At 40.4% G+C, this 144,179-nt stretch overlaps 1 protein-coding gene across 1 annotated transcript; it reads right to left on the bottom strand.

Moving 5' to 3' along the window:
* Window positions 1-77,830: 77,830 nt before the first annotated feature.
* On the bottom strand, window positions 77,831-134,906 carry LOC124148514. The gene is made up of 5 exons (XM_046519621.2): window positions 133,975-134,906; window positions 99,611-99,713; window positions 98,641-98,786; window positions 90,880-91,296; window positions 77,831-79,380 (listed from the first exon to the last, which is right to left on the bottom strand). The coding sequence occupies exons 1-5, from the start codon at window positions 134,180-134,182 to the stop codon at window positions 78,878-78,880; spliced, it is 1,377 nt and encodes a 458-aa protein (XP_046375577.1). The 5' UTR covers window positions 134,183-134,906; the 3' UTR covers window positions 77,831-78,877.
* Window positions 134,907-144,179: the final 9,273 nt, after the last annotated feature.

Genomic DNA, 144,179 nt, shown 5'->3' with positions numbered 1-144,179 from the left:
TTTGCTTCTGCTGTGAACATGGAACTGTCAGCTGGCAACCGTGAAGATATTGTTCTGGATCCAATGACAGTAGCACCAGCAACTGCGCCACCATCCTTGGATCCATCTGTAAATACAGATTTATAAGTGTCATATTTGTTTCTTAATTGATTCAATTTGTATTCTTGTTTATAAATTAGTGGGTTTGTGTCTGATTTCGTAAGTTTAGTTAATGTCAGGTCGACAGCTGGCCTTACCATTTGCCAGGAAGAGGATGATAAAAGTTGAAAGGGAGCTATATTCTGAAAGTTAATTTAGCAGCGCAAACAACAGATTTGATTCTTTTTCAAAGTGGCGGAATAAGAGTTGATTTCTTAGTGTAAAGATCTTCGTGAAGAGGATGGAATATGCATTCAAAAGCTGGATTTGACTTATTAGAATGTAATATAGTGACGTAATGTAAGGATAATTTCAGACGGCGTTGTTTTAGGGATGGCCCATCTGCTTCCACATATAGACTTTGAATGGGAGAAGTCCTGAAGGCTCAACAGCAATGCCTAAGGCCGTGATGGATAGTATCTAGTTTTTGTAAATTACTTTTACATGCTCCACCATATACGATGGAGCCGTAATCAAGTTAGGAACGGATCAGTGATCTATACAAGTGTAAGAGGATTGTCTGATCTCCTCCCAACTTAGAATCAGAAACTACTTTTGATAAATCGAGTCCCTTCAGACATTTAACTTTAAGGTATTTTATATGCGGTAATTACACTGCAAACACGAAAACGTCGTTTTTTTCCGTATATGGTCATTGGACGGAAAAACGACTAAAAATTCATTAAAATTGATTAATTGGTCAGCGTCTAGAAAGTGTCCAGAAAAGGGTCGAGTTTTTCAAGCGTAAAATGGACGGAAAAACGATGCTTTTTGCTCCGCCTTGTACAACTGTTAACGACCAATCAGATGGCGCTGGTCCCCCGACGCACGTGATGTCCAAGGCTTCCTTTCGGAAGCTTTAGGTTTCGTATTTCTGGCATGCCTTGCTCTAGTATCTGTCGCGCGCAGTGCAGCGAGATTTGCTGATAAGCTAGTTTTAGGATATGTTACATGTTAATGGAATTCCGACACGCGCCAAGAAGTCAAACCAAACAATGTTACTAAGTTTATTGTAGTAACGGCTATGTACAGTTACCCCTATCGGATAATGGGTTGTGTTTCATTTGGTTATAACAATAACTAATTTTTTAATGTGAAGTTTACAAGATATACGACTTGGACGCGAGGTCGGTCACATGACGTTCTTCATGTGACTGTATTCTTGAAAAGGCGTCAACACTGACTACTTCCACATTCCTGGGGAAAACCCTTGGAATTCCCTGGTACGAATTCATACAGAAGCGTGGTTGCAAGCCCATTTAAGGATACTCTCGCTACAACCCATCCCAGAGAGAAAAAAACACGAAAAAAAATCCAAACTGTCGCAGTGACAATTTACAGAAATCTATGAATTTACCTAAGTATCTATTTGACACATCTTCACAATCACCTTTCAATGATCGGCCAATTGATCAGTGATGCCAAAGGCTTGAAATAGCCACAGGTTAATTAACAACTTCGGAAATATCTCCCGTCACGTTTATCGTGTCGGCCATTTTGACGTATTGTACTTGATGTAAATGTATTACGACGCTCTGTCATTGTAATTGACTTACTGAGGTAATTCTGTAATAGATCTTCTCATCTAATGAGGATATTGTTTGGAATATATTTCTTGTAAACATACTAAAACATATGTTCCTCGCTTTGGGGGGAACTATTTTATTCCGGGGTGGCCCATTAAATCTAGTAGTAAGTCAAGGCACCATGCGTGATCTGTTATTTTATGTGTTTAAATTACGATTTGGGGCGTTAATAAAATACACTGACGCAAGTATATTCTATTCAAATCAATTGGATAATTGAATATGCTTTCTTTTACATATTACATAACATCACTGCACAAAATATGAACAGTTGCAGTAGCACAATACGGTAATCGCATTAAACATCATTTTCAACTGTACAGTATTTCAGTATTTCAGTTATATCATGGTGTATCAGACTGATGTGGGATAAAAATCCGAAGTGGTTCAGGTCATCCAATGGGTGTTCGGGAAAAGGTGAGCGTATCCTGCAACACAAGTGGCACCCGTCACAAACACATGCAAGGACAAGTCAATTGTTCACCTGAACAAAGCACGGAAACACACAATGATGCCCGTCCTCAGTTTTACCGAGCATGTAAATTATTTTGTCCGTCAAAAACATGGACGAGTATTAACAATATGTTCATTCACGTAATACATGTCATACATTTGACAAAATGTATTGACTCGGAGCATTATTGTTAATCACAGCGTATGCAGTTGAACTCATCACCCATCCCATTATTGATAACCCTTCTTGAAGATCTATGAAATCAGAAGCTGCAACACTCTATCTTTTAACTGGCATGTCAGACTTCTATTTCATTACTCAGTTTTATTTGCACGGATTACTATGGAAGGGACATTGTCTCGTTGTCGCATTGTCGCATTGACGCCTTTACAAAAACAAGCAAAACGTATCAAAATTAACAAAAGCGCGACAATTGGCCATTTGTCGCATTGTCGCGTGTTCGTATTGTCGCTCTTTGATAATCCTTTTCTTTATTTTACAAAAGGGCGACGATGCCGTAACGCGACATTTTCAAGGTCAAAATATGTCTCGTTGTCGCATTGTCGCCCCATCACAAATGTGTATAAAAGGCGTAAAGTTCAGTTATTGTTACAGTTAGGAAGTTCAACCTGATAAATGTACGTCTTGAAATGAAAACACAAGTCCGTCCGCGAGCCGATAACGTTTTATTGTGAGCTCTTCTCTAAAAGTGCTTAGTGTTCAACTCCCAGTTCCAAACACGTAGTACCTCCTCAATAATCCACATACCTCCTGTGCAGTGGTCTTCCGGAAGATCTTACTCTTGACCGTATTAGACAACTGACGAGTGCACGCCTGACCTGTGACCTCGTTGCAACCCTCAAGAGGTGTTTGCCGAAGGGAGAGGTGTAGGAAATGTGTGCTCCAGCCCAGCGCAGAGCTCGCGACACACTGTATACTGATGTATACAGTATATTGCAGTTGATATACTGTATACTGCATGTGATACTTATTTGCGGAAATGTTACAACTTTCAAGATTCAAGATTCAATTTGCATATATTTCATATACAACAGACCGCCGTCATATATCACTGGAATACTGCTGAGAGCGGCGTTAAAACAAATTGTTTTCATAATGGAGCGCTGCAGTCATTTAAAATAGAACCGTATACATATGTACATGTAGTACCAACTCACTCTATTTGTTTCGAATATTCAGCAGAAAATATATTATTAACCAGGTCTTTGGGAAAAGATATCAGATTTTTATAAGCAGCCACATAGGGATGATAAAGGACCCCTCGCTGATTAGGTTCTTGTTTACTTAAGAGCAGAGTTGGCCATGTTAGATGATATAACCAAAATCCGGGAGCTCCGGCGGGGGGCAAGCTGGTCTTGTTAGTGTATGGTATGAGCTGTGACGTTGACCCAAGAGAATAATGTAAAACATGAGACCAACTCAAGTCTATAATGATTGGGAAAGTCTAGATTTCCACAGCTCTAGCCTGAAATTAAGAATTGTTCTATGCTCCATTTTAATTGTATTATTTTCATTTTGTAGACATGGATGGACCAACCAGGAAAGAAATTGATGGAATATTAATATCACATGTAACCACTGATCCAGTTAAATTCATCACACAATAATAAATTAGTATTTGACATTACGGCATTTGATTAATAGGGCATGATCATGTACATGTTCACTGTAGTAATGTACACACCAGTCAACTTGATTATAATTTTTATCAAAGTGTAGCGCGGCATCAACGATTACTTTATGATATCCTCACTTGTCATCGATGTATTGACATCGAACAATGGACGGCAATTCGAAATTCTTATGGATAGCTTCAATAGGGACAGCGCCGGTGTCAGTACAATTTTCCTAGTTAAAATAAGTATCTACAAAATATAATCTGAAGCAGACAAGAACAATATTTTTTTATTAATGCTTACTTTCATGGATAGAATTAAGGCAATCTAGGCTTGCCAAATCGTTCTAGACTTGAGCTGGATTCCTTTTAAATTTATTCTGTATGGTCTGGGAGACGAACGGGCGTCAGTATCGCATGGAGAACTGGGACAGCCTTAATCAGTGTAATCGGATATGTTGTTGAGTTTCGGTTTTGGGCTGTTTGCTGAATATATAGAATTGCGAGTTATGTATACTCTGTATTCTTTCGTCATTGTAGCATATTATTTTCTATGTTGCTTTTTGAATTATCCACAAATAATGAGAACTACAATGTAAACCTCTCTCTGGAGATATGCAATAATACTACTGAAGGGCATATCTGAAAAATGGGACTTCTCGACAAATATTTCTTTCTTAAATACTACCCGTTACAGGCATTCTGATCATTATATCATACTTTGTACAGTTTAAAAGTCAAATAATGGCAAATTGTGTATCTTTCTACATTTTGAATTAATTATATTTTCTGAAATAAAACCTTAGCATCAGATAGTGATATACACGAATATGATCTATACTATTATAAAGAAATTATCAATTTCGTATTATGAATTAGTTAACAGAAATATGATAGTAAAACAAATTATTTTAATCTATTCTTGTGAATAGGTAACGAGAGATCTAGGCAACGCACTAACGTAGCCATTTATGAAAAGGCACTCGTGAAGAGCAACCTCCTCGTGGTGAGTGCTGGGTAACGCTAATCGCTCTTCCCCCGTGTGGAACCGGGGCAGAATATTTCCACAGCCTCCCATTGCTGGTCGTATGAGGCGACTAAAATGGGCAACCTGTTTGCCGTGGGTTGCGTCCCTGTGTCGGCGGAGGACGGGAGTCTGGTAGTTGAGGGCACTGGTTCCTGGAACTGTGTTCCTTTGCCCAACACACTACTTCGACCCTTACTTCGCCTAGACGGGTGGTAAGATGGGCCCGGTCTTATCAATCGGCTGGTCATGCCAGGCCCTGTGCGTAAAATTGTATCTGCACACCTGTGTTGTATTTTCATGTATATTTTGGTCTTGGTCATGTTAAACTTGTATGTACTCACAATTTGTGATGGAATTAATTGCCTAGAGTCTTATGCCAGAAGGCGGTGGCTCATGGGCCAATCTGGTGATGTTGACCTCCGAGTAATGTATGTCTCCAATTTCTTGTCTAGGGCAGAACCAGTCTGACATTGAATTGGTAGATAAATATAGCTATTCGTGTCTTATTTGCTGGAGTATAACAACCCTGTATCCCTGGTGTTTGCATTCTGGATATCCGGTGCAATGTAACACTGTCCTTGTTGACACTCCATGGTGGGTGGGGAGCAGGGTTGCTGAATACTTTTCTTTCACCATGGCTTCTAATCATCCTGGTTCAAAGCGTAGACATATAGAATTAGGCTCATCTGATGAGACAGCTGCAAATATTGATTCTTGGGCTCGTTTCCTTGTGATCGAAGCTAAAGATCATGAACCCATCAAACTGAACCCCTTTGCCATTTCTAAAGCCATTCAAGGATATTGTGGAGAGGTTAAAAACGTGACACGACTTCGCTCTGGCTCCCTTCTTGTTGAATGTGTAAGGAAACAACAATCAATCAATCTGTTATCAATCAGTCAATTTGCCAATATTGAGGTTGTTGTTTCTGAACACAGGACACTCAACTCCTGCCGAGGCATTGTCCGTGACAGGACTCGTTCTTTGTCGGACATGTCTGAACAAGAAATTGCTGAAGAGCTTCAAACTCAGGGAGTATCTGCTGTTAAACGTTTCTCCCGCAAGAAGGACGATTCAACTTTTGAACCAACAAATACGTACTTGTTTACGTTTGCCAGATCTTCTATCCCACAATCAATTAAAGCTGGATACGTCAACATCGGAGTGGAGGTGTATGTCCCCAATCCACTCCGATGCTTTAGATGTCAACATTTTGGCCATGGCTCTAAGTCCTGTAATCGTTCTGTGGTTTGTCAACGCTGTGGCGACAACCATGAGAGTACTGATTGCAAACAAGCCCTCAAATGTGCGAACTGTGATGGCAAACATATGGCTTCCTCCAAATTCTGCCCTATTTGGCAAAATGAATCAAAAATACTAAAGATAAAGTGTGAAAAAAACATTACTTTTGGAGAAGCAAGACAACTGTTCAAGTCTCAATCACCACCTCAGTCGACACTAAATTACTCTGTTGCTGTCTCAAAGCCAGTCCAATCTTCATCTGTCTCGTGTCAGACAGAGTTGACATGGGTCAAATCTGATCGACCCCTGGCGACTGCTCCTGCCATCGAGCATGACAAATCTGATGCAAAAACAACAGCACCACCTTCAACTTCTCAGGCAGCGAGTCAGACTCCACCTGAACCAACAACAACTGCAAATGTCAAGCGGTCAAATCGGGAAAGAAAAAAGTTGGGTAAAAAACAATTACCAAGGAATCCCTCTCCTTCAGAGGTACCTCTTCAAAACTCCTATAGTGCTCTGGACATGGAAGTAACACCATCGTCTGAGAATTCTGGTAGGAGTTCTTCCTCCTCACTTTCGCGTGAGAGATCCCCTATTGAACCACCATGATTCATTCGCCAAATATACTTCAATGGAATTGCAGAGGACTAAGAAAGAATGTTAATGACTTACAATTGTTAGTTCAAGATTATAACCCGTCAGCATTATGTCTCCAAGAGACATACCTTAAGCACACTGATACGTTTGATCTCAGGCAGTACAACTGTCATCATTCATTTTCTCCTCCAGGTGATAAAGCGACCGGAGGCTCTACTATTTTAGTCCGACAGAACGTCATTCACAGTCCTGTACATTTAAATACTAATCTTCAAGCTGTAGCTATCCGTATTACTTTGCACATTGCATTTACTTTGTGCTCTTTGTATATCCCACCTTCATCTGCTCTTCGACAGTCTGATCTACAGAATCTATATGATCAGCTCCCTAGGCCCTGCATCATCATGGGCGATTTAAACGGGCATAACCCTCTGTGGGGAAGTGCAAGTACAAACAACAAGGGGAGAGTTATTGAAGATTTTGTTTCTGATAATGGTTTATGTCTATTTAATGATGATTCAAACACCTACTTACATCCTGCTACTGGAACCTATTCTGCCCTTGATCTGTCCCTCACAGATTCAAACATTTACAATGAATTTGAATGGTCTGTGCATGACGACCTGTGTGGAAGTGATCACTTCCCTACTGTCTTAAAAACTGTAACATCGGATGATGACCTGACTTCATCACGATGGAATTTTAGCAAGGCCAACTGGTCCTTGTATGAAAATTTATGTGTTGATATATTACAACCTGACAACTTCATACATGTACTTGATCCCATCCAGTTATTTTCGAATCAACTCAATGATATTGCTGACAAAACAATTCCTAAGTCCTCTGCAACTCCTCATCTTCGTAAACCATGGTTTAACTATAATTGCAAACAAGCAAGAAAGTGTAGGAAGAAAGCGGAAAAATATTTTCGCCGACATCCAACAGTTCACAACTTGAATACTGTTAAAATTACTAATGCCAAGGCATGACGTGCTTATAAACAAAATAAGCGTCAATCTTGGAGGAACTATGTCTCAAAACTTAATTCCCGTACACCCATTTCCAAGGTGTGGAACATGGTTCAAAGAATAAAAGGCAAAGGTTCAAAATCTTCTGTACATCATCTAAAAGAAGGTGACAGATTAATAACTGATAAATTAGATATTGCAAATAAACTTGGCGAAACTCTTGCCAAAAATTCTTCATCAACAAATTATGTCCCTGAGTTTCAGAAATATCAGAAACAACAGGAAAAGAAAAAAGTTAATTTTGATTCTACTAATGGTGAAGATTACAATGAAGTATTTTCATTGCATGAGCTACATACCGCTCTTGAGCAAGCTCATGATACTGCAGCGGGTGCTGATAATATCCATTATCAGTTATTGAAGCATTTACCTGAATCATGTCTTGAGACACTTTGAAATATCTTTGACCAAATATGGACTTCAGGGCATTTTCCTCCTTCGTGGCATAATGCCATTGTAGTCCCCATCCCAAAACCTGGCCGGGATCATACAGATCCCTCAAATTATCGCCCTATATCGTTAACCAGTTGTGTTTGCAAAACCATGGAGCGAATGGTGAATAATAGATTAGTTTGGTATCTGGAAACCAATAACCTTCTCACAAATATTCAGTGTGGTTTCCGGAAAAATAGAAGTACTATTGATCATTTAGTACGGTTAGAATCCTTTGTTAAAAATGCTATTGTTAATAAACAACACGTGGTATCCATTTTCTTTGATCTTGAGAAGGCATACGATACTACCTGGAAGCATGGCATTCTGAAGGATTTACATGATTTTGGCTTGAGATGTCGTTTACCTCATTTTATATCTCAGTTTTTAACAGACAGGCAATTTCAAGTCCGAGTGGGTACAACCCTGTCTGATCATTATAATCAGGATCAGGGTGTCCCACAAGGCAGTATTTTGTCTGTCACTCTATTCAGTATCAAAATTAACAGTTTGTCAAAAGTTTTAAATGATTCAGTTGATGGATCCCTTTTTGTGGATGATTTTAATATGTCTTGTCGTGGTAAAAATATGCACACATTAGAAAGGCAATTACAATTATGTCTCAATAAAATTCACAAGTGGTGTCTAGAGAACGGGTTTAAGTTTTCCAAATCAAAAACTAACTGCATACATTTTTGCAGGAAATATAAACCGCATAAAGATCCTGAGCTTTTTCTAAATGGCACCCCTATCAAAGTTGTGAAGGAGGCCAAGTTCTTAGGACTTATTTTCGATAGCCATTTAACTTTTTTACCACACATTAAATACCTTAAAGCTAAATGCCTGAAGGCACTTGATTTGTTGAAAGTCGTTTCTAATTCAAAGTGGGGAGGGGATCAGACAACACTCTTACACTTGTACCGGTCCCTGATCCGTTCAAAACTTGATTACGGCTCCATCGTCTATGGTGGAGCCTGTAAAAGTAATTTAAAAAAACTTGATACTATACATCATCAAGGACTGAGGCTTTGCCTTGGAGCCTTCCGCACTTCTCCTATTCCAAGTCTGTCTGTTGAAGCAGATGAGCCGTCTCTAAAACAACGCCGTTTGAAACTTTCTTTACAATACATCATTAAATTATATTCCAATCGGTCGAATCCAGCTTTTAATTGCGTATTTCATCCACTTTATGAAGATATTTACAATAAGAAAACATCTCTTGTTCCTCCACTAGGAATAAGAATTAAATCAGTCGTTTCTGCTGCGAACATTAACTTTCAGCATATAGCTCCCACACAACTTTTTTCATCGCCTCCTTGGCAAATGGTAAGGCCAGAGGTAGACCTTACATTAACTAGTCTGAAGAAATCTGAAACAAATCCACTAATTTATAAACAAGAATACAATCAATTACGAAACACTTATGACAATTATAAATCTATATTTACCGATGGATCCAAGGATGGTGGCGCAGTTGCTAGTGCCACTGTCGTTGGATCCAGAACAATATCATCAAGATTACCAGATCATAGTTCAATCTTCACTGCTGAAGCACACGCAATTTTAACAGCACTAAAATATATTAACAATCAATCAAAATGTAAAGAATTCATTATTTTTTCCGATTCACTTTCGTGCCTTCAGGCTATTAAAAATATGTCTTGCAAACATCCATTTTTAATTGAAATTCTTGAGTTATTTAATGATCTTGCTACTGGCCAATATGACATCGTCTTTTGTTGGTTACCAAGCCATGTTGGTATCTCTGGTAACACAACGGCCGATGCTGCTGCTTAAGCAGCACTCAACAAATCTGTGACACCACTTCTTGTCCCATACACTGATTATAAACCTGTTATTAGAGCTTACATTCGTGATCTAATGCAGAAGAAGTGGGACACCCAAGTAGGTATAAATAAGTTACATGAAATTAAACCAATTATCGGATATACCTTCTTGGGCTGTCAGTCCAGATTTAAAGAGGTCATTCTGCGACGATGTCGTATTGGCCACAGCAGATATACTCATGAATATTTAATAAAAGGTGAGGATCCTCCGTTTTGCATCCCTTGTGATGAAAGAATCACAGTCAAGCATGTCCTGCTTGACTGCATTGATTTTTCCATCGCAAGGGATAACTATTTCAAAGTTCCATCACTCAAGGATCTTTTTTATCAGATAAGTTCTCATTTAATTCTTGCTTTTTTAAAAGAAATTGATTTAATTCATAAATTTTGAATGTTATGTTTTGTAAATAAATACCTTTTATGATCGGTTGATTAAATCAATAACTGGCTATATCCTCAAAGGGGGTTAAAGTAGTGTAAAATTATTGCCCCCCTGAGAGGGTATGTAAGACCACGTCTTTCAAAGTATATTTATATCTTCCACTTTATAATCGTAGCATATATGTTCTTTTAATGTTTGGCTAAATTATGTCAGTCGTCGCTAACAACTGGAGGGATGATGTAAATCCGACTGGGGTCCATGCAGGTAGCAAAAGTACTGTAAGTCCCCATGGTCCCCAGCGCGGTGATCAACCTTCAGTTGGTGGCGATCTATAGCCCGTTTTTATAATGTGTTGTCAAATGATTACGTTAGTTATCTCTTTTAACATATTCAAACTAGTTTTACGATAATCTGTGATATGCTAGTTTTTATACTGCCCTTCGTCGGCAGAATTGTGTACTACTTAATATATATTGTTAATGTCAATTTTGTTTCGTCACGATATGGCTGAGATATTGCCGATGTGACGTTAAGCTTTAACTCACTCACTCACTCACTCATTTATGAAAAATGAAATATTAAAAGTTTAGGGGTTTAACATGCACATTGAATGACAGGGAAGAAAGCAACGCAATAATTAAATTATGAATCAAATTATGTTATAAATATAACAGAATATTTAGAAAATATAAGTTTAATTTCTCATTGTTGGAAGGTGTTTAATAATTATATAGATTTTGTTTGATTGTTTGTTGTTTAACGCCGCACTCAGCAATATACCAGCTATATGACGGTGGTTCGTAAATAATCCAGTCTGGACCAAACAATTTAGTCATTATCATCAAGAGCACCGATCTACGCATTTGGGATACGATGACATGCATCAACCAAGTCAGCGAGCCAAGTCGCCTTCGTACAAGCATGGGTTGTTGAATGCCTATTCTAACCCGGATCTTCACGTGTATTTTTTGAAATAATAAGGTACAATGAAATTCTGTTTATGTCCATAATAAGTGTGTATAAGTAGATGGATAATATGTCCATACACGCCAAGTAAATGGTATATGCATTAATTTAAATGCAAATGATTCAATGATGAGTTCATATTTCAAGGCATGTATTTGATATTCATAATAACTCCACAAAAGCTACACAATGGCAACAAAACGGTACCAGCATCACAGATACCAATAATACATGAGATACATATAATTACTTTAAAGTGAAAACATGTATCTAAATAGAAAATTAGAGGGATACACTTCCGACATTTTTCGTATTTTGTTTTCGTTTGGAGAGAGAAGTTGTGATTGGTATCTGATGGGTGCAAACAGGTTTTGCCTTCCGCCCAGGCCTTGCGGCAATGCTATAGCCCAAAATGAGACAAGCCTTGTTCAACAGGTTCAGACTCAAATTTCTATCCCACTTGGGCACCTTTTAAATTTAAATATAATTTCTCGTGTCGATATGTGTCAGAAGAAATGAAATATTACAGCACTGGTGAATAGGTTATATGCGCATGTCAGCGTCGATCCTATAATATCCTTTTATGCAAAATACATATATACTGATGAATTAAGGTAGTAATACTACGCAAATATATGCCCAGATGTATACATCAGTATCATCTCGTGATCTTAATTCGTGCTTTGATCCCTTTTTCTACCGGAGATTCTGGGGTGTTACATCACACCAGAAAGCCAGGTCCAAATTCAAGTCATAATTTCATGGTCCGTCTTGTATGTTGGAAACCAATATCGCAATATGGCTAAATATTGCTGAACGTGGTATTAACCCGATTACTCACATAATTATTCCATTTTCTACAGTCATCTACGAACACTATCTTTAAGGAGGTATATATCTGTATCATCCAAATGTCCATACATATATGTCCACATTTATATGTATAAAGCAAGTCGTCCTGCACTCTTCATTAAAAGACAAATGTTAAGCATTTCCTCTGTGTGGATTTATATAATGTAATATCGTTTTAATGTAATGCTGATGCAGTAAACGTACCACAGACCTGATGCTAGAATAACATCTAATTTCTGAAATGGACATATTTTACAGAAAAAAACAGTTGTTTAAACAATACTTATAAAATATTAGAACAAGGAGCCAAGAGCCAAATATTGGGCTGTGTTGGACATATTTGTTTCGGGGTCTTATGACAGACAAACCTGATGCCTTTAAGTATAAAGATAAGTAAGTATAGACGTTGTACATATTCAAATATGTTCGTGATTAACCCAACCTTGAAAACTATTGAAAGATGAGTGGTAACTATTTATGCCATTATTTCAAATTAGAATGAGAGCACATCAGAAAAGCATGGTACTTTAATATACGTATCTTGTTAACCCAATATTCTTTTTTAAGTAAGAGCAGCATGTATATCGAGAGTATAGGTTTGGTGCGTGATTTATCACACAGTACTTTCAGAAAGTGTGCATATTCTGTTTATCGGCAATAAATAACATAAGACGATTCATACGGGTAAATACGATTTACTTCAGAACTAGTATAGATTATTTAAGGTTAGGGGGAAATGTATGTAATTAACAGAACTTTGGCCGGGTTTGAAGGATTTGGGTCCTGGCTTGAGCTTTGTGTTGGACGTGTAGACGGCATTTCCAGGTTTGACGTATCAATGACAAAAATGATGTCAGATGCAATTCTCTGCCTTTTCGGGTGAACAATTGGCTTGCCTTTGGATGTGTTTGTGGCGGGTGCCACTAGTGGATCGGAATGAGCTCGCGTTTTTGCGAGCATCCAATGTCATCATTTATTATGATGAATCATGAAACATGCTCCTATGTTGTCGCAATGGTGCAGTTGGCGCTACTTTTGGCAAGAGTTTCTCATGATAATGGAAATGCTTATGTCGCTTTTGTTGACCGATAAACATGAAAAGATATAATGTTAGTGTATATGGTCATGTAATTAAGAAACAAACGACGAGTGGGAGTTGTTTATTGTACGATAAACAACGACCGAGACTCGTTTATTTCCATATGAGATGTCAACATTACGTACAGCCTCTTTTAGGGTGTTAAATTAGGAAAAAATACACGCTTTACAATATTTACCCGTACTTAAATAATGATGATTCCTTGAATAGAATCCGACAGCAGCCATGCTAGATAAATCCATTTTAGGATTTGAGTTTGGTCCCGCATATTCTCACAATTTTCTCGTCAATCATCTGTACCTTTTCTCCCAATACCGATTGTCATATCACTCTCACTTTCGGATTCTCCAGCAACATTTATTGGGAACAACTCACTAGACACATACCTCTCAAAAATAAGGTCAAATTTACAAATTTTACTTTTCAAGTTGCGAGTGCATGTTCGAATATCAATAAATGACGTCATGATAGAACAATGTTTTATCGTGAAATAATAATCGCTTCCTTCTTTGCTCTTTGTCATTTATCGCATAGCTATCTTATATCATCAAATGCCAATTTTTAATTGCTTTATCATGACGTATCCGTGTCATGTAGCAATAACATACACAAATATCGTTGACTTCGACGTTGAACAGTGTCATGAAATATGATTATCCTCTTGTGTGCAATGTTTCTGGTTGATAAATCTAACATATTCTTACTTTAAGAATAGCGACCATACATTATTATATATCCCTTATCAGATCTCTGTAACATTTGCAAAATGATACAAATATAAAAATACAACTGAACCGAAATGTAATGTTTTAATATCCTTACGTTGCTGAGTGCAGCATTTAACAACAAACAAACAAAACATAATATCTTTAAGAATTATGCTAACAATTCCGATGCTAAAAATAATCTCACAATCTCCATACCTCTTTCTCTCTATGAAAACATAATATTAACTTTTTTTTAATAATCTGAAGGAATAATAATAGCAATACTATCATAATTATCATCATGATTTATGTTACTTATCCTCAAGTGAAGTAGTCCTCCACACTATACATTCAGTGAAGAAGCCCATGAACATATGAACTATGTAACATACATTCATGGAAATTAGATGAACAGTTGAAGTTAGCAAATGATATTATTCGGTCGAACGTCTATCAGCCATCTATTCTATTCATGAAGAACATTTCACGTGGGACAAACAGAGGGAATTATGACTATCGACTTGCTAATTATTTTTTATATTCATGCCAGCTCAAACGATCTATTGGCTTGATTTATTGTTATGGTATCCACAAAATAAGTAGGATCCGATTCTTTCCGTTTTTGTTGAAATAAAACTGAATAATATTTGCTGTTTACATGTCAAAGTTTGCCAAATTGTTACAAAATGTTTGCCCACAGCAAGGCTACATATCCCCAACATATTGTGCTAGGCACAGTATCACTGGACTGAGGGAGGGCGGTATTCCTCCTTGTGGGTCACCTGCTTGGCAATATGGGACGGGAAAACTGCAGGGGGTGAGGGCAGTTAAGTTGATGGTACAGACAGATAAGAGAGATCATTTTACAAATGTGAAACCTCAGTCCACAAAGGAAGAGGCGAAAGCTGAAACTTGGTGAGGTTTACAGAACAAAGGCAGTTATTTCTAGTTTCTTACTGACTCTCGAAGATACATTTAATAAAACAATTAATGCGTGTGTGTGTGTGTGTGTGTGTGTGTGTGTGTGTGTGTGTGTGTGTGTGTGTGTGTGTGTGTGTGTGTGTGTGTGTGTGTGTGTATGTCCGTGTGTGTGTGTGTGTGTGTGTGTGTGTGTGTGTGTGAGAGAGAGAGAGAGGTAGAAGAAGAATTGTACACCATAAAAATGGCTACGTATGTAGTTGGGGTAGATATGTTGAATGCATTGCCTGTATGACCTTTGAGTCACTACAGTTTCAGTCATTAAAATGCGTAAAACAGTATTTGAGTGAAAGAAAACACTATAAGTGAGTGAAACAAAAGACCTCAGTACAGGCACACCCGGCCAGTCCCCCAACCCCAAGTCTGCATGTACCAATACTCATACCTGCCACATCCTCAACCACTTAACTTACTCACACAATCAACTGACAACATGTTCGCCAACCCTCGTATCACAACGCATGCACGCATGCACGCACGCACGCACGCGCGCGCGCGCACACACACACACACACACACACACACACACACACACACACACACACACATTCTTCTTTCCCCACCATTATGTCTACGTCAGCCATCATGGATCCATGCGCATGCTTTCATACATAATCCATCCTCCCACCATTCCCCAACATCCATCGAACTATAACTATATCCGATCTCATGTATCGGTGTTCGTGCTTTCATACATACATACATCCCCCTACCATTCCCCTACATCCATCGCAGTATAACTATGACTATAACCGCCTTCGTGCATCCGCACTTATGTTCACATTGCATTGCATATGCATCGAATTACACGTTTAAAATATCGTAAATATTTTACAACATGTACATATTATATATCAGCAAACAGAGATTATTATAACGCAGTAGATTTCATCCGTCAAAACATCACAGAAAGAGGGGCAGCCTGGAATTTTACAATGGCATCTGAATGCACTAAGACGTTCAACTGGTCAGGAGGTGAGAGTTGCGGAAGATTACGGTAAACTTCAGTTACAGATCTCCATTACGAATATCTAAAGTATGAATAAAGATCACAGCTTGCTATGACGTGTACTTCATTCCTGCAGAATTAGCAATGTCCTTAGCTTAAAATTGTATGTCTAAATGCTTATGTAGACAAAGACCCAAATGTATATAGGCATGACCATATTATATTCTACGCACATATCACCACATTTAAAAACAAAGCTAGATTGAGTCTTTGAAGGGCATTAAGAACTGATACGCACAAGGAAAAATATTTATGGATGTCAACGGAGGAACACTGCGTTTCGGAATATATACTTTCTCCTTCATCAGGTGCATATTATTAAATGCTATGAGACAGAGAACATATATTTGTACCTGTAAGAACAACAAAAGTAAAAAGATAGCAAAGAAGGGAACGCAACAAGGGGAGCCAACAGATAACTGGCATGGCGCTGATTACCCCGCCTCCCGTTTGCCCATTGTCCATTTCCCATTACCAATCATTCATAAGTTAAGTTTTGGCTTTAATTTGTCCATTGATAATCAACCATCAACGTCTATTATCTCCACCCTAAAAATATGTAGTTTACTGAGAAAGTGGTATCCAAATATAATGTGTGTTACTGTTGACCACTTTCTTAAAGGCATTGTTGGTTCAAAGCTTTCGGTCATTGAAGCCGTGCCCTTTTTCTCTTGTCAGAGGAGTACACAAAGTATACGTCATCTGGACTAACATTTTTGGTTCGGTGGCTGGGTTAGATCGCCAACTGTGTGTTCTGGCGATTGGGTGCCTCACTCACAGTGTGGGTTCAAATCCCGGACGGGACTCAACCCAAGGAAGTACGAGAATCTGTACTTTACTCAGAAAGTGTTATCCCAATTATAACATTTGTTGTCAAGAAAACACAATAAATGTGTATTCGGCTTTGGATGGGTAATGATATCACAGACATATACGGATATTGATGATGACTTGGAGGAGTTTCGTAACACACGTCTTCTCAATTCTGGGATTGGTAAATCCAAATATGTGCGTGCGCGTGCGTGCGTGCGTGCGTGCGTGCGTGCGTGCGTGCGTAAATGTGGGCCTGTTGGATGTTACATAAAACATTCATCTTGAGCGGGATGGTAGTTCGAGTTGGATTAGCATGTTAACTATATGATCTTCTTTAGGCAGAGAATGCCGCGCATGAATGTATTGATGAAATTCCTAGGTACATGGGGCCTTTCGTCCCCAGGAATACCCACAGTGGAGACTTCAATGGGGATAGGGTGTCACAATGTGCTACCTGGTAGATTGTGTGTCATCAGACCGGACAACGTTGGTCTTTGACTGATTGTGGCGTAAAACACACGTATTCATTTACTTATATCGGAAATTGAATGTTCATCTTAATTGTTATTGTTGAACATGTAATATATTTTTACAGAAATAAAACAGTGACATAATAACTACAACTTTATGTGAGCACGAGTAGCTTTTTTGGAATGAGATGAATAAGTCTTATAAAGTTGTAAGCTTCTTCACAACCGTGTAACTATGAATTGACTGTATTGGGTAATCAAAAAAGAGATAGGACCTAAAATAGCCAAATTTCATACGATTTCACTTGTCCAGCATCTTGGATGCAAGGCGAAAACATTTCAGCGCGTTTGAAGCCACTGAGAATGCCCCCTGCAGAGTTGGACGAACATTCTGCGGTGGCGCGGCTGAGTTGACCAGAGGCTATCAGTATTTCCTATCCAGGTTATTTAGGTCAGTTGTTTGTGTGTGTGTGTGTGTGTGTGTGTGTGTGTGTGTGTGTGTGTGCGTGTGTGCGTGTGTGCGTGTTTGCGTGCGTGCGTGTAGGTTGGGGGGGGGGGGGGGGGGCGTTGGGGGTGAGATTGGGAGGATAGATGATAGATTTAGCAACAAGTAAGGTCATCTTGAGTGGGGGGTATTCCCAGATGGATTAGCATATGAACTATGATTCTCTTTAGGCAGAAAATGAGGATCCACGATGTTCGACCTGGTAGAAGTGTGTTATCAAACCTCACAGCATTGTTTTTTTGACTGACTGTAGCGTCAAAACAAACTCATTCATTTACTTGAACTGAATGTTCATCTTAATTGTTATGGATAGTCACGGAGCCATGATCCAGAGTACAGGGTGTCATTAGATAGAAATAAACTAAGTAATAATAGGATTACCAGAAAAAAACGGGGTTTTACACACAAGCCAATAAACTTCGCTCATTAACACCAGAGTAAGTCAGTACAAGATTGAAAACTGCCCCATAATTATGTATGACATGCTTGTCGGGTATTGTTACATATATATGTGAAAACAAAGTTATTAAAATGAAGAGCAAAACTGATGAAAGTTAACAATAAACGTGTATACGTGTTATATCGTCACTGCAAAAATAATGATTGTTTGTCTTTAGTATTAACATTCAAATACGTTATATCTGTATTAGCGATATTGTCTTTGTTCCACCGGTGAGTCAGCGTTAGCCGTACTATCTCGTAGTATAATTGTATTTCTGAAGACATCACGATACAGTTTTTACGGTGCATCACGTCTGCACTAGCTTGATAACAGTCTTGTGTTTGGGTGTTTCAGTGGTTTAAATCGCTGCTCTTGATATTGTTGATTAAACTTTGATACTATGAACAATATAATGTTATGTGAGAGGTTGACTTTAGAATGGTAACATACTAATAGTATATAGGATGACATAAACAGAACAATGAGAAGTTCGTCCAGATTAGTGTATAGGCAACATTTAATAATTAAAATAATTACATTCAACAACTCCCCTTTTAAGTCCATTTTCCTGACTTATAAGTAAATGCAAGAACAATCGGCCGGAATTCAATGTATAGTTCTTGTCCACTTCCATATGACTATATAGCATACAATAAGCTATCGGGTCCCATTTAGATCGGTTTGGGTGGCAGCCTAGATAGCCATAGAATAGTTTCATCTTGGAATCTCCCATATCACTGGGGATACTCTTCAATTTAAATGGAGTTACTCGTTACGATTCCGAACCTTCACGTGACTGTGGTTGTGAACCATTGTCAAATAGTGGTGACATTAAATCTAGGAAACAATACGCGAATTCGCGCATGCACAGAACGGAAAATTTGGTCAAGGCATTAGGTAATCCGCATGCGCAGAACGATTGATTTCAATAATTCCGCTAAGCGCTTCGAGTGCTGCGTCAAACGCGGGCCTGTAATCTAACACGCGGGGACTGACCAATGAAAACCGAGAAGTACCGGTAGAAGTACCGGTAGACGCTGTTGCTTGATTGACAATGTCAATCAAGAAAGGGAGGAGCTTAACGCTATCGTTCTCTCCCAGTAAATTCCGATGTCAAATAACGACGTTATTTGGACGGAAAAACGATGGTTTGAAAACGTCCAAATAACGTCGTTTTTCCGTCCAATGACCATATACGGAAAAAAACGACGTTTTCGTGTTTGCAGTGATAAGAAAGTTAGATGGCTGTCGAAAGTCCCAAGAACTTGGCCTCCTTTACCACTTTGATAGGGGTGCCATTCAAAATTAGTTCAGGGTCTTTATGCGGCTTATATTTTCTGCATACAATTAGTTTTTGATTTAGAAAATTTAAACCCATTTTCAAAAGACACTGCCTCTCTATGGTATGCGACACTCACGAAGAGCAGCCTCCACGTGGTGAGTGCTTGGTAGCGCTAATCGCTCTTCCCCCGTGTGGACCCGGGTTAGAATGTGTCCTCAGCACCCCATTTCCTTTCGTATGAGGCGACTAAATTGGGCAACCCATTTGCCGTGGGTTACGCCTGTGTCGGTGGAGGAAGGGATTTTGGTGGTTGAGGGCACTGGAGGCAGGAACAGTGTTCCTTTTCCCCATCACACCACTTCGACCCTGACTTCACCTGGACGGGTGGTAGTTTCGGCACGGTTCTATCAATCGCCTGGTCACAGCATGCCCCGTGCATGGAAAAGTGTCACTAAAGAAATATCATATCAAACAATTTTTCATGATGAAATATGGTAATCTACTTATGCAAATCAAAGTATTGCCTAGAGTTCAATGCCAGAAGGCGGTGGCTCATGGGCCAAACTGGTGATGTCAACCTCCGAATTCTATATGTCTCCAATGTTCTGTCATGTGCCGAACCAGCTGGACATTTCTTTTGGAAGACAACTGTAGCTATTTGCGTTGTATTTGCTCGAGTATACCACCCATGTAACCCTGGTGTTGCAGCCTGGCTTCTGCTGCAGCACCGTCTTTGTAGACACTCCATGGTGGGTGTGGAGTGAGGTTGCTAAATCCTATTACCTACATCATGGCTCAAACACACTCTGGTTCCACTAGAAATGACAAAAAGAGGTGGCTAGAGGCTGATCATCTTACATTTAATGAAGACGATTCTGTTTCAAAGCAACAAGAAACTTGGGCAAGGTTTATCGTCATCGAATTTTCTGATGGAGAGCCCCTCAAGCTCTATCCTTTCCTAATATCTAAGACAATTCAATCTATTTGTGGAGAAGTCAAGAACATTTCACGTCTCCGAGGCTGCTCGCTCTATCTGGAGAGTTAGCGGAGACAGCAATCACTCAATTTATTACAACAAAAACAGTTTGCAGTGTTGCTGTCTCAGCGCATAAAACACTCAACGCCAGTAAAGGCATTGTTAGAGACAGAGCCCGTTGTCTAGCTTACATGTCTGAGGAGGAGATAGTTGATGAACTTACAGATCACAATGTTACTTCTGTCAAGCGCTTCACTTTCAAGAAACATGATTGTAAAATAGAACCAAGTAACACGTTCTTGTTTACTTTTGCTTCATGTACTGTGCCCGAATCAATAAAAGCTGCTTATTTTATTGTATGTCCCCAATCCACTCCGATGTTATACCTGTCAAAAGTTTGGACACGGTACCGGTTCCAAATCCTGCCATCATGCTCCACGTTGTCATCGTTGTAGATAGGATCACCAAGGCTCCGACTGCAGTAAAGATCCTAAATGCGCAAATTGTGATGGTGCACATCTATCATCTTCGAAGTCGCGCCCTGAGTGGCAGTTACAATAACAAATACTCAAGCTAAAATACGAAAACAATATTTCCTTCTTTGAAGCTAAAAAGCGTATTCTCAGCCAGACTCCATCTGAACACTCTCCTACTATCACCTACTCAGCTGCTGTCTTAAAAACAAAACAAAAAAAGGTTTCTGTATCCTGGCAAACTGATCTAATTTTGACTCAGACAGACAAACCAGTGCAAACTGTTGCTATGCTTACTACTGCTGACAGTCAGTCCAATGTAGCAACATCTTCGTCTCAGATTGTGAATCAGTTACAACCTGAAGTTATCCAACCAGCTGTTGATGATGATATATATGTTGAAATCGGCGACAGCAATCTCGAATCCCCTCTACTGTAGATGTTCGTAACTCCTTTGACCCTCTGGAGATGGAAGTGACGCCATCTTCAGAACTCAGAAATAGGAGTCCATCCTCCTCACGTACACGCGAAAGATCCCCTATAGAACCTCCATGAGCCAATCTCCAAATTTAATTCAGTGGAATTGCAGAGGACTTAGGAACAATTTTAATGAAGTTCAATTATTAGCACAAGATTTTCAACCGTCAGCATTTAGTTTACAAGAAACATATCTTAAACAAAATGATAAATTTGAAATGCGTCAGTATAATTCTTAGCGAATTAAACTATTCCTAAGTCCTCTGTGAACCCACATATTCGTAAACCATGGTTTAATGACGAAAGCAAACAAGCTAGGAAGCGTAGGAAGAGGGCAGAGAAATACTTTCGACGCAGTCCTACTATTCATAATTTAAATAATGTAAAAGTCAATTATGCCAAGGCTCGACGAATTTTTTAAACACACTAAACGGCAGACTTGGAAGAATTATGTTTCCAAAAGAAATTCATGCACGCCAGTGTCAAAGGTATGGAACAAGATCTAGAAAATCAAAGCCAAAGGTTCCAAATCTAGTGTTCATCATCTCAAAGATGACAATACTTTATTGACTGAAAAATCTGAAATTGCAAATATGTTGGGTTAGCTAAACACTCTTCTTCGTCAAATATAATCCACAGTTTCAGAAGTATCAAAAACAACAAGAGAGGAAAAAAGTTAATTTAAAATCTGACAATGGCGAAGATTATAATGAAGTATTTTCACTACATGAGCAACACACTGCTTTAGCACAAGCTCATGATACTATGATATCTATTATCAGCTTATAAAACACTTGCCTGAATCTTGTCTCGCAACACTACTTAATATTGTCGATGATATTTGGACAACGGGACATTTTCCACCTTCGTGGAGAAATGCCATCGTTGTACCCATACCAAAGCCTGGCAGGAATCATCCATGAAATTATCGACCTATTTGTGAGCGAGCTGTGTTTGTAAAACCATGGAGCGCATGGTAAACAATCAAGTAGTTTGGTTTTTAGATACCAATCTAATCAGTGATATACAATGCGGTTTTCGTAAAAACTGAAGTACACTTGACCATTTGGTTCGTTTGGAATCATTTATGAAAAATGCTTTTGTCAATAATAAAACATGCTATATCTATCTTTTCCGATCTTGAAAAAGCTTATGATACCACATGGAAGCATGGTATTTTAAAAGATTTACATGCCTTTGGTTTAAGAGGCCGCTTGCCTCAATTTATATCGCAGTTTTTAACAGACAGACAATTTCATGTTCGTGTTGGATGAAAGCTGTCTGATCATAATAATCACGATCAGGGGGTTCCACAGGGTAGTTTGTGATGAAAAAATCACAGTCAAGCATGTCCTGCTTGACTGTGTTGATTTTTTCATCACAAGGGATAAATATTTCAATGTAAAAACAATTAAGGACCTTTTTAATGATGTTAATTCTCGTTTACTATTATGTTTTTTAAAGGAAATAGAACTTGTTCATAAATTTTGATGTGTTCCATGTATTGTTTTAAAAATTGGTAGTGCGAAATTCATAACTTAGATTGTTAGTGGCTGTACCCTTGAGGGGGGTTGAAGTAGCGTAAAATTATTGTCCCCCTAAGAGGGTATGTAAGTCCCAAATCATTCGAAGTATTTTTCTGCACACTAGGCTTTTAAACGTAGTATCTTCGTTACTTTAATCTAAGGCTTAACTGGTACACTGTCGCCAGTGACTGAAGGGATGATATAAATCCTGCCGGGGTCCATGCAGGAAGCAAAAGTACTGTAAGTCCCCATGGTCCCCAGTAAGGTGATCTCCCTTCAGTTGCTGACGATTTCTAGCCCATTTTTAAATTGTGGTGTTCATTAATGCTTACTGCTTTTTAATATTCTCAACTAGTTTTAAATCAAGTCTGTGATATTCTAGTTATTCTACTATCCTTCGTTGACAGCTTTTTATTCAGTTTAAATATATGTATCATAAATGTATCATAAATGTATCATAAATGTAATTTCTCGTCACGATATGGCTGAAATATTGCCCATGTGACGTTAAATAATAACTCACTTACTCCACAGGGTAGTATCTTGTCTGCCACATTATTTAGTATAAAAAAAGAAGTTTATCTGAGGTATTAAATGACTCAGTTGATGGGTCAATATTTGTGGTTGATTTTCTTATTTCATGTCGTGGTAAAAATATACTTACGATTGAAAGACAATTACAGTTGTGTCTTAATAACATTCATAAATAGTGTTTTGAGAATGGATATAAATTTTCACAGACCAAGACAAATTGTATACATTTCTGTCGGAAATACAAACCCCATACAGACCCAGAGCTCTCTTTAGAGGTTGTAAAAAGCCAAATTTTTCAGGGTTCGATCTTCGACCACCATTTGACTTTTTTGCTACTTATGAAATATTTAAAGACAAAATGCCTGAAGGCCCTAGATTTGTTCGTCGTCTCGAATTTTAAGTGGGGAGGGTATCAGACAACCCTCCTTCACTTCTATAGATCACTAATCGGCTCTAAATTGTACTATGGTTCCATTGAGTTTGCAAGAGTAATCCACCATCAAGGACTAAGACTGTGCCTTAGTGCTTTTAGAACTTCTCCTGTTGACAGACTATGTCGAAGCTGATGAACCTTCTTTGAAACAACGCCGTGTTAAATTGTCTCTTCAATATATCACTAAATTACGCTCCAACCCTTCTAATCCTGCCTATGACTCCGTTCTTCATCCCCTATATGAAGAACTGTTTCAGAGAAAACCAAAGCTGGTTCCCCAGCTTGGAATTCGTATTAAATCACATGTTATTGCTGCTAATATAGATCTAGTTATTATCTCTTCATATCGGCTCTTGTCTTCTCCTCCATGGCAGATGGTGAGGCCAGAAGTTGACGTTTCCCTAACCCGTTTGATAAAATCTGACACAAATCAACTGGTATACATGTACCAACAGGAATATGTACAATTAAGAAATAAATACGATACTCACCTTCCAATCTTTACTGATCTTGGATCGATCGGTGACAAAGTGGCAAATGCCACTGTCTTTGGATCAAAACATTTATCATCTAGAATACCAGACAATTGCTCTATGTTCACTGCTGAAACCAATGCTATCCTTAAAGCCTTGGTATACATTCAACGACATTCTCCATGTAAATATTATATCATCTTTTCTGATTCTCTATCTTCTCTTCAGGCACTGTAAAATGTCTCTTCTAATCATCCAATTATATTGAATATTTTAGAACAATATAATGATGTTTCAACTGGCCAATACGACATCGCCTTTTGTTGGTTGCCCAACACAATGGCTGCTGCTGCTGCTGCAAAAGCAGCACTCAACAAATCAGTGACACCACTTCTGATTCCATACAGTGATTACGAATCTGTGATCAGATGTTACAAAAGATGTGGGACACCCAAGTAGATATTAATAAGTTACATGAAATCAAACCAAATATCGGTTTCACCTACTTGGGTTGTCAGTCCAGATTTGAAGAGGTAATTTTACGACGATGTTTATATTGGCCACAGCAGATATTCACACGAATATTTATTAAATGGTGAGGATCCTCCATTCTGTATCCCTTGTGATGAGAGAATCACGGTCCAGCATGTCCTGCTTGACCTAGTTGATTTTTCCATCACAAGGGATCAATTTCTAACAATATTAGCTCTCATTTTTATTTTTTTTATTTTTAAAAGAAATAGAACTTATTGATAAATTTTGATGTAAATAGATGTTTCTTATAAATTGGTAGTGTATAATTATTAACTGAGATTGTTTATGGCTGTGCCCTTGGCGGGGGATGAAGTACTGTACAATTATCGTCCCCCTGAGAGGGTATTGTGAAGTCAAGTCTTTCAAAGTATGTTATTCCTACCTTTGTTTTAATTGCATCATATTTTGTTATTTTAATTGATGGCTAAAATCGCTTATCCTAACCAGCAGCTGAAGGGATGGTGTAGATCCTGCTGCCAACCGTGCAGGTAGCAGAAGTATCGTAAGTCCCCACTGTCCCCAGCACGGTGGCCTAACTCTTTGGTGGCTGGCAATCTGTAGCCTTTTTAATGTTGTGATTTTTATTGATAGTTTATTCTTTTACATGTTATCAAAGTTGTTTTACCTCAAACATGTGATAGACTAGTTATTGTACTCTCTTTCGGACAGGTTTTATGCATTCTAAATATATTTGTTGTCAATGTTAAACTTTATCTCGTCACGGTATGGCTGAAATATTGAGGATATGACGATAAATCTTTACTCTCTCACTCACATTTATTCGTAGTATTTTTGTTGATTTTAACTGTTTGGGTAATCTCTCTGACTATCGCCAGTAGCCAGAGGGATGGTGTAAATCCTGCTGGGGTACCATGTAGGTAGCAGAAGTACCGTAAGTCCCCATGCTCCCTTGTATGGTGGCCTAACTCTGGGTGCTGGTGATCTATAACTCATTTTTATATTGTATTGTGACATATAGTGATATCTTTTTATGATTGTATGCTAGTTTCAACTATTAATCTGTGATATTCTAGTTATTTTACTGTCCATCGATGACATGTTTTGTTTAGTCGAAATATATGTATTTATATTATATAATAACTTCTCGTCACGATATGGCTGAAATATTGCTGATGTGGCATTAAATATTGACTCACTCTATCGTATGCATAATTTTAGCACGACTAGAAATATTAAAATCATCCACGAAAGGTGATCCATCCACTGACATTACGTATTTACAATACCATTTTTACGAAAGGATTCTAATCGTACTAAATGATCAATAGTACTTCTATTTTTCTGGGGTGGCACGGGTGGCCCAGTCGTCTAAGGCGCCGCGATTCGCTGTGCAGAGTTGCGTCCCTTGGGCACGCATGAAACCTATGATTGTGAGTTCGAATCCCGGTTCGCTCCGATTATGTTTCTAGGTTTGTCATCACCATACCCGTGCTCGTGGGTTTCACCGAAGTGGTAAACGTCTGAGACCTGCATGTCTTTGGGCTTTCCTCCCACATTGAGCTGACACGCCGTGTTATAACTGGAATACTTTTAAAAGCGGCGTTAACCCAACTCACTCACTCACTCTATTTTTCTGGAAAACCACAATGAATATTAGTAAGAAGAGTGTTGGTTTACAAATACCATACTAATCTATTATTTACTTTTCGTTCCATGGCTTTGCAACTGGTTAACGATGAGGGATCTGTATAATCCAGACCAAGTTTTGGAATGGGGACTACAAAGGCATTTTGCCATGAAGGAGGAAAATTCACCGATGTCCATATTTGGTCTAAACGTGTCTCAAGCCATGATTCAGGCAAATGCTTGAGTAACTAATACTGGATATTAAACATCCTACTGCGGTATCATGAGCTTGCTCAAGAGCGGTATGTAGCTCGTGCAATAACAATACTTCATTGTAATCTTCACCATTATTTGAATCGAAAAAAACAGTTTTCCTTTCCTGTTGTTTCTGATATCTCTGAAGCTCGGGAACATAATTTGATGATGAAGAATTTGCGCCAAGTTTATTTGCAATGGCAGTTTTCTCAGCTATTAATTTGTCGTCGTTTTTAAAATGGTGTACATACGATTTGGGGTGGAGTGAGGTGAAACGGGGTTTAACGTCGCGTCCAAGATTATTGCTCTTATATACCGACGTGCATGCACGTGTGTGTGTGTGTGTTTGTGTGTGTTGTGTTGTTTGTATGTGTGGTGTGGTGTGGTGTGGTGTGGTGTGGTGTGGTGTGGTGTGGTGTGTGTGTGTGTGTGTGTGTGTGTGTGTGTGTGTGTGGCTGCTTGTACTAGTCCGGACTGATGCCGATTTATAGTGCTAGCCCACTGTGATACAATGTCGCAGTTTAACCTAAACACCCCAGTCGGACACACTATAATGACTCCGAGGCGACCAGTCTTTGTTTAAGCCCCTTAAACAACAAGTTTCATATTTTAACGCAGCCAAAGATCGAACCCTGACCTTCCACTCTCCGGACGGACGCTCTACCACTAGGCCACGGAGGCGGTCGCAGGAATTTAACAATATTTTACGTACATCACCACGTGTTAGCTGTAAAATCCCAAAACCGAAAGTAACGCATGTCATAAACGTTACAAATTTGGGAAAACCGATAAGCCAATTCATTATCCGAATCTATCACATACAGATCCTTGCACGCCAACGTGACTGTAATAATATTATCTGTAGATAGTTGACAGCATGTCATTAAAGTTTCCATGCATATCAGGCAAAAGTTAAAGTGGTGTTTTTTGGCATTCGGGACTTGTAACTGTTTACGTTTCCAGGGCAACAATTTCGATTTGTGTTCAGATGACGGTAGAGCTCTCTGGGGCATTACCTGCAACTGAACCGTTCATTATTCATTCGTGATGTTCGTGTACACTTTAGGTAAGAGCTGCCATTCAGGAATTTACGATTTGTGTTTATGCGTTTGCTTGGCAACACGCTCAAACGAGGGTATGGTATGTTTCCAAAGCCAAACTCATAAACCTTTCATTATATCTCCATGAAGCTTTCCCACATTATCAGACCTGAAAGGGCTTAGATTCAGAAAAGGAAAGCGACTACTGCTGGTTGATTGTTTGAACTATATTTCACTTTAGTAATTGTTTGTTTGTGTGTTGTTTAACCCCGCACTCAGCAATATTCCAGCTATATGACGGCGGTCTGTTAATAATCGAGTCTGGACCAGACAATCCAGTGATTGACATCACGAGAATCGATCCACGCAATTGGGATACGATGACATGCATCAATCAAGTCAGAGAGCCTGACCACCCGATCACATTAGTCGCCTCTAACGACATGCATAGTCACCTTTTACGGGAAATGCACCTACATTCAAAAGGAAAAACATACACCTACATACAAAATGAAAACGAATACATCTACATTCAAAAGGAAAAAAATACACCTACATACAAAATGAAAACAATTACGCCTACATTAAAAATGAAAACAAATTCACCTACATACAAAATGAAAACGAATACACCTACATTCAAAAGGAAAACAAATACACCTACATACAAAATGAAAACAAATACACCTACATACAAAATGAAAACAAAAAACCTACATACAAAATGAAAACATATACACCTACCTTCAAATGGAAAACAAATACACCTTCATACAAATGGAAAACAAATACACCTACATACAAATGGAAAACAAATACACCTAAACAAAGAAGGAACATACAGGAGACGCTTGCTGACAGGTATATCTGATTGCTACGACAGATTGTTTACCGCCCTCCCCCTCCCCCATACTTATATATCCCCAATAAATGCTCAAAGAACAGGAGTCATCAGAAAGATGACATGTCTCTCCGGCAGCTGTCCGTAAAGTAACCACAAGTAAATGTGTTTTTATGTATGTAATGAGTCAGGAGTTGAATGTTCTTTAAGAAGCATACATTGTTTACCAACAAAAGATCCACCATGGTCGCATCCATATAAAATGGAAAGTAAAACAAGTGTGTTTCTGTGGGGTTTTTTATGCAAACAAATGACAAATTACAAAAAAGAATAACTAAACAAGCGTATAGTCAACGAAGTCTTCTATATCCCCCGCCCATTTTAACACGTTATGGTCCCAAACCAGGTAACTGACCCAACATTCCTCTTAGCCCATGTCAAAATAACTGCAATGGAAATTCTAAAATAAACATTTCTCAAACTCCTTAATATCAAATGGCACCAGTTCAGTATGTGCTTTACATATAGACATGCAACGTTTGGCAAGGAAATATTTAACAGTTTATTTGTTATACTCCATAAGTGAACCCACCCTATATTAAAACTTAAATCCAACTTGTTGCCATGGAAACGTAAAAAAAAAAAAATTCCTAAAATTCCTAAGTAGCAAAAGGCACCAGTTCAGTATGTGCCTGGTAGACATGCAAAGTTTTGTAAGAAAGTATATAACGGTTTTTGAGTTACGCTCCGGAAATGAACACTACCCTTGTAGAACATAAGTCCAACTTGTTGCCATGTAAACGAACGTAAAAAATAAAAAATTCTAAAATTCCTAAATAGCAAAAGGCAGTATGTGACTGATAGATTTGCCAAGTTTCGATCAAATACACTGAATTGTTTTCGAGCTCTGCCCCGGAAAAGGACATGATTACGGACGGACGGACAGACGGACAGACAGACTGGCTGATCGCTATATCCCCCCGCATTATATGCCGGGGGGATAACAAATACAAAGCGCCACTTCTTTAAATTACCCACAATAGATTTACCGGGGGTTAAGGTCTATTTCACTCATTCAGATCCAAAGTACGATTAGCTGTTAACACAATCCTGAACATGTTTAGACCTTAATGCGTTATAATTACGGGACAAGGAACGTGTTGGGGTATATGTTTAGGATCGAAACACACTTTTTACAGTGTATGACATGTGCATATATTTACTTATATTGTGATTTTAGAAACAAATTCCAAGGTAGGGGATTACGATGACTTCGGTATTTTTGTGCAATGTGTTTCTGCGTGTCTCTTTGACCATGATGTACGATTGCTTCGATCTTGTAATGAGTGAGTGAGTTGGGTTTAACGTCCTTTTGAACAATATTTCAGTTATATCACGGCGTGCTGTAGGTTTACTATTTACGTATATCCCAAGAACACAGGTATAGTGTTGACAAACTGAAAAGCGTATCATGGAAAACCCGGATTCGAACCACGGTCATAGATTTCTGGCATGCCGAATGAACGCAACTGTGTACAACGAATTGCGGCGTCTAAACGAAGTCCTGCCCCATGTAAAATATGTTGTGTTAGGAAATACACTTGGGAATACATGGGAAATCAAAGGACAGTGAACTTCTGTGAAAATATAATTTCAGATAAAAAGTTTAACTCCCGTCTTAAATTGACGTCAGTATGCGGACTGTGAGACCAAGGAAAGCCTTTTTTGAATTCTTTTGAATTCAGTGGTTAAAAGGGAATTAATAACATAGATCAAATTAACCATGCTACATATGTTTAAAAGAAATGAGATCTATTGACCTTTGATAAAAAAACTACCAGAGAACAATATCATTTGAACTTTACTAGTGTTTGATAATGTAATACCACCGACTGATGTCTGGAAAACCCTTTGTGTTTATGCGAATAAAAGGATTCGATTGGAAAGAAAAGTTATGGTGGAAACAGGATGCCAGGAGATTGATTGTACAAAGAAACATCTTTGTGAAGATAATGACAATTAACCGACCATATGTGTACTATGGTTCCAAGCAGTTTTGGAAGTTAAAATGACCTATCAGTTTCCTGATTCGGTTGTGTTTCTGCCTCTTTGACTAGTGTTTCAGTTATATGACGGCAACAGGTGAGGTGAAATGGGGTTTAACGTCGCGTCCAAGATTATTGCACTTATATAGCGACGTGCATGCACGTGTGTGTGTGTGTGTGTGTGTGTGTGTGTGTGTGTGTGGATGTGGCTGTGTGTGTGTGGCTGCTTGTACTAGTGCGGACTGATGCCGACTTATAGTGCTAGCACACTGAGATACCATACCGCAGTTTAACATGAATGCCCCACTCAGACACAGTATACTGACTCCGAGCCGACCAGTCCTTGTTTTAGCCCCTTAATGCCGAGCGCCAGACAGGGTAACAACAAGTACCATCTTATAACGTCTTTTGGTATGACGTTGCTGGGGATCGAACCCCGGACCTTCCGCTCTCCGGGCGGACGCTCTACCACAAGACCACGGAGGCGGTCCCTTTCCAGTATAATAAGCCTCTGAATCCAGAATTCTTTGTACATACTCGTATCATACGCATAATACGCGACGAGCAATTACTTGTTTTGTGGTGGCTTCTACCTCAAGGGCAGGACATGCTTTACGTTCTCGCTCAATGGAATCAATGTAGGCGTGGAGGATTCATAAAAAACGTTAAAAAAATCTCACAAAAACAAGAATCTATGTCAGTGCTAACCAGAACATATGTAATAACAGTAAACTACGGTTATAACGAACTCGAAGGGACCACTCATTTTAATTCGTAATAACCGTAGTGCGTAATAAGCATATATACAGCATTTAAACAACAATTGATCGGGACAAAGTTCGTTATATTGGTCAGTTCGTTATAAGCGTGTTGGTTATAAATGTAGTTTACTGTAAATAAGACGTGGATTTGAGGATAAACCCGTCATAGCAGATTATTTATGACTTTATATTCACAAAATAATAAACATAGAAAATCAGTTATGAGCCGTTATTTTTTTATCTTGGAATATCCAGGAACCACTGTTTAAACTCCATCTAATTTTAAATCTAGATAGTATTATCAATCAGTATTGCAATGACATCTGTGAACATATTTAATGTTCAAATATATTTGTTTTTTCAAATTGAAACGCAAACGTTTTGAAAGTTGTAAAAATTAGTAAATGACCACGCAACATGAACGAAAAATCAATAAATAATAATGGATACACATATAAGTAACATTCCTAAAAGTAATGGTAAGTGGACTCACAGAATGTTCAGAATATGTTCACTAGTAATTTCTTGAACGAGTCCTGTCTCTGTGCCTGAATCCGGAACAGTGTTGGAAATTGGCAGAACTTGTTTCAAGAAAGGTATCCAGTCCGCACTTGACAAGTAGATAAGAATCAAGTCAGGTCGAAAAAGGTCATCGACTTATAATAACCCTCTTGACGTCAGACATCTAGAAATCTTTTTGAACGATCGTCTGAGGCGCCGCAATTCACCGTGCAGAGTTGCGTCCCTTGGGCACGCCAGAAACCTATGGTTGTGTGTTCGAATCGTGGTCCGCCCCGATTATGTTTCAAGGTTTTTAAGCACAATACCCGTGCTCCAGGGTTTCACCAAAGTGGTAAACGTCTGAGACCTGCACATGGGCTTTCCTTCCACATTCCTGGCACGATGTGATATAACTTGAATGCTGATGCTGCGGTAAAGGAATCTTTAATTTGAGGAAAACTGAGATTGTCAGTGGCTGTTTCTCCGAGGGGTCCTAAGAATTATCTATGTAATGGTTGGTTGGTTTGGTTGGTTTGTTGTTTTACGCCGCACTTAGCAATATTCCAGCTATATGACGGCGGTCTGTAAATAATCGAGTCTGGACCAGACAATCCAGTGATTAATAGCATGAACATCGATCCACGCAATTGGGACCGATGACATGCATCAACCAAGTCACCGAGCCTGACCACCCGACTCGTTAGTCGCCTCTTACGACAACCATAGTCGCCTTTTAGGGCAAGCATGGGTTGCTGAAGACCTATCCTACCCCGGATCTTCACGGGTCATCTATGTAATGGCTACTGCACTTTCATTGCAATGATCGTGTGTGTACTTAGTCTTTAGTTACCGACTAAATATGGTGTATGTCGCGTGGATATCGCATGGCCTAAGAATGGTGGTTACCCATTGGTGTCTGACGATACACAAGCATTGTCACTTCTTATGACAAGCATAGGTTGCCGAAGACAAATTCTAAACCGTATCTTCACGGGTCTTGTACTAACAGACATCAGACATCTCTAAAAAATCTTCACCACTTTCTCCGATGCCTTTTTTGCTCCGGCCTTTACAAGCTCAGTCTGAGTGCACATTTCAGATTATCGGGGACATTTTATACCCCGTTGTTCCCTAACCATTTTGCTATAATATTACAAGCTACATGTATATTGAATTGTACGTGCCATTGATTCTTAGTTTAAATACAGTTTTTTAATTGTAACATAAATTCGTGTTTTTTGTTATTTCGTCACTCATTACTTCCGTGCGGAATTATTCGGAGGTTCAAATTCGAGGGTCAACTAATACAATATCAGATCCATATCAGACAACACACAAGGATCCGCCGATCTGCCAATCGAATCCCAGTTTTTCTCTGATTATTATCCTTGATTTGTCCGCACCTCGCCCAAGCTCCTGGATACACCCAAGGTGGTAAATGTCGTGTAATTGCAGGAAGCTAGGTTGGTGGGTGAGTGGTTGTGTGAATGGGTTTGGGGTAGGATGTTCTTTTTTCTGTTTGGTCATTTCTAAACCATTTCCATACTCATTATTAGAAATATCTGCCAAAAGGAGGGTCCCTTGTCCAATTCCGACTGTTTATGAATCACTATCACGTAGTGATGATACCAGTTGCATATGATGTCATACCGGTGGCACGAGTCACGAACACATGCAAAGGCAATCAATTGTTCGCCTGAACGAACACGGGAACATGTTTGATAGTCAAAATTTGAAATTGCATCGGACATCATTTTCGTGACTGATACTCCCCATTTGGAAATGGACCCGTGAAGATCCGGGGTAGAATAGGTCTTCCGCAACCCATCCTTGCCGTAAAAGGCGACTATGCTTGTCGAAAAAGGCGACTAACTGGATCGGGTGGTCAGGCTCGCTGACTTGGTTGATGCATGTTATTGATCTAAATTGCATGGATCGATGCTCATGATGTCAGTCACTGGATTGTCTAGTCCAGACTCGATTATTTTACAGACCACCATATTGTTGGAATATTGCTGAGTGCGACGTTAAACAACAAACAAACAAACATTTCGAAATGTCATCCACATGTCTACCATAAAACAAGTGAGAGCCTTAAGTTTCTAAAACCTTGAAAGCAATAACCCATTAAACAACATTATTTGGGAATGATTCTTATGTATCTCAAAAGTTGTGAAATGGTGCCATCAAAACCTAGGACCCGTGAAGATCAGGATAGAGAATAGGTCTCAGCAGCCCATGCTTGCCGTAAAAGCACTATGATTCTTATGTACCTCAAAAGTTGTGAAATGGTGCCATCAAAAGCTAGGACACGTGAAGATCCGGGTAGAGAATAGGTCTCAGCAACCCATGCTTGCCGTAAAAGCTACTATGCTTGTCGTAAGAGGCGACTAACGGGATCGGCAAGCTGACTTGGTTGATGCATGTCATCGTATCACAACAGAGAAACAGATCAGCAAGGCGGGTAGCACAGTTGGTGCCCATGGTGATGTCTACTTCTTGCCTAAATGTCCTGTCAACAAATTTCACACAGATGCATTCTACATATAGTTTCCTCAGTAACAGTTGCTTTCATTTCTGACGCATTGAACCTTTGAAGATATATAACTTTATCAATAGTGACACGTTTAGCCTGAAGATCCGGGATAGAATAGGTCCTTAGCAACCTAAGCTTGCCGTAAAAGGCGACTATGTTTGTCGTAAGGGGCGACTAACGGGATCGGGTGGTCAAGCTCGCTGACTTGGTGCATGTCATCGATCCCAATTGCGTAGATCGATGTTAATGATGTCAGACCGCCGTCATATAGCTACATATTGCTGAGTGCGGCGTAAAAGAACAAACAAACATACAAACAACACGTTTTGCGACAAATTGCCCATGGATCATGAACATAAGTTTCCCTCTAGCTCTTTCTTGATGTCCCCCAGACTGACTAGAATAATGCTAAAAGTGGCCTAAACCCTAAAATCAAAAGAAGCAACTGCTATATAATTAACCTCGAAACAATACATACTTAACACATTGCAACACGAGAAAATCATGAATGCCTACACAGTAATACATTTAAAGGAGTAAAAACAAGCAGCCATATTCTCCTTTCGGTGTAAATTATGAGCTGTGACATTTATCGCAACGCTACCGGCAGAATCTGCGATCGTAATTATATTGAAATTGGAAAAACGAGATTATTGTGTGAATGTTTCAAAGAAACACCTTGTCCGTTTCCTCGGGAGATTACAGGACTTGTTTGTCTTTGATGTCAATGACAGCACACTGTTTCGTGGCTAATCTATTGCCAATAACACTGGCGATCAAATGCTGATTCAATGTTCTGGAGTGGTGTTTTCAAGGAACATGTTAAGGAATGATACACATTTATTGCAAGATTGTGAGGCTGTAGGCAGGAGAATGTTGTAACATATTCACCCGAGCATTTAATGATGATGGTTTCTTTTAGTTTTGCATTCAAAGATTACATTACAAATGTCGTAAACGTGACAGGTATTGCATGCAATTAAGAAACAAAGGCGGCACTGTCCCATTTCTTTGTATTTTATAATCAAGCGTTTTTGTACATATCGATTCTATGTTGCATGTAACATCTGGCTTATTTTACAGGGCCATAAAACCACCTATAACTATTTATCTTATACAACAGCGAATCTCGTTCACTAACAGAACAAGATACATTCAATAAAAGAGTACACCACAAAAGCACAAATATATGGAGTTTCACTTCTCTAAATAGATGAGACCAAATCATGGTAAAACACAACATTTAAGAGGATAATGTACTCATCAATGCCATTTGTTTATTTGGAACATACATGGGATGCGGGCAACGCTAGCGGGCGACCATTTGCATGATCTGAATGGTGTCTTCGCTATATATTATATTTCCAAGTACAGTATCACTTGGTTAATATGAATTGTCAATACAAGATAATGCAGATGATCCACCTAAAACATTCAGTTTGGCGTAAAGGGCAAAACAGCCGTGAACATTATATACTCAACAACAAAAGTTCCTGTGACACCAATATTTTAGTGTATTTTTCAAACAAGTAAAGTTTGGTTTTCAATATTGTAGTACATGTATGGAATCAAGTCACAAAAACGCAACTGCTACAGAAAAGCATGCATTCCATGCAAAAGATGACTTTTATGTAAGCCCCATGCATTTCACTATCCAAGAATGGGTATAAAAACATGTGCGTTAACGGGATTCCATATGCATTGTTTAGCATCGTGCTGACAACAACCACTCAGAAAAACAACAAAATTACGCAATTATTCAACATTACGAAATGCCACGCCTGTCCGAAAATGAGCGTCTGCGAGCCATTGGTATGCTTGAAGCAGGATCGAGTCAACGTGATGTTGCAAGACAATTTAACGTCCACAGAAACACCATTTGGTGTTTTTTGGCAACGTTGGCAACAGACGAATGCATTCAGAGACCATCCTCGGAAGGGCAGGCCACGCGTAACCAATAATCGACAAGACAACTGGATTCGAACAACACACCTACGAAATCGATTCCAGCCAGCAACAGTGACTGCAAGAAGCATCCCTGGCCTTCGACGAATATCTTCACAAACCGTACGTCACCTCAGATGTGCAGGGATTGTCGCCAGAAGACCCGCCAGACGTCCCATTTTTACAGGAAACCACCGTCAAGCACGGCTACAGTGGTGCAGACAGCGTCTACGCTGGACGGCCATGCAGTGGGGACAAGTTCTATTCACTGACGAGTCTCGTTTTCATCTCAGCCACAGCGATGGACGGATTCGAGTGTACCGACGTCGAGGTGAACGTTACGTCAATCATTGTGTCATGGAAGAAGATCGGTTCGGGGGCGGCAGCGTTATGGTATGGACAGCGCTACCGCGATCGGCCCTGTTGTTCTACCGTTTTTGCCCGTCATTGCCCAGGCATTACCTTTCAACATGACAACGCCCGGCCTCATTTTGCTCGACTTGTTCAGGATTCTTTTCAACAAAACAACTTGAATGTCATCCTCTGGCCGGCTCGCTCCCCTGATCTCTCACCAGTCGAGCACATGTGGGATGAGATTGATCGGCGCCTTCAACGTCAACCACGTGTTCCACAGACACTCGATGAACTTCGAAACATGCTCCAGCAGATATGGACAGATATCCCACAGGACTTTGTGCGACGTCCGGTCCATTCCATGAGACGAAGATGTGTTGCTTGCATCGCAACCAGAGGTGGACACACACGCTATTGATTTGTAAATTGACATTTTTGGCATGTTCATGTTATTTATGAAATCACGTATTTTCTGAGGTAAGTATCGCAAATTAAACCATTTGAACACTTACAGGAGTCCTTTATCTGTTGCAAACCGAAATTGTGTCAGGTTTGTTGTATCTGTGTATTTGTTTCTGCCTTCCTGACATCCAACAGTTCCAGTTGCGCATCCAGCAGCTTGAGCAGGAAAAAAGCTGATCTCAGCAGGCAGCTTACTATTGAGAGATTTGGTGTTGAACGTTTCTCCCATGATGATGCCATGATACAGTACTACACTTCCTTCAGAGATTATCACTCTTTCAAAATATTCTTTGACTTTGTCGAACCCAGTGCTTTTAACATGTGCAGCAAATATTATGTATGTTCAGATGATATCTCTCTTTCAGGAAGACCATGTAGTATGCTTCTCATTGATTAACTGTTCGTGTTTTTTGTACGACTAAGTCTTGGCATACCCGAGCAAGACATGGCAGTTAGGTTTAATTGTCATATTTCAACTATCAGCAGGAAAGTAATCACCTGGACCAATTTCTTGTATTTTGTTTTAGGATCAATACCGATCTGGCCTTCTAGAGAGCAGGTGGATCGTCACATGCCCCAGGTTGACATACCCATCCACTAGAGTTAGGACTAATCAGAAATCAGGCTTCAAATTCCATCAGCCTTGGTGGTTAATTCCATGTTCTACTCCCACTACAAAAGCAACTCTAAAAAGTCTGATGGGTATTGCCCAACATGGAGCTGTAACATTTGTTTCATGTCTCTTCACAGGTACATGTATGATGTCTGATGTAGAAATCACTAAACTTTCAGGTATTCGAGATCTTGTAGAACTAGGAGACAGTGTGATAGCTGATAAGGGCTTTACTATTGCACGTTTTCTCGGTGAGAAGGGTGTAGGTTTAAATATTCCTTCTTTCCTGCATAACTGAGGTCAGTTTATAGCCGAAGAAACTGCAGAGACCAAGAAAATTGCACCTCTTAAGATTCACGTGGAGAGACTTATTAGACGAGTCAAACAAAATCACCTGTTTGACTCGACAATCTCTATTGCTGAACTGGGCAGCATTAACCAGTTGTGGACTGTTGCCTGTATAATATCAGATTTTCAGGGATCTTTGATTAAGAGTTTTAAAGTGACGAGTAGCTAAAGCAACCACTTTAGATCATTCTTTTTTCAAATGTCCATGCTGCCTAAATTTAGTTCATGTAGCTGCTGAATATGGTAATACAACTTTGAGCAAATATGCTAAAAGCTTAAGAGACAAAACAACATATTTCATGTCACTGTTGAGTGGTGAAACATTTATGCATTATTTTGTGGACATTTCAGATATAACAAGTTAGTTGCTTTCCGTCTTTGGCAATGGACATAACAAGTCTGCTTCGGTAAATTAAAACTTTACACATAACAATAGATTATATAAGATATTATCGATGACACAATTCTTCACATCAACGATAGTTCTGAAGATCAATCTTTTGAGCCGGCCCTAAATTTCATCAATAAATAGAGGTCTATTGTCGCACAGCAGCCTTTGCAAGTCGATAGGTCTTTGAAGAGGCATGGTCATGAAAAAGTAGAACTCCGGCAGTCAGCATTCATCGTCGCTTTTCTTTGATAGAATCTCTCAGGCGATAAAGCAAATCAGCATAGTAGGTACCAGTAATCGTCTTTTCACTTTCTAAGTAATCAACAAAAATCACACCCTTTGCATCCCAGAATACATTCGCCATAACTTTCTTCACTGGTCTTGAAGAATTTCTTTGGTGTCGGAGAAGTGGAATGGTGCCATTCCATGGATTGACGATTTGACTCGGGATTATAGTGGTAGATCCATGTTTCATCTCGTTGAGGGACGTCCTGACCTGGTGTCATCATCAAGGCTTGTTCTCCCAGCCTCAAATATAGCTGCCCAACGTTTAACGGTGGAATAGCTGGGACACTAATTATCTTACACTTAGGCCATGGGGTCAGGAGTTTCTTGGGGAGTACTTTTCCCTGAAGTAAAACAACTTGATGACTGATCGGAACTCCTTTTCTTTCCATGTCTTTGTCCATTTGGACCCCTATCGCGTTCAATTAGCTGTCATACAAACGGCCTCAAGAGACCAAATACACTCGGAATAAACTACTCGAACCATGTACTCCATTGAGATGTTCACTTTGTTATGGCTCAGGTTAGTCAGGCTTAGAACTTTTTGACCAGCCCTCGTAGTCTTCTGTTCTCAGGAGAGATTACGAAGTACCAATTGAAAGTTATTGTGGCTGTATTTGTAGCTTTATTCCTTGATATCAACAATACAAACTACGTAATTTCACCCCCTCAGGGTAAACTGCCATAAAGGCGAAACAGAAGAATAAAGGTTAAGAAATGTCCATTGTGCCGATAGTCTATTCGCGACTGAAGTATCATCTTTCTCAGATTTGTAATTATGGACGTCATCGCCGCCATGGTGGTAGCATCAGCTTTCTGACGCCATGCAGAAATGTAATCTAAACCAAATCATGCTTTTCATTGGAATGATCATGTGTTGCTCTTGTTCTAAGTCCCGTCATACGTGATATGTCAGGACCGCGCGGACAGAATACGATGGTACCAAATTATTTTCACCCTTTGACCCCTTGTTGGTCCATCTTGTGAGGATGTAAATACTTTAGAATTTCCGGTAAAATTAATGGGCATCCCATCTGTTAACGATCGTCTTATTTTCTGCTTCTGGTGAAAACCTAGTAGGCATATTGGCGTTAGATAAATAGAATTGTTTCTTGTAGTCTAAATGAGGTATTATGATCTGAATTCTCAGCGCGCTGACGATATTACTTCTATGGGGGCAATGTATATTGTAAGTTTACTTCTAATGATTGTTGAGGCGGTTGGGTAGTCTAGTGGTTAAAGCGTCACGCCGAAGACCCGGAAGACCCGGAGTATTGCTAAAAGCGGCGTAAAACCATACTCACTCACTCACTCTAATGATTGATAGTAGCAGCAGATTGAGGTGCTCTAAAAATCTCTAGCTTCAGAAGAAGGCCAGGGAAACTCATACATCTAGAGTGACCCCCCTTAGTTGTTGTGGTTACAAGTATACGTACCGCCCTAAATCGTGACACCTCCGTACTCTTCCAGTATAGAGAGCTCTACCATGAGGAGATTGTTTGCAGTGGTTGATTCACTTCTGGAACGGATTACCTCATTCGGGCAGTTTTCCAAGTTAACAGTTTCTAGAAAGCTAGCTGTACACATATAAGCAAGGCGAGGGCGATTCCAGGCCTTCTTCGATGTGACTTGTGACTTATCTAGTTGTCCATTGCGGACCGTATACCTGCTTGAAAGCGCTGATTTTTTCCGCCTTCTTCCAACACCGCTGGATTCAAGAACGGAGCACATGCCTCCTTCAAAACATTTAACTGTGACACATTCTGGACGTTCGAGTCCCCACTCTGGTTCACTCTGGCAAGCCATTCGGTCTCGCCTTGTGATATTGTTGGAATATTGGTAAAAGCAGCAAACACCAAAATTCAATACTGAGTCACTATTTTCATCAAGCGTTGAAACACGACTTTAGCAAAAGACCCGACAAACTAAGTTTCAAGTGATGTATAGTTCAGTAACATTTAGAAATTTGGCGCTATAAGATCAAGTACGTCAAATACGATCAAATGAGTGTGTACAGCAGAACAGTGTGACATCTCGTGATAGCTCTGTGTTCTTTAGAGTGACTGAGTTTGGTTAAACACCGCTTTTGACAATTCAAATTATATCACGGCGTGTCAGCTCAATGTGGGAGGAAAGCTCGAAATGATGCAGGTCTCAGGTGTTGCGTTCTTTAGAACTATACAAGAAAGGGTGGCTTTAATTACCCTTTAAAGGCGGTTGAAATAATGTTTACACGACAAACAAAAAGTATTTTATTGACTCACAATGAAGTGCTTAAGTATTATGGTGAATATTCTGGATTAAAATTTAAAATTATACACGGATAACAACTGATCTTTACTGATCCCTGAATCTGACCGTTTACCCTACATACTGAAACCTAGATTCAACTGAATCTGTTCCACAGCCCGCAACATTCCTGTTATTGCAGCAGCATGTCGACAATCAAGTCCAGACAAACAAATTGTTGATATTATCAGCTACATCCCTATATCTTTCACGATTACCAACACTTTCGTGTGTTTTTTTGTCGTGGATGGAAAAACTATCTTCCTGATCAATTTGGTCTTCAGCAACCCATGCTTGCCGTAAAAGGTGACTATGCTTGTCGTAAAAGACGACAAACGGGATCGGGTGGGCAGGCTCGCTGACTTGGTTGATGCATATCATAGATCCCAATTGCGTGGATCGATGCTCATGATATTAATCACCTGATTGTCTGGTCCAGACTAGATTACTTACAGACCGCCGTCATTAACTGGAATATTGCTGAGTGCGACGTTAAACAACAAACCAACCAACCAACTTTGTCTTGGATCTTTCAGAACTTCTCCCACTGACAGCCTATACGTTGCGGCCTACGCCGTATTAAACTATCTTGAATATTTTAAAGGAAATTTAATTGATAAATAAATTTTGATTGCTATATTATGTAAATAAATAACTTGGTAGTATAAATCAGGAGCTGAGATTGTTAGTGGCTTTATCCTCGAAGGGGGTTAAAGTAGTGTAAAAAGTGGCTATATCCTCGAAGAGGGTTAAAGAAGTGTAAAAAGTGGCTATATCCTCGAAGAGGGTTAAAGTAGTGTAAAAAGTGGCTAAATCCTCGAAGAGGGTTAAAGTAGTGTAAAAAGTGGCTATATCCTCGAAGAGGGTTAAAGTAGTGTAAAAAGTGGCTATATCCTCGAAGAGGGTTAAAGTAGTGTAAAATTATTGTTCCCCGGAGAGGGTATGTAAGACCACGGCTTTCAAAGTATATTTATTTCTACCACGTTTTTATTCGTAGTATATATGTTCATTTAACTTTGGCTAAATTTGTCAATAATCGCCAACAGCTGAAGAGATGATGTAAATCCGGCTGGGGTCCATGCAGGTAGCAAAAGTACTGTAAGTCCCCTTGGACCCTAGCATGGTGATCTACCTTCAGATGCTGGTGATCTATAGCCCTTTTTTACATTATACTGTTTCATGTCTGTTTAGGGATATCTTTTTATGGTTGTATGCTAGTTTTAAATAATGATCTGTGATATTCTAGTAATTTTACTGTCCATCGATGACAGTTTTTTTTAATATTTTAAATATATGTATCAATAATGTATAACTTCTCGTCACGATATGACTGAAATAGTGCCGATGTGACGTAAAGCATAAACTCACTCACTCACTCACTGAAATCTTTGTGTAGCGAAGCGAACAGTAAGAGGTAATTTTAATAAGGTTAAATAATAAAAAAATATCTGTCACTACAAAGGGATGTAACTTTGCACGGCGCCTGAGATCTTCTGAACCTTAATTCCTCCATGTCATCACGTGTCACCAAATGGTAATAGCGTCATTGGCAAGGATATCATGATTCATGGCATTTTAAACATTTTAAAACTAAATACTGTGATTTTAAGTTAAAGACAGTCTATTCAAGGTGTCTGTCTCACGTTACAAGAGAGTGACCTTTTCAAAATGCACTCTTGCCAATAGGATTTATTTTGTCACTGGCATTTTAACACTCGCAATCGTTAATGTCAGCTGAGCACTGGTCTTGGAGTAATCTCAGTTCCAATCCTCCTTCGAATTCCTGACTTTTGAAATCATTTGTGTTGGAAATGAAGGCAATAAATTACTTTCCCTCGTATTCCATCACTATAAAGCTTCGCTGTAGAATCTATTTTTTTACTCCAAGACACCAAAAATGCGGTTTACAAGCTAAAAAAGTTGGAAGAATGATGTTGGATGATAAAAAGCCACTCACTCTCGTGTCTTTTTAAATGTGTGAAAACTCGTCGCTGAAAGTTTAAACCTCGGCAATTCTTAAACTTCTATCGACTTGTGTTGATATATTTTGAAATTCTCTATATAGCGTGCACTGGACAAAAGCAAAACAGAACATATTGTGTATGGCCATCTCGAAGTTTGTATTATTATTAATGTATCCTATGTGTAAAATTTTAAAAAATTAAAGTTATGACACGTTGTAAATAACTAAAAAGAAAGAAATATTTCCAAAATATTTCCATGTTGTATTTTGATGGTTACATGCACGAATTAAATTATAATTATCCTGTAAACTGTAATTAGTTTTGCAGGTATACACCAGAAGTATATCATTGCCAACCTCGTTGTTACGTAATTCAATGTTTTGAAATTCGTTTTGGTTACAAATCTATCAGAGGGTCATAGCATGCTGTTATAGAGCTTCATAGCATACTGACCCGTGAAGATTCCGGGTTAGAATAGGTCTTCAGCAACCAATGCTTGCCGTAAAAGGTGACTATGCTTGTCGTAAAAGGCGACTAACGGGATCGGGTGGTCAGGCTGGCTGACTTGGTTGATCCATTTCATCGATCCCAATTGCGTGGATCGATGCTCATGATATCAATCACTGGATTGTCTGGTCCAGACTCGATTATTTACAGATCGCCGTCATATAGCTGGAATATTGCTGAGTGCGGCGTTAAACAACAAACCAACCAACCAAAAAATCATAGCATACTGTTATTCGCAAAATAATCATGTTACGCCTACTGTTTAGGATATATCAGTACCTCATAAACGTCAGTGTCAATAACGTGCACATGCCTGTCAAACGAACTTGTTTACCTTTTCAAGAGTTCTTGAAGAATGCATCATTCTGCGCACGTCGTTTCGCAAATTAACCTATTAGACATATATTAATCATACCTTCGTTCTTCAACAAACAGATCACAATTTCTTGGCAGCTCGATCTTTATCAATATTTGTGTGTATTTCTGATCAGGGCAAAGCTACCTGTTTCGGTGACGCCCGCCATTTTACCTTGTGACAGCCACCTTGGGCAAATGCTTAGCATTTTGTATTATATAATTAATTCAATCTAATAAATTACGTAGAGAGGAACCCATAATCGTATTTGATGCCATATCAAGACGTGTATTAAAGTTGCTGTTAATTCTGACATCTGTAACTATGTAATCGCGGCATTTTGTATCACTATTTATGAACGTGTTTCTCATAAATTTGACACTAAGTGCTACTGTCAAAGCATATCGGTTGCAAATTCATGTTATTAAACGTCTTATGTATCAGATGAATTCCAATTGCCTCCTGGCGTCGACATTTGTAACCTTCCTCTTTAAATCGTCCTTCGTAATTCCCACTCGATGCTGCCTGTTGTTATTCTCAGCAGACATCAAGGACAAAGCTTGGAGGATGGTTGATTTGTTGTTTTACGCTGCACTCAGCAATATTCCAGCTATATGACGGCGGTCTGTAAATAATCGAGTCTGGAGCAGACAATCAAGTGATTGATATCATGACCATCGATCTACACAATTCGGATACGATGACATGCATCAAACAAGTCAGCGAGCCTGACCACCCGATCCCGTAAGTCGCCTTTTACGACAAGCATAGTCGCCTTTTACGGCAAGTATGGGATGCTGAAGACCTATTCTACCTCGGAATCTTCATGTGTCCAAAGGAAGCAGGACGTAATCGTTTATCTTGTGATACTGGAAGGCAATTAGAGAATCAAGTGAACGTAATTCATTAATTGGTTTGAATTATCATATTTATACCATATTCCCTCCTAAAATGGTTTGGCGTCCTCCTTTTTTTCAGTGATCTTACGTTAACAAAGTAGATCCCTCAAAGGAATAAAGACGTAATGGGACATAATTTCTCTTAATTTCATTGGTCAAAAACGGACATGTGACCATTTTATCACACCTATAAATACAATGGGTCATTCTGACTTTGGCAGTCTATAGGTCAGTTTCAATCCAAGGGCAGATAATTCAGCAAAAAAGTTCCCCTTTTCCTCACATTTTCATTTCACCTACCTGAATCTATAAATAGACTGCATTTTTGAAAACAGAAACAAAATGCTCCATAAATAACTGTCAAGTTATTCAGATAGATTCTATATCTATATAGCTGTGTGTGTGTGTGTGTGTGTGTGTGTGTGTGTGTGTGAGAGAGAATAAATGTTCCTATTCCATTAGGCGTAATATGAAATGCCATAGCGAAACAGTTACATCATGAATCTGTTATTCGAGATCAATGACGTCGCACATTGACGTGAATCAATGTAAATCAATAAGAAATCATGTCCAAACGGCGACATGTATATCGCATCTATTTATTTAAGTTTAAATGAAATTCAGAAAAAGATCGATCTGCTCCATGACCATTACCCATTATCCTCTTCAATTTGGTAACTAAGCGGGTTTTGTTGCCATGACTCCCATTATATCATGACGTCACATCATTCCGGAATGTCCTTGGAATTTTCAGTTATTAATATGGATCCTAGGCACGGGAATGGGGATCTCAGGGTAACCGCTGTAACTTACACTATATTAAACAATGGTATTTCAGAAGGCTTATTGCAGGGATTAATTGGAATTGGATTGTGTGAACCAAACATTTACAGTGTTTGGTATATGAATAGAAAGAATCATAAGTAACTAACGTGCATGCCACAACTGAAGGAGGTTTGATAATTCATATATTCATACTCTTTTCCGTCCATTGAGACCGCCTCCGTGGTCTAGTGGTAGAGCGTCCGCCCGGAGAGCGGAAGGTCCGGGGTTCGATCCCCGGCCGCGTTATACCAAACAAAAGACGTTAAAAGATGGTACTTGTTTTTACCCTGTCTGGCGCTCGGCATTAAGGGGCTAAAACAAGGACTGGTCGGCTCGGACTCAGTATACTGTGTCTGAGTGGGATATTCATGTTAAACTGCGGCATGGTATCTCAGTGAGATAGCGCTATAAATCGGCAGTAGTAGTAGTTCAAGCAGCCAAACAAACACACACGTACATGCACGTCGCTATATAAGTGCAATAATCTTGGACGCGACGTTAAACCCCATTTCACCTCACCTCAGCGTCCATTGGGGCACTATCTAAGTCCAACATCGCGTATCAATTTCTATGCGTTAAAACCCTAATGGGTTCCTGGGAAGCAATAACGTTTTTAACCTGAAATCCACATCGGGGACTCCCATTTGAAGATGGGGGGAACATTTTGTCCCATGATGATAAGTCAGATGTTCGAATAAACAAGCAAATAATGGGATGCTTACGAAGCATGTTTTAATGGACAATGGAGAGTGTATTAAAAACCGAAAGGAAACAACGTTGAAAATAATCCATCGTGACTCCGGGTTAAGATGGTGTCTAGCCGGGAGAGCCACATTTCAGAAATGGCTATTGCCGGTAGAGCCACATTTTCAGCTGAGAGCATTTCACCTATTCTAGCGGGTAATTAATTAATCCGATTACCGATACCTTTAAATGAGTGTCCCACATTTAAACTACAGACAAGAACATTGAACATTTCCTGGGACATTAGTTAGAGGGTGTTTCTTTCACTTCACCCAATGTATCTGAAGGAGGGTGCAGAAAGAAGGACTGGTGATGGACTATAAGGAAGATAAGGAGGTGAAGAAGCTGGTGAGAAGAGCTGCTGCCCTCCCTCTAGTACCTCGTGACAAAGTGGATGATGTGTGGCTTGATGCCATTGCTGACTCTCCTGCTGGCCCTAAAGTGACTGCCTTCATGGACTACGTGACAACCAGTTGGGTTCAAGGAGGGGCCTTCATGCCAGAGATTTGGAACCATTTCGAAAACCAAGGCCACCGTACCAACAAGATTGGTTAAGATTGGTTTGTTGGTTGGATGGTTTGTTGTTTAACACCGCACTCAGCAATATTCAAGCTATAAGCTGCGGTCTGTAAATAATCGAGTCTGGACCAAACAATCTAGTGATTAATATCATGCGCATCGAACCACGCAATTGGGATCGATGACATGCATCAACCAAGTCAGCGAGCCTGACCACCCGATCCCGTCAGTCACCTCTTACGACAATCATAGTTGCCATTTACAGCAAGCATTGGTTGCTGAAGGTCTATTCTACCCCGGATCTTCACGGGTCATCCGAGTTAAGATCTGCCCCCAGTTTGTCATTCTTGAGTTGAGCTGAGTTGAGTTGAGTTGAGGTTTAAGGTCCTCATCAAGATTATTTCCCTTTAATAGGAGGTACATGCACGCACGTGTGTGTGGGGCTGCATAAACTAGTTCAGATATATGCTGGTTTAATTGTGTCTTCATGATGCAGTTTAACATTAGATACCCCACTCAGATACAGTCTTCTTACTCCTGGCCCACCAGTCCTTGTTTCATCCCCTCGTGCCGAACGCCAGGCTGGATAGCAACCATATTCTAACGTAATTTGGTATGGCGCGGCCAGAGGATCGAAACACCGACCTTACGCTCTTCTGACAGGCCCCCCCCCCCCCCCCCCCACAACGCCACTGCAGCGATTTGGCCCCAAAAGCAGACATGGGATTTGTCTGATCGGACGTGGTCACCTGGCTGTTTATGTGTCATCGGACACCGTTGGCGTTGGTGTACCTGGCCCCGGCTCGATCAGTATGGACTGTTGTAATATGTGGTTGGAATATTGTCTGCTTTGGTAAACAATATTCATTTATTCTCTAACACCATTGACAGAACGTGTAATATTATTTGATTTTTTTAGAAGTTGGAGTACTAAGTAAGGATAATATTTATCTATGGACAACTTCTATAATACAATTAGGAGCGACGTTTCGGTGTAGGTTCTAACACCGTTATCATGTAATGCACTTGCTTGATAACGGTGTTAGAACCTACACCAAAACGTAAATAATCTTATCCTTACTTTATATTACTTGGTATTACTGTATTCATGTTAAACTGCGGCATGGTATCTCAGTGAGCTAGCACTATAAATCGGCATCAGTCCGGACTAATACAAGCAGCAACAGACACACACGTGCATGCACGTCGCTATATAAGTGCAATAATCTTGGACGCGACGTTACCTCACCTCACCATAAATATTATCTACAAGGTGCCAGGTGAGAAGACGACCGCCTGGTCACTATCTCACCATGTGACAATTCAGGATTTCTTCTATTATACAGATGACAGCATTACCAATTAAACACGAGCAGCGTGGTTTTCAATAACAGTGAACAAATTGCCATCCATCCTTGTCAATGGCGCATTTTCGACTCAAACATCAAACACCAAGCATCATTCATGTAAACAAGACATGAGAAAACAAATACATTGTCAAGCAAACAGAAAGTCATATTTTTAGTTGATTGTCATGATTACGGAACAGAACATATGACATGTGGTGGTGAGGTGAGGTGACATGAGTTTTAACGTCGCGTCCAAAATTGTGTGTGTCGCTGCTTTTACTAGTCCGGACTGATGCCGATGTGTTAGTACTGGCCAACTGAGATACCATGCCGCAGTTTAACATTAATACCCTACTCATATACTGACTCCGAGCCGTCCAGACCTTGTCTTAGCCCCAGGCAGGGTAACAAGAAGTATCATCTTTTTGCGTCTTTTGGTATGACGCTAGAGGGGATCGGACCTCCGACCTTCCACTCCCCCAGGCGGACACTCTACCACTGGACCACGGACGCAGTTTTGAAAGAAGGATTAACATGACATTGACATAATGAGGCGAAGGACATATGCTGATGAAGATAACGGCAACACGTTGGCTGCAGTGAAGCTCCGTACGATTCGGGCTATATGGGGATTGGCGTTGTCATGCTGATAAAGGACACCACTAGGCATCTGTTGTAGAATTGGCAGGATAATCAGACGATGAATGCCATTCATGTAACGCTGAGCGGTCATATTTCTGTAAACGATGACCAGTGGTGTTCTCTCCTGCCCACCACTTCCTCCCATGGCACCCTCCACATCATACGACACGACATCATGAACGCATGCCGCCATTCGTTCTCCCCTTAGGCAGTAAACACGTCTTCCATCAGCTCTGAACATACAGAAACATCATCAGTGAGGACGACCCTCTGCCAGTCACGTCGCTGCCAACGATGTACAGCCCGGGCCCATCTCAATCTCTGACGACGATGTTGCGCTGTCAATAATATAACTGTCCTCTGTAAGGTCTATAAGCCCTGATTCCTTGAGCCCCGAGTCGCCTTGTCACTGTCTGTCGCCTTACAATATGCCCTAAGGCATTCGTCGCTGATGACGTCACTGTCAGGAATCGATTCCGGTACGCAAGTACCGGTCTTCATTGGGCGTAGTTACCCTTGGTCTGCCTGGACTTGGTCTGTCTGGTGTTTAACCGTCTGTATGTAACGTTGCATCAGGTTAGTAACAGCAACACGGTGGCAGCCAAAAGTTCCAGCAATGTTGGCCTGGGTGGCTTCATCTGTATCATACCCAGGGCCCGCTCGCGTTGTTCGGGAGTCATTCCTGTGGTGTGAGTGTCTGACTAAGTCCGTATCATATAATACCCTTATTGCACGTGTAGTTTCAGCTGCCCAAGCTGCAGTTTTTCGCATTTTCTACAAAAAAACAACAACAAAAAACGTGTCGTGGACGTGTATCTTTTTCTGCATAGAGCATTGTTGTCTTTGAACGGTGTGTTTTGTATTGATTTACTTTGAACTTGTGCATTTAATTTTATGCAATTTCATTTATAAAGTGGTAAAGTTTCTTTTGGCCGTCACCATTATATCGCCACTGCTTTGTCGCTTTAATTTCACCACCATTTCTGAACATAACTTGTTTAGTTTTAGGAATATTAACCTCTAATCCCCACTTCGAAAATGCTGATAATGAATTCATCTGTTTCTGTAACCTATTACCAGTTTCAGAATCTTTTACAATGTCATAAGCTTACATTACCACAAAAATACTAAGAAACTTACTTATATGAACTGAATATTGGCTGTTGAGCCATTAACACTTACGTCTGATCTCACATTTAAATACATAGACTAAACAACTGACAATAACTTTCCTTTTATACCTATCTTCGCTCACCTATACTTATGCTTATGCCTGTCAATGAGTTAAAATGCACGGTTGAAGTCTATAAATGTACAATACAAACGTTTTTTGGTATTTAATGTATCACTGATAAACGTAAAGAGAATACAGCATCAACTGTGCTGAGGTGTGGGCGGAAACTGCATCTTTGTAATGATCTTGTTTTCTTCAGGCAATGTCCAAAACCTCTTCTTAATGATAGTCGTAAAAAGTTTGCCAAAAAACCCAATATATTATCTTCTATAAACTTCTCATTTATGACCTGATCAGAGAGACTAATTTGACATGGAGGCTCGGGAACTTTTAATTGATTGATTTGTTTTGATGTTTATCGAATGTCGTTATATGGACCAGTTCAGTTCTTAGGAAAGTGTTGATATTTTGCCAAAAGAGATGTTTGAGATAATTAATTCACATGGTCGCATCTTTGTTTACTTCGTCCTTAATGCGAATTAGTGTATGTTAAATGGAATATATGACAATGTTATTGACTAATATAATAATATAAGTTTCATCGAGGGTATTTTGCGTAGTCGATTACTTCTGCCTATATGAGTGAGTGAGTGAGTGAGTGAGTGAGTGATTATGGTTTTACGCCGCTTTTAGCAATTTTCCAGCAATATGACGGCGGGGGACACCAGAAACGGGCTTCACACATTGTACCCATGTGGGGAATCGAGCCCGGGTCTTCGGCGTGACGAGCGAACGCTTTAATAACTAGGCTACCCGACTGCTTCCTGGCGCCGAAGCACACCAACATGACATGCACGTGCAACATCACTTGTTGGGCTATAAAAAACGCTGGGTGAGAAAACGGATGAGATTCTTCGGTCACACGTCCTTCCCATTACGCAGCAAGCGAACGTCATATTCAAACAAGACAACGCCTGACCTCACACGGGAATACCGACAACAGTCTTTGAGGAATCCTAACTTCCAGGTCCCGCCATGGCCCTCCAGGTCTCCATATTTAAAAGTTAACCCATTTGAACATTTGTCGGATGCATTGGATCAACGACTGCGAGCATGTCGGCAACAACCACAGAACCTCCGACTGTTGGCACAAGCACTGCAGAAAGAATGGGTTAATACCTCTCGTTCTGAGGAACTATTTTATCTCGAGATACAGCTGGTTGTTGTATGGCTGTCAGTGTAAACATGAAGTCGCACGTACTAAATATTGCGTAGAGATCTAGATCCTTTGAGGTACAAAATAGTGATACAAAAAATTATAAGAACTGAAATTCACTTTGTGTGAGTTCATTGGAGTATGAACCTTCACAAAGTGAAAGTCAATTCTTAAGTATTGTCAACATATGAATAACATATACTAGTTTATACTGTTCTGTATTATCACATGCTTGTCATGCTTTAGGATACATAAATGTATTACAATTCATATTTCTTGTGAGTACTGATAGTCTGATCGATTGTTTGTGTGTGCATATGTTTTGGTACTAAAGGGAAGTTGTGTTAATGTTATGTGTACAGTTGGAAATTTACTGCTGAAGAGCAATCGACAGCCAGACATACATTTTATCTTATTCAGTATCTAGGGTCACATGGATCATTGTTAGTTGACATTTCATTTTATTTATACTGTCACGTGATATAAGTGACATACATACACTGTCTGGCAGAGTTTCTTTGTTGTTTAACGCCGCACTCAGCAATATTCCAGCTATATGACGGCGGTCTGTAAATAATCGAGTCTGTACCAGACGATCCAGTGATTGACAACATGAGCATTGATCCACGTAATTGGGATCGATGACATGCATCAACCAAGTCAGCGAGCCTGACCACCCGATCCCGTTAGTCGCATCTTACGACAAGCATGGGTTGCTGAAGACCTATTCTACCCCGGATCTTCACGGGCCATCTGACAGAGAATATATTTAAACAATATGGCTCAAGCACAAGGTCAATACCTTTAGTTATTACTTTGTTAGGCCCTTTTCCGTTCTTAGTTCTTACGTTTTTTTGTGTAGAACTGGACTGATCTTTTTAATAGATATCGTGGGATCTGTTTGCACATTCTTATTTGACCCATGCATAGCTCTCCTGACATCGAACACCTCATTTCTGTTTTTCATGGACACGAAGGCTGCAATCTTAGTGGCCTTTGCGTTTAAGCCACTTTTCGATCTTGGCATCTTTGAATTTAACATTGATTTTCTTCTTGATGATTTATTTGACGTCATCTGTTAACGGTAAGTTTATGTTTCTATAATATTGTCTATTTATATTTTGTGCTCAGATTGGTGAATGAGTTCTTTAGTTTTCTGCAGATTCGTTGATCTTTGGTATATGTACATGTGTACCCAGTTTTCGCGCAGTGTAGATGAAGTCTAAACAAATGTTAACTAGCCAAAGTATATGCACACAAGTCCTCGTGTGTTTGTCATAGGTAGTGTTATTCTTTACCCCACATTTGACTCCATTTAGTTCAATAAACTTGCATTTTTGGGATCCTTATTGTGTGCTCAAATCAAACACGTCTCAACTTCATGGCGACCTTGAAAGAATGTATTTCTGTTCACTTTCTGTTCAACATACATTATATCATCAAAAACATTGCGATGTGCCTTGTCGACCAGCTTCTAAAGTCTCCCATGACAGTCCTCCAGATGGTTGTTGGTTTGAGGACCTGTCCTCTCGTAGTGGTTCAAGGAAGTTTGAGACCGCCTCCGTGGTCCAATGGTAGAGCGTCCGCCCGGAGAGCGGAAGGTCCGGGGTTCGATCCCCAGCCGCGTCATACCAAAAGACGTTAAAAGATGGTACTTGTTGTTACCCTGTCTGGCGCTCGGCATTAAGGGGCTAAAACAAGGACTGGTCGGCTCGGAATCAGTATACTGTGTCTGAGTGGGGTATTCATGTTAAACTGCGGCATGGTATCTCAGTGTGCTAGCACTATAAATCGGCATCAGTCCGGACTAGTACAAGCAGCCACACACACATGCACGTCGCTATATAAGTGCAATAATCTTGGACGCGACGTTAAACCCCATTTCACCTCACCTCACCTCAAGGAAGTTTGGACTTACGTCAAGCCATGTCGTTCGGCCATCTGCTCGCAATCCTGGTTCTGTATCATTTCTACTAGTGTTTGGAACCACGCCTCTCTCGGGACGTTCATGGCCAGCGTCAAGAAGTACTAGATCTCGTCAATAGGCCTGAAAAGTCCATCTTTCAACGTGGTATAGGCTATCTTTCTTGCTGTGGAATGTTGTCAGCGCTGTCATCGGCTCCACACTCCACATCTTTGCGAGACACTTCATCACACAGGGCTGGCATCGGTGACAGGGCTTTAGCGTCTCGTGCACTTGTTATACAAATGTAGCAATATCATATCTCGTTCAAAGATATTATGACTGAGACCTTACGTCGATTTAGCAATATTCCAGCAATATTACGGCGGTGGACAAGCATGATATGTGGTGGGATGTGGTAATTTACTTTTGTGTATCAAAAATTATTTTATCAAAACGTAAATTAAGATCATATTATATGATACCACCACGCTATTTGTATACAATTGAAATTACCTTCATGTTGACATGCACAAGTGGATGGCCTGCTCCCTCTTGCGACAGTATGTCGCTGACAGTTCCTTTGCAATCTATGGTAGAGTATCTTGCTGATTCTATTCATGAAACCACATCCTTGCATCCATGTTGTGTAATGTATGGACATTCCATGAGATTGATATGTAATTGTTTGACGTTGTGGGGCAGTTAGTTTGGGGTAATGGTTGAGAGAGAGATGGCGTGTGACGGAGGGCTGTACCGATTGTGTCTCTCTGTGTATCCTATTGGGTCCCTTGATTGCACTTGCAGACTTATATACGTCGACAAAATGTACATATTGTTTCATCCTGTGTTCCCTGCGAAGTTTCTGCAATAGACATTGTCTCAAATACGAAACTATGGCCACTGTTACTGTAGATCAATAACAGCAATTGGACTCGCTTTCGAATCGACTTACCAGACAGCTCTTCTTGTTATAATGTCAGAACAGATCTGGTGTCTGTTCGAACTTTGATTTTCAGGTTCGCAAGGACTGAGAGAGCGAGCTCGGTTTATTTCCACTTTGAACACTTTATGTAGGAAGAAAGCCCGAAGAGATGCAGACCTTTCTTTTTGGTGAAACCTACGAGCACGGGTGTTGTGCCGACATGCCGAGAAACATAATCGTGGCCTGTTGGCCATGAACCCTTGCACAACAACGTCTGTGTCGTCTCCAGTGTGGTTGTGAATGTCACGATTACGTGATGATAATATTGGTAGAAGTGTTGATTGTCGCTTGACAATCGCTTTTGTAGCAACGCCAATGTCAGTCGGTGTTATTTTTATGTTCTTTATTCCAAATTTGTGACCGTTATAAACTATGTTCTCTCCACCTAGGGAGTTAGCAACAAACAGAACATTAACGTGATGTCAGGTTTGCTACCATAAGGGCAATATGACCGGGTCAAACCATTTTATGTTCGTTCCAAGTAGCATCCATTCCACACATTTAAGGAATAAACGACGAATGGGAGTTGTTTATCGTACAATAAAACACTGCAGGGAGAAAAAGTATTAAAGGATGTTAACAAAATGTACAAGCCTTTGCAAAATATTTACCCGTAATGAATACAATCCGACCTCAGCAATGTAAGACAAGTCCATTTTTTTAACAGGGGGGTTAGGTTTGGTATTTGGTATTCTCACAATTTTCACGTCGATTGTCATATGAAGGAAAATGTTCTCATGTTACCTGTTATAAACATGCCAGTAACTAGCCGCTAACTCAACACAGTTAACCCCAGGAATAGTAATGACCTAGGTTATAACGAGAGACAAAGTGATCAGTGACTTTCAACAACATTCAGGGTAAGGGCACAGAGGGGTTTAACCACGAAGACACTACTGTACAATCAGCCGACCACTAAGAAGATCAGATTCCACTTCTTCAGTCCTTCTGCAGTGTGAGAAGTGCCTTCTACTGTCATCGAAGGAAGACCATTCTAGTCTGTACACCACTTTAAACGATCAACCCACGCACTACCTGATGGATTAAACAGGACATTATCAGTCAGCCACATAGGTGATGTGTGGCTTCCCAGGCTTGAGAAAAGTGGCACTTTTCTCTATTTCTCCAATTCATTTTCTGTTGAAAATTATCGCACTCCAAACTCTTTTTGGACCGCCAAGACTATTGTACAATGTTAGATGTACAATTGCAATACATTTGGACAATTTTTATTTTGGAAACATTTTCAGTACTTTCTTTCTTTGTTGTTTAACGCCGCACTCAGCAATATTCCAGCTATATATGACGGCCGTCTGTAAGTTATCGAGTTTGGACCAGACAATCCAGAGCATCTATCCACGTAATTGAGATACGATGACATGCATCACGGGTCCATTTTTAGTACACAAGACAATGGTTTCTTGCATTTACACAGGTTAGGTCAATCATGTTAACTTGATGCAATATAGTTTAAATCTAGAGTTTACAAAGACGAATCGGATGTAATTTGAACGGATAGTGGAATTAGCTGAGGAAAATTAACTTCGTAAATAATGGAATTAGCTTGGTAAATAATAAAAATGGCGGCCGGGCCAGACAGGGTATGTGAGGCTCTTGACTAATTTTCCGAAAACAAGATATACTGCGTTTACCGAGAGCGGTATTGCACCAACGACCTAATAATAGTGTTTTAAGAGTGTGGGGGTGGGCATTACTATCTGGAGAATGCGTATTGGGGTGTTCAAACAGCCAGTGTCTCTACGTGGTGTGAGACTTCACAGGTACGACCCAGTGTCAACATGGACACCGATGACTGAAGTATGTGACTAATACACTCATTTAAACATTCTGGACAACTGTGGTCTTAATTGGATAAACTGTGAAGATATGTGTAAACTTGATGTCTTCACTGTAGACAATATGGCTTCATTTTACCGTGGAACACTGTATACATCGCTTCAGTTTAATACCTTTATCTCACATATTGCTTCTCAGATATGATTGTTCTGCGCTGGTGATGTTGAGCAAATCCAGGGATCCTTTGATTCTGGTATTGAAGAATTTTTAGAGCAAATTAAATTAGGAGAGACAAGGCTGCTGTTTGTAACGAGGTTAGTCAACTCCGAGATGTTATCCAGAATATTTAGGTTTAATATGAAGAGTTGGACAAGGAATGTGATGTGATCAAAAGGGACATTACCGAGTCTCTTTCTGTGTTTTGAGTGATGACCTTTCAACAAGAAAAGAAATACAGAAGACAATGCAGTCTAATATTGAAAATGTTTCAGGTCGAACAACCGATAAAAAATCAGTTGATAGGCTGGAAGTTGAAAGTAGACAACATGATCATATACGGGGTACCGGAAACACGTGACGAGAACTTCAGTGTTTGTAAACAGTAGACACCTTGAATTCTGCTCGATCATCTGACCCACTTGTGTTACAGGATATTGTTCGAGCACATAGTGAGTGAGTGAGTGAGTGGGGCACCAGAAATGACCTTTACACATTGTACCCATGTGGGGAATCGAGCCCTGGTCTTCGGCGTGACGATCGAGTACACTGAGATGGCAAGCCTGTTCATGGAAAATCTTGGCCTTTAATAGCCAAATTTCTCCAAACGAAAAAGAAGATTTGAACACTCAAAGATTGGACAGATATTTACTACACTCAACATTGGAGCTGCTAATGATTTGACGAAGCGACAGCGTGAGAAACTGACTTTGCTTAGATCTGAGAACAAGAGGGGCTATCATAAGAATGTCAGTCTCGTTACTGAGGACATGCCAGCTACTACTCTGGAAGGTGATGAGCATCAGTTGTAGGTTCCAGTCGCAGATCGCGACTCAAGTGGAACATCGCCAGTTGTGGATCAGGAGCAGGTGCTGCTGTCAAGGTCGAAGGTTAACTCAGCCTCGGGGAAATAACGGGGTGGCCAGGGCTGTTATAGCGAGTCAACATGCAAAAGCATATCTTACATTGCTTGGAATATAGAAGGTTTAACCAATAAACTGTCCGATAGAGACTTTGTTTCTTTTGTATCTCAACATGACATTGTTGCTTTATGTGAAACATACAATAGAAAATGACTTTAGTGACATTTTGTCAGAATATAAACTTGTTTGTTTACCAGCCACAAAAAAGTTCCAGTTCGGGAGGTATTCGGGAGGAATACTGGTATGGATGAAATATTCACTGGTAGAGATATGTTACTGATGTTCGATACGCAGAAGATGCTATTATTATTCTGTTTGATAAAATTATGTTCGGTTTCGATCGAGATACATTATGTGCGAACACCTGGTATCATTACTATTTGATAGTGATTCATAAACACATGCTCATCATAAAGTCGGAATTGTACAATCGACTCTGCTTTATGTAGAGATTTCTATTGGATATGGAAAGGGTTTTGTCGCTTTATTTACCAACCGGAGAGATGGACCTGGTATGATAACAAAGATAGACGAAATGGGATAGAGATTTTGCTGTATTTTCATTGTGTACACTGGAAGAGTACCCAGCTGTTTCTATCCTTGTACTTGGAAACATTAACAGTACAACAGGTGTGACGCTGGACTATGTGGAGAACGATGCTATTCACCATATTGAAGGTAATGATTAATTAGTAGATTTTTTCCACAATTTGAGATGGAAAGGTATAATTCATGTGATAAATTACAAAAAACTTTAGAAAAAACACTTTGGGAAATGTGTTCAAATTCTGAACATATTTATTGTGAATGGAAGATTTGGGACTGACTATACGTCGGTATACGTCGGACTATATAAATCGGTGACTATACGTTAATTGGGCTTTTAGAGCGTAGTGTGATAAGATAATGTTTGAGCATCCCGACTTGTTCCCGATATCACCGATTTTAATGTATTATCTCGATCAGAATCGCAGCATCTACATCTCAAAGAAGCAGCTGCACAATGTCAGACCCCTAGGTAAGCGTAAAGAATACAGATATACGTGGAAAGACTGTTTACCACAGTGTTTTGTCCACAATATGGAGTCCTCTTCGACAACAGACTTATCAGGGAATGCAACACTGTGTTCTCTTACAGGCGTGTCTGGGGAACTGATGCTATTTTAGCAGCTACTTCTGTGTTGAAGACACGAGTGAGCGATAACCAAAGACGTTTACTGTTGTATGATGATGAATATCTCTATGAAAAACATGCACGGTGCCATTATTTAAATGCGTTCAGAAAAAAATTAAAGATATCTAATACCTTATTAAGTGTAATAAAGTTTGCATTGAATACAGATAAATGTGTGGAATCAAGAGGACCAGTATGCACAATGTAAAAGGAGTGACCTAGAAAATGCTGCAGCGGGAGACTCTAAACGTTTCTGAGACATGATGAAGTGTGTCTGGACGACCGCAACGCCCCAACCCTATTGATATACAAGACTGGGGTGACTATTTCTCGTCGCTGTATTCCGAACAGATGGGTATTCAGGATGATATTGGTGAGGTCGAGGACATATCCAGGTATTGTGCAAGAACTGTGCCCTCAAAAGTTCTAAATCGGCTGTCCTTGACATTCGTCTGCTGTTATATTACCTTATTTAGAAATCCTATTTGACAGCATCATTTGTTTGATAGGCATTACTTAGAAGTTGACGGATGACAAAGTAGGCATAATTTATGGATAACAACTTCTTTATTTACTGTGAAGGCGACGTTTCTGTATAGATCCATTTCCGTTGTCAAGCAAGGCGAAATGAACATTTACTTACTTATATTGGAGATTTAACGTGCGCTTTCCGACTGCAAGCGTATGTCGCACACGGGCCCGGCCAGGCCATTTTATGTGTTTCCGAAAAGGGGAAAAGTGAATTTGTGCAACCCAGGAGGGGGGCCTTAGGGGCTGCTTATATAGTAATTTTAAAATTTTGAGATTTGGAATGAATGCCAAGAGTGAAATGAACAACAGGTTACAGAATATATATAGTAGGTGTAGGATTAACAGTAACAACAATTGCATACATGAGGGAGACTAACATAAGTAGGTTAAGTAATGACAACAGAAGGATAATACTGTAACACCACGATGGACAGAGAACACACGATGAAGCCACGGAGACAGGAAGCCAATTAAACAGGATAAATATACGTATGTGGGGTGATTATCTGCTCAATGAGTTCATAGTAGGCGGATGGGATGAAATAGTCTTGATCTCTGTTGATTGATGGCTTGTGGCGGCGAATGTGGACTGCTTCTGTTAGTTTTCTTTTAGTGAAGTCATGGGGTTTTTTGGAGAGGATTTGGACGTTTTCCCAGTTGAAGTTGGGATTGTGGCAGTTGCTGATATGGTCTGATATGGTCCGAGATGGCTGATGTACTTTCTGATTTGATGGTTGAAGTTTTGTGCTCTTTGATTCTGATGTTGGTGGGGCGGGATGTTTCACCTACGTAGGATTATCCACAGTTACAGTCAATTGTTTAAACTACACCTTAAGGTTCTTGGCGTTTGGTTGTGTTTGCGCCGTAGACTCTTAGTAGGGTATTGAGGGAGGTGGAACTGGTGAAGTAGGTCTCAATATTAGCTTGCTGTTTGAGGAGGCGGCTGATGATACACACCTACTTCAGTAACATAGAACCATTAGAAAAAGTTCAAGTGTATGCCTGTAAGCGTCTTTTAAATGTTGAACTTCAAATAATGAGGTGTTAGAGGAGTGTGGTAGATATTCTGTTCAGTCGCTTGCTCTTGTGAAATGTGTCATATATTGGCTGCCTCTTAACAATAAGCAGGAATCTCGTTTACCCAAAAATGTTATAATATGTTACGGTTGTACGATGAACAAGGCCACGTAAATTGGGTAACGAAATTTAAAACTAGGATTTGATGTTGTCTGACATGTGGTAATAAAACCGTATTTTAAAATATGTTACGTCAGCGGTTAAAAGGCAATTTTTTTCAGGTTTGTCATACTGATTTATCCGAAGCCCCAAAATGGCTTATTATGTATAGTTTAAAACATCCAATTCATGTAAGAACTATTCGAGTAGAATTACTGTTAACACATTTAGGACCACAATCATTGACTCGTTTTCGGCTTAGTTCTCACAATTTAGAAATTAAACGTGGACAGCATTTTAATATTCCTCGTGAATTTAGAAAGTGTAAAGTTGGTAACTTAAACCATATCGAAAATGAATAGCACGTTTTCCTATTGTGTCCAGCTTAAAGCTATCTTAGGCAAAGTTACATACAATCTAAATTTTACATCTTTCAAAATATTTTGAAGTTTATTGCACTACTGTGATCGCAAGACCATATTGTCAATATGAATGGAGCAAAGTACTTGTTTTATGCCAATGTTGTGAGAACACAAATACACCGACTTTGATAATTTGCAATTACATGTATCTTAAGAGAAATGTGTTGTATTTTATACTGTTTGCACCTAAATTGTATTTTGCATGTATAAGTACTGAATAAAAAAGTGAAGATGAAGAAGAAGCTGAGGAATCAAAGAGAGAGCAAGTCCTTTCTTTGTGTGGTATACCACTCCAATGGCCAATCTCTACATATAGATAGTGATTAGATGTTCGATATAACAACAACGAATATAGGGAATTTGAAAGCAAAAGATATTCCTCAAAAGAGGATATGCTTTGAATGACATTACAGTATATACTTTTTTTCGACTGCAGAGACAAGCCTTAGTTCGCAAAACCAAACATCGCCTTTCAGAACAAAACATCGCCTTTCAGAACAACACATCACCTTTCAGGACAACACATCGCCTTTCAGAACAACACATCGCCTTTCAGAACAACACATCGCCTTTCAGAACAACATATTGCCTTTCAGAACAAGACATCGCCTTTCAGAACAACACATCACCTTTCAGAACAACACATTGCCTTTCAGAACAACACATCACCTTTCAGAACAACACATTGCCTTTCAGAACAACACATCACCTTTCAGAACAACACATTGCCTTTCAGAACAACACATTGCCTTTCAGAACAACACATCACCTTTCAGGACAACGCATTGCCTTTCAGAACAACGCATCGCCTTTCAGAACAACGCATTGCCTTTCCGAACAACACATTTTCTCTGAGAACAACACATCGCCTTTCAGAACAACCCATCGCCTTTCAGAACAACGCATTGCTTTTCAGAAAAACACATTGCCTTTCAGAACAACACATTGCCTTTCAGAACGCCTAGCTTGTCGATATAATGATTTTGGATAGCGCCTAAGGTCACATTTCGGAACTTACTAATGTTGCTTATGAAGATAAAAAAAACCCAGCATCCCCCTCCCATCTATGCATCCTCCATCCATCCCTACATCCTGGAAGAGGGTGGCTGCTGAAAATCATCTTACATCCAGAAAGTCGCACCCACGCCCTCCCATTTTGTCAAGCTAACCATGCCTCAATCACCACTAGTGTCTACAAACAAACATCGGACAGATATCACTGTGATCCTCCTTTTCCACAGTAAGGGGACTGCCCACCGGATTCCCCTCGGTCTGTCCGCATGACATGGCCAGGATGTTGTTGTGTCTTGTGACCTTCCATATTGACAATATCATCACACAGGGGTGTTCATGTTGTTTTTATGATGGGGACAGTTGGGTAGCCTAGTTGTTAAAGTATTGGCTCGACACGACCAAGACCCGGGTTCGATTCCCCGCATGGGTACAATGTATAAAGTCCATTTCTGATGGACTTAATATTGCGTGAATAATTCGAAAAGCGGTGTAAAACCATAGTTTTACTCATTCATTAATCACGATCATAATGGTAACCTTCTATCGGTGAAAACACCTGATTTCACACAGACTACAATGAACTCACACAAATTGAGACATGCAGTGGGGACAAGTTCTATTCACTGACGAGTCTCGTTTTCACTTCAGCCACAGCGATGGGCGGATTCGAGTGTACCGTCGTCGAGGTGAACGTTACGTCAATCATTGTATCATGGAAGAAGATCGGTTCGGGCCGGCAGCGTTATGGTATGGGGTGGGATTACAGCAAGATAGAGGACAAGTTTGATAGTGGTAGAGGGAAATCTCAATATACAGGGCTACCGCGACGAGTTCATCGGCCCTGTTGTTCTACCGTTTTTGCGTCGTCATGGCCCAAGTATTACCTTTCAACATGACAACGCCCGGCCTCATATTGCTCGACTTGTTCAGGAATCTCTTCAACAAAACAACGTGAATGTCATCCCCTGGCCGGCTCGCTCCCCTGATCTCTCACCAATCGAGCACATGTGGGATGAGATGGATCGGCGCCTTCGACGTCAACCTAGTGTTCCACAGACACTCCAGGAACTTCGAGATATGCTCCAGCAGATATAGACAGATATCCCACAGGACTTTGTGCGACGCCTGGTCCATTCCATGAGACGAAGATGTGTTGCTTGCATCGCAGTCAGAGGTGGACACACACGCTATTGATTTGTAAATTGACATTTTGGCATGTTCATGTTTTTTTTTATAAAATCAAGCATTTTCTGCATTGTCAGTATGGCAAATTAAACCACTTGAACACTTACAGGAGTCTTTTATTTGTTGCAAACCGAAATTGTTTCAGATTTGGTAAAAAACATAACTTTGCATTAAATCTTATTCAATGTCACAGGAACTTTTGTTGTTCAGTATAGATATTTTTTTTAAATGTTGCCCCCGAACTTGTGGCTGTATGCCTTTGGTCATAAATCGACGTGTTAATAGGTCAATGTTGTTGACAGCCACTGTCAGTCGGGATATGTTGTAAGTTGTGACGTTGTGTCCACAAAGTTAGATCGCAGCAAAAATATTCTATCATTGATATATAGCCACAAATGGTTCAGTGTTTATTCATGTGTGGCATTTCCGAGGTATTTCTCAGGAATATTGAGGTTATCCTGCAGTGTTTATGTCATTTATAGAGATAAAGACGCTTATGGTCATCAGTTTTGCGATCATGTGGTGGGCCTGTCAACTGACAGAAAAGCCAAACACAAATTGAGTCACACTGAAATTACACTGTGATAAATGCTTTTGTATTGTGATTAAAACGCTTTGTTTGTTATACTATTTTCGCGTTTCTGGTTGCCTGACACAATGTCTCTCTTGAAGACCTTGGTCACACCAGCGTCCCCGAGGAACACACTTCCTCCGACATACAAATGTCAACTCAGAATTTCATTGGCTTATCTCCCCTCCCTTGCTGATTCATATGATACCATATGATGTTGCAAGGAGAACTTTGATGTTAGGAATCTCAATTTCCAGACGATCCTTGGTCCATTCCATGTTGACGCCAATGAAGAGATGTTTGATTGATGTTGAAAGGAAGAATTGATGTGGAAGACAACGCGATACTCTAGATATTCCTCAGATTAACTTTGCTGACAAGGAATACCTCTTCTTCATTGAATGTCATTCACCTCCGGGACAAATTCGATAAATGGTTATATCGTCTTATCTTTGGAAGCAGAACGACTCCTGCTGTCGTTGCAGCGATGTTTCCGTGTATCCGCATGAGGACTGATCAAAAATTGATATGGTAAAACCTGGAAGCAGTTGTAAGGAATCTTCAATGTAAATACCTGGTCGAGAACAATGTCATAGGGCTGGACAGTAACGCCCCTACCTGATCGTATAGAACTGAAAAATACATTGGATACAGGTTCGAAATTTCTTTGTTTTGAAATCGACTGCGTAAAATGCTGGACTAGTTGATATGTTTTCGAGAAATCTTGAACGCATGGAGTTGGATGGTGACAATAACGTTCATTGTGGGATTTCCGCCGCTTTGAACATTAGTTCAGAATCTGATATATACGGGCGTGTCCGATCATTGGTGCTTATTATATAATTGGGTAAGATTTGATTGTGTGTAAGCTCCTAGTATTCTAGTTTTGCCTGTAACAGTGTTTTATTTTTTGCCATCTCTACGATATAAATGTTGCATTGTGAGACTGTACATCAAGATTGGATTTTTATGACGGTCCCCTTAGTAACATCAGCAACCCGTAGAGCCTAGTTGTTAAAGCGTTCGCTCCTCACGCTGAAGGCCCGGGTTCGATTCCCATGAGAACAATGTGTGTAGCCAATTTCTGATGCCCCCGCCCTGATATTGCTGGAATAATGCTTGAAGGAATGTAGCATTATCAGTTTCTATTATTCAAGGATATACCGTGGGCGTATGTCTATTAACGTATGTCTACGGGGAGTAAGGCAGCCGGGTATTCAGAAACTTATCTGTTTCAACGGACGAGTGCCCCCTAGGTATAGATCCATAACAATTAACTTGATTCATTTGTGGCACCAAGTCAACGCGTGAGGCCATCATATGTCGTGCTACGGGAGACAAGGTTCCGACACATTAGGTGTTATGGGCTCATTAAACCTATGATTAACGCGATGAGTGGCATGCTCTGGGCCGAGTCATCATTACGGACTAACCATACCTCTCTGATTCCTTCATCAAGTCAGAATTGCAATATTAGACGAATGGAGAACTATTACACATTGGATCGGACTTAAGTTGATAACCGACGGAGATAACGAATATGGAGTGCTCAATTCACATCACGAAACTACTACTTCAGGACTGGAAAGTTTGAATTTACTTAATTTGGTAAAGCAAATGATAGGACCAGTTATAAAAATTGACGTCCAGACTTTCTTTCTGTCACCTTTCACTTAAAAGACCTGATTTTTGTCGAGCTTCAATACAAAATCTAACTATTAGCAAGTCCAAAACCATTGATGAAATTTTCACCGTTTGATTGTTCTCAGTCTTATTGAATTTTTTTTTTACAGCGGTACGTACGATACCTCTCTGCGTGAATATCCGACGACACCTCCATTTTATGTCACGTCAGATGGACTCTGAGCAAAACTTGACCGACGAATCTAAAGGATTGGTCTTTTGGTTATTCAGCCACCAGGTATCTTGCTTTCGAAAATGATTCGATTTAATTTCTTTACCATCCTGATTCGGAAATTTAGATTTATAAATACAAATGAGAGGACAGATATTCCGTCTATTGTACTCCCTTTGGGTGTAAATGTCATTGCGCCCAGAAAACGACCGGATGTATAAACTATCAACAACACTATGTGACGCGGTATTAATTATTTACATTTGGAACTGGTCGTTTTAGTCGTTTTCGAGATACAGAGATCAGATCTGCGTAAGTGAATGGTTACCGAGAATTTAGAAGCCATGGACCTGATTTCCTGATTAGAAAGTTCACCTGACGCGACCTGCTCTCGGCTCACATGTGCTCTGATCGCCACGCAGATGATAATGAAAATGATTTAGCAAAGCCTCCAAAGATAAAAGAGCATGATTCAAAGATTTACACTTGTTGAAGACAGCGAAGTGTTAAAAGCAATGTGTTCTCACTTACATAAATACATCGAACTATTTTCAAAACGATTCTAAAATATCTAATGTTTTTAATAAAAAATACATATCTAGTACTAATAGGCCCTTAACACAGCTTGTCAGATATACAAAGAACATCCTTATTAAAACAAAAGTAAAAATAAAAATAAAATACTCGGCTACCGATAAATAGAGTACCGACGTGAGTGGTGAGTTTAGATTTCCGCTCATTCAAAATTCTAGCGAAATCACGGTGGTCTGTAACCATCGATGAGTTTTTCTGTCTCTTGTTTTACGCCGCAGTGTTCCAGATATACCATGTCGGCCTATCAATTATTAATACTTTGCAAGACAAACCAGAGACCTACAAGCATGATAACACCCCACGCTGTCGAGGTTTATGACAAGTAATCAAGCAAGTCATCGAGTCTGCTTTCCGAAACAATTTAATCGTGTCTTACAATGTTCGGCAAGCAAAATAGTGCTGGGCGCTTATGCTAATCCGGAATGCCCACGAGGTCTTGATTGTCCATGGGATATATTTGGCCATGTTGTTTGGAGTAGATCAAAGTGATGTCAAGAAATACTTATTCGTTTTAAGGGGCGACTGGAGAGCCTTGTGGATAGATACCGGGTGACTCGTCAAGATCCGGGTTAGAATTGGTCCATGCTTGTGGTAAAAGGCGACTAACGGGATCGGGTTGTTAGGCTCGCTGACTTGGGTGATGCATGTCATCGTATCCCAATTGTGTAAATCGATGCTCATGATGCCAATCACTGGATTGTATGGTCCAGATTCGATTATTTACATACCGACGTCATAGAGCTGGAATATGATCGAGTGCGACGTTAAATAACAAAAAAATATAAAAGCCCGGGTTCGAATTCCTACTCGGGTTTAATGTATGGAATCCATAACTGGTGTCACCCGTCGTCACATGGCTAGAATACTGCAAAAACGGTGGATGACCCAAATGAATGATTCGTTGTGTATTTGATCTCTTAATACAATATTTCAATTCCACCACGGCTTTATGTAAGGTGAAAGCTCAAAGTGGCCGGTTTTAGAACCAACCACTTTGGTAAAAAACAAAACAACCTAGAACTATTATCAGGATCAATCTGGGTTTCTAGCAAGCCTCCAGGACGCAAATCTGCACACGATTTGCGGCAGTATAGACGACTGGGCCTTCACAGGTTTAAGCAGCAAAGCGCAAAAGTGAAACAGAACGAAACAGTAAAAGCTATTTTTTTCAGTTAATTTATCAAGTATGTGTTTATTCAATAAACACATATCAGAATAACTGGCTTAAAAAGAGGTCGTAATCGAAACGAGTTTGGGATTCCAACCCGTGATTAGCGGATCATGGCACGGTTAAGATACGCAACTCTGTACAATGAAATGTAGTGCCTGTAGCACCCGTCATTTTTTGGTGAATACAATCCTCGATAACATCATCTTGGAATAAGGGTGTTATACAGATGAAATCTGTTGTCATTACTTTAATATTATTATCAGATTTATTTGTTCATTGGTGCTTTCACTCACATAAATGTAGGATATCTCTTTCTCTCGCGCCCTCTCTCTCTCACTCGCTCTCTCTTTCTCTCACTCTCTCGACTCGCTCTCTCACACTCGCTCTGATTCTCTCGCTCTCTCTCTCTCTCTCTCTCTCTCTCTCTCTCTCTCTCGCTCGTGCTCTCTCTCTCTCTAATTTTGCCTAAGATTTTTTGATTGTCGTGACAAAGATGTGTTGTGATAAGAGTGAGTGAGTGAGTGAGTTGGGTTTAACGTCGCTTTTAACAGTATCCCAGTTATATCGCGGCGTGTCAGGTTAATGTGGGAGGAAAGCCCGAAGTGATGTAGGTCTCAGACGTTTACCACTTCGGTGAAACCCACGAGCACGGGTATGGTGCTGACAAACCCATAAACATAATCGGGGCGAACCGGGATTCAAACCCACAATCCTAGGTTTCTGTTGTGCCTAAGGGACGCAACTCGGCACAGGGAATCGCGGCGCCTAAGACGACTGGGCCACCCGGGCGCCCCGGATATGTTGTAAGTTGTGACGTTGTGTCCACAAAGTTAGATCGCAGCAAAAATATTCTATCATTGATATTTAGCCACAAATGGTTCAGTATTAATTATAGGTGATATTTCCCAGGTATTTCTCAGGAATATTGAGGTTATCCTTCAGTGTTTATGTCATTTATAGAGATAAAGACGCTTATGTGATAATAAATACGAAATATGAGAAATATGATATTCTGTATATATTATATTTATTTCTTTTCCTGCCATGATGATATTACCAGTGCCGGGCTGAACAGACAAACAAACAGAAGCTCGTCGTGTTTATTAGCCCGTGCTGGCCAGCACCGCCTGAGATCATTATGGCAGCAACACAAATTGGTCCGCGCCTCGCGTACGTAAACACAGCAACAGTTTTGCTCTTTTATGTTGACAGTTATCAAATTCTTGAATGATGAGTTTTGCTGATGAAAGAACCAAATCTGTTCATAATTACCATAACAGTAGATCATCATTCTCCATTACCCATCAAACCGAATGGTCTCTGTCAGCGAACTGACAGTTATTAAAGAGATAATTATGTACTTAGTATTTGAAACCAATTCATAAAGCCATGAAAAAGCGACAGCTCAACTTTATAATACACACCGTGACCTGATGGATTCCAGAAATTCGCCAGTTGGTAATGAAAGATCACTCTGACCAGGTCAGATCGGTTTCATACTGACCGAGATACAGGGAACATCGCCTTGTATTGAGGGGACTCAGTATAAGGCAATCTATGAATAAACGTATCGTATACGTAATGTCCCATAATTTTAAATACATATCTGTACTGACTTGTGTAGGGGGCACGGGAGGCCCAGTCGTCTAAGGCGCCGCGATTCGCTGTGCAGAGTTGCGTCCCTTGGGCACGCCAGAAACCTATGATTGTGGGTTCGAATCCCGGTTCGCCCGGATTATGTTTCTAGGTTTGTCAGCAGCATACCCGTGCTCGTAGGTTTCACCGAAGTGGTACACGTCTGAGACCTGCATCACTCCGGGCTTTCCTACCACATTAAGCTAATACGCCGCGATAAACATGTAACTGTAATACTGTTAAAAGCGGCGTTAAAACCAACTCACTGACTGACTTGTGTCTCTTATATGTGCCAGAATCCTGTGTTCGGTTCTTGGTTTGTCACCATACTCGTGCTTGTGATTTTACGCCTCGACGTGGGCGGACCTTATTCAGCCGATAAATGGCTTGGCTTGGTTTGGTTTGTTGTTTGACGCCGCACTCAGCAATATTCCAGCTATATGACGGCGGTCTGTAAAATAATCGAGTCTGACCAGACAAGCCAGTGATTGATATCATGAGCATCGATCCACCCATTTGGGATCGATGACATGCATCCACCAAGTCAGCGAGCCTGACCACCCGATCCCGTTAGTCACCTCTTACGACAAGCATAGTCGCCTTTTACGACAAGCATGGGTTGCTGAAGACCTATTCTACCCCGGATCTTCACGGGACAGCTGATAAATGAATACCGTGATATGGCTGGAACACTGTTGAATACGGCGTTAAAGCCAACCTGCCCATGGTCACTAGCCAAAAGCTAGCAACTGTGTTTTGCGAAACGATGGCATTTCCCTACAGATGAACTGTCAATACATTCAATACTCCTGGTGGTCCATTCGTCTGAAGCGCCGTAATTCGCTTAGCGGAGTTGCGTCCCTTTGTCTCGCCGGAAACCTCTTATTCTGGGTTCAAACCCGGGATTTACCTTGATTATATTTGTAAGTTTGTCAGCAGCATACCCGTGTTTTTGAGTTTCTCCAAAGCAGTAAACATCTAAAACTTGCATAACTTTGGGCTTTCCTCACATCAAGCTGACGAGCTGTGATATAACTGGAATACTGCCGAAGACAGTGTTAACCCAGCTCACTAACTCACTCTGTTTCAGACATGTCAAGACTATGCTTTGAATGGCCAAATGGAATCTGCAATCGACCGGCGCCTCTACTTCAACGAGATATATCAAATTTACTGATTTTTGTTCCAATCTTAGATGAATCTATTCAGAAGATGTAATGATTAGTCATGTTTTCATTGAGGCACTTTTGCCCTTGGGATTGCCGCATTTGACCAACATGGTGAGTGACGGAGTATATTTTTACGCCGCTTGTAGCAACATTCTAGTAATATCACGGCGGGGGACACCATCTATATATCTATCTATCATATTGTACCCTTTTTTGGGAATCCAACCCGGGTCTTCGGCGTGACGAGCGAACGCTTTGACCTCTAGGCTACCCCACCACCCCTTATCATGCTAGAAATGATGTTTATAGGCATGTATTTGTTGGGAATGTACATGTTCATCCATCCACCTTTGCTACTTGACACTGATATATACTGAGCAGCAAAAGAAACGTCACCATGGATATATGAGAAACCTTATTTGTCCTAACAGTGTAAACAAACTTTGAGACATATTAAAAAGATGAAACTTGCCAAAACTGATGTTTAAGGTTGAAATTAAAGTGTCAAATGTTCTTAAAGTGAAACACAACACTAGTCTCTGAGAAAATGGCATCACAAGTCAGCATCTCGTGTGCCCGCCATGTGCATTGTTGACTGCCGTGCAACGTCGATACATGGAATGGATGAGGTGGTTGATGAAGGCCATGGGCACTTGAGCCAACACTCTGAGGAACGCCTGACGCAGTTCAGCTGCAGTTGTCGGCCTTGGTCGGACGTCATTCAGCCGTCTTTGAATCTCGTCCCACAGGTGATCAATGGGATTACAATCGGGACTGAGGGCAGGCCACTGCATGGTTCTGATGCCATTCTGCTGGGGGAAGTCTCTTGTTGCTCTCGCAGTGTGGGCACGGGCGTTATCATGCTGAAACTCGTGGTTGCGGCGACGTGCCAAATGAGGTATGGCGTGTGGTCTCAAGACTTGATCAATGTACCGAGCTGCTGTGACACCATTGCCTCTCTCTGGACCGATGTTCTCGAAGACCACAGGGCCGACCCTCTGTGCAAGACCAATTCCACCCCACACCATGATGCTCGGACAACCTCACGAGTCTCTCTCAGCAACACAAGCATGCGAATAAGGTTCCCCACGGCGTCGTCAGGCTCTCTCTCTCTCTGCTATCTGCTGTTGAGATACAGTAACGGCTCTCGTCTGAGAAGAGGACTCTTCTCCATTGATGATGGTGCTAATGCTGGTGCTGTGTGACCCACTGAAGATGGTCCCGGCGATGACGTGGTGTCATAATGGGTTCTCGGTGTGGCCTGTGACAGTGGAACTGTCTGCTCGTCAATCGTCGACGCACGGTGTCAACACTAATGTGTCGGTGGTGTTTCCCAATGGTGTGTCGAGCAGTTTCCGCAGCAGTAACAAAGCGATCTTGAAGATGCTGTCGCACAATCTGACGATCCTGACATCGGGGTGGTGATCCTTGGTCTTCCACTACGTGGTCGGTCATCTGTTGTGTTGGTGGTCTGGTTCCGTTGCTGGAGTCTGCATATGGTCCTTACGTGGACTTGTAATGAATTGGCTACTTGCCGGGCGGTTTGTCCATCTTGCAATCGTCCAAGGGCTTGGTGTCTCTGATTTCTTGTCTATCTTGGCAATTCAATAACGAATGAATGTTATCCGATCTGGGATGGATTTGTATAGGGCAAATAGGGGAACGCATGTGCATTTCAATTTGCAAAGAACTCACGTGCATCGGGTTATCATAGCCGTTGCCGTGATGCGTTTGGGCTATCGGTTTTATTGTCAACTGCTTTTGTTTCATCAAATTTCATTTTTCCGGACAAGGTAATGTTAAATTATAGAAATTTTGACAAAAATTACCCAGATAATTAAATGACAACTTGGGGTGACGTTTCGTTTCCGTTTCAGTATAGTTTGTACTTAATACTTTAGCATTCACTGATAACGAGGAAGGTTTTCGTGTTTCTAAATTCTTTGAAGAAAGTTGAAAAAAATGTTAGTCCAGGGAACACTACTCGTGTCGACTTGACCTGTGTTCCTTGCAAGTCGATAAGGAAATAAGCGGTAATGGAGCTGTATTTGCGCGGTACTTTCATCGTGGATCAACCCTGCTACAAAGGTAAACAGCTGAGAGTATCATCAAATATTTACGTCCTAAAGTCCTAAGAAAAAAGTATTCCCAATCCTGAAGCCAATTTCACCGTTCTACGTAAATCGATATAAAATTTAAGGCTTAGTGTTTTTAAAAATTAAACCTTTGAATTAACTGGTCAGTTTTTATATGAAAAATATATGGGCTGCGGATCTGATGGATTGATAGTGGACTGAATTGTTTGCAGGCCCATGACAACAAGTTTGGAATGAAAAATCGCACTTTTTCTATATTTATCCTGGTTATAGAGCAAATATCCCACAGGCTCTTTTCTCAGTGTAGTATAATGAAATCCATATTTCAAAAGCTGCGAATATTGACTGAAATTCTTCTGAATTCGGTACGTAAATAGGCTCAGCCTTTTTTGAAGGGATATGTTATAGAAATCCGCATGAAAGAAAAACCGCACATTGCCCTACACAGTAGGGACAATCAATAGTCATGGTGAGACCGATACCAGAATATATTTGAACAGTGAAAATTTAATTTAACGCTTGAGGCAGAGGCCATCTGATATTTTGATGGAGGCTTGCATTCTGTTTAAAATCATAATCCTGAAAATAGTCGAAAATTTGATCAAGCCTGAGGTAAGAAAGATAATTTATGGATGTCAACTTCTTAATTATGAGCAAGACCGCCTCCGTGGTCTAATGGTAGAGCGCCCGCCCGGAGAGCGGAAGGTCCGGGGTTCGATCCCCAGCCGCGTCATACCAAAAGACGTTAACAGATGGTACATGTTGTTACCCTGTCTGGCGCTCGGCATTAAGGGGCTAAAACAAGGACTGGTCGGCTCGGAGTCAATGTACTGTGTCTGAGTGGGGTATTCATATTTAACTGTGGCATGGTATCTCAGTGTGCTAGCACTATAAATCGGCATCAGTCTGGACTAGTACAAGCAGCCACACACACACACACATACACGTACATGCACGTCGCTATATAAGTGCAATAATCTTGGACGCGACGTTAAACCCCATTTCACCTCACCTTATTATGAGCAACACAACGTTTCGGGGTATGTACATACCACTTCCTCGTGTGAATAAATGCTATGAAGAACAAAAATGGTAAACGTCTAAAAGGCCGGCATCGGACTCCCCTCACACATTAAGCTGACGCGCCGTGATAAACTTTTAACTTGAATACTGTTTAAAACGGCGTTAAACTCAACTAGCTCACTCACAATATCATGGCGTGTCAATCCAACGCAGGAGGAACCCCCAGAGTGAGGAAAGTCACATAGTTAGTAAATATATTTCGAACCCACGACCACAGGGACCTAGCGTGCCAAAGGGACGCAACTCTGCACAGCGAATTGCGGCGCCTTAGACGCCTGGTCCACCCGTGACACCGTGACGTTTATGACACCTACATTATTCCAAGTACGTGACTACTGTGCGATCAATCAGGAGACCGGTCTGTGATTAAATCCATCTGAGAGGAATAGTCCAAGACATGCCAAAGTGGTAACGTCTTTGTGTCTTCAACATTAAGGTTTGGTAAGCATCTCGTAACCAAACAAGCCATAATGTCCTCAGTGCCCGAATGTCGTTTATCAATGTTCGTTTATCAGTCTGGAGTTCCACTTTAGCCACGGTCAATACACAGAGGATGTCCGTATGACATATCTATAGAATAATTGCTGGGGGAACGGTTGTCCCGGTCGTCTATGACGCCGCAGAACGTTGTAGTCGCAGTAGTCCCACCTGATTGTTCTTGGTTTGTTCAGCACCAAACATATGTTCACTTGTAATGAATGACTAAACATCTATTACCTGCCTCACTTTGGGAGTTCCTCTTGCGTTAGTTTGACGCGCCGTGATATTGTGAGTGAGTTAGTTGGGTGTAAAGACGCTTTGAATGGTATTCAAGTTACTAGTATATTATTGCGTGTCAGCTTAATGTGTGAGGAAGGCCCGGTGCAGGTCTCAGACGTTTACCATGTTGGGGAAACCCACGAGCACGGGTATGGTGCTGACAAACCATGACCCATAATGGAGGAGAACCGGGATTCGAACCCATGATCATGGGTTTTTGGCGTGTCCAGGGACGCTACTCTGCACGCCATGACATAACCGAAATATAGGTGAAACACTCACTTATTAAAGAATGACATTTCTACACAGTGATCACGACTTTGAATTATGTAACGTGTTCCCCACCACCTAACGCCCTCCTACCCCATCACCACCCCTCAAATATCCCCTTCACTCCCATCTTCCCGAGACAAGGGCGTTAACTGACTATAAAATTCCAGTTTCCACCCTTGCAGAACTAGGCTGAAATTTCCAGGCTCGATCGTAGTGCCACCACGGCTATTACGAGTTATGTCGCTTCTATGCCCTCCTACTGACCAATCAGATTCCATCTCTCATATCACTTGCATTTGCCTCAAACAGAATGACGGCGATAAAGACGGTCTGATCGAAAGATTTTAGCATTTACAGTAAATAAAGAAGTAGTTTTAATTATACACTCCACTATGGAAAGATTTGCAAAATATATGTCGACGCCCAGTTGGCGGGCACATGTTTTGCAAATCCTTGGGTCGACCGAAATCTGCACGCTGAAGTCTATGTTGTTTACAGACCGCATGTCTAGTTCGTTAAGCGACTTTGATTAGACTGCATAGACTCGATCGTTAGTCAAGCCAAAATGTAATTCCAGCCTAGTTCGACAAGGGTGGAAACTGACCTTTATAGTCAGTTAATGCCATTAGCTTCCTGCAGAGTACAGAGTACAGCGCATCACAACGTAAAACAGATTCTGTTATCGAGAACCGATATCATGAGGTGAGTTCACGTGAGGTAGTTCACTTGACTGTGGATTAGCATGTAACACAACACATCTGGTTGAAGTCGTGACCCTTTAAAAATGTTGCTCCAATTTGTATACCTACATTCTGTTACTCATCACGCTTTTCTGAGAAACATGCCGTCGTGCTATTTGAACTTGGTGAGGTGAGGTGAAATGGGGTTTAACGTCGCGTTCAAGGTTGTTGCACTTATTTAGCGACGTGCATGCAAGTGTGTGGCTGCTTGTACTAGTCCGGACTAATGCCGAGTTATAGTGCTCACCCACTGAGATACCATGCCGCAGTTTAACATGAATACTCCACTCAGACACAGTATACTGACTTCGAGCCGACCAGGCCTCGTTTTAGCCCCTTTATGACGAACGCCAAGCAGGGTAACAACAAGTACCATCTTTTAACGTCTTTTTGCATAACACGGCTGGGGATCGAACCCCGGACCTTCCGCTCTCCGGGAGGACGCTCTACCACTAGACCACGGTGGGGAGTTACCGGAGACATGAAGTCCCTGCGTCAATACACCATAGTGTGTTGAGCTGTGTCAGTATAGATTTCCATGGTGTGTTAAAAGGAAATAGCAATGCAGCTGTTTGATACCTTTAGGTGTGTGTTGTCGAGGGAGTGAGTATTAAAGTACCTTAGAGTGAAAACCGTTACTCGGGAGATATTAGTTACGTCATATTGTGCCAATACGCTATAGTTGCCCCTCACTACTGTGCATGACCGCGAAAACTGTCAGAAATATCCTGCCGTGTAGATTATATTTATTGAGACCCCTAGCTGCCAAGGGATTCTGCAAAAAAAGTCATTGATTCTCTGGCAAAAAAGTCACAAGTCATGCAACTTTTAAAGGTTGTCATCGAACGATCATTGCAAGCGCTGTTCAATCCAAACACGAGGTTTACAGTTCCGCACATATTTATTGTTAGGTCTTGGAGTCTTTGGGTAGCGATAAATAGCTTCCTTATACGCATCACGTGTGTCGCGATTTAGAAAAGCTTTAAAATATCATCACCGAAGAGAGCTTGTGAGTAGGTCTTGACATCACGGTAAGGGCAGTAGAAATTGTCAGTGAGTGAGCGTTCATTTGTGCTTGGATAGTTCCGAAAATAACTTCGCTATCTACAGTCGATGTGATCCGTGAAGATCCGGGGTAGAATAGGTCTTCAGCAAACAATGCCTGTCGTAAGAGGCGACTATGCTTGTTGTAAGAGGCGACTTACAGGATCGTGCGGTCAGGCTCGCTGACTTGGTTGATACATGTCATCGATCCCAATTGTGTGGATCGATGCTCAAGATGTAAATCACTGGATTCTCTGGTCCAGACCCGATTATTTACAAACCGCCGTCATGTAGTTGGAATATTGCTGAGTGCGGCGTTAAATAACAAACAAACAAACAAACCAGAGATGTGATTAGTTGGTGACTTTTGTGTCACGCTGCATTGAACAGGATTTCAGTAATACCACGGTGTGTCAGCGTGATCCTTGACGTTTACGTGTATGTGCTGACCAAGATTGCTAATTGGGACGAATATGGGATCGAAGCCGCGATCGTCGAATTGATACCTCCAAGTGATGTCATTGATACCAGTATCTAATTGACAACCTGAGAAGTAATGGTTATATGGGCTAACCAGATACTGGTCTGAAAACAGGCGCCGAAACACTGCCAACGGGAGGTCCAAAAGACAACCGTGTTTTCCTCATCAAATATAATCTCCATCAACTAACGATTCCTTGTTTGTGTCATATTAAGCCACCATTAATCATGGGTGTATATACTTTTTTGCCCGGATTACGAGAAATCTAATGAATACCTTACAAAGACCCAACCGCCTCCGTGGTCAAGTGGTAGAGCATCCGCCCGGAGAGCGGAAGGTCTGGGGTTCGATCCCCGGCCGCGTCATACCAAAAGACGTTAAAAGATGGTACTTGTTGTTACCCTGTCTGGCGCTCGGCATTAAAGGGCTAAAACAAGGACTGGTCGGCTCGGAGTCAGTATACTGTGTCTGAGTGGGGTATCCATGTTAAACTGCGGCATGATATCTCAGTGTGCTAGCACTATAAATCGGCATCGGTCCAGACTAGTACAAGCAGCCACACATACACGTGCATGCACGTCGCTATATAGGCGCAATAATCTTGGACCTGACGTTAAACCCAATTTCACCTCACCTCACCAAAGATCCAACAGCGATTTGTAGCCTCACCACAATGCTGGCCAATTTCAGTAGACTATATCAAGGCTCAGAGGTAGACTGGATACCCTCAGTTTTATCAGATATATAAATCTCATATGAACTCATGGACCTTCATATATGAGTCTAAGATTGTTTTGTGTTTGTACGCCTTGTTCAAAATAATAGATTTTAAATTCATGTGTCGTAGACAACTTGACAAGACTGGTGTCACTTCCCGATTAAGGTTCACGACTTTGTCTGAACACACAGGTGTACACGCTACTTTAAACGCATTATGCCCGTTGAGATTCCATTGATCACCTGTTTAAAAATTAATGCAAACTGTCAGGAGCATAAGTCAGAAAACCTATACCAGAATCCATGGCAACGAGACGGTAATTGGTAATGAATCACCAGACACGCTGATTTACTGATTCGACAAGCTGTCACATTGCCACAGCTAAAACCTATTTAGCACATCTGGCAGACAAATTTAAGATCGTTTTTCATTTCACCAACACTAGACACTTGGCTAAACTGACCGGCCTTTGGAACACTGCTGGAAGAGGAAATGTCAACAGGATTTCATCCGAAAACGGAATATCTCTCCTTCACAAGAAACCCACACATGACCCTCGCTACCTATCCATCTCTGAAACCAGATCAGTGTCATCGGGAGAGACATAATTCGTTTTTTTGTTTGCACTCGGCTGACATCAATCACATATATTATCTCGGTTTACATTGAAGGAAATCCACACTTTACTAGTTTCACTTGTTCACGTGACTATCACACAACAGAATGCTATAATGCGACAGTCGTATCAAGCTTGCCGGATCTAAAATTTCTGTAACATAATAAATAAACATTATTCAAATTACGTTCTCAAAGTGTGACGTATCAAAAACGAAGTATAGGCAGAGGGTTCGGATAATGCCGAGGTATTATGTTGGTGGCGGAATAAGCCGACTGGATCCGAATGACATGTTTGTAGAGCACACGTTGTGGACAAAATATATACTGCAGAATAACAAAAAAGTAAATTTTATTACATTACAAATGATTTGCAGCTGGAGTGGGAATTATGTCAGTAAAAATGTATGCGACCGCAATAACCTTGGAACAGTTATTTCATTAGGCACAGTCTGCCTTATCTTAACTGAGCCATCCGATCTATTTGACATACACACGTTCTCGGAAGGTTGTAAATGAAATCAGAGAGACTTTACATGATTACTTACAATCTCATCCCATCCAGGCGTTGAAAATAAACACAATCTGCGTCATAAACCCACAATCATGATTGAGCGTTGAGCAAGAATCAAGCATCACAGAGCTTTCGATCAGCGTTCACAGTACTGCTTCGTGATCTTGATTATATTTGACACCGGTAATGTTATTAACTGTGGCGTTTGACGATCCACAGACAACATTGTTGTCATCCTGCCAGACTCCGTCGATCACAGTTATATAGTTATATCAAGGTGTGTAAACATGTCTTATATCAGCATGTACAATATGTGAGTCTCTTGGTAATATGTCTACAACTGAGGGAACGGGGAGGTTGAGAAAGAATTCGGGGTGGTAAAGTAATGGGTGTCGGGAAGTAAATTAGAGAAGACGTAAATGATGTGGGTTGAGTTGGTTTGGTTTAAAGCCGTCTTGAACACTATTTCAGGGCGCCTTGAACACTATTTCAGTTAACGGCGCCTTGAACACTATTTCAGTTAACGGCGCCTTGAACACTATTTCAGTTAACGGCGCCTTGGACACTATTTCAGTTGAATCACGGCGTGTCACATTGATGAGGATGCTGGTCTCAGACGTTTGGCGAAACAAACGATCACGGGCATGGTGTTGACAAACCTTGAAACAATATTAGGGCGAATCTGTGATTCGAACCCAAGGTCACAGGTTTCTGGCTCGCCCAAGGGACGCAACTCGGCACCGTTGCGGCGCCTTTGATGACTGGTGGTAACCCGTGCCCAAGTGACATGAGAAGAGAAGGGTGGCTTGGGGTCGTAGTAGGGGAGGAGTTTGGGTTGGTTGGGGTGGGGGATGGGGTGGGGGATGTGTCACACCGATACTGGTGTAGCAGCCTGAGAATTAAAAGATCTACTTGTGTTACTTTCAGATTTAAATACTCCATTAACCGTAGTGCACATGCGTAGAATGTTTCGTCCAATACCCCCGATGGCAATGAAAGGTGTTCCATCCACTAAGCACCAGATGATATACAGAGACAGGCGGTTGATATGAACTAGATACGTCATACTAAGCAATGTTGTTGGAGTGAAGTGAGTCCCTCTCGCAAACAGGATATTGATTACGATGAACGCAAGATGGGTTCCAAAAGATAGCCACGACACAACTGTCAACGCTTTAATGAAGAATAGATCATCCGGGGTCGAAGATTTGACCGCATCGACACCAAGGCGGAACTGTCTAACACAGATAGCACTGCAGCAGAAAAGGGCTATTGCGCATGGCAGAAGTGCAGTGAGAAGTACGTTGTACGCCATCCATATGTCACTGTGTTGGTTGACGGAAGTGAAGTCACCGGCACACACGCCCATCTCTAAAACACAAACAATCAGTCAAACAATATTCAAACATTAAAATTCCAACATAAATATTCAAAAATTAATATTCCAATATTAATATTTCACGAATAAAATTCCAACATTGATATTTCACCATTGATATTCCAACATTAAAATTCTAACTTTGATATTCTAATATTGATATTTCAACATCGATATTCCAACATGGATAATCCAACATAGATCTTCCAACATAAATATTACAACATTAATATTTCACCATTTATATTCCAACATTGATATTTCAACATTAATATTCTAACATTGATATTCCAAAATTAATATTCCGACACTGATATTCTAACATTGATATTCAAACATAGATATTCCAACATTGATATTCCAACATTAATATTTCACCAATAAATTCCAACATGGATATTCAACCATTAATATTTCAACATTGATGTGTCTAATATTAATATTCTAACATTGATATTCCAATATTAATATTTCAACAGTAATATTCCAAAATTGATATCCCAAAATTAATATTCAAACAAAATGATATTATGTTTCCCGTTGGACCCGGATTAAAACTGTCCCTCAACACTCTATTGCGTATAAGATGCGATTAATTTGGATCGGGTGGTCAGACTCTGTGACTTGGTTGATTGAGTGGCATTTTACCCTGACGAATGGTGAAATCAATCATTGGTTTGTCTTGCTAACGTCCGATTTGTGACAATCTGGCACGACAGACTACCTATAGTAATATGAAAGAATCGGGTGGTCTTTAACCTTCATTGAGTAGTAACTTCATTAGCACTGCTTAAGGGATCTCTGCTGATATTGGTTACACTTACGCTAGACCTTCGCTGGATTAAGTTTGACATTTATTGTAATTAATATTAAAGTAAAACGACAATTATCATGATAGATTTGTAAATACGTTCCTATTGCGACCTGCAACGTGTATTTAAATAAATTTGAAATAATGAAAACGACAATCATCTTGATATCATTTATAACTGTTTTGGGGGCGGTCGGGTAGCCTAGTGGTTAAAGCGTTCGCTCGTCACGCCGAAGACACGGGTTCGATTCCCGACAAAGGTACAATGTGTGAAGCCCATTTCTGGTGTCCCCCGCCATTATATTGCTGGAATATTGCTAAAATCGACGTAAAACCATACTCACTCACTCACTCACTCACTATAACTGTTTTTTACGATCACTTGGAAAATAACACAACGCTAGATGTGTCACTTTATCAGTAGATGTAGCAGTGTTAATACCAAGCACAGTCATTGAAGCTTAAGTGGATCAGTGTGTGAATGTATTCTCACATCAATCAAAGTCAGTAGACTCTGAAACCGATGATGGATGAAGCAGCTGATTGAATGGGATATAGACCGTAAGCCTGTCGTATTGAAAGAGGCGGAAATAGCCTTGTTCCACCAAAGCAATTGGATTTCCGGGAACAAAGGTTTCACTGCATGGAGCATCAATCAGTAATGAGGGGATCAATCTTGATGTTAACATACGTGATTTCCACTCATTGATATAAAACTAAATATGCAAGGTAATCAAGGATGGCAAAACAAAAATGAATTATTTAGATTTCATACAGCCACTCAGGGTCATCGCCGTCACAAAGTCTTCGAGATAAAAATAAATTAACACGTCATCGGCAAGAAGTATCGCCGAGTTTGAATGTAGTTATTTCAATGATTCTTCAAACGGTGATGTGAAATGGGGTTTAAAGTCGCGTTCAAGATTATTGCTGTTATTTAGCGACGTGCATGCACGTATGTGGATGCTTGTACCAGTCCTGACTAATGCCGATTTCATAGTGCTAGCCCACTGAGATACGATGCCGCAGTTTAACAATGAATACCCCATTCAGACACAGTATACCGACTTCGAGCCGACCAGTCCTTGTTTTTCCCCTTAATGCCTAGAGCCAGACAGGGTAACAACAGGTACCATCTTTTTAACGTCTTTTGCTATGACGCGACCAGGCATCAATTTTTTTCGCGTTACTTCGAATATTTTCTCGTTATTTCAATTATTTTCACGAAATTTCGAATTTTGGAAATAAACTTGAAATAACGAGAAAATATTTGAAATTACGAAAATATAATCGAAGTAACGAGCAAAAAACTCGAAATTTCGAAAAAATAAACAAATAACTGAAATAACGAGAAATTTCGATTAACGAAAAATATATGCAAACAAAGTCTCACCATTAGGCTCTCGTTGTTTTTTTAAAGCCAGGTAACGTTTTGGTAACGTTTGTTAACTTTTGGTCAAATCCAAATTTAAAGTGTATACTTTCTTTTGCCCAGCAGCTTAAAAGCTTATATCAACCCCAAACCATGCTTACTGTAAAAGGTGACTATGCTTGTCGTGAGAGGCGAGTAACGGGATCGGGTGGTCAGGCTCGCTGACTTGGTTGATGCAAGTCATCGAATCTTAACTGCGTGGATCGATGCTCATGATATCAATCACTGGATTGTCTGATCCAGACGCGATTATTTTGAGTCCGCCGTCATATAGCTTGAATATTGCTGAGTGCGGCGTCAGACAACCCCCCCCCCCCCCCCCCCCCACACACACACACACACACACACACACCCTAAAAAACAAAACAAAAAACAAAAACCAACAAGAATATATCAACCACAGAGTACAACATTGTTCGCGGATATTAGGACGAATATTCTTTCGTAGACATGTTTAACGACAACGCTTACCCTCTCATTCCCCATATCGCTAAAATGTGACCGATTCTGCTATAAATATCTATGAAGTCACTCAACTTTTCCTTTCCTTGGCAACACTACAGACTATGAATGACTCAAATTCCGTGTATGAAATATGATCTGGATGTTATTAAGGCATAATCATGCAAATTCTATTTCTGATAATGAATGCCTGTTTACGTGGCTTATATATCTTTATGAGAGTCAGTTCTATTTCGGACCCTGTTAAATGTATAACATAACGGAAAAGTCTCTTTTAAAGGAGTACTGTCCTATCGTCAATTAGTAGAACGGCGTCCCTGTCATGTAATGAATATTGACCTTAGTTAAAGGTGGTCATCAGCGCTCACAAAACGTCTTGCTTAATTCCCAAACGATGTTGACTTTATCATGTCAGACGGATCCAGCGTTTATAATAAGGAGGGGTAAACAATATCACTATCCTCTCTCTACATACTACGGTTGGTTTTCAAAGGGGTGGGGGGAGGTCCCCTGGATACGCCTATGATACCCGTTTTCTGCTAGTACGTAATCGAATCTGGATCAGACAACCATTACAGTAAAATTTATCGAGATGAGATTGGCAAAGAAATAACAACTTATCCTTTGGTTCGTTTCCGCATTAAGTATCACCTACTAGTTCTTAAATATTTAATCGGAAACATGGACCACACCCGAGGTCGTGTGTTGATTGTGCGAGAACAAGAAAGATTCTGTGATATTTTCCCATAACTGCAAAGCTAGATAGTGAGTTTGGTTGATGTTGTTTTATAGCGCGACCAGCAGTATTCCAGTTCTCTCACGGCAAACTGTTTACTAATATATAATATCACCTAATAAGTCAATTGATAATGCACCAGATTCCATTTATCATGGAACTACGTTATTATTGCCCGGCCTTTGATCGGTGTGCACTCAAATTTATCAACACCCTGGGAAGTACACAGACCAAGCAGCCGTGTGTGGCGCGAGCAGGTGTACATGTATCTACCGGGTACCCATTTACTGCTGGTTCAACGGAAGCATATTATGAAAATTTCAAGGAGACACAACATGCAACTTGTATTTCGGGGATGGACCGAAACCCAACATAAAATCAGGAGTCAGACCGTCGAACATGGTGTCCAATCCACCTACTCGCAGCCACAGGCAATCATAACCGAGGCTGGACCAGTGACGGAAAACACCGATCCACGCATGATGTCACACAAGCAGCCAAGTCACAGCGCCTGACAACCCGATCTTATAGAGTCTCCTCGCAGGACCACTACTAAGTGAGTGAGTTAGGTTTTACGCCGCTTTGGGGGCGGTCGGGTAGCCTAGTGGTTAAAGCGTTCGCTCGTCACGCCGAAGACCCGGGTTCGATTCCCGACATGGGTACAATGTGTGAAGCCCATTTCTGGTGTCTCCCGCAGGGATATTGTTGGAATATTGCTAAAAGCGGCAAGCCGCTTTGAACAGAGTTCCAAGTATATCACAGCGTGCCAGCTTAATGTGAGAGGAAAGTTTGAAGTGATGCGGGTCTCAGACGTTTTCCACTTTGGATAAGCACGGGTATGGTGCCGACAAACCTAGAAACATAATCGGGGCGAACCGGAATTCGAACCAACAATCTATGGATTCTGGCGTTTCCAAGGGACGCAACTCTGCACTTCGAATTGCGGCGCCTTAGACGACCACTAACTGAGATACTGGTACCTGATCAAAGCTGAATTTTGTTTTTAGTTTGCCGACAGACCTACACAATGTCAAGCACTGCTTTGACAGAGTGTAGCTTGATGAAAACTACTCGTACATGTCAATATATAGGGCGTCAGCACTGATGAAATATAGCCATGTAGTGTTGTGTTCGGGTGTGGTACTGTTTATCGAGCAGTAAATGGACACCCGGTAGTGTAGTCTGTTTTACAATAACACAATCAGCCAAGTCACAGTCTGAAGCAAATATATCCATTCAAGTCTATAAAAGTGAAGACAGTACCTGGGCTCCTTTTTAATATATTTTATGACTATTATTCAACAACTGCTCATTTTTTAAAACACAATCATTTCAGAGACTAGATGTTAGTCTACCGGTAGCGGGGAAGGTAATAGTCAACTATCAACTCTCTCTCTCTCTCGCTCCAAATGTATCAGTATTTGCTCTCTCTCTCTCTCTCTCTCTCTCTCTCTCTCTCTCTCTCTCTCTCTCTCTCTCTCTCTCTCTCTCTCTCTCTCTCTCCACGTTACAAGCGATGAGAATTTATGTTCATTCTCAAAGTTCGCCTTTGGAAATCTGTTTTCCTTCAGCAGTTCCTTAATCCAATAAAGCCGGATGACCAACCCCCCTCCCCACGATACCCCATCCGTTTCTTGACCTTCTCCCCTCCCAGCAGCTAAATGTCTGGAGGAAATTGGAGCTGATTGTTTCCTCCTCGCCTCATCCCATCATTAAACTCACGGAACAACACGGTGGTCAACTCGTGGTCTCCTGATTGGAGGTCGTAACTATAGACCAGTTTTACAAAAATAATACACCGTCGAGATAATGAATAATTAAGTAGGTCAACGAATACAGAGTAAGATCCTAAACACAAAACTAAACACGTTCCGTGTCCAATAATTGTGTTTAATATCGAAACGTTATTTAAATCTAAATGTCTGTTGAATAAAGACGCGTTCAGAATGTTTGAACATGACTTTTGAGAGTGATTATGTTGTGAGATATCCAGTTCATCGGAAAAGATTCTTAACGTGTTCAGATAGGTCTACAAATAACTCCAAACAATTAATGTTTCTTGGGCACATTTTTTGCAAAAGTGAGTAGGACGAGAAGACTTACTATTTTTTTATTGAAAACAAAAGGGACGATAAGAGCTCCTTTTTAACAACCTGGCACCTATTCAACTCGGGTTTTTAATACAATGTAATTTGTCTAGCATTAACAATAGAGTCTGCTTCTCGTGATGTGGGGAATTTGAAAAATATTTGTTTTGGCAATAAGAATGACTGCCCCACAGGAATGAAAGTGAAACATTTTTTTAAAGTCTGAAACAATCAACACCTTCATGATTTAAACACTATCCTCAAGATATTTACGGCAGCTACACATGAACAGCAAACGATTCAAATTAAAACATGTTTACAGAGTGTACATTTGTAGTGGCTGAATGAAGTAACACCAAGGGAACAAGGACTGCCTTGACGGATGTTCAGTTGACTAATCCTGAAAGCAACGTGGCTGCTCAGCAACCCATGCTTGTCGAAAGAGGGGAATAACGGGAATAAAATAAGACTACCATATATTATTCAATATTTAATTAATATTTTAATATTTCGAACAAGCTCCTAGTATTCTAGTTTTGCCTGTCACGATGTTTTATTTTTTACCATCTTTACGAAATAGATTATGAGATTGTACATCTTGACTGGACTTTTGTGACGGCCTCCTTAGTAACATCAGCGACCCGTGAAGATCCGGGGTAGAATAGCTCTTCGGCAACCCATGCTTGTCGTAAGAGGCGACTATGCTTGTCGTAAGAGGCGACTAACGGGATCGGGTGGTCAGGCTCGCTGACTTGGTTGATGCATGTCATCGATCCCAATTGCGTGGATCGATGTTCATGATGTCAATCACTGGATTGTCTGGTCTAGACTCGATTATTTACAGACCGCCGTCATATAGCTGGAATATTGCTGAGTGCGGCGTTAAACAACAAACCATCCAACCAACCAACCTGATCAATTTAGAGGCAATATCATAAAAATAAGATCTTAGTGATCGCTACCGCTACACAAAGATCTGAGGGCATCCCATTACGGGTCACGTTAGAACGACTTTACGCGAACTTTGACCGACCAATGAAATGTTAAAAAGGAAGTCGACATTAGCCTATCAGAGAGCAGTTGTTCGTGCTTTTCTACACTAGTTTGAAATTCTATTCCCGACTACGCTTTACAAATACTTTGACAAAGTTATTGATTCATGTGGATCGATGCTCATGATGTCAATCACTGGATTGTCTGGCCCAGACACGATTATTTACAGACCGCCGTCATATAGCTGAGATATTGCTGAGTGGGCGTTAAATAAACAAACAAACAAACAAAACTTATTGTGACGAGGTCCAGATTGAGGGACAAGTACAAGTCTGCTCCTCGGTGGGCTAGGCGTTATTGTAGCGAAGGTGGCGTCATCTATAGTTAAGTTCCGTGACACTTTATATTAAATACGATCTTCGAGCGGCTATTTCATAATTTGACGTGGTGTACATTTCTTGGCTAAGTGGAACAAAACATAGGGCAGTACAATCTTTACCAATTATGGATTTGTTTTGCGAAAATTTTAATACAACTATTTTACTTTTAAAATTTCATTGTTACGTCTTTTGATCACGGGTTAATTTAGGTATTCCAACATTTTAGTATGGCTCGATGATTAACCATAATAACCTTCTCGGTCTGATTATTTAAAGTTAGACAGCATTGGTTTCATATACTCAATTAACCTCTCTCCTAGCATACATGTACTTCATCTCCTTGAATATCAAGGTCCTCAGTTGTTATTTTCAAATATGTTCAAATATTCTTATCAGATCAATTCATAAACTTTCTCAGTCCAGCATTGGGGAATCAATGTTGGAACTGGATTTACTAGTTTCAATAGTTCACTTAACTATGGCATTACACAACACATCTGGTTAACGTTGAAGTCGTGACCCCTTTAAAAATGCTGCTCCAATTTGTATACCTACTTTCTGTTACCATCACGTTTTTCCATTAGCAGGCCGTCCTGCTATATGAACTAGGTGAGGTGAGGTGAAATGGGGTTATCGTCGCGTCCAAGATTATTGCACTTATATAGGGTGTGTGTGTGTGTGTGTGTGTGTGTGTGTGTGTGTGTGTGTGTGGCTGCTTGTACTAGTCCGGACTGATGCATTTTATAGTGCTAGCCCACTGAGATACCATGCCGCAGTTTAACATTAATACCCCACTCAGACACAGTTTTCTGACTTCCAGCCGACCAGTCCTTTTTTAAGTTCCTTAATGCCGAGCGCCAGGCAAGGTAACAACAATACCATCTTTTAACGTCTTTTGGTATGATGCGGCCGGGGATCGAGCCTCGGACCTTCCGCTCTCCGGGCGGATGCTTTACCACTAGACCACGGAGGCGGTCTCCATATGAACCAAATATGGAGGGATGAGTCTGTAGGTGTTTAAGACACAGCTACTTTGCTTTTACCCGAGGCGTTTTGTAGCGGAATAAGCCGAGTGGGCATGATAAAGTGATCAAATAACTCGGGTTAAGCAAATCGTGTCTCGCCGCCAAACTGACCGGAATAGTGGCCGTATACACCAGAGGCTATGTCAATAATGAACAATAGTAGTTAATAATTAAGGTAGAATTGCCACCTGTGGCAATTTGTGCCGTATGGTATGAACCTATTGAAGGACCTAATTAACAGCAAAAATAGGCCATAATAAGTAGTTCCAACACTGGTCTGGTGGGAACAACGCTTAGTTTATTCTACATGTATCGTAGACTATGCTATCGGAATTCAGAAATACCAACGACAACAACAACAACATCAACAACACCTTACAGCTGATGATAACTAAACAAACTCATTCTCTTTTTCAGGGCTTTAGGAAATAGGAAAGTCTTCAATTACAAACATGTTTGTTAAAATTGTGCTAAGGCAGCATTGTAGCTCTCTTGTGTATGTAGTCAGCGGCTTAATCCTTTACAATGACAGATCCTCAATGGAAGATACACTGTCAGCATCGATAGTAACATACAGTAAAGTACGTTTATAACGAACACGCTTATAACGAACTGACCTATATAACGAACTTATATTTAAGTCCCGACCATTTGTTGTATAAATGCTGTATATATGCTTATAACGAACTACGGTTATTACGAACCAAAATTAGTGGTCCCTTTGAGTTCGTTATAACCGTAGTTTACTGAATCTGGAAACCTATTGGAAATATCATGACACAGGTAACTAAATAAAGGTGTATAACATTGTTGTAATTTGATTTCTTTTTACATTTTCAACTACAAGATGAATACGCTTTCTAAAAAAATACTTCACTTAGTTTAGTCATCACGAAGAGCTAGTATTTTAATGACTTAACTCTTCAAACGTCTTATGCGGAGATATTATAGATTTTGAGAAAAAGCGAAAACTCTATATAAGTTGATTACCACAATGTCTGGAATAAATCTTCTTTAGCCATTGTCCGTCACACAAATGACATTTTAGAAGAAGAATTTCAACATTTAACGATTTTCATATACATTTTCAATCCACAAAAACAACAATGAAACACAATGTGTGAACAAACTATGGAAGAAATATGCATACCAAATGTCAACTTCATCGGTCAAGGAGTGTTTAGAGAAGTTTACAGAAGCCAGAATGCAAAGTTCAAAGATTAAACTGCACTAATTAAATTGAGGACATTGTTCATTAAAAAACTGATTAAAAAACATAATAAGTCTAACCCAAATACAGACTATATATGCACCAAATTTACCGTGGACCACATACATATTCAAAATGGCCATTTATAGCTTTTCCAAAATAGCCGTGGCGGCCATATTGAAAATAGGAAATCTTGAAATTAACACGTTGTCCTCATTCAAAGGGACGAATCCGATACAAATCTAGGGAATGTTTAGACCACAGGCCTTTGTGTACAAACATCTTGAGTAAGGACAGTCATGGCCAAAGAGAACGACGTGATGTTCTTCTAGAGACTTTAAAAAAAAGTATTTATAACTTGTTCCAGGTATGGCCAAAATAAAAATGTTCACTGCACATGATGGTGGTCATGAAACAATTGTTTTATGACTCTTTAAAAAATGGCCCCTTCTTTCACAATATCATTAAAATGAGATGTTGGTGCTCGCTTCCGATACAGATGGACCCGAGGACATCCCGTTACAAGTCACGTCAGACCGACCTTTCCCCCATCCAATCAGAGCGTCGCTTACCAGATCGAAAAAAGTGAAAGTCCGAATGTGTTTTCTAATCATGCAACCTCGAAAAGGTCACGGGCTCTATGACAGATTACTTCCAAATCACCGTCTATCCCTTGTTTCAATGGGATAAGCATTTGAAGCGAAAGAAAATTCATAGCCCGTATGTACTGCCATACAATCTCGGGCATTCATTTTACTATTGGACAGTGAAATGTCAAAAATATTTTTCAAAGCGTAATCTGGAATGGAAGTCGCCAGATTGAAACTAATGCCGTAAAGCTCGTAAAACCTGCTTTTTGATTGGCTAATGTCGACTTGATATTAGTGATTGTATTTGTCGGTCAAAGTTCGCGAAAGTTCTGACCTAACCTGTAATTTAATCTTCTCAGATCTTTGTGTAGCGGTAGCGAGCTCTAAGATCTGAGTGTAATGTTTTTCCGAATGTGAAGATCAGTTAAAATTTGCTTACGAACATGATTGGCATTGATCTTTAGCAAATAGTTCTAAAATGTTCCATTATTGTTCCAGAGTTGTATTTGTCTGCTATCACTATAAACAAATTTCGTGTTGCACTAGCCCAGTTTCGCTGTAGCTCCCACACTCTCCACATTGAGACTGGTAGATACGTTAATACTCTACGAGAGCAGAGATTGTGCAATAGTTGCAATCAAAGATATATCGAGAATGAATATCATTTTTTATTAATTTGGAACGCTTATGATGAACTTCGTCTTCAGTATTCACCACAGAAGTATTTTGTACATCCTACTCTTGACTAAATTCAATATGCTTATGGCGGTAAACAATGAAACTGTTATTAGAAATGTTGCAACTTTTATATACCATGCTATGAATGTTAGACTCCAAACACTAAGCCTATAAATGTTAATGATGGACCAAATATTGTACCATGGGCCGCTGGCCTACACATGTACATGAATAAAGAATTGAGTGTAATGTTATTGCTTGTTTGAAGGAATATATAATGTCAACGCCATGTCTCGATTATCTGCCCCTACAGATTCCATGGGCGTTAAATAATGGATAATGGATCTTAGAAAATTAGTGAAGACACAAGTGTAAAAGGATAAGCGTGTACTGCTTTACCGGTTGAACCCGCGACTCACAATGAGCGTAAAAACAGTAAGGGAAGACATTGTATTTCCTAACGCAATGACAGAAAACATTTCTCGCGAAAAACCCAGTCTCACCTCCTTCCCCGAATGGTAGTGAGTAAGTTTGGTTTAACGCCGCTTTGAACATTATTCCTGTTATTTAACGCCGTGTCAGCTTAATGTGGGAGGAAAGCCAGAAGGGGTTCAGGTCTAAGACGTGAACCACTGAAATCCTCGAGCACGGGTATATATGACAAATCTAGAAGAATATAGGGTCGAATCAGGAATCGAACGCCTCATTATCAGGCGACTGGGCCATCCGCCCTCCTTCCCTGTCCCTCGAGCTCTCCGAATATGAAATGGTTGGTAAGTAGTTTAGTTTGGTTGGGCCAAGGTGAATTTAAATTGGTGTTTGACAAAACAAGATTTACTCACACATCTGTATTGCGGTCTGTAAATAATCGAGTCTGGACCAGACAATCCAGTGATTGAAATCGTTAACATCGATCCATGCAATTGGGATACGATGACATGCATCAACCAAGTTAGCGAGCCTGACTACCCTATCCCGATAGTCGCCTCTAACGACAATAATAGCGTTTTACGACAACCGTGGGTTGCTGAAGACCTATTCTAACACAGATCTTCACGGGTCCTGGATTGAACAACACATGTACATACCTTGAGACGGAAGATAACTTTCCCTCAACATGGAATAGTCACTAGGGTCCATCACACAAACTACTTCCGGAATATTTGGACCAAGGATGTCCACCACAGGTTTCGAGTACACAACTGAACTGATCGTCTGACCCACAGACCCGGATGTATATTCCTCCCAGAATGCATCCAATACTGTTGCGTTGGGCATGCGCATTAGAAACAACATTCCGTCGTCAACCCAACGAGATCGTGCGACAATCACGTGATGGACTGTTGTGAGGTAGTGAGCCGTGACGAATACTGGGTCGGGGACGCGTTTTGGCATCAGCTGGAAGTACGTCCCACGCAACGTCGACATCAACGTCTCCAGCGTGCATGTATCGTCGCCGGCTGGTACTGAGGTGACGTTCAACGTCACAAACAAGGACAGTTTTCCTGTGAATGTAGAACATATCCATGATTAGTCAAGTACAGAAGCATATTTGGAATTATGATAATAACGTTGAGTCTAATTATAACGTAGACGTCTGACATTTTTCACGTCACGTGAAAAGGAGTCTGTTGTAAGATGTATTAACAATCTTATTTCGTTTATATGTAAATCCCGTTTCGTCTAAAGTGACAATGCCACTTTTGTACTAACTGTTTTTGGCGCTAGTAATAAAGGCATGGCGACCATCGCCTATGAACCAAAGCATGTCATCGTTTACCGTTCATCAAGCTTATAAACAAGCAACTATCATAACATGGTGGCAGCGGTAAACAAGATTAATCACCAGGATTACGCCATGAGTGGCGGACAGCGCTAAACACGCAAGTTTGACCATCAAACGAACTTTTGCCATACCGGCAAGAAACACGAGTGTAACCCAGTTTCGTTTTCGAACTTTTGGTGTCATCATTAACCAGAAGCATGTCTCGAATTTCTCTTATGGACTGGCAACAGGCGGATATCGGCGAATCATTCAGTTTATTCAAACAGACTTTGCAATTATTCTGTGAGGATGAAGAAATTACTGACAAAGAAAAAATCGCTTTGAAGATAAAACGTGGACTTGGCAACGAGGGTTTTAGTGAACGTGACCTAAAAGATCCAGATAAAATATGGACTTATTTCGAAAAACAACTCAAATTACAAGTTAATTTTAGAGTGTATAGACTTGAGTTGATGCAATTCAGACAAAAGGAGGAAGAAAACATAGATGAATTTGTAACCAGGTGCAAGACACTAGCATTAAAGTGCGAGTTCGATGAACCAAAACTTCAAGAAAGAATATTGGAATTGCTAATTGCTAGCACTCCTTTTGAGGCTCTACAACATGATTTGCTGAAACAAACCAAAGGCTATAGTCTCTCCAATGCTCTAGAAGAAGGTCGGCGATATGAAGCGATCAGCGCAGGTCATCGTCAAGTCAAAGATCTCAATCCAACACCAGCTACCACTGCCGAAGTAAACGCCATCAACCACAAGTATCGAACCTGTCAGAATTGCGGTCTGAAACACAAGCCACTTGTGATGTTACATCAGAAACCCATCAACCAGGCTCCACCGAGACTCCAGCGAATGTTCTTGAAGCTCACAGGATACAACTTTGATCTATCATATCGACCCGGCAAGGATATGACGTTAGCAGACACCTTGTCGAGACTCCCGAATCCTGAGAACACAGCTGAAGTCCAACTTGATACCAGAGTGGATGGAATCAGTCTCTACGATGTTGATGATTGTAGCATGGATCTAATCAACTTTTGAACTTCAATGCAAGAACATCTCAAGAAAGCTACATGTGCAGATACTACTCTCAACCTACTGAAGGAAATGGTACATACAGGCTGGCCCGAGAACATCAAGTCTGTCATGCAAGTACTAAGACCATACTGGGCATTCAGGGATCAGTTAGCAGTTGAAGATGGCATCATCTTTAAAGGTCGTCAAGTGCTCATACCAGAATCTCTTCAGGAAGATATTCTCACACAGCTTCATGCGCCACATGAGGGTGTTGAGAAAACCAGGAAATTGGCTCGTGAATCAGTCTACTGGCCGTTAATCAACAAAGACATTGAGAAATTAATCAAATCTTGTGCTTCTTGTCAAGAACTGATGCCACAGAACAAAGCTGAACCACTGGAACCTCATGAGATACCATCAGCTCCATGGCGCAAAATTGGAACTGATCTTTTCCAAATTCGAGACAAGCACTTTCAGGTTGTCACAGACTATTTCTCAAAATATCCTATCGTAAAGCAGATACCACATCCAGTAAGCAGTCAAGCAGTGACTAATGAACTGAAGTTCATGTGTTCTATCCGGGGTAAGCCCGACACTGTCATTAGTGACAACGGAACACAATATAGTGGGCACCCGTTCCAACAGTTCTGTCTGAACTGGGGAATCACACATGTGACGTCGTCGCCACACTATCCAAGATCAAATGGTCTGGCGGAGAGGATGGTCGGAACAGTAAAGCCAATCGTCAAGAAATGTCTTATGAACGGCCAAGACATTGACAAAGCATTGTTACATCTCCGTGCTACTCCCATCGCAACTGGACTCCCATCACCAGGTGAAATGCTAGTTGGTAGACCTCTCACTACCACACTGCCCTCCAGGCAGGAAACAAGTGTTCGTGCAGCGGAACAGCGCGAACGACTGAGAGAAGCTCAATCATCCATGAAGAATCATCATGATCGTACCTCACTACATCATGAACTACCTCCACTGCTCCCAGGACAATCTATCAGATTTCACAACCAGGAAACTCGAACATGGATTCCAGGGACTATTGTGAAAGTTGACCAGTACAATCCCAGATCATACATCATTTCAACAGCAGCGGGAAGTGTTCTACGTCGCAACCGAAGTCAACTTCGAGAAACAGCTACAACACAATCTTCACAAACTACAGCAGCAACTAATCAAAGAAATCTCCCTATCAAGCTCTCCACTCCACAACCAGATAACAACAATAACAAGTCAATAACAACAACTCCTAAGAAGAAAGTCACTTTCGCTACCAAACCAGTCACCAAGCTCATCCAACATTCAAGCAATCAGCCACAACCCGAACAGCAATTGAAGAAATCAAGAAGTGGTCGTGTAATCAAGACACCACAGAAACTCAGAGACTGATGTAATATCTTCAGTTAATGTGTCTGATAATGTAAAAATTTCTGTTATCATGGACTCCAAAGTTAATTTCATGTGTTATTGCAAAAGTGGATTGCAATGTGTGTTTATTTCTTTATTTCAGGTTATCAGTGCAAATGACTCTAATCTGTGAACTGTACTACAAATCAGTAATTGTTCATCTTAGCCATCTAGTGTATTGAACATACACATCCCCATTGTGCAATGGAGTTACCAGACTTTTTCACCATAGACAACTCCAGTATTTTATCTAGTCATTATCCAAAGACTCTAGATACTCAAGGTGCTATCAGCATTTGTGTTTATGTATAACCTAACCTTCTTAAAGGAGGGGAATGTTGTAAGATGTATTAACAATCTTATTTCGTTTATATGTAAATCCCGTTTCGTCTAAAGTGCCAATGCCACTTTTGTACTAACTGTTTTTGGCGCTAGTAATAAAGGCATGACGACCATCGCCTATGAACCAAAGCATGTCATCGTTTACCGTTCATCAAGCTTATAAACAAGCAACTATCATAACAGAGTCCAAAACATATGAAAGCGAGAAATCAAAAAAGACTGAAGGTCATAATGACCTCATTTCCCGAGACAAGAGAGTCAACTGACTTTCTAAGTCCAGTTTCCACCTTTGCCGAACTTGGCTGTTATCATTGGGTTACATTTTTGCTGGACTAACGAGTCTATGCATAGTTCAATCAAAATCGTGCAACAAAATCGAAATTCGGTTCGTAAACTGTCGTGCAGATTTCGGTCGATTGGAGGATTTGCAAAGCATGCGCACCGCCAACTTGTTGTCAACAGTAGTTTTCCAAATCTTTCCATGTTTTTAATCAAGGTGCTCACGTGATTTGATGCATTTCGCGATGTAAGACCCGTTGTATCACAATATAGATCATGATTATCGATCAGATCTTCCTGCCTTGGCGCCGCCATTTTGTTTGAAGCAAATGCAAGTGATACGAGAGGTGAAATCTGACTGGTCCATAGGAGAGGCTTAGAAGGGACATAACTCATAATAAAAACTGGTGGCGCTACGATCGAGCCCAGGAATTCCAGCCTAGTTTGGCAAGGGTGGAAACTGGACTTTAATAGTCAGTTAACTCATTTGCCTCAGGAAGATATAATGACCTCAGATGATAAGTTCACCGATCAAATGAGCCGTCGCCATCGAGCCACATACAACCGTCCTCGATCACTCAGTGTAGTTTATCTCCTCCCTATTATAATAAACACTCTAGACCCATTCACCACAGCTTCGTTTTAAGCCTGATTCGAATGGAACACGCTAAGTACAGCAGTCCAAACTCTTTACACTCAGCGAGCGAATTTGATAAGAGAGAAGATAGTGACGTCACTACCAAAATGAAACGATGGCTGTGATTGGGTCCTTGGTATTTTATTTTTATTTTACACTAGAAATTCGAGGACGTAATATAGATGGATTAAGAATGATTACTACAACCTTAATGCTTACCGATAATGAATACGTTTTTAATCGTGGGTGACTGTTGCTTTAACGTGTCTGTCAGCAATACTCCGGCTACATCACGCCTGCCTGTAAATAATTCAGTTTGGACCAGCGGAACTAGTCCAAAGCCTGCTTAACATCAGGATCCGATGTACAGCCACTCTTATCATCCGATCCACACTCATGTGGCTCTGAACCAGCTCTAATACTGAGTCACCATGTGGGTCACATGTACATGATCAGTCGTCACAAGATCGAACATGTAAACCTTTCTCCAATTTGGTCGACTCAAAATCCATGTGAGAATTTGGACTCTGTCTGCCTCGAAATCTCTTGTTCGAAAAGGGGAATGAGCAGATATGTTATCAAGAACCATTCAAGTAGTCTTTATGTCATTCTTATGGGAAAATATGACAATTTATGGCATTTACACATGAAGCATTGGCGTCACGTAAAAAGGGTGTATGCATATGAACAAGGTTCCTTGTCTTCTCAAAGAAAACTTCAACAGTTATCTAAATATTTTTAGGGTCTGTCAAATCCATTTGTTAGATGCATTGGGTGATAAAAGGTTCATGCCACTTGGTTAAACGTGATGCGTGCATGCTCTGAACTTTGTCTATATAACCAGATTCCGTCGCTAGTTCTTCTTAAGCATCATGCAATTTGCGTTTAGAATTCCGAATTCCAGTAGAGTTATGAAAGTAATAGGATTGTAGCACGCTCGATGTCTCTGGTGTCCCATTAGGCAGAGTAGTCCATCAGGGTGATAAGAATCCAATTCACCAAAGATTGCTGGCAGGTATCAAATTCATTTGTGTGTATTTGTGTGAGCATGAAGACCGATTTCATTTTGAAAAGGCTACAAGTCAATATTTAAATACATGTGGCTTGAAGTAGTACAAAGTACCTGCCTGTGGGGCTTTATCCCCATTGGAACCAGGATAATGTGAAATCATGGGAATTCAAATTGACACGATAGGCGGCGTGATGATTGTAATTAGGAATTTCTTGAATTCATTGTATTTACACTTCATGGACATTTACTTCGAGTGTAGTCCCACACCAAGCTGACGCGCCGTGCTATAGCTGAAGTACTGGTCAAAACAGTATGAACAAACCTCACTGTCTCTGACACCATCTGGGCATACTCAGCGAGAGTGCATTTGCATACATTGGTCTGAGTGAGTGGGCTGGTGTGTGTTGTTTAACAACGTACTCAGCAATATTCCAGCTATATGACGGTGGGAGTGAGCTTGTGAGTGAGTTGGTGAGTGAGCTTGTGAGTGAGTGAGTGAGTGGGTGAGTAAGTGGGTGGGTGGGTTGGTGGGTGGGTGGGTGGGTGAGTGAGTGAGTGAGTGAGTGAGTGAGTGAGTGAGTTGGTGGGTGGGTGGGTGGGTGGGTGAGTGAGTGACTGACTGAGTGAGTGAGTGAGTGAGTGGGTGGGTGGGTGGGTGGGTGAGTGAGTGAGTGAGTGAGTGAGTGAGTGAGTGAGTGAGTGAGTGAGTGAGTGAGTGAGTTGGGTTTAACGCCGTTTTTAACAGTACCCCATTTACCTTAATGTGGAAGGAAACCTCAAAGTGATGCAAGGTTTCAAACTTTTACCACTTTGATCAAACTTGGGATCAAGGGCATTATGATAAAAAAAAACGAAACGCAATCAGAACGAATATGAGATTCGAACCTTTGCAACGTTATTTTCTCTAGACATTTCATACAGAAAGGAATCAGAAACCCCTAGTGCATTTGACATTGAACTTGAATGCAAACAGTCATCTGCTCACTGCTCACTTTGCGAAGTTAATTTTCTTCGTTCAAGTAATAGGAAATAGGTTAACTGATTGAAAACGTCGTTAAGGTTAGGGGCTTAGCATAACATATATATCTTAACGGCACATGGTAAGATGTTTGGATGAACGATTAACCATACACTCAGTTTGACAGCAACACGTAAATAGGGACTCGTCGCGGGTCAAGCGGCTACCACTGTAACTTTAATTCCAGGCATTCAAAACCCACTTGTCTGTTCAGAAATTAATTACAAGCGATTCCATGGCGACCCGGATTTAGACAGTGTGCACATCGGGTTTTACGTCAACTCATCCGTAAACGCAAAAGCATAGTTTATTGTAGTCACTTCTTAAATAAATGACAATACTAATCTGTAAAGGTTTGGCAGTTATCAAATTCGGTTCCTGTGGTCCATAGCCGCCTATGCTTGTCGTAAGAGACTGAATGGATCGGGAGATCAGGCTCGGCTGAATGCATGTCATCGTACCCCGACGGTTGGGAACGTTACTCATCATATCAATCACTGGTTTCTCCAGTCCAGACTCGATGTGTTTACAGACCGCAGTCATATATATGTCGCGTAAATTCGTATTTGAATAAAGAAGAGTAAATCCTAATATTTGATTCTGTTCAAAACTTCATATTAAAAACTGGCAGATTTTCAGTTAAATGACTTGTTTAATATAAACTGCAAATAGATTTATTATATGTACACATCTAGCGTGGCATGTACAATTCATTTATTACATCTAACCTTCATTCATGCCTTCATTGTAATATGACCTATGTGTGACGGAGCGGTATTAACATAAGCGCTTCGCTTGTTTACCAATCCATTTTCACACTTTTGTTAAATATGTTTAAACCATATACATGTCGCTGGTCTTTGCTGAAAGTGGAGTTAAACTCAAACCAACATACATACGCAAAAAACCCATAGCAATTTACAGGAATTATACTGTATTATAGCTAAAATGGACAGAATTATCATTAAACTGCCCGCATGTTATCAGACATGAGCGGGCCACTGTAACTTGACAATGCCCTCATATTGTTTGACGACGGGCCATTATCACGCCCGTTGTTAGGTGACGTCATTTGATGTTCAATAGTGACGTCATCTAGATCTGGTTTGTTCTATGACGTTTCCATATTTGTAAAAGTTGGTCAGTGACATTCGTTGTTTGTTGATTGCAGTAAATGAAATTCTATTCACTTTAGCTATAATAACGATAACGCTATTTTCAGGGCATTATCAATTGCAGAAGCCCTCGCTCTTTTGTTAATTGGAGACCTCGGGCTTCTGCAGATGATAATGTCATGAAAAGTAGCGTTACCCTTATAATAGTGTGGCATTATTTTGACTTACCCCGGAATACAGAATATTCCCCCAGTCCATAGAACGGCCCCACCGCCATCATGATCTGCAGGATGTACAAGCCGGCTGCGAGGATCTTCAGGTTGCGGACGGAGAACGTGGAAGAGTGTTCGGCTGGTGCCCGTACGTAAAGATATCTGAAAACACATCACCAGACACGACTTCATACATTGTGTGACAGTTTGATTTAGCTATACATTACAGTTGGGGTCACAGGAAGTGGGTTTCACACATTGTACCCATATCGGCGTAAGGAACGAACGCTTTAACCACTAGACCACTCCACTGCCTCACATTGTATTAATGGGATTCGACCTCAGGTCAATGTCGTTACGTGCCAACGCTTTAACAACAAGGCTTCCCAGTGCCCCTTGTAAGACATTGATGTATGTAACAGTTTATAATATATTTTAAGGTAAATTATCATTTTTGCATGTTCCAGAGGTTTGTTCTGATCATAGAGACTATGGATTTTTAAATGAAATTGTATACTAATTAAAGTTGTGTTGAGGGCCAACCCTAAATGTTGCATGTCGTAGACGTTTGCCAATGTGTTGAAACACATGGGCATACTGTTCAAAAACCAAGAATCCCATGGCATTCGGATACTGGCTTAAGTAAGGGAAGCAACTCTGTGTAGACGACTGTGCCACTCAATTAAGATGACCAGGCTCAATGTACGTGGTCCTTCCATTAACTAGATAGTTTAACATAATGAATGGATCACAGATCGGTAACAATTCCAGTAGAAAGTTTTTAAATGGCATGCGTTTTTTAGATCATATTTCAACATACGATTAGTTTGGAATCAACTTTCAAAAGCAACTGGCATGCATAACGTTAGAACACTTTAAGTATTGTCTTTCCGAAATCGTTTCTGAATTCAATTTCGAATCATTTGGAACCACATTTCGTAAACAACTGGACACATTCTAACGTGAGCCTATTTGGTAAGTATTACCTTTCCATGGCAATGATAGCCAACATCCAGTTCGCTCCCCCAGCAAAAACGTGGTCAAACGTTGCAAACACCTCACACGACAATGTTCCTTGTAGTGGGCCGTCTGAAAAAAACATGGTAATGGTAAATCTGCAGCCGATCAACCATATGTTGAAGGATGGGTGAGAGAATGAATAGAAAGAAACATAACATGTTTCCTTGGACCACTTGAACAAAGCGATCATAGCGCTCAGTCTGTTGCAAGTAACAATGTTCATGTGCCCAGGGCCCTGGAACAAAGCGATCTTCTCTCTAAGACGACTTTAACTCTAAACCGCCTCTAAACCGGAGAGCGGAAGGTCCGGGGTTCGATCCCCAGCCGCGTCATACCAAAAGACGTTAAAAGATGGTACTTGTTGTTACCCTGTCTGGCGCTCGGCATTGAGGGGCTAAAACAAGGACTGGTCGGCTCGGAGTCAGTAAACTGTGTCTGAGTGGGGTATTCATGTTAAACTGCGGCATGGTATCTCAGTGTGCTAACACTTTAAATCGGCATGAGTCCGGACTAGTACAAGCAGACACACACACACGTGCATGCACGTCGCTATAAAAGTGCAATAATCTTGGACGCGACGTTAAACCCAATTTCACCTCACCTCACCTTAACTCCAATACTTTAACATTGACTTGCGACAGTCGTAACGCTAAGATCGCTTCATGTAACTGGACCCAGGTTGAGTAAACCATGGTGAAGATAGTTAGATGGGTTTAACAACTAGTTCAGTTACATCACGGCTTGTCAGTTTCATGTGGGAGTAAAGTCCTAAAACATGCAGACCCAAGACGTTTAGCACTGTGCTGAAAGCCACGAGCAGGTGTATGGCGCTGAAAGACCAAGAATTATATTCAAGGAGTATCTTGGATTGGAACTAACGACCACAGGATATCCTTACACATCTAAGGGACGCAGAAAGAAAAGATGTACCTTCATCAGTTCCCGTAAATTATCTGATATATCGCCATGGCGATATGCACGTTCCGCGACTTATATTACAGTCATTATTTCATCATAACCATTATTTACGCGCTTTTGTGAAATATCTGGTATATCCCATATTCATTCCCATTTATTATGTATGTACTGTTATCGTGTAAACTCATCGTATAACGTCATCGTTCAAAGTTCACGTGTAATGTCATGATATAATGCATTGTCATCGTATAATGTCATCATATAATGTCAATATGTAATGTCCTGTCATGTCATCATGTAAAGTCTCCATCTAATGTCATCGTGTAAAGGCATTGTGTAATATCATCATTTAATATAATCATGTAAAGTCATCGTGTAATATCATTGTGTTATGTCATCATGTAAAGTCACCGTGAATATATCATCGTGTAATGTCATTATTTAATGTCATCATGTAGAGTCACCGTGTAATATCATCGTGTAATGTCATCATTTAATGCCATCATGTAAAGTCACCGTGAAATATCATCGTCTAATGTCATCATAGAAAGTCTTCATATAATGCCAGGAAAGGATAAAATATATATCATGCATGGAATATGTACTCTGAAACTAGAAAGGGAACAGAAACGCACAGACGGAAGTCAATCAAGGCATAAATAACGCTCACAGCATGTTTTCCTCAAGCTTCATGGCCACCATTGCCTCCTACAAACCACAAAGAGAACACTGAATCAACCCTTGGTTGCAAGCCAAATAGAGCCTTTGTGGACTCGTGAACATTCATTATCTTCCACGCCTCTGTCACAGTCGATCTACCTGACTGCACAATGATATGAGATTACATTTGATTGAAAACAGTATACATGCATGTCACGAGTGCAGAATGTTCGAGCTTCATTCATAAAAAATGTCAAGGGTTGAAGTCATTCCATGTTGGTTTACATTTGGAAGCATTTACTAACAAAATCACGGCCTCGAGCGAGTTAGTGTTATACTATCATTTGCGAGTGACATTCATCCGTGGTTTCGAGTGACAACCAGATGAGTGAATTTATTTCCCCGTTGCAGTTTCTTTAGAAAAAACGTTCACCACTAACCTTGGGAGATCGATCAGTTTTTGTTACCCATTATGGAACATTCTTTAAGTAAATTAAAGTATTGACTTGTAGTGTAGTTTCCAACGTTATTTATGAAACAAAAACCAGAGGTGGGCCGATTGACGCTTTGCAGATGTTGTTTGCGCTTTTGTATCGACAGTTTAATAGGATTTCTTTTCACTGAAATGAAGTTGACTTGAATTGCGAATTTTAGATTCAAAAGGTAATTTCCTACATCTAATCTTAGAACGATTTTTATAACATGCACAAACATACACACATACGCACACACTAACATTCTTGAAAAGAAAATGGATTGGCTGACAAGCACCTCATGAGTGAAAGAGCAAATACACGTGGAGACGCTTAATGTTCGAATACAGGCATGCCCTAAAAATCCACTTATCAGATTATTAACACAGCGATTTGTCTTTCGTTAGCTGATTTATTGGATGGATAATATTCATTCGTGATTTACACCATTTTAAACCCTCAGTAGAAATCTCATCAGTTCTAATTTGAAAAAAAGTTGATCATGATTTATTGTCTGTTAACTCATAAAAAGTAGAAAATTATTCCATTTGTTTTTCCTTGATGTTCGAAAGACGTAGGCAGGTGTCTGGGCTGCTCAAGGAAACACATAGTTAAGATGAATTACTAGTCTTGTTGAACAACAGATGTCATCAGTCTTTCACTAATGAAACAAAAAACCGTGGGGCGGTTGACAAATCAAAGATGATCCCTGGCCTACGAGAAGACAGGAGCTGAGGCCACGGAATCAATACCGCCAGTCAGTGTAGGTGTGGAACTCAGTATTGAGAAGACTGTTGATATGAGAATACGTGATCGGCGTCCACAATCAAAGATACGACTTTCCGGTTCCTTGTCAATATACAGTGGGTCTATAAATTGCAGCAATACTCGACATCCTAGTCTAGTGTGTGAAGGGTCTTTGACATGAAGACAGGAACACCATTTGGTGATGGATGAATACGTAATATAAAATTAATCGGAATGTGTGAATTAGCATCGTAAGCCGTGCTGATTAACACAATTAAGTCGATACATTGAATAACTCGAGTCTATATGTACAAATAATGAGGTAACTGGACAAGACGAATTCCGTGTCTTGATCTGGATGTAGCCACTGACGTGATTCGAATAGTAGGCGTTTTAGGTGGTTCGATTATGAAGCTGATGAAAGTTCCCATACGCATTACTATCACCACAGAAGCACTGATTCTCTAAGACATGTATTGTATTACATCGACAGGACTATTGACAACGAAAGGAGAAATACATTTTCGTCAACTTTACTGATATCGTGGAAATCCATAATATCATAACAGTATCCAATCACAAAGCTGTGTTAATTACAATCATCCACTGAATTGCGATATATAGAATCGAGCTATTATCTGTACAGATTTAATTTTTTTTTTATAAAACGCTTGTCTGTTATGTACAAAAATGTATCACAACACGATTTTCTTCATAACAATGTTTAGAAGCAAGCATATCTTTATTCCAATTTTGATTAGTATACCAAATGTGTGTTGTATGGTGGATATCGCAATGTATATATGTGTGTGTATATATATACACACACACAGGTGTGTGTGTGTGTGTGTGTGTGTGTGTGTGTGTGTGTGTGTGTGTGTGTGTGTGTGTCTGTCTGTGTGTGTGCATTGTCCAGCTTCCGGATAGGAAACATAGGAGAGAAGCATGTACCATGAATAACCTGTTGTGTACCAGTCTACCTTGCAGTGTTGACAGCACATTATACCATTACACGCCTCCGACTACACTGATGGATGCCGGTGTACAAAGAGATTGTGGCGCTAAGGTATGCTAATGATCATCGTAGCGCTGAGGTCGTTTGTACAACGGCACCCTGGAAGACATTATTTGTTCACGAAACGTCACTCTGCAGCCATCATCAATTATCTCTATTCTATTATTGTAAATACCCCGGACCCACTCCCAACCAAAGCGTCAGTTGTGTTTGTTTTGTTTGTTTGTTTGTTGTTTAACGCCGCACTCAGCAGCAATATTCCAGCTATATGACGACGGTCTGTAAATAATCGAGTCAGGAGCAGACAATCTAGTGACTGACATCATGAGCATCGATCCACGCAATTTGGATTGATGACATGCATCAACCAAGTCAGCGAGCTTGACCACCCGATCCCGTTAGTCACCTCTTACGACAAGCATAGTTGCCTTTTATGGCAAGCATGGGTTGCTGAAGACCTATTCTACCCCGGATCTTCACTAGTCCCATTCAGTAGTGATGTCACCATCGCCAGCCCTTTAACTTCCTACTGCCACGCAAGCTGTCTCGCTCATGAGAGTTATTTAGTATATTTTCAGCAATCATGCCGTTCGAATCGTGCTGAGGAAAGAAGCGATGGTAGCGTAATGGTCCAAGGTATTATTATGAAAATGGAAATGCAATATCCTGCTTAATCGAGGATGATCTGCATTAAGTATTCCAAAACTTCTATTTACTTGAAATTTGACTGCAACATGTGCAGCAACAATTCCTGTAACAAGCAACCTGTTTTGGTTGAGATGATGTCATTCCCAGGAATCAGGAGTATCAGGTACAGAAGCTGGTACCTTAGAGAAAAATTAAGAGCGAGATTTGAGATACAATCGAGCATGCTCTTTCTACCAAGATTTCAATGAGCATCAATCGACTCTTGCTCAGAAGTTGTTTGCTCAAGGTCACAACATTCAAGGCCTCAGTAAAGCTTTCAAAACGTTTTATGTTAGACATGTGGAGGACATTTCCAAAATTGACGCATCATTGCCAAAATGATATGCGATGCAATTCCCTACATAGACTCGTACCATATATTCCCATATTTTTTTCAGGTGAACAATTGGCTTGCCTTTGCTTGTTTGACGGGTGCCACCTGTGGGGTAGGATTCGCTCACCTTTTCCCGAACACCTTGTATCATTACCATTTCATATTGATTTATAAACACTTGCTCATGATATAGTCGGAATCGTACAATCGACTCCGCTTTATACAGACATTTCTATTGGATATGAGAAGGGTTTTATCGCTTTATTTATCACAGAGGGGAGACGTAAAAGTTTACAATGTCTCCCATTGAAGACAACGGTCTTGACAACAATATTATTACCGCGATATACATATGCTTGTCATCTGGACTTCTTAACCGATAAATTCTGAATTAATGGTACATGGCTGTGACATATATGAATTGACGAATGTTTACGAAATAATACAACATAATGGGTATTGGACGTTGCCGTATGATTTCTCTGGCAATAAGTATGCTTGTTATTGCACCATAAAAACGTGATAAGATAATGTCAATGTGTCATGCCATCATCTAATAGCCCTATCAAATGTTATCTCTGGAAATAAAGATCCTCTTTCCAAACGAACATTCGATTGATGTATTATTCCAAACGTTCCATGTGAGGCCGCGAATTCTAGTAATGTCCAAGAATCGAATGACGTCCTTTATATATTTCAAATGAATATTTCTTCGCATTGAAATGGGTTGTTTTGATATAACAATGTACGATCATGTATGGATAATTGATGTGGTATTGGATCTGTAGGAATAGTTTGGCATCCAAACCTTGTTTTTCCAGTGCATTTAATGTCATGGACCCACTTGCACAAAGCGATCTTAGCGCTAAGATGATTGTCACTCCCATACTTTAACATAGGCTTACGATAGTCTCAGCGCTAAGATCACTTTGTGCAAGTGGACAGTTGTGTAAATGTTTACGCTGTGCTCAACAAACTCAACCAAACTCAGCCAAACACTGATGGTGACTCGTAGGAAGCAATATCCCTGCACTGAAGGGTCTTATTACCACCATAAATATCCCCAAAACAGCAGCTGATATACTGACTGAATGAAAACGTCCATGTTGTATTGCTTGATTGCATATAACTCTCCTGTAAGTGGTAAACGGAAATAGACACTCGTTAAGGGAAGTCAATCAAAACATAGAAAACACCTTCCCACATTCTGTTTTTCCTACACTGAATTACTACGTATACCCAATAACCTTCTACTGTCCATGACGAGCAACTGTGACTAAATCAGTGTAAATCAGCCAAGGGCGCCCAACCTTCAGTTGGATGCAAGCCAAAACAGTTCCCCGTGTGCACTTATACATCAAACGTTCACTTTTTCTCATGCCGCTCTCGTTTGTAAAAGAGTCCATGGAACCTAACAGGGTTTCCCATGGGATAATATACTGGATAATACACTCGACTGATAAATATGTTAAAATTGTTAAAAAGCTATCATTATGTAAACATAATCTTCGAAAAAGGTAATTGTAGAACTATTTTGATTAAAATCAATAAATATTTGATGCCAGAAAAAACGATAAAAAGGAACGCAAAACAAAAACACCGTAACTTAATTAGACATTTTGTAATTCCCTTCCAAGTCATGCAGAAGCGAGTAAATATTTTGCCAGGCAAACAGATGTGATGTGTTGACGAGAGATAAGTGTTTTGGATGCAGATAGACCGACAGTCTCAACGGATATATAAAAACGGAAAAAACAAATTGGTTTCTGTACTGCGTGTTGTTGACTTGAATTTACAATTTTAGAGTGGAGAGTCAAATTACATATTCCACATAAATATATTCACACGTATTGAACACAGAACGATTAGTATTCCATACAAATCTGTCTGTTTTTTTCAAGTCGGTTTGTTATATCTCAGAGAAGCGAACGAGTGAGTGAGTGAGTGAATGTTGTTTTGAACATTAGTTTCCTTGTCAGCTGAATGTGAGAGGAAAACCCAGCAAAAGTTGAAAACAAGACTAATATGAAAAAGTTACTTTGTTGAGTCACAGTGGTAATTTATGAAATTGATTTGATTTGATTTGGTTTTTTTCTTGATGTTCGGAAGACGTGATCTTGACTTGTAGGCAGGTGTCATGGCAGCTCCAGGAAACACATACATTTGTAGTTGAGATGAATCACTTGGTTATTAGTAAAATAGATAGCATCAGTCTTACGCTGAAGAAACAAAAAATCAACGTGGAGCGGTTGACAAATCAAAGGTGATCCCTGGCCTGTAAGAAGACAGAAGCTGGAAACACGGGATCAATAACTGCCACTCATTGTAGGTGTGGGACTCAGTATTGAGAAGACTTTTGATGTAAGAATACGTGATCGGCGTCCACAATCAAAGATGCTACTTACTGGACCCTAAAGTGAATTTGACGCACGAACCGCGTTGCTCAATTGGATTAATGTATGGAACCATATGTACACATGATCATATATGTAAATCAGAGTATTGCAAGACGATTAACATGTCTTCATCTGGAAATAGCCACTGGGGTTGCAGCCGTATCAAACTGTTTTTAACTGGAACAATTCGATCATGAATTTGATGATATTTCTCACAAGCACCCATATCACGACCCAACATCACAAAGAACAGACTCTCTCATGCATCTTTGATATAATACTGAAGATGATAGGAGATATAGGGTATATAAATATCCGTCACATTTACTCAAATCACGGAACAAATTCTAATTACAAACCTTTGTTAAGTACCAATACTCGTAACGCGAATAGCGACCCAGAGATTTGATTGTCTGTAAGGGTGAACGGAAAGGTTGGAAGCATTTCATTTCATTTTTGAATACAGACAATAAATAGCTGCTCAATGTTGCAATACTGCAAACATTAAGTGCAATCCTTAAAATGTATCCAGCCATCGATTATGAACTGACGGGCAAAACACATTTACCGAATAGAAAATGAAGAAGAAAAGAATAGAAGCCAGTTGTACGTGGAGCCTTTGCTTCAGAACGATTGGCTGACGTCCTAGTGTTGATGCCCATTTTGTGTGGACGTGCACAGGAACATAATTTGCCCTTATATATACCGTATTCGACGTAATAAGCGCCCAGGGCGCTCTCAAAATTAGAAATAGGGGGCTTTTATAAGAATAATATTTTGGTGAAAAAAAAACAGAGTTGAAAGATACATTTTGTGGTTTATGCTGACAGCCTGAAATGTTGATATACGAGAGATACATTAATCCAGAATTTAATGGCCCATAATTAAGGGGGAATATAACACACGAGTGCGTATTATACGCGAATAAATAAGTGTTGTGTACATTGATCAATCGGAAGGGGTGCTAATTGGTATTGTTCACTAGCCAATATATTAGCAAATGTCGCCGTGCGCGCTTATTAGAGCGGGGCGCTTATTACGTCGAATACGGTACTGGTCATGCACAATGATTGGTATTTACTACTGGCATTAGTTTTACGTTTGACCAGTAGGGAATACCTCAAGACATTATGGTTTCAATTGACAGTTCAACCACTTTACTGAATTTCAAAAACTACTCATTGAGCCAAAATGGTCAAATTTTCATACAACAGGGTCGAGTATTCCATCTTTGTGTGATGAATTTATCTTAATGATAAAGTCGTTAATTTATCAGTAATTTTTCAGTAACATTGCGGGAAGCCTCAAAGAAGGTTATAGAAGTCACACCGTACAGGTATGCAAGCTGGGTTCCCTGTATCGTGTTGTCTTTTATTTATATTTTTAAAGAAACAAGGTAAACAGTTTGACATATTGTGAAGTCAATATTTAAGATATGTGAGACTAAATTACAGGTGAGGTGAGGTGAAATGTGGTTTAACGTCGCGTCCAAGATTATTGCACTTATATAGCGACGTGCATGCACGTGTATGTGTGTGTGTGTGTGTGTGTGTGTGTGTGTGTGGCTGCTTGTACTAGTCCGGACTGATGCCGATTTATAGTGCTAGCACACTGAGATACCATACCGCAGTTTAACATGAATACCCCACTCAGACACAGTATACTGACTCCGAGCCGACCAGTCCTTGTTTTAGCCCCTTAATGCCGAGCGCCAGACAGGGTAACAACAAGTACCATGTTTAACGTCTTTTGGTATGACGCGGCTGGGGATCAAACCCCGGGCCTTCCGCTCTCCGAGCGGACGCTCTACCATTAAACCACGGAGGCGGTCGACTAAATTACAGAAAATGAGAGGAGTAAATGGTTTGTGATTAAACGATTAAATCAATATTCTGTGAAACAAAAGCAATTTTAGAACCATTATTTTTACCTAGTGAAGCGTTTGCATAAACATGTAATTTATACAACTATGATTAGTTCTGTTTACATATGCAGTTTAAGGTAAAGATAAAATGAACCTACTATTCATTGACCTGTCTATATGAAATTACTAGAATAAATCTTTTATATGTACACTCCAAATGAAATACTTGCATGCTTGCGTTTTACATTTTTTAAAAAGTAAGAAATATAGCACACAACACAGTATGAGACACTTTCTGTACTTTTCGTTATAAATAACCTTCACACAAACATTATATTTTAAAAGTTGAAAGTATGTTGTGGTCTATGATGACATAAACAGATACATTAGTACGTATCCATACTTTTAAAAAAAAACATTAATATGTATGCAAATTCTACATCATGATTGAAAGTATAAACGTGATTGCGTGCACGTAGTCACTCGACCTTCAAGTCAATAAAAATACCAAACATGTACAATTTTGACATATGACATCCCTACCGTTGACCTCCTTTCACAAACTAAAACGTTCAAGACAGCTGTTCGCTTGATATTGAGATGGGGATTCTTTTGTTGATTCAGTGATCATATGTACATAAATGATCATGAATCATATTAGGTATTACAGTGAACCTAACAACCCGCGTTTTGTGTTTATGTTTTCTATTGTAACCAAGAGTCTTGGTGGAAAATGCAGAATCTAAGACAGTTAAAAATTCTGATATATACCGTCACTGTTGTGCGTTATTTGGCATCAGCCATGGCGTCACGTGGTACTTTGACAATTTCTTTTGAATTTACCAAATCATGTATCTATTATTAATCCCCCAATTCTTCCTTTGATAATCTCCCCTTGCATACTTTCAAGAACGTGATCCAAGGCATGCGTCGAAGAATGGATCTCTCAAAAATGGAACAAGAAAAAGTTACGTACACGATATAGAATATGGACTTGGCTGTGTTGACATTTTAAAACAAGTACTGAAGTAGATCTACGGCTTTCAGAGCACAGTCTTCGGTTTTGCACCCGATTGTGTTCTCTTGATTTCATCTAGATCGTGTTAGTGACAAAGACAGTTTGACAGACAATTGATTTAAAATGTATGAGGAATCCAGGGATGTATTTGTAATCGACACAAGCGAAACGTCATATTGTCAACGTTATCCAATGATGCGGAAAGTACACTTCGGCGTTCATTTTTTCCCATAACTATTAGTATACTAAACTATACTTAGATTTTCTCGAATGGTTATCTGCGTCTTAATCATTAGATTCTCATGATCACAAATGTGATGCTTTTTAAATGAAATTCTCTGCGTATTAGATTTTTATATTACAAAAAATACACGAAATTACGATGGAAAAGTCAACTTTCAGAAGTCGTTTGCAGTCATTTTCTTTGCGTAGAATGGCTGCGGTTGATACCAAAGAACGGACAATTTTCCAAAGAATTCACAACTGTGTACTGTATTTTTGTATTCCCCTGTATCTCCTGGAATGGTTATACACCATGGGGTTCTTACAATACATGTACATTTTTTGTATATGCAAAACTTGACATAAAGATTCCAAATGTGACACAAAACCTAACTTGTTTGGTATTGGATTAAATACAGTAAGTCATTAAAATATCACGTAGGGGCCAAGTGGCCCAGTCGTATGAGGCGCAGGAATTTGAGTAGAGTTGCGTCCCTTATGGATGCAATAATCCTGATCATAATACTTCGCTTGTCAGCATCATATGATCGTGCTCGTCGTGCCACTGAAATGGTAAACGTCTAAGACCTGTGTTACTTTTCGTATCCAACATCCAGCAGACACGGGGGGCACGGGGGGGCCCAGTCGTCTAAGGCGCCGCGACTCGCTGTGCAGAGTTGCGTCCCTTGGGCACGCCAGAAACCTATGATTGTTGGTTCGAGTCCCGGCTCGCCCCGATTATGTTTCTAGGTTTGTCAGCACCATACCCGTGCTCGTGGGTTTCACCGAAGTGGTAAACGTCTGACACCTGCATCACTTCGGGCTTTCCTCCCACATTAAGCTGACACGCCGTGATATAACTGGAATAATGTTAAAAGCGGCGTTAAACCCAACTCACTCACTCACTCACTCACTCCAGCAGACACGCCGTACCGACACACTGTTCAAAACGGCGTTGAACCAAACCAAGTTACTCTCAATTTGAGGCCAGATCTGATATGATATGCTGAATGTGTCATAGTGTTTAACGTATCATGTTGAAAGTTGTTGAAAACTTTAGTGTCTCAAAAGCAAAAGTCAGCAAATGTATTAACATCACGCCTTGACTTTAGTGTTTTTTGCTGGGCATTTGAAAATACACAAGCATGTCTGTAACGATTGAATTTATTTGGGTGTTTTTTGTATTTGAAGAAATCGTGTTTTTAACGCTGTGTCAGAGTGCAAAGGAAGAAATTCACAACTGTCAATTTGGATCGCATTCACATTCGTCCTTAAACAAAACCATTATCACTGTAAAGATCTCAGCGGCTTCTCTTATGGATCGGCTGTCATTCACGATGGATTGCATGGATTGTTTTACAGTCAATTCCGTTAGTCCGGAACATTAGATTCGGAAACACAACCTCTCGCCAATTATTTTTGGGAACGTCGACCTATTATACAAGTACAGATATTTGCTAATCCGGATATCTGTTAATTTTGACAACTTCTATTGGGACATAACCGGCCTTTTCAATATTGTTTGACTGTACTAACATAAGATCGCGATAAAGTTATGTTTGCATATCGTCCTGATTGTGAGCCTTGGTTGTAAGTCTGTCCACGCTTGCCTAGACGTCTGAGACTTGCATCACGTATGAACGGATAACCACTTTTGTTGGTTGGTTTGTGGTTTAACGCCGCACTCAGCAATATTCCAGCTATATGACGGCGGTCTGTAAATAATCGAGTCTGGACCAGACAATCCGGTGATTAATATCATGAGCATCGATCCACGCAATTGGGATCGATGACATGCATCAACCAAGTCAGCGAGCCTGACCACCCGATCCCGTTCGTCGCCTTTTACGACAAGCATAGTCGCCTTTTACGGCAAGCATGGGTTGCTGAAGATCTATTCTACCCCGGATCTCCTAACCTACTTTGACATGTTAATTAGCGGGCACAGATAGCCCCTCGCCTAAGGCGTCTCAATTCGTGGAGCCTCTTGGGCGTGTAGGAAATCTGGGATCGTGGGTTCGAATCCCTGACGCCTCCTGGTAACAAAGGTTTTCGTCACCATACCCTTGATCTTGCGTTCACCAAACCAGAGTGGAAAACGTCTAAGAACTGCATTACCTCGGGGTTTTCTTCCCATGAAACCTGCACGCCATAGCAAACTTTTCAAAGCGGCGTTTCACCAAACTCACCCAGACACAATCACGGGAGACATATTCTGATCAGGAATCCTTTTTTGGGGCAGAATGCTTGACACTTCACAGAGACTGATGTTCCTTAGCATACATGGTCCTCTGCAAATTATTTTTAGTGAACATATGTTTGTTACCATTGACTAGTTATTTGATTGTATTTTCTCCCTTACACAGCTGCTGTGGTGTGGAGTAGGTTAAAATATTCCTCATAGCCAATTACTTCTGGCAGCATCCTTAACCCAACATCAAACAACTCAAAGATTGATTGCGGAAGTACGACCGGTTTTGCCCCTGTGGACTTGGTGAAATGTACACGCAATGTCTCTTGAAATTATCCGACAACGTATGTCATTGAAAATGAACAATCGCCGTCTTCAGCGGTTCAGGCAACATTAGGGTCGATTCGACTTCAGGAAGCAATAGGGAAGTGACATTGTATTCAAAGTAAACCATACACCGATTGATCCCTCCGCATACATTCGTACATCATGCGGGGGGGGGGGGGGGGGGGGGGGGGGGGGGCACGGGGGACCCAGTCGTCTAAGGCGCCGCGATTCGCTGTGCAGAGTTGCGTCCGTTGGGTACACCAGAAACATATGATTGTGGGTTCGAATCCTGGTTCGCCCCGATTATGTTTCTAGGTTTGTCAGCACCATACCCGTGCTCGTGGGTTTCACCGAAGTGGTAAACGTCTGACACCTGCATCACTTCGGGCTTTCCTCCCACATTGAGCTGACACGCCGTGATATAACTGGAATAATGTTAAAAGCGGCGTTAAACCCAACTCACTCACGTACAACATGCTGATTTAGAAAAAAAGAGTATTTTTAGGGTACGTAGACATTTATTTAGGCATACAGTTTGAGGTGGGGTGTGGTGAACTTGGGTTCAACGTCGCGTCCAAGATTATTGAACTTATATAGCGACGTGCATGTACATGTGTGTGGCTGCTTGTACTAGTCCGGACTGATGCCGATTTATAGTGCTAGCACACTGAGATACCAGTTTGACATGAATACATCACTCAGACACAGTATACTGACTCCGAGCCGACCAGTCCTTGTTTTAGGCCCTTAATGCCGAGTGCCAGACAGTACCATATTTTGGTATGACACGGCTGGCATGGTATCTCAGTGTGCTAGCACTATAAATCGGCATTAGTTCGGACTAGTACAAGCAGCCACACACATGCACGTCGCGTGCAATAATCTTCTCATCGCAGATCTAATAATGATCTGACCAATTCAGGTGTTATCATCAGGTATCAGTAGTATGTGAGAAATTCATCAAAATGAGGACACATCATATTTGGTTATTTCCAAAAGGTACATGGATGTTAAAAAGATTTGGGATGCTTAACTTTTTGCCAAGCGTTTATATAAGGACACCCAGTCCTCAATCATGCGATTAAATGTGCTGGTGGTTTCTGGTAGGCTTACATGCAAGAGCCGGCTTGGCTCAAATACGTGTCAGTTTCTCCATATATGATAACTTTAAACAACTCCGTTCTGTGATGGGTGCCGCCGATTGGACAAGCTACGCTCACCTCTTCGCGAACATCACTGTCCAATGGTGACTCATAGATACATGCTTATTATAAACTCGGATTCGTACACTGGACTTTTAGCAGGGATTCCTAATGATTATGGAATTGGTTTTGTCACTAAAATATTTTAAATCTTGAAATTAATACTTCTCCAAATTGATACGACTGCTGACCCCTAAACAAAACTGCGACTCAAAATCAATGCGACCGCTTATTAGCACTGGGTAAAGCACTTCAGTGAAAACAATTAACAGCGTTTTCCTGAAAACAACACATAGTTTATATGTTTATTCTATTGACTGGCGTTAAGGAAGTTCAAAGGAAATAAAATAGTTAAACCAACAACAGAAGACCTGAGGAGTCTGATGAAGCCTGTCGGTGCGCGTTGGTTCTTCTCGGCCTTGACGAAGTGTTGCGTGGCTGGCGTCTGTCCGGACTGCTGGAGTGGTCAGTGATGCCTCGTTTGACATGAGTGGGTAGAACTCTTGACCCCAGCACTGATAACTCACCGGATGTATACAATTACATGGTGGTTTACCCTATCCCATTAGTCATCCACTGGCTTCCAATTATCTTAATCAGCTCTCTGTGTCAATCAATCAATTTACTGTATAAACATTGATGTTAATAAGTATATATACCTATGTTGTTTAGCACTATCCTATTCACCCTTTCAAGTGAAAAAACTGTTGGAGTTCTATTCAAACGCCGGGGGAAAGATGCTATGATACCCCGTGTCTCCATAAAAGGCAAACCTATCAAATTCGAAAAATCTGCAATATTTCTTGGGGTGATCCTTGATCAACACCTCACTTGGCGCAAGCATATAGAATATGTGGAAAACAGATGTCAAAAAGACCTGAACGTATTACGGGCAATTTCAGGCACATCTGGGGGCACATCGAGGGACACTCAGCTGGACCTCTACAAATCTCTTATCAGATCAAAAATTGACTATGGTTGTGAGGCTTTTCATTCAGCATCAAATACTGTCTTGAGGCGCCCAGACAGAATACAATACAAAGCCCTAATGCTGGCCACAGGCGCAGCAACAGGCACCTCACTAGAAGCACTACAAGTAGAAACGGGAGAACTCCCACTGAAACTAAGAAGAGAGCAGGCAATATTATCGTTCTGGGGACGAACATCAAACCCTTTGGTTAAAAAGATATGGCAAGACAAAAACACCCGAGATGAAGCCCTAGCTCGAAAAAATCCCTCACTAAAGCCATCTGGGATATTAGTACGTGAACTCATTCGAAGTCACAACTGCGATGACATTCAGCCTCCAGAAAGTCACTACAAAGGGTTACACCCTCCCTGGACTTTACAAACTCCCAAAGTTGACACTGCTTTAACATCAGAAGTCACTAAAAGAGAAAACCCAACCCTACTACGATCAGTAGCTATCACTAAAATTCAAACTACCTGGGACAGCTGGGCCCATATATACACTGATGGATCCAAGAATCCTATCAACAACAGTGCTGGTTACGGGATCCATATCCACAGCTCCAAATCCCAAGCACATTCAGTTCGCTTGCCTGATGGTCAGTCAGTATTCACGGCTGAATTGGAGGCAATTCATCATGCACTCAAACTCATACCGGAACTCCCGGAAGGAAAGGCAGTCGTCCTATCAGACTCGCTAAGTGCACTTCAGGCCATCAGTGGCAGAAACTCAAACTCCAGGCCAAACACAGTCAACAATATTCTATACGAATATACAAAACTATCGGACCAAGGGCAACAGGTGGAGCTGTGTTAGATCCCCTCTCACATAGATATTCATGGAAATGAAAAAGCAGACTCACTGGCAAAGCTAGCTCTAGACAAAGTGGATATACAGCCTATTCCCTTTAGTAAACTAGAGATAAAAAGCAAAATCAAAGCATCCATAGCAGAAAGATGGCAAGCCCGATGGGACGCAAGTAAGATCGGCAGATGGCTATACAAAATTCAACCCAAGGTCCAACAAAAGCCAAACTCATACTCAAATGAAAGGGAAATTGAAATTGCTATCTCACGCCTCAGACTTGGTCACAAAAAGCACTATGACAAGGTTTGTTCATCTTGCAATCAGGCTGAAACCATTGACCACGTGTTACTAGAATGTCAAGACCATGCCCCAGCCCGGGCTAGGTTAAAACAAGAATTGCAGTTAGATCCGCTATCTGGCATAGATCTCCTAAAGCCAAGAGATGCAATAGCGAAGGCCAAACTAACTCTATTTCTGAGAGATGGACAGCTGCTCGAACGTATATAAACAGAGCAGCCAAGGATAAAAATGAAATCATATCAATATAAGAAAATAGAAATCATTTCAATGCAAAAACGGAAATTATGTGAACACCGAACTCACAATAGATATGTGTACCCTTCTCACACAAAGGAGTCCCAAAGAGGGACAGGTCAGCCGAAATTGCCTAGGCAGAAGGCGACCTCTTAAACAACAACGCACTATCCATCACTTGCTTGATAAAGGTGTTAGGATCTACACCGAAACGTCGCACTAATCGTAATAAAGAAGTTGTTCATCCATAGAACTGGTCTTACTTCATCACACCAACTTCTAAATGCCACTTAAAGAAGTTACAATTACAAGGGTATACCCACATACTAGCGCTCTCTGCACAGTCCGGCTCGCACTGACCGGACCTTGTCTTCTAACACAAAGGTGCAGTTGAAACCCGGATATTATCTACTCTTGAAAGTGATATTTTAAAAAACCCGAGCACTCAAGATCTATTGTTTGAATGACCAGTTTCTGTTACTTCTTCCAGACAATTTATATCCATGAATAATAATGAAATGTTAAACGTCAACGTCAGAAAAAAACCAGTCTCGATTATCTGCAGATTGCTTTACAACAGCAAAAACACGTGTGGACCAGACGAGCAAGATTGTTGTCTTTCAGAAAACTGTTTACCTTCCCTTTCTTGTCTTTTCCGTTGAAAGCGTCAGCCCATATAAATGAGGCTTGTTAATCAACCTCATACATTTCCATGTATTTTTCAATATAGACCAGTGGCGAGCAACCGCTTTCCATTGTCGAACTCCCAGCGGCACCATCCCAAGTCTCCATTCACTGCATGTTTACCAAGGCAGGGTAAGTAAAAATAGCAAGGTCGTACACAGCATTAACGTCTGAGCGTTCTCAATACTGACATCACTGCAGATTCCAAAATGATGACCGATTTACCTATTTCGATTTGTACCATATGTTCCGTGCTTTTTCAGGAGAGCAATTGACTTGCCTTCGCAAGTGTTTGTGACGGGGACAACCTTGGGACAGGGCACGCCCACGTTTTTGCGAACGCCTTGCATCATTAGTATTTGATAATGCTTTATTAACAGATGGTTGCGGGAGTAGGAATCGGGCAATGGGCTCTGCTATTTGTAAAGGTTTCTTGTGATCATTGAAATGTTTTTGGTCTCTTCTATTTACGACGCAATCGTGAATGTTCCAGCTGTGTAAGTAATCGGGTCTCGAACAGACACATCATTAATTGATCTCTTGAGCAAGCTGTGTACAGCTTATTGGCTTACTTGTATTAAGCTTACTAGTGAGAGAGAGTTTGTTCAGTAAGGGGGCCACCGGTCCATTATATATTACAACATAAGGGGCGGTCGGGTAGCCAAGTGGTTAAAGCGTTCGCTCGTCGCGCCGAAGACCCGGGTTCGATTCCCGACATGGGTACATTGTGTGAAGCCCATTTCTGGTGTCCCCCGCCGTGATATTGATGGAATATTGCTAAAAGCTGGCGTAAAACTATACTCACTCACTATTACAACATGATCTTCAATAATGTCGACAAGGAGCACCACGAAGACATTTGGAGCGTTTCTTCATTCCTCTGAACACGTGTTTTCCAAAACAGTTAATTCATAATACACGTGGATTTTTTATGATTATAACGCTGAAAGATATATATAGCTTCTAGGTAGAATGGACATTTAAAAAAGGATATGACATTCTTATTTTACATTAGAACGGATACAAAATGGACACAAGCGCTGGCCTCTTACAATTCTCAATTTTTACCTTCTCCTATCATAAATATCTGATTACAACATCTAAATTTTATCAGTGAAATTTTATAAATAAGTATTTTAACAATAAATGAATAATTTTCATACTTACATAGCAGTCTACACAATCTATAAGTTTCAAGTTAAGATTTGACTGTCAAATGCCATGCACTTTTCCCTCAACCTTCATGAAACAGATTCAGCCAAGCATTAGGCTTTCACGTGATATTTTGAAAACATCGAATAAGACAATATCAAAGTGTTTAAATGTAAGCTTCTGATTCAGTTAAATACATTTAAGTAACTTGTAATATTAGTAATCTAAATCGAGTTTGCAAACATGCTGAAAATTTTTACCCATTTACCAAAAGCTTCCATTTCAAGGCATGATTGATTCAGAAGTAAACGCATTGCAAATTAAATGCCTCGTAGACGAGAGGCAAAGGCGTTTCATCTTTGTTTGGGGGGAAAAGAATCATTATGAAGAACGCACTTCTAATTGAATTTATTCCATAACAAGCTGGTACCATGCCACACAGTATGTATCCTATAGGATCTGATATTTCTTCACAAAGCACCAAACGTATTTGGTTTTGTGAAATGACAGCTTCTTATCGACTAATAATACTTTACGAAGCAAGACAACCCATTAGATGTGTGCTCTGTTAAATCAACATAACAAACCCTGTACGTACATGTACTTTGATCTACAGTTAGCATGTGGCTGTTGAGGAAGTGCGTGATCTTGTGTGTACTTATTTAACGACTAATATGACGGAAGAACTCTACGGTCATCTTCAATAGGATTTGAGTATTTCAACACATAAATAAACACATAAACCACCCTAAGCCATCTGGTAGTGTGTGAGGCTTATGAAAGCTTTGCCATCAATGCTGACAAGGAAGTGATCTGGAATTAATGGCGATCGGAACAGTTTTTAGTCAGGGCGTGTCTGAATTTCACTCAATACAAAGGAGAAACAGCGGTACATATTTACATACTTCCATGCATTTACATAAAAGGACAAATATTTTTATACATTTTTATAATTATTTTTAAATAGACATGATATACTGGCATAGTGTACATTTCTTTACAATTTACAATTTTACAATTTTACATATATGTGCAAATATGTACAAATGTGCAGTGGAGCACATATTTAACAATTTCACAGTTATAGGAGTAATAATTTACTTAAGGGCGTGACTATATAATGAGACAAAATAAGTAAATACATTTTCTGTTGAAAACTGGTAATGAGAACATCACGAGAAACAAACATATGCCAGTTCAAATGTTTAATAGAGTACAAAATATGATCAAATGAACGCGTTATTGCTATCATGTGTTTCTGAACAGATTAAACATCGCAGGGATGATATCATTTGAAAATCTCCCATCGCCATTTGGAATTATTACTATATTGAAAATATGCTTCATTAACTTAAACGTATGTGAATGCGGAATCATAAACCAGTAAAAAAATACAACTTTGCTCAGTATGAAGCTGACTACATGTCTGCCTCCAGCTTGTTTCATCCCTTGATCAATTCCAGAACTGTTGTTCTTCCGAAAAAAATTTACAATTTAGATTCCTCCAGGAGACATTTGTCTTGGTAAACAACTCCATATCAACCAACTTTGCAATATATTTTTCATCATATCGAATTAATAACCATATTGTTTTCTATTTCGAGATATGATTACACGAAAAGCCATTAATCATTTACTTTCTATGAAAGTGCCATAAGGCGAAAGCCAAATATTATTCCGTGAGAGGAGCTAGTACATCCCGCGAGGTATGATGATAATAATATGAGAATAACCCACGGGTGTCTTTGCCCGCATCACATTACACCACACCAATCATCTCCAGGCATAGTTGATGTTTTATATCAAAATGCAAATGACAGAGATGTACAACTCATATTTTAACACGCAATTTATACACACCGCTCAAGGAGACACCTCCATCTTGTAATTGATCGACGACTTTCAGAATGCAATCTAAGTCATGCGTACAATCCTATTAATTATCGTTGCGTTTAATTTACGAAGGATTTTATTTAAATTGGCTGTTATTGAAAGAGACGTGTGAAAGTAAAATGAAAATGAAAAACATGACATTTACTTTCGAAATATAATTTTCTTTACATGTGGTGGTGACCTGGGGCTTTTTAACCGAAAAGTTTCCGCTGTCTTGATGAGCTGTTCGCTGCGGGTGCAGAGGTGAGTCCCCTTGCCGTACCAGTGTAATCGAAATTCATTGTCAAGATATAGAAGAGAGTCCACTCGTCGTACCGGTGTGATCGTAATTCATTGTGTCTCTGACATCCAATCATCTCATGGGACATAAAAAAAACATTAATTAGTTGTATTCCAGCGAAGAGATGTTTTTGACAAAGATTTCTTATATTATCGTTCAATCATACTGAAGCCTTACAAAAGAGGTTCCTTTCTTTGTGACAACAATGACCGAATTTTCGAACCAGACAGATTGATCACAATTTTTACTCGATCGAAAGTAAGGACAAGATAAATCATACCTTATTTTTTAAACAGCATAAAAAACATTTGAATGATTTTATTAAACAAAAAGGAAGCGACAGCTCATTATGTTCTTCCTAAGACAGTAATACTGCAATGGGAGAGGAAATCGAAAGTACGGCTGACAAAAAATGTAAATTGTCATTCTTGTTCCGTTTCTTCCACTGTTTTTGAGGAAACAGTTCATTGTTTACCAAATATACCGTTTGTGTCGAGAAGTCGAACAAAAAACTTAAACTACATGCATACCATTTTGGAGATACCCATAAACACGGGTATGATGCTGACAGACCTAGAACCGGAAGTTGAGCCCACACCCACGATTTCTGGCGTACCCAAGGGACGCAACTCTGCACATGCAAATTGCGACGCCTCAGTCGACGGGGCAACCCGTGTTCAGCACATACTACAAATCGCTATTATTGACCGGACGCCGTCACATAACATTGCTGACTGCTGTGCGACACATCATTCACTTACTGGTGTGGAAAGAACATGATTTATTACAGAATTAAGTGCTTGTGAGTTGATGGAATATTACTTTTCGTTAACAATGATGTCGGTGTTACGACAACGATTGTGTTTGGTGGGTAAACGTATTATTAAATGTGTTCTTATGTCTTTTTTACTCAGTCATCTGGAACTAGATGGTTATGGATCCTCATCAGTCTCTCGATTAATAATATTGGATCAGGGTATTGCAGGAGCGTGTACGTGTTTGTTTGTTTGTTTCGTTGTTGTTTAACGTCGCACTCAGCAATATTCCAGCTATATGACGGCGTGTTGCGACATGTTATCAACAAAGGACACTAAAACGTTTACACCTGTCCACAGCCTCTTCAGGTATGGTGGGCACGGGTGGCCCAGTCGTCTAAGGCGCCGCGATTCGCTGTGCAGAGTTGCGTCCCTTGGACACGCCAGGAACCTATGATTGTGGGTTCGAACCCGGTTCGCCCTGATTATGTTTCTAGGTTTGTCAGCACCATACCCGTGCTCGTGGGTTTCACCGAAGTGGTAAATGTCTGAGACCTGCATCACTTCTGGCTTTCCTCCCACATTGAGCTGACACGCCGCGATATAACTGGAATAATGTTAAAAGCGGCGTAAAACCCAACTCACTCACACTCTTCAGGTATGTTTACAATGGCTATCAAAAGACGATGTGTTATAAGGCCCTTTTCGGCCAATTGGAAATAACAAATTCACATGTTACAGAAGATTTTATAATTTCAGCATAAACCTTATCAGATATGTTCAAATGGCTGACAGCGTGCTTCTTTCTTTCTTATATTTTAAAGTTGTAGTATTCAAATACGATCAAATACATAACTATGGCAAAATTAATAAAAAACGTTCTTTTTTTTGTCTTGTCTCTATTTAATCTCCCACGACAATCAGCTTGGATTAAACACTTTCTGAGGTTCCAACTCGGCAGAAATAACTGCAGGTTTCTCATGCGGTGTTAAACAATGATCACTCACTCATTCACTCACTTACTCACTCAAACCTAAAAAATCTGATTTTTGCACATTATAGACTGTAACATCTGTGTTTGGTCTTATTAGTCCAACACAGAAAGTGTTGAAATGAAATAAGTTGGCATCTTCATCACGATAACGTTAGCCTCGTTTAAGGAAATACGCAGCGCTTGGAACGAATGCGTGATGGCTTCCTTTACTTCGTATTGAAACTTAAAGATGACATTTGTAAGGATTAATATTAGTTTCGTAGTAATTAGTTTCTGGCTTCTACATAGCAATATATAGGAAATTTAATACTGCGTTCATTAAAAGATGATTAGTCATAATAGCTAACAACATCTGAATCAATAATTCATCATCAACGTGTTCTCCTTATTTCACAGGTCGCGGGAGTTACCTGACAGAGATACCACAAACAGTCGCAACAATCATTTATCAATACCTCTACTGATTCTGTTGGTGATGAATCCCGACAATGCAATCGACTCAGATGATGAGAGGTTGTATGGGTGCGTGTGTACATTAATCCTACTTTAATCAGTTGGGAAAAGTTATCTCATTGCCCGTGCTACCGATCCGTCCGCGTATCAGAGATCAACCTAATCATTAAGATGCTTGAGGATGTATGCTCTAGAGAATTTCCCTCTTTCTAAGATATGTATTTATAAATGCTGTATTATTTAAGTGTCAAAAGGAAAAAAAGAAGGGTCAAGATATTGTTTACTTGTGAAGTACCACTGAGAAATCATTCATTACATTCATCGTGTTCGTTATAATACCGACTTGTAAGTGTGCTATGTGTTTCGCAAATCGAAAAGGACTTATTCATTTACATATTTCTCTGTGTCGTAAAGTGGGAAGAAATTATATTTTCGTGTGATACATGACACAACTTTGATGAATTGATTCTATGATTCACTGATTATCGCTTCACATCGGCGATAGTTTGCTTTACATTATCTTGTGAGAACATTGCCATTCACGCCAGTTCGAGTTGAGCGCTGATTACAAATTCCTAACAGCGGACGTCCTTGAACTACGTAAAATGGATTAAAGGTAACTTTGAACATTATTGTTATCGACAGAAATGGTGACTATTTTTTCTGAAAACAGAATCCAATACAAATAAATATAGCTTGCACAAAAGGGTCACTTTTGACGATCATGTAAAAATTGTTGTTATTCACAATATTCCTTGTCAAAATTATATCCAATTTATGAATGCCAATACGGATTCTTACCTAGACCTAGTCATGGATTATATATTTACATTAAAGTTCATAGGGCACTGGTATCCCTGTCGTCTAAGGCGCCGCAATTCGCTGTACAGAGTTGCGTCCCTTGGGTACGTCAGACACCTACGATCGTGGACTTCAAATCCCGGTTCGCACCGATCATGTTTCCAGGTTTGTCAGCACCAGGCCCGTGCTGGTGGGTTCCATCAAAGTGGTAAACATCTGAGTCCTGCATCACTTCGAGCTTTCCTCCCACAATATAGCTGACGTTCCGTGATATAACTAGAATACTGTTACAAACAGCAGGTACTAAGCCCTATGTTATGTTATAGCACTCACGAATGCCCAGAATATGTCATTGTCGAATGTTTTGAAAGAGGCTCCGTTCTTGAATCCAGACTAGTGTTGAAAGCTGGTAGGAACACTGTGTTTTCAGATTGGTATCCCGTCCGCACTTGGTAAGGAGATAAGACGCAAGTCTTGTAAAACGCCTCGAATTGCCTTCTTGTTACTCTTATATGGCAACAACCAGCCTTCTATAAACTGTCACATTACGAAACTTTCAGAACGATCAAGCTTGCTTTGTTTACCAACAGCCAAGGGAGATAACTCTAAGTAAGTAAGATGTATAAAAAACGCCCTACCTTAATATCTAGGAGGCGGTCGGGTAGCCTAGCGGATAAAGCGTTCGCTCGTCACGCCGAAGACCCGGGTTCGATTCCCGACATGGGTGCAATGCGTGAAGCCCATTTCTGCTGTCCCCCGCCGTGATATTGCTGGAATATTGCTAAAAGCGGCGTACAACCATACTCACTCCCAACCTTATTAAGCATTTGATCGCCGTATTATTTCTGCAGATACCTCGGGCGGTATTTGTTCATGAAATTGACAAGTTTGGAGATTTAAACATTGGATAAGCAGATGGCTTTTCAATGATTAGATATTATTGATCCTACCAGAGTTGTATTCTGGTTTCAAAAGTTTCTTGCAAACAAATGAAAAGCAAGGAGGATAATCAAGCTGCTAAAAATCAGTTTGTGACACAATCAAATATAATCATTTTTATGAGTAAGGTTCCTTTTATGGAACGTAGGCGTCGATCCGACGAGAAATAATCCATGTTCTACAAAGTTTATGACTCAACGGTCGTTGACAAATATATTGTGTGATTCAAAGACATGTTAACGATAAAGATTTCTTCAGGGAGCACAGTTCGCAGAAAAGTTCATTCAATTCAATACAAAGGTCACAGTCCCATACACGAAAGACTTATATACAATCAAGTGTGTCTTAACAGAAAATACATTACATGTGCTAAATAAAACAGACCAAGGTATACATTACTTCTTTCGTGGTGTCAATGTCATTGACATTAAACATAGCAAGACTTCCGATAAACTGTTCACATCGCAATATCAAACTGCTGGGAAAAACATGCGATTCTTTGAGCTGTGTTTTGCCACGACGCAGATACGTAGTTGTGTAATTTATGTTATTACCAGCAATAAATCATTATACAACTCCCACATTTCAGACAAAAGGCTTACATTCAATAACCTTACATCCTATCCAAAAGCTTGAAGGATGTTATTTCCCACTAAAATTGCAAGTTTTGGTTTAATAGTAAAAACTATATTGAGTGACAAACTATGTTTAATATACAAATCGGATAAACAAGTGCCCATTTGGCTCACTGAAAATGTCGACCTTTAAAGGGGTAGTGTATTTGATTTGTTTTTATCACGAGGTAAACAGAGCCAACATAATCCATAAATTTTAAAGGCATGTATACTGATGGATATGAAAATAAAAGCACACACACTTTGTTTATGGTCCAAAGAAGCGTCTGAGTAAAGTTAATATAATTCTGAAAAGTCGTGTCAGTACCAATGAAAACTGCTGCCCTCCCTGTTACTACACAATGAAAGTGGATATTCCCTTGACAATGCAAAGGTCCAATAGTCCCTCAATGTTCGCGTGAGCCGTGGATCAGTTGAAGGTGTCACAAATTCCCGTGTCAGTACCAATTACACTGTTGTCCTTCCTCTGTTACCATGTAATGAAAGTGGGAATTGCATTGACAATGTAAACAATAGGTACAATAGTAATTCAATGTTTGCGTGTCGTGGGATCAGTCGAAGGCGTCGGAAATTGCTGTGCAGAGTTACGTCCCTTAGACATCCCAGGATCCTTTAATCGGAAATCAGTATCCCAAAGTGATTATTCCTGTTGTGTCAGCACCAAACCCGAGCACAATTTCTTTTTGTAACTTTTCGGGTCCTAGAGGCTTCTGTCCACACTGAGAGGTCGTGACCAGAATCAACCAACTGGAATAAAGCTTGCCAAGGCAAATTAATTTAACTCTGACTTTGCTTGAAGAAGCATTTACTTATCAGTGAAAGGAAAATACAATTTTGTTGATGCAAGCAACGCCATGTACTCAATTTAATACAACCTTTCACTTTCTCAGACTGCTAATATCCGCTCCAGCAACACTTTCACGATGCAATGACTGCAACATGCATGTAATGGTTGGGCTCTGAGCTGACATAAAGTAGGTAATTTCTGGAGTAAACGTTGTACAAATATCCCCGTCTCGAGAACATCCACGATGTCACGTCTGTATTTCGCGGTCGCGGTTATTAAGGAGAACGTTTCAGAACGTTAATATTAGCATCATGATGTGCCTATGGGACACAACTCTGCACTGGATTCTCTGGTTCAGACTCGATTATTTACAGACCGCCGTCATATAGCTGGAATATTGCTGAGTGCGGCGATAAACAACAAACCAACCAACCAACAACTCTGCATAGAGAACAACCACTTGTCCCTTCGAACCCTATGTTATTATTAAGCTGGATTTTTGTTGGTTTAACGCGGCACATCAATTTTCCAGCTGTATGACGGCGGTCTGTAAATAATCGAGTCTGGACCAGACAGTCCAGTGATTGATATCATGAGCATCGATCCACGCAATTGGGATCGATGACATGCATCAACCAAGTCAGCTAGCCTGACCACCCGATCCCGTTAGTCGCCTTTTACGACAAGCATAGTCGCCTTTTACAGCAAGCATGGATTGCTGAGGACCTATTCTACCCCGGATCTTCACGGGTCTGTTGTCATTAAGAATTACTCTAGAAAGTAATAGCTATACTTTATCAATAATATAACCGTGTATCAATATTGCTTTTAATTCAACGGACGACACACCTCACTCTTTGGGGAACTAGTATCTCCATGAATTGCAATCATGATACGACCCGTGAAGATTCCGGGGTAGAATAGGTCTTCAGCAACCTATGCTTGCCGTAAAAGGTGACTATGCCGTCATATAGCTGTAATATTGCTGAGTGCGGCGTTAAACAACCAACCAACCAGCCAACCAACCATCATGATACTCATCGAAAGGTTTACTTTCTTGGTCTAAAACAAATGTGTGTGTATCCAGACCGACCCCAATCAGGAGACGCCAACCCCAAACCTTTTTTCTCGAGTTGTTGTACCATCTCTTTTAGCACTACTCCGGTATTGTCTGTATGTTATGGATCCCTCTAGTCTTCTTTGTTGTGGAAATTCTACTACTTTCTAACTAGTTCAGGCGTAGCAACTCTTTACCAATGTGACGGGCCTTTCCGCCCAAAGTATCTTTCATCAGACGTGCCTGTGGGGGAACCATCCTGGGTATTTGCGGTGATCTTCGACTCTTGTTTGTATTGTCTGTTGCCATGAATGCATTCCTTCAGAACGGTGATGACATTTCCAAAACCTTCGATCTTAAGAACTACTCGCAACAGTGTTAGGCCCAAGGATACAGCTAATTACCCTGAAGATCTACAACAAAATCTGGTCATCCTGAAATAACTTTACATAGGTTCATTTGCTTGTGTCGATTTGATCGTCGATGAATTTGTCTGGGGCCAACTGTTTAGCGAACTAAAATTACGAGTTTCGCGACCACCTGGATTCGTGAGTTTGATCTCGTGAATTTTAAATTTCGATTTGTGATACACATTTGAGAAGTTCTAAGTGAGTGAACACTAATCAAGTTTTTCAGGCGTGTCAGTTTGATGTTGCAGGAAAGCCTGATGAAATAAATAAATAGTCGTAGTCCCAGAAAATGCTTGAAAAAATAGTTTGCTTCAGACTATTGTAAATTGTCAGCCACAAAAATAACGTTGTTGCAAGGCGAGTTTTTTAAAACATTTTTTTTATTTAGGCATCTGTAGCTCAAAAAGTTATATCCAGTCTCCACACAAAATACCAGCCCCAACCCCCTACCTACTAACATTTTAAAGTAGGGCGAGTGATTCAACTCTCTTCAGCGGGGGACATCTCGACCCAGCCTTAGACGAGTCTTAAACAAGATTGCGTAGTTTCTTTGAAAATATTATTGATACCCCATGGAGATTCCGAGTTAGAACAGGTCCCCAGTGGCCTTGTGAAGTGAGAAGATGCGACTAACTGATGAAAGATAGTCTGGCTCAAGTGGTTGATTGCCTGACTAATATCTTAGCTGCGCTTACCGTATGCCCTCATGCGTTCGTCTTTCGATAGGTCAGTTCTGTGGCCTACGGATCATACCGTTAAAACATGGAATCAGGATCGAAAACCAAAAACGCGGGATGTAATCGAAGCTCTTTTCCAAAACCTGAACCAGGTTTAGATTTCGATCTGGAATCCTTATTCAAAATTCATTTTGGAGAAATAACGTCTATAGATTTGGAGGTAAGTCATTAAGGAAGAACTCGTGAAGATCCGTGTTAGAATTGTTCTGCAGCTTGTCGTAAGAGCCGGCTAACCTGATCCGTTGGTCAGGCTCGCTAACTTGGTTGATGTATGTCATTGTATCCCAATTACGTGGATCGATGCTCATGATGTCAATCACAGGATTGTCGGGTCCGGACTCGATTATTTACAGACCGTCGTCATACAACTGGAATATTGCAAAGTGCGGCGTTAAACAACAGAGAAACAAATCTAATCAGAACTAATGTGTATATATTTTAAATATTTATGAATTGTAACCGCAGCAACATGTTTTTTGGTTTTTGGTTTGGTTTGTTGTTTTACGCCGCACTCAGCAATATTCCAGCTATCTGTAAATAATCGAGTCTGGACCAGACAATCCAGTGATTTACATCATGAACATCAATCCACGCAATGGGGATCGATGACATTCATCAACCAAGTCAGCGAGCCTGACCACCCGATCCCTTTAGTCGCCTTTTACGACAAGCATAGTCGCCTTTTACGGCAAGCATGGGTTGCTGAGGACCTATTCTACCCCGGATCTTCACGGGTCCGCAGCAACATGTACATAACGTACATTACTTAACGTACGTGATAAAGAGGGATATTGCTAAGCGGCGCTACACAACACGTGCGGCAGCACTTATACAGCCATGTCATATTTATTCAGGGGGACCGGAGATGTCGCTTAGTTCCCGAACTCCAGTGATCCTAATATAATTATTTATATTCGTGACGGACCTCCCACACATTTAACTCTCCACTTCCCTTCAGCCTACTCTGGCATTGTTCAACCCCACGTAGTGTTTGATGGATGGCAAATTCCAAAATACTCTCTGGATATTAGCAAAGGTATAGAGGTCCAAGCATTAAGACATGCTCACTACCTCCGCATTCTGTACCAGCACAAAGATACACATTGTTTCTGGTCCGAGGTTCTCGTATAGCTAATGTAGCAAATTAACATCAATGTGTTGGGGTTCCATTTACAAGGTATGGCTACATTGTTAATGAAGACGGTGGTAATGCGCCATCGACATCTGTTGAAAAATGATTCATATTGGTAGCATGATAGCTTGATTGTTCTTGTGACAATGTACACAATCAATAGCTAATTATATACGTGTATACACCTGGTCGATATTGTATTTGTCACGTTTAATCAAACTTTTCAGCAGTTGGGATGCGAATTCTTTTCAAAGTAAACTCAGTAGGGATTTCTTTTTCGCAACAAGTCTATTTCTTCCTAATGGGCAGGTTTTGCTCCCCTGTCTTGCAACAATCCGGGGTTGTTATTATAAAGTCACGTTAAAAGGTTTCTTGTTTCCCCTCCATTTTCTATTCTAAAGAATCACCTTTTGATGTTTTCCGTCACGACGAAAAGGGAATGTGTGTTTTTTTCCAATAACGGCCACATTAACACAGGCTCTACTTCTTTATAGCAGTTTTATCATTTGGTGTGAAATTATTTAATGGATGGTGAGAAAATCGAAATAACATAGAAATTTAACTCCGACCTACCTTTTGATTCTTTTCATAAAGCCACGAGAAAAAAGAATATCTTTTACGTGTTCTAAAGTTAAAGTTATTCGCGAATGGCGGGATTTAAAGATAGGTCGGTAGGGTAGTCTAGTAGTTAAATCGAAGACCGGGGTTCGATTCCCTAAATGGATACAGTTAGTAAAGTTCATTTCTGGTGTCCCCCGCACCCATATGATATTGCTCAAAGCTGGGTAAAACCATTCTCACTCAGCCACTTAAAAAGGTAACAAAGGCACCTGGGTTTTTTTAAGCTCACCTGGCCTGAAATGTACGTCGTCGTTTAACATTTCGACTTCTCCGAAATGACTTGACGGATTCAGCTGAACTGTTGCGGGGATGCTTTATCATGTTTGTTCAAGGAGTCAAAAATGAATTTTAATCATGACTGTCAGCAGCAATTTTGGAAAATAAACCAAATCATGCACCATCCTGCGTAGGGTTAGTTAGTCGGGACCCGTGAAGATCCGGGGTAGAATAGGTCTTCAGCAACCCATGCTTGTCGTAAAAGGCGACTATGCTTGTTGTATGAGGCGACTGACGGGATCGGGTGGTCAAGCTCGCTGACTTGGTTGATGCATGTCATCGACCCCAATTGCTAATGATCGATGCTCATGATATCAATCACTGGATTTCCAGACTCGATTAGTTACAGACCGCCGTCATATAGCTGGAATATTGCTGAGTGCGGCGATAAACAACAAACAAAGAGCCTTGTTTGGCTGGGGACCATGCTATTAATCTCTCTCAAAATGCATTTTGGTTCTGTAAACATCTTTTCCCTTGAAATATGTTTCTCATTGACCAGAGGATTCTGATACTCGAGGATTGATACAGAATGAAGGCTCAACAAGAGATAACAAAGACTTAAGCACCATAAACAAATCATTCATTGAATACAATTATCCAAAAGTGAGATGCCATGGTCATGTTGATGTTTTGATGTCAATTAACTTAAAAGATTGATTAGTTGTATGCTGCTTTGACGTCATGGCTCTAGTCTGTGTTTCTGAACTGATGGGTGTATCGATGTAAGCTGTAATTATCACGTCATGGCTTCCCGTCCTGTTCGTAATTCTCCTTCGGTGTTTGATTGATCGGAGTAGTACAGCATCCAATATCATCAGTTTGTAGATGCAGAGTTCTTATACAGTGAGACCCGTGAAGATTCCGGGGTAGAATAAGTCTTCAGCAACCCATGCTTGCCGTAAAAGGCGACTATGCTTGTCGTAAAAGGCGACTAATGGGATCTGGTCAGGCTCGCTGACTTGGTTGATACATGTCATCGATCCCAATTGCGTGGATCGATGCTCATGATATTAATCACTGGATTGTCTGGTCCAGACTCGATTATTTACAGACCGCCGTCATATAGCTGGAATATTGCTGAGTGGTGCGTTAAACAAGAAAACCAACCAAATCTTATACAGTGAAACCCCGGTAATCCGGATTAACGAATCATTGGTAAATATTAATGTGGCATACGTCTGGATTGGATTTGTCTGGAAAATGTTAAAGGAGGGTGTGTTGCAATGTAATTTCTTGAAATAATTCAAATAAATAACAGCGACAAAACCCTTTCGAATCATTAAAACTTTGTAATCATGTTTTCGTAATAAGAATAATAATTTATTTTTTCATTTCATCGGCATTTCATTTTGAAATTAATTAATATTTTTCAGAGCTGTCTTCTTGTTTCTGAAACCATGCAATTTCATTTGGAGATCTCATCATAATTATGATGGTCGTTAAGGTAATTATGGTATGGTATAATGATAAATTTGCATGCAAAAGGTGTAATTGACTGAGACATTATTGTGGAAGAAGGACTGGGAGCCCCATAAGATATTTCCAACTGTGCGTCTGTCTAATGATCGCAATTCGCCATGACGTCTCTTGTAGCCTACATGTACATTCAGATGTAGATGGAAGCAATCAAATTTTTTCTGGTTGGGGTGGTAACATATAAGTGAGGATGAAGGAGCACAGAAGAAGACGCGGTTACCCTAAAGATGAAACGTCTGAAACCTGAAGCATGGTTATGGCTGCGTTATAAGTCAGCTTATCGCTGATACTATTTGGAACAATGTTTGGTCAGTACAGATCATCACTCTGATCTGAGTAAAATCTGTAGCATGCTTTAGATTCAAATTTAGATGGAAAATGGTTCAGATTCAAATTTGATCAAGGAGTTGTAGATGCTTCTGATTCTTAATACCTTAACCAATTCCCAGCCCCAAACCAACCCCACCCACACACCCCAAGTATCAAAACAAACATGTAACAGTAAGCTTATTGTAATAATCAATATTTACTGCTTAATATAAGACAGCTACGCGAGAAATCGCAAAGAACAATGAAGAACGAAGAGTGGTTTATTTCACGATAGAACATTGTTCTATCATGACGTCATTTCTGGAGATTCGAACATGCGTTCGCAACTTGAGGACGTATTTTGGACGACGTTATTTTTTAGAGGGTAGTGTCTAGTGAGTTGTTTTCCATAGATCCAGCTGGGCAAAGCAGATAAATGCAGTGGCCGAACGATCGCATCCAAACGTGGGAGAGATTAACAATCTGTATTGGGATAAAAGGTACAGATAGTCGACGTGGGGTTTGGGAAAATATGCGGGAAATACCAAACTTAACCCACTCGTCCGACATAGCCGAGGTCGGATTTTGATCAGTGAGTCATCATTAATAACATACTGGTAAATAGTTTTAAAGCTCGTACATTTTATTAACATCATTAAAGGGGCTGTACAAAATGTTGATAGCTCATATAAGAAATAAACGACTCGTGGTCGTTGTTTATCGCACAATAAAACAATGCAGAAAGAATATCCATGAGGGGCTGAGAATAAACCATGAGGGGCTGCGATATTGTACGATAAACAACCCCCACTCGTCGTTTATTTCTTAAATAAAACATAGTTTTGAAATGCACACACTTCATATGTCTTGAAAAATTGCACTTAAACTAGCAGCCAGTCAGTCTGTTGTGTTTCTATCGAACGCCGAACAGATATCTAAATGGGTGATGTGCCTCTTTCTGAAAGTGACCTTTGAAAAAGGTTAGTTTAAAAAGTAGAGAATGTTTACATTGAATGTTGAACAAGGCTGGGAGCTTATTACCGATAACCCTCCAAGTCAGTTAAGCAAAAACTAAGCTCCAGAGAACAAAAGAAACAATGTCTTTGATAAGGTATAGAATTGGTCAGGCCGGCAAGACAAGAAGGATCACGGTGGCAGTTTCTATATTAATTCTCCAAGAGGCTGTAAAGTGCTCATCACAGGCGGGTCAGTCGTCTGAGGCACCGCGATTCGCGATGAAGGATTGGGTTATTTTTGGCGTCCCGGAGTCTTATCATCGCGGGTTTCAATCCCCGATTCGACTATGCTTGGTTTGTCAACATTCTTCAGTTTTAGGGTCTCAGATCTGCATTATTTCGGGCTTTCTTCATGATCAAGTGATGAAATTAAAAGTCTGTTTAAAACTACCCTAACGCAATGGCCAGTACTATGAATCTTATATATTCAACTGTGACAGATATATATGCCATGCACGTAGGTACTCTAACGCAGTGGACAATTCTATGAATCTTATATACTAAATGTGACAGATATATATGCCATATATTTAGGTAATCTAACGCAATGGTCAGTTTGATGTCATACTTTAAAGTACCCTTACGCAATGGAAACCTGAAACATACATGTATATACTTAACTGTGACGTATATACTTGTATGTCATGCATGTAAGTACACTAACGCAATTGTCAGTGTATATATGTCATACTTTAAGGTACCTGTACGGAGGTCAGATTGATGTCTGTTTGTTTGTTGTTTAACGCCGCACTCAGCAATATTCCAGCTATATGACAGCGGTCTGTAAATAATCGAGTCTTGATGAATCTTATATACTAAGCTGTGACAGATATATATGCCATGCATGTAGGTACACTTACGCAATGGACAGTTATGTGGTTGGTTGGTTAGTTTGTTGTTTAACGCCGCACTCAGCATGTTTAAGCTATATGATAGCGGTCTGTAAATAATCGAGCCTTGATGAATCTTATATACTCAACTGTGACAGATATATATGCCATGCATGTAGGTATACTTACGCAATGGTCAGTTACGTGGTTGGTTGGTTTGTTGTTTAACGCCGCACTCAGCAATATTCCAGCTATATGACGGCGGTATGTAAATAATCTTGTCTGGACCAGACAATCCAGTGATTAATATCATGAGCATCGATCCACGCAATTGGGATCGATGACATGCATCAACCATGTCAGCGAGCCTGACCACCCCATCCCGTCAGTCGCCTTTTAGGACAAGCAGTCATCTTTTACGGCAAGCATGGGTTGCTGAAGACCTATTCTATCCCGGAATCTTCACGGGTCCAGTTCTGTGAATCCTCATACTCAAATAAGACAGATATATAACCCATACATGTAGGTACTCTGACGAAGTTGTCAATTCTATGTATTTGTGATGTATATGTCAGACGTTTATGTACCCTTCCAACCACCCCTGACGCAGGGGTTAGTGCGAGGACTGATATAAACCCCAGCAATCACAGATATATTCCAGTAGCTACCCTGCAACTAGCTCAGACGAAGTGGTCAGTCTATAAAGAGGAACCAATTTTACTGACCTTTCCACGCCGACATAAGCACTCCAGACAAGCCGCTGACCCCAGCAAGGAAACAGGACACACAGAGCACGGGTAGGACATTCTTGAGGGTGTTATTGTTGGGTAGCGTCCGCTGACAGTACACAAGGAGCCTCACATTCCCCACGATCACCAGAAACAACAGAGTGACCGACACACTCACCCGGACGATGTCCAAGTCCACATCCATAATGATAATCCTCACGTTGTACAAGTTGTAGAAGTATCAGTCGCCCGCACTGTGTGCCCACGGCATCCTTAATGATAATCAGGATGACTTGAAAGTTGCAAACGTGCCAGACACCATGACAAAAACTACGCCAAGGTCTTCTAAAGCTGTTATGCCACTCCTAACGAACATGTTGTGAAAGTTCATTACAGCAGAAATCAATGATTAGATTCCCACAGAATCCATTAGCCCAGGAACAACAATCACACAACTTTGTGACACATGTCCTCTCAGGTTAATACAAGTGAGAAATTAGTATTGATGAAAAAGTTAATGGTCGGATATGGAACAAGTGATCATGTATGTGTTCTACAAGCAAGACGCTTGTCCCCACTTACCCACTTGATCAACAGCGCTGTCGATCCACGCGAAGGTAGCTTCTCATCGCAGAGTTATGTTTTACAGTCTGAGTGACACATCCCGCGGAGCTAATCCCCTTCTTGTAGTATACAGTGTAACACAGACTCTCTCGTTTCTGCCTTCACTCAGCTTGCCTGATTACTCAAACTACAGCCACTGCACGTCTTAGTAGCTTATCTGATAGGACCAATCATCGATTGCAGCTAGCCCGTTCCACACCTCAGAGAGACTGCCTTGCTTTAAACACTTCGGCCGACACCGAGGAAAGGCGAGAGGAGTAGTTGTAGGCTTGCTTATGGCTTCGATTTCCTTTGTAACAAAATGCGGTGGTGGTTACAAGCTATTCCATCTGTTGCTGGTGGGATGAGGTTTGATAAAGGGCATTGTACAGCCTGTTGAATGTGTTGTGCTGGTTGGTAGGATAATGCAGAAATTGTATTGAATCGATTTCTTTCCACCGAGTTTGACTTCTCTAATGCATTTGGCTTAACGCCGTTTTAGGCACTATTTTAGATGTATAACGGCATGTTAGCTTCATGTGGGAAAAAACACGAAGTTTATCTATGATATATTTCCATGTGTCATTAAGGACTTTCACAAATGGTATGATTACCTTCATCCTCGTCGAGCATACATACGTCAGGAAAAGGTTTATGACTGTGCTAACTAATTTATATTTTACCATGTGAGTGGATAAAAAAGATGATACTGGTGCTAGACTCATATCCTTAAGTCAATAATGTATTAATGACAATCGATTTTTTTACTTTTTACTTCTCTGTCATATGATGGCACGCCAGAATCCTATGAATGTGGGTTCGAATCCCGCTTCGCCCCGATTATGTTTCTAGGTTTTTCAGCACCATACCCGTGCTCGTGGGTTTCACCGAAGTGGTAAACATCTCAGACCTGCATCACTTCGGGCTTTCCTCCCACATTAAGCTGACACGCCGCGATATAACTGGAATGCTGTTAAAAGCGGCGTTAAACCCAAGTCATTCACTCACTAAGTATGGTTGAGCGAATTACTCTGTTGTCTTTGTATATTATCTGGATACTCATTGAGAAAATGTTGAGTAAATGAGTTGTGTTTAACGCCACTTCAGACAGCATTTGATAGTCAGTTTGTCTTTGACGTCAGGGTGTCTTAGACGTTTACCACTTTGTAAAACCCAAGAGACCGGTAGGCTTATGACAAACCAAGAAAATTAGTCGGGTCAAATTTGGGATTCTAACTCACGATCATTGGATTCTGGCACGACTAAGGGGCGCAACCCAGCGAGTCTGACTAGGAGAATGGGTAGTTTCTGTTAAAGACGTTTAAGATACTAATTATGTACATACACCCTATCTTGTCTCAAAGAAGACAATGATGATAGTTAAGTTTGCATTGTGAACAGACAGAAATAAACACTGACGTCAATAGGACTGTTTTCACTCACGCCTATAAGACTGCATTCTAAGACGTCAATATGATTATAACCTCGGGGTCGTTTTATTTGTTTGTTATTTTACGCCACAGTAAGCAGTTTCCCAGCTGTGTCACGTCCCTGAACACAATATGCACCAAGCACACTACAGTGAGAATGCTAATCTTCTACCAAGAACGTGTTGTATCTGACCTAGGAATGTACACTCGATCACTCTGACTAGTGATAAACCGCCTCCGTGGTCTAGTGGTAGACCGTCCGCCCGGAGAGCGGAAGGTCCGGGGTTCGATCCCCGGCCGCGTCATACCAAAAGACGTTAAAAGATGGTATTTGTTGTTACCCTGTCTGGCGCTCGGCATTAAGGGGCTAAAACAAGGACTGGTCGGCTCGGAGTCGGTATACTGTGTCTGAGTGGGGTATTCATGTTAAACTGAGGCATGGTATCTCAGTGAGCTAGCACTATAAATCGGCATCAGTCCGGACTAGTACAAGCAGCTGCACAAGCACACACACGTACATGCACGTCGCTATATAAGTGCAATAATCTTGGACGCGACGTTAAACCCCATTTCACCTCACCTCACCTCACCTCACCTGACTAGTGATAAGACCCCATAGTCCGATGGGATCAACACCAGTCTTCATCACTTGCTGACTGTTATCTGTCAAAATGCATCCATCATATATTTCCATGTGTCATTAAAGATTTTCACAAATGGTTTGATTGCTTCCATCCTCACCGAGCATACATACATCAGGAAAAGGTTGGTATGTATGCTACGATTTTAATATTTTACCACGTGAGCGGCGAAAAATCAATTCTGATTAGATTTGTTTCTCTGTTATTTAACGCCGCACTCAGCAATATTCCAGCTATATGACCCTGTAAATAATCGAGTCTGGACCAGGCAATCCAGTGATTGCCATCATGAGCTAAATCGATGCAATTGGAATACGATGACATGTATCAGCCAAGTCAGCGAGCCTGACCACCCGATCCCGTTAGTCGCCTCTTACGACAAGCATAGTCGCCTTTTACGGCAAGCATGGGTTGCTGAAGACCTATTCAACCCCGGAATCTTCACGGGTCTTTAGGTCACCGTTTTAATCATATAGCTAGAATATTGTTCATTATTGTAGATAGGACCATATTATTTTCGTCGAATTATCGTAGATAGTACGTTCAATTTTATTCCAACACACGATCATCAATCACGCGGTAGTTAGTCCAACAAAGAACTGACACAAAGCAATACAAGAGATAAATCTGGATAGGAAAAGACATCGTGTGTCACTGCTCTCGTGATTCTGGCCCTATTCGTTAAATCATAATGCATGAAAATCGATGGAAATTGCAGGTAAGCTCTTATCAAGACAGATATCAGATTCATACAAAGTACGACTCGTTATCATTGGATGTAAATGTCGGGGATACGATTTCATACGATATGTCTTTATCTCTTGAATTGTAACTGTACCAGGCTGACACTAGTCTCAATTTAGGACAAATAATACAGATGCCTACCGCCGGAAAGCAGGAGGACACACTGACACATTTAGGCAGAAGAAATAACATTATGCTTTTAGCGATAACTGTCAATACAGCTGATAATATAATTTAATGTCACAATATTAGGTTTTTTAGAAAGGGTTTTGTCGCCTTCAATTTTCAATGGACTTTAAGACAATAAACTTTCCATCAATGATTGATCATATGTTCTGTTTGTTTGTTGTTTAACGTCGCACTCAGCTATATGACAGCGGTCTGTAAATAATCAAGTCTGGACCAGACAATCCAGTGATTGACATCATGAGCATTGATCCACGCAATTGGGATACGATGACATGCATCAAGCAAGTCAGCGAACTTGACTCCCCGATCCCATTAGTCGCCTCTTACGACAAGCAAAGTCGCCTATTACCGCAAGCATTATATGTTCATTAATTCGGGGTGTGAAGGGCCTAGATGTTTCGCCAATATAAGCTGGTCCACACTTGCACGGAATGTGGTACAATGCTCCCGAGGGTTCTAGTTTGCGTCTAGCCACAGCTAACCACCATCCAGACACAAGCCAGAACCATCAGGAGCAATGTACCACATTCCAGGCAACTGTGGACAGGCTTATATTGGCGAAACAGCTTGGCCCCTCCAAACCCGAATTAAAGAACATCAAAGCTCTCCAAAGATGACTCATAGGCAGCTCTATTAAACCATATCCGTTACAACCCAAGCCACAGCATCCAGTGGGACAAAGTCAAATCCCTCACCTCTAGCCTCAAAGACTTCAAATCAGAAAACTACAAGAGGCCATCAACATAAAGAGACTCCAACCACCAATCAACAAGGGTAGAATACGTCTTCAGCAACCCATGCTGGCCGTAAAAAGGGACTGTGCTTGTCGTAAGAGGCGACCAACGGGATCGGGTGGTCAGGCTCGCTGACTTGGTTGATGCATGTCATTGATCCCAGTTGCGTGGATCGATGCTCATGATTTCAATCACGGGATTGTTTGGTCCACACTCGATTATTTACAGACCGCCGTCATTTAGCTGGAATATTGCTGAGTGCGGCGTTGAACAAACCAACCAACCAACATACCCCCGGCGTACCATCAACTCATCCTTTTGTTTATATTAATGGCTTCGATCCTTTTGTTTATATTACTGACTTCAATGGTCAATAGGGGGCACGGGTGGCCCAGTCGTCTGACACGCCGTGATAAAACTGGAATATTGTTAAAAGCGGCATTAAACCCAACTCACTCACTCACTCAATGGTCAATAGGTTTACCCTGTTGTGTACGTAACATGCTTCTCCACTCAAGTATAACTACATCTTAAATCTACTCTTCTGTATAAACATTGCCTCCTACCTGTATAAACACTTGTCAACCATACTCTGAGCATCACTTGCTTGATAACGGTGTTAGAACCTACACCGAAACGTCGCACCTAATTGTAATAAAGTAGTTGTTAATCCATAAAGCTTATCCTTACTAAGTATTTAATCTACTTGTTGCTATCAATATGTACAATTATTATTGAATGTCTCGCCGATCACCTTCGGGTACCCTCAGGCAGTATTTCATCAGATATAAGTAATTTAACCATCACCAGACAATTATCTTGGCGAACCCATTAGGGCTACGGATGGTGCTGATAGCAAACTGTTGGACAAATTTGCAAAATCAAATCAGTCCATGGGCACCTGTTTGATGAGGATGAGAACGAGGTCTTATAGAGATTTTCCGTTCTTGAGTACTGAGAACAGAACAGCAATTATAACCATCAAAACAATTGGGTTGTCAGTCGTGGGATTTCTAATATCTCTGTACAGTTTGGCACAAGGCTGCGCCGATGGACCCGTGTGGTCGGTTGTGTCCTAAAATACAACACGGCGAGTCTGATTGCCCATGATGTCAATGCTGTTTCCTCACCAGTCAAACAGATCGTAGCCGCATCACCGTTGCAGTATCATTCGGTGTATATTTTTTTACTTTGATGACCCTAAAAGTTATAAATGTGGAATAGAATTAAAATGATAAGCACAGTCGTTATTTAGCAGGCTGTGAGAATAAGAAATATGTCACTGAAAACAAGAATTGTTCAGCAACCATTGACCCGTTTCCAAGGCCTGTAAGGTAAATGGTTGACTAAACTAATGGTTACCTTAGTTTACTGAATCTTTACGTAAACCAAGCATGAAAAAATAGGAAAAAGCCTGGCAATATATCTTTACAGATGTGGGAAAAACAAAAGTTTTTAGCCTAAAATATGAACTCATACATGCTCGGTAACATGGGAAAATAATATATCCATAAAGTGACCTAGTATACATAGAATATCTCCTTAATATAATACCTTCAATGATTGTGCAAGAAGCTGCAAATATACTGTTGCGCATAAAGCAATGTTCAATCAAACGAATATTCCTCTCGCTCCAAATGTATCAGTATTTCTCTCTCTCTCTCTCTCTCTCTCTCTCTCTCTCTCTCTCTCTCTCTCTCTCTCGTGTCATAAGGCATTTATAGATGTACTATACACTAGTTTGGGGCATACAAAAGATGCAATCACTCATAAAAGTGGACGAGCATCGTGGGGAGGCTAATCGATAACCATCTATTGTGTGCCTACTTTTTTATGTCTGATCCCAAGGGACCGGTTCGCCAAATATTGAGAATTACGACATCTGGTAACATGAATAGAACAATGCATGTCTATTTCATTGGCCACAATACACTTTCTATGAGCAACTGAATGATGGCTGGAAACGCCTTACTCGATGAATGCAACAAGAAGAACGGATGAGCTGATCATTTGCAGATGCTCTTAGACGTGATTACCTTCTGGACGTCTGTGTTTTGTATGAGTTTTTCATCACCCGATGGCATTAAATTGATGTTCCGCTCATCAATGAGAAAGGTCTAATTTTATACCCAGTCATTTTCCGTCCTGAATATTTGTTATCTCGTTCTGCCAAAAATCAAGGATTTGCCGCTTCATTTATAATCCTTGCCGTAGCTGCGCTGTTTCACAAGGACATTCGAAGATGGCAAGCAGCTCTGTATAATTGTTTTTTTTCTACGTTTTAATCACTTGATACCCACCAGCAACAGTTACACTTTCTTGTAGAGATTTTCCGTTCTTAACAGAACAGAACAGCAATTATAACCATTGTCCATTCCTCTTTTGCACTGGATTCCCAAGCTCCATAAATATCCGTACAAAGAGAAATATAATGCTGGGTCCAGCAAATGCACCACCAAATCTCTGTCGCAAAGATTAACCATAATCCTTAATACAATCCAAAAAGGACTTTCTTTATATTCAGAGAATGTATATGAGACAAGTGGAATTAATACCATGTGGATTCTCAAAAACTAAAAGGATTTGCTTGACTTTTGTGCAATTACAGAAAAAAACAAAGTTCAATTCTGTCGAAACATTTGATTTTTTAACCTTGTACATCACTTTCAGGTCAATTTGTCAAAAATGAAAGCAAATGCCATCTGATGTTCACTGAGAAAACAGTATGCGAAATGGTGGACTTCCTTATTGATATAATCAATGTAAAATGTGGGGATAAGACATTTAGGCAAAAAGTAGGTACCCCCATGGGCACCAATTGCATTCCTCTTCCTGATGGTGTGTCTCATCATGCATATGAATTAGAGTTTCTGCTCAAAACAAGGTTGTATGGCTAAGAGGTTTAACTATTATTCACTGCAGTAGATTTCTTGTAGACATGATGATTGTATTCAGTCAGAACGAAAAAAATATGAGTGAGTGAGTTTCAATGTCAGCTTAATGTGGGAGGAAAGCCCGAAGTGATGCAGGTCTCAGACGTTAACCACTTCGGTGAAACACACGAGCACGGGTATGGTGCTGACAAACCTAGAAACATAATCGGGGCAAACCGGGATTCGAACCCACAACAATAGGTTTCTGGCGTGCCCAAGGGACACAACTCTGCACAGCGAAACGCGGCGCCTTAGATGACTAGGCCACCCGTGCCCCCGAAAAAAATATGAACGTAGGCTGAAAAAGGTACATTGGGTATTTACGCTCAGTGTTGCTATACTATTGGGTTATCTGATTTCATCGTGCGTATTTGTACGCAAACAAATGGGTTTGGTGATTGACAAATGCAATTTGCGTACTTTAAGCAAATATGCACCTTTTCTGGAGCTCTGGAGAAGTATGAAAACATTGACATAGGATCCCTCGCCTCCATCCCCCACGACCCGTTCCCCTACCCTATGGATTATTGGAGAATATAATATGCTAAGTACGATATCACACGAGTACATCCCACATACAATTATACGTGCACGTGCAAACGCAAACATGCTCGCACACGCGTCAAAGTTAACACTATGGTAGCTTTGCCACATTCCATGAAATCAAGCTCTTATCAAATATCATAAATATATGTTTATCGGTTTATATAATTACATATAACATTGTACAAATTTAGCCATGCTTAGGGAAGTGAATAGGGTTTAGGTGTGAGACATGGCACCAATACAGAGTGCAATCTGCAAGATAAGGGGACGCCCATCTTCCCTTTACTCGGTTAAGCGTGAGCCCAGGGAACAATCGCCGCGAATAGCTGGACTGTTGTTGATGCAGCGTTAAACAATAATCACTCAATCACTCCTAAGAACTAAATATGTTTAATTTTGTAACATACTATATAAACAATACAAATATAAAACATGTAATAATTACTTGTTATGGTTGTTGCAGTGTAGCTAACATACTACACATAAAGAGACAATATACTATTCTACACACAGAGGAATGATATACTATCCCACACAAAGTGAGTGAGTGAGTATGGTTTAACGCCGCTTTTAGCAATATTCCAGCAATATCACGGCGGGGGGACACCACAACTGGGCTTCACACATTGTACCCATGTGGGGAATCGAACACGGATCTTCGGCGTGACGAGCGAACGCTTTAGCCACTAGACTACCCCACCGCCCCCTACAAACAAAGGAATAATATACTACACACAAAGGAATAAGATACATGTCATATGATATAATGTTTGTGGTGTTCGATGGGAACTCTGCCATAAGCGTAATTCGTTTTATTTTTAATAACCTGACATTAAGTTGCCATTTGTTGTGAAAGCAAAACAATATCGGCTATTAACTCAAGATGTCATGGAGAGAGGTTGACACATATATAGATTATAACTTCAGAACGATTAGAACGCGTTTGATTTATGAAGCATGATCTATATCAGTGTGTGTAAAGAGACAGACGTTATATCTGATGTACCAGATAATGAGTTGAAAAGAATGTGCAATATCGAGAACGGTGATAAGTATTTTCTCTGTGTTACAGCATGTGATTTACACATCAGTGTGCTTTAACAAAAGTAAAATAAAATCCTTTCCATGATCATTGGTAATCTCAGCTCAAAGCCTTGTCCATTGTACGATTCCGATTATGTAATAAAAAATTGTATGAATTACTATGAAATACACACGTACACACACACACACGTACACACACGTACACAAACACACACACACACACACACACACACACACACACACACACACACACACACACACAAACCGCATACGGCTATACAGTAAGAAAACTAAATACCGGGGCTAACGGTATGTCAGTCAATATAGCTGCTCTTGTCTATGTGGGATACAAAAGTACAGATATGGTCCTGACAAGCCAGTAAGAATAACCGGGGCATGAAGTCTTCGTTGGCATTTAAAAGTTGGAAGAACATGAATGGTGGCTATTGGGCGTGAAGTCTCTCCATTGTCCAACTGTGGACACAAACGCATTGGAGAGACTTCACGCCACATAGCCACCAGAATAAAAGAACACAAGACCTCTGTTGAAATCCGCCCTTTCAGAACACCTCATCAAAAATCCTAACCACCATATTTCCTGGCCACAAGATTATCCATACCGTCATCATCAGTCATTGGGATGGTTGGTTGGTTGGTCTGTTGTTTAACGCCGCACTCAGCAATATTCCAGCTATATGATGGCGGTCTGTAAATAATCGAGTCTGGACCAGACAATCCAGTAATTAATATCATGAGCATCGATCCACGCAATTTGGATCGATGACATGTATCAACCAAGTCAGCGAGCCTGACCACCCGATCCCGTTAGTCGCCTTTTACGACAAGCATGGGTTGCTGAAGACCTATTCTACCCCGGAATCTTCAAGGGTCATCAGTCATTGGGACAAGAGGAAACAAGAAGCATTGAAATCCAAAGAAGCAAGCCATTAACAGAGATCAAGGTATCCTATCCAGTGTGTTCTCCGGTGTCCGCCCAAAACGCCTACATGCCCAAACACCTACAGCTTATAACAACAAAGTTCACAGTTTAATGGACACCTAATCCCCTGCCTGTTACCTTTGTCATTTTAATGGAATAACCACAAGAATGTTTATATACATCTTATTTTACTCATCAGTCAGATGATAATCACAATAAGTCACTAGTCAAATTTCAAAAGATGACCAACAGCATGCAAGTTTTGGATGGGTGTTTATTTATCCCTGGGTCAAATGTTCGTTTAAGCGGCACAAGAGATTCTCTACCTCTCGGTAGACTCGTTTTCTACTCCTGGGTGCAGCACCAAAGTCGATCTGCGAAATCTTGGCCCGATCAGC

This window comes from Haliotis rufescens, unplaced genomic scaffold, assembly GCF_023055435.1.
Source record: "Haliotis rufescens isolate VD_foot unplaced genomic scaffold, xgHalRufe1.0.p SCAF_6, whole genome shotgun sequence".
In the NCBI taxonomy this organism is placed as follows: Eukaryota; Metazoa; Mollusca; class Gastropoda; order Lepetellida; family Haliotidae; genus Haliotis; species Haliotis rufescens.
The sequence above is the reverse complement of the archived record's forward strand: the minus strand, read 5'-3'. Positions and strand labels throughout refer to the sequence as shown.

Excerpts from the sequence above, each read along its gene's own strand:
- LOC124148514 (XM_046519621.2), bottom strand. The coding sequence starts at position 134,182 with ATGGATGTGGACTTGGACATCGTCCGGGTGAGTGTGTCGGTCACTCTG. Across the intron at positions 99,714-133,974 it reads GCTTATGTCGGCGTGGAAAG|ACGGCCCACTACAAGGAACA; the intron begins GTCAGTAAAATT and ends TGTTTTTTTCAG. Across the intron at positions 79,381-90,879 it reads AAGTTATCTTCCGTCTCAAG|AGATGGGCGTGTGTGCCGGT; the intron begins GTATGTACATGT and ends TTTGTGTTTTAG.